This window comes from Crinia signifera, chromosome 3, assembly GCF_055691185.1.
Source record: "Crinia signifera chromosome 3, ASM5569118v1, whole genome shotgun sequence".
Taxonomy (NCBI): domain Eukaryota; kingdom Metazoa; phylum Chordata; class Amphibia; order Anura; family Myobatrachidae; genus Crinia; species Crinia signifera.
The window spans coordinates 130718215-130862393 of record NC_139219.1 but is presented as its reverse complement, the minus strand read 5'-3'; the positions used below and the strand labels follow the sequence as shown (position 1 = coordinate 130862393).

General features: G+C 46.0%; 2 protein-coding genes across 4 annotated transcripts in view; both read right to left on the bottom strand.

The window, feature by feature from the left end:
• The window catches only part of LATS1 (large tumor suppressor kinase 1), a 21026-nt gene extending 5447 nt beyond the window's left edge, over positions 1-15579 (bottom strand). Inside the window, exons 1-6 of one of the 3 annotated variants that reach the window (XM_083176511.1) lie at positions 15444-15579; positions 11246-11716; positions 10000-10147; positions 2984-4467; positions 1961-2072; positions 491-623 (exon numbers count right to left, since the gene is read on the bottom strand). In XM_083176511.1, the coding sequence (XP_083032637.1) occupies positions 2001-2072; positions 2984-4467; positions 10000-10147; positions 11246-11590 (2049 nt within the window). In that variant the 5' untranslated portion in view covers positions 11591-11716; positions 15444-15579 and the 3' untranslated portion in view covers positions 491-623; positions 1961-2000. Of the gene's footprint in view, positions 1-40; positions 624-1960; positions 2073-2983; positions 4468-9999; positions 10148-11245; positions 11717-14934; positions 15252-15443 lie in introns of those variants that run through there. The other 2 variants (XM_083176509.1, XM_083176510.1) reach the window with 2 other exon arrangements.
• A 21583-nt stretch (positions 15580-37162) lies between these two features.
• NUP43 (nucleoporin 43) lies at positions 37163-104780 on the bottom strand. The gene is made up of 8 exons (XM_083176508.1): positions 104485-104780; positions 99914-100036; positions 51352-51429; positions 50221-50392; positions 44835-44970; positions 42778-42929; positions 39512-39631; positions 37163-37700 (listed from the first exon to the last, which is right to left on the bottom strand). The coding sequence occupies exons 1-8, from the start codon at positions 104602-104604 to the stop codon at positions 37474-37476; spliced, it is 1128 nt and encodes a 375-aa protein (XP_083032634.1). The 5' UTR covers positions 104605-104780; the 3' UTR covers positions 37163-37473.
• Positions 104781-144179: the final 39399 nt, after the last annotated feature.

Here is a 144179-nt window from a genome sequence, read left to right as displayed (position 1 = left end):
TGAGGCTAGTGCATTTAGCATAAAATGGATTAATACTTGCCACTTTGATAATACTTTGAGTCATGAGTCCACCGAAACCCTGTGCATAGTCCGAAATCTGTGAGCTTTATGTGGCCATCACGGTCAATAAGGATGTTGTCAGGCTTGATGTCCCGGTGAATGAAGCCCATTTTGTGAACACTCTCAACAGCACAGGTAAGCTCTCCTATATAGAATTGGGCCAAGTCCTCAGGGAACACTTCCTTGCGAATCAGGAGACTCATCATATCACCTCCTGGAATATAATCCATGACAAAGTATAGGTTGTCCTTGTCCTGGAAAGAGTAATAAAGTCGTACTACCCATTCATTGTCTGCCTCTGCTAAGATGTCTCGTTCAGCCTTGACATGGGCTACTTGGTTGCGTAATAACACATCCTTCTTCCGCAAAGTTTTCATTGCGTACAAAGCATTGGTATCAGTCTTTCTGGCTAAACACACTTCTCCAAAGGCACCGATTCCAAGGGTCTTGATTTTTACAAACATGGATTTATCCATTTTGGCTCTCTTAAGGCGGATGTAGTTAGATTCCTTCTGACACAGCATTCTCCTCATTTGGTCCTGGGCATTAGGTGACAGGCCAACCTAAAAAAATAAATAAAATCAATTATTTCATGGAAACATTTTAACAAAGCACTTACATGATGTATTAAGGTCAGGATAGATTTTAAAATTGTGTGACCAACAACCGTACAGAAAAAAACGTTTTATATTAGTATTTTAATGTTCTTTAAAGCTTTTAATTAAAGATCCATCTATGGTGATGTAGAATGACTATATTCACACTTTTTATTAAAGGCTAAATTTAAAACAAAAGTTGGTACTCTTTACCTAGAAGGGCGCCCACGATTTTGATCATGGGCATCGCAAGTAAAAAAATCGCTTCGGTCGCATCGCATGCGACCAAAAAAATCGCATGCGATGCGATCGACGCGATTTTACATAGGGAACAATGTTAAATGGGTCAATTGACCCGATTTAACATTGGGAACAATGTTAAATGGCCCACAGCCCCCAAATAGCCACCCTGTGGCCCCCCAATTGTTAATGCCACCCCACGATCAACGTGAACCCGAAGCGTGGCGAGCGCAGCGGTACGCGTCCTCCGACCTTTTCATACCCCCACTATCCACGTCGGCGTGGAGTTGAGAATAGATAGTGTGGCGAGCCCGAAGCGTGGCGAGCGGACGCGGATACCTTCACAGGTATACGCGTCCCTTTGCGGGCTTCACAGGTATCCGCGTCCCCCATTTTAACATGGTTTTCTATGTAAAATCGCGGGCGTCGCATCGCATGCCATTATAATGGCATGCAATGTACATGCGATGCCCGCGATGGGCGCCCTTCTAGGTAATGGAGTACCAAAATGTTTGCGTATGATTGGTTCAGTTAAAAAAAAAAAAAAAAATAGAACTTAAGGCCAGGGGGTAAGAACTTTTACTTTCAACTCAACTCAACGAAAAGCATTAGTGATTTTGTATGTGAAAGCACAAAAAAAAAGTTACTTGGCTGTCCTATAGGGCAATAAGTGAAGACCATCAGACCGCCATGGAAATAAAGATGGACTATTATAATACCAATGTAATAGTCATGCATGGCATCACCATAGATTATAGCCTACCCAACATTGCAAAAATTTCAAGCACTAGGGGAGCAGTGAACAACAACACTGTAATCATTTCAAGTAGTTTACGCATGTACGGCATACAAAATGAGTAGTTGTTACATGGTTGTGCACAAAAAATGTGGAAATGCAAGCTTAAACAGATTGAGTCTGATTACTTTTGTAAGTTAGTTGTGCAGAACTTTGTGAACCAGTCAACCTCATGCTTGCGTTCATCACATAGGATACACATGCAGCGGCCAAGAAAAATCATGCCATTATTAACACAGCATCATAGCGCTGAGATTTACTTGCCTACCCAGTATTGGAGGCTTGAAGAGCTCAGCCAAGCTCCAACCTTAACTGTTTAAACCATCTGTTAGTGAGTGGGGGGGGGGGGGGGGGGGGGAGGAGAAGGAGAGATAGAAAAGCTAAGAGAAGACACAGATTGAGAAGAAAAGTGAAATCAGCAAATAAGGAGAATTTTTTTTTTTTTTTAATATTTAACTTTTTCTTAAGGACCTTGTTTAGAACACAATCTATTATAAAGTCATAAAAGATCAAATACTACATGTACAGTGTTCAATTACTACAAAATGTATTAATATCAAATCCAGATCTTTTATTTCCAAAGGAACAACAACAACAACAACAACAACAACAACAAAAAACAGCCTCTCAAAGCGAGCTTTGCCTGCCACCACCTTAAGCCTAACATCCCACTGCAGCCTGACTCACTATCACAGCACCTAAACTTCCCGCCCGCAGCCTTACTGGACAGGCTACCTCCTCCCTGGTACCTGATGTATCCATAATCAAAAAGTACTGGACCAGGTGCCAGATAAATTGGTGGTGTACCTGTAGTAAAGAAGGTAAAGTAACCTTACTAAAATATGGGCAAGTATACTTGGGGGTAATTATGAAAGACTTATTAGGCAAGAAGTTCAGCAACTCCTCAGATAATGGTGATACAAGGCTGTAAGGTCTGGAATAGAATAGAATATATATCCCAGAGATGCTAAGATTACAACAGGGAACAGCTGCTAACCTGCAAACGCAACTTGTAGCATGTGGCTGTATATAAATAGTCTATGTATACTTTATTTATGCATGTTGTCATTTTATCATAAGTCAAAATGTGTGATGAGTTTCAGTCAGTCGCTTTACATGAAAGGTACGCCTATAGCCTTGGAATACATCAATTTTATATGTTAATGCTAGGACAAAAGGTTAATTATAATGTAAATATTGGCACACTAAAACTATTCCTTAATTTCTATTAGCCTTCATTTAAATACAAGACTTTGATAGAATTAAAGAGTACACAAAGTAACATTCTTACTCGCATCATCTCATTTTCCAGCTGCTTCTTGCGATGTATTCTCTGATGGTGAGATTTTAGTATATTTTCCACATGTTGCTCCATGAAGAACTTGAAAGCCTGAGGTGAGTAGCTCTGTATACGAGACTCCCTTCTCTCTTCATCTCGCTTGTTCTTTCTGACTGGCACAGGGGATGTAGTGATCTGTTTCTTTTCTTTCTCTGTAGTTTCCACAGTGTTCTCAGAGTTCTTTTCGCCGTCTTCTGGGATACTCGAAGTCATAGGCATTTCTTCTTTGCCTGATTTCGGGCCTGCCTCGTACCCAGGAGTGTTTTGCTGTAGTAAGTGCTTTGGGTAAGGTGGTGGTGGTCCTTGATAATTTGGTGCTTCAGTTTGTGAAGGCAGCAAGCCATTGTTGTGAGAAACCCCTTCAGAGTAAAGCCCCGGCTGTATACTCTGAGTTAGCCAAGAGGGATGAGCTGGGGCCAGCGCAGTTTGAAGCTCTGGCTTTAACACCCTCATGCTCTTTACAGGTTGCTGTATAGGAGCAGGAGTGATTGCAGTCACAGTTGTGGCAGATGGCTGAGTGTTAGCAGGATGCACCTGGCGAACTGCCATTGGGTTATTGAAAGAATTAGACCTTACAGGTATATTATTTTGCCAAGATGTCATCTCATGACTTCCTGGAGGCGACGGGTTTGAGGAGGACTGAGGCCATGAAGTTGGGTGACTCTGCATTCCTAGGTTGTATAGCTCCATATTGTGGCTGTTTCGATTTGGTGCTAGCACAGATGAGGGCATATTTCCATTACTATAAGCAGAAGGTGACATGGGTCCATTACCCCCTTGCATCTGCAATGCTGCATTGCTTGGTCCATTTGAAATAGCATACGATGGAGGTTGGGACCTTCCCATATTGCTCCCCCCTTGGTGTGTTATGAAGTCAGTTTGTCCATTACCATTCTGGATGCCAGGCCTCACCGAATAACCAAACTTGCTGTTGCCAGATGCTTGCATGATGATGGGCTGCCTTCCCACCGGAACAGAATTCATAGATCTCTGACCTTGCGTTTGTGGGTTTAGCATCTGCACAGAGTTCATATTTGGAGGAGGATAACCTTCTTGCCAACCTCCAGATGGAACTGGGGAAATACGGGAAATAAGGAATTCCATATTGCCAGAATAGCGCTTTGTCTGTGGGTTGGGTTCCCAGGATTGTGGCGATTGATTTGTACCTCTGGGAGGAGGCTGTGGTGGTGGTGTAACACTTCTTACTTGTGGCGGAGGTGGAGGATTCACTCTCTGGCCATTTACTGGAATTTGTTGAGCAAAGGCAGGGAGGCCTGATCCAGACAACGGTCTTCCCATCTCCGCTTGGGAACCTGGCATTTCTGATCCACCATATACAACGCTGTCAGACAATGGCGATATGTGTCTCTGTGGGACTAGCGACTCCTTCGAACCTTTCCAGCTCTGTCTGCGTATCACAGAATGCTGGATGCTACCTGCAAAATGAAAATGCCAAAGAAATTTAAGTTTAAAACCAAGAAAAAATAAAATACCTCAAAACAGGTTACTATTACTGATAATACAGATCTAAAGTAAACAGCATGAACCGCAGAACATTTCAGAAATAAAGCTCAATGATTTTAAGCAACAAAAAACTTTAGTGAGTAGTCAGTCAATATTGTTCATATTTTACAGTAGACACATATGGGCCAATCCTGCCACAAAAACCATGTGGCAGAATCATTTGTTAGGCTATTGCAGTTTTTAGGTAAAGGTTACATTTAAATAAAAATAAAAAATGAAATTAATTTAATGGTTATCAAGTAACTATGGGCCTAAATCAGACGTGATCACTGTAATTCAAATGAGAAATAAATATATATATATATATATATATATATATATATATATATATATATATATATATATATAAAAAAAGAAGAAATATTGCTGATTTTTTTGTCGGTTTGGCCATGCACATGCGCGCTACGATCCGTATGCATGCATAGTGGTTCCATAAATCAACTGACTTGAAAATTCGCACAACATAAATGAGAGAGGTAATCATTCATCAGTTAGGTTGAGTTTGAATAACTTGCGTCTTCATCATAGTATTGTCGGTCATTGGAAGAGGACTGCAAACACGGGCAGATACTGTACCTTTAAACATCCCCAATAGAAGTGCTATGAATCGTTACAGACTTCACATTGCTGTGAAGATTTTGTGGCAACTGTTCAATATGTTGTGTCACAACATGTTATACCAGCTCTGAAGCATAATTGGTGTAAAGCAACTGAAGTAAATGGGACAAGAAATGTTTAATCTGATGAAGTGCATACCCCCGCCCTGCCAGAGTACTTGCTGGCTGAATATGACCAGCATTATCTCTTTCAGATGGCTCAGCAATGACCAATGCTCAGTTACTTAAATCTGGTAACTACTGCTTGTAACAAATTGGCATTTCATACTGACAAATCCCAATTCCAACTCAGCTGGGGGGGGGGGGGGGGGGGGGGGGAAGAAGAAAGAAAGAAAGAAAGAAAGAAAGAAAGAAAGAAAGAAAGAGAATGAATCAGTACTCCTTCCAGATGGGATTCAAATAAATTTTCTTAGCTAAAGGCCTGGAAGTCTCCTTTCAAATCTACTGAAGAGCTCTTGTGCTATATTTAACATCTAAGGGGAATATCCTATTAGCCCCTATCATTTTTCAGACAAAAAAAAAAAAAAAATCAATGAATATATAAAATAAAAAATGGGACAGGCCTATCGGGCCTACAAGTTAGTTTTAGTCACCTGAAAAATGAGCAGCAATAGCACATGAGATCAGGTTAAAGGGCCGTACACACGCATCGATTTCGATTCGATGTAGATCCGATTTCGATTCCCCCCCTCCACCACCTTTCGATTTTTCCTTCGATGTGAAATTCGATTTGCACTTGTGCAATCGATTCGATTTCGTTCTACTTTCTATATCCCTTCGATCTGCAACCTTCTTTAAAAAAAAAAAATTATCATATATCATATCATATCTAATGCTCAATCGAAATCGAATCGAATTCCAATCGAAAACAACAAAAACACATTCGATTTACTAGATCCCTTTCGAGATTTCCTTGGCTGCATAGAGGATTTTTTTGTTCGATTTGGCGAAAACGGGAGCGCGCATCGAATCGAATTTAGATCGAAAGGAACAACAAACCGAAACGATTTCTTACAGGATTCGATCTGATTTTGCTCCTATAAGCAAAATCGAATCGAAAATGGCCAAAAATCCAAACGTGTGTACGTCCCTTAAGTTCCCAGACCCATGTGTTCTCATGGGCCTGAAGTGCCGCTTTTCAGGGATTATGCTTCGGGTGCCGGAGGGACTAAATAATAATACCCGATAAATTGATCAGGACACTGGCATTAGGGCCAATAGGATATTCCCTAAAATACTAAGTAAGATACTGGTGAGAAGACTATTGTGGTACATTGAGATAGATATAGAAAGAAATAGATAGCTATAGATGCATATATGTTTACAGATAGATACAGTTGTGTCACATATTATGACCACCAGCTAATAGAGAAACCACAGAGTGCAGCACTAACAGAAACTAGGTGGGCTGGGAGCGACTCAATAAAGGGGCTGGTAGGTTGGCACAGATATCTGGACCCATGCTGAATGCAGTGCATTCCACTGCTACTGGAGGGCGCATGGGGGAGGATACATACCGCAAAAACAACTATTGAGGAGGTCCCGCAGATGCTCAATTGGGCTCATGTTCAGAGAATTAGGGGACCAGGGAAGTATTTGGAAGACTTTGTCGTGCTCAACCAACCACAGTTGGACATTTCTAGCCGTGTGATATATCCCATTGGCTTGCTTAAAGATCCCACCTGCTCCAGGGAAGACAGGCAGCATGTACGTCATGGGTCTTCAAACTGTGGCCCTCCAGTGTTGTGAAACTACAAATCCCAGCATGCCTTGCCACAGTTTTAACACTCCCTTATAGCAAAACTGTGGCAAGGCATGTTGGGATTTGTAGTTTCACAACATCTGGAGGGACGCAGTTTGAAGACCCATGATGTACGTGATCTGCTAAGATGGATTCACAATCTAATCATGTGAGAGTGTCTTCCACATGGATGAGTGTCCCAGAGAATGTTACGCACATTCTGCAAACTATAAGACTGTCGCCCGTAGCTTGTGTTCTTCCAGCAATGGTTGCAGTGTGTATATTCTCCGATGTTTAATGCTTAACAGACATGCCAATGTTTATCTGTTTAATAAAGCAGGAAACGTGATTCATCAAAGAAGGCAACCATTTATCAATCAATGGAGGTCTAATTCAGATACTGCCATTCAAATGTATGCCTTTTCCACAGATGGACCTTCCTTAGCATAGGTGCAGAGACCATCCGTTTGCTTTGGAGCCCCATACGCAGCAGGGTTCGGTGAACTGTCTTTAAAGCTGTGTACACACGGGAGCGATAGGGGCTGAAATCGCTGGAAATATGGTCGCAGGCGACCATATTGCCAGTGATGGCAATGTGCCCCGGCAATAAATCGCCGGGTGCGCGCTCACGGTTTCAGCCCCGTTCTAAATCGCTGGTCGCAGGAGCTTGCTCCTGCGACCAGCTGATTACCTCTGCGGCACCACCGGCAGAGGTTCCCTGTCATCAGCGACCATCTCTGGTCGCTGATGAAAGGAGAAACTGAGCAATATATTGCTCAGCCATATATTGCTAGCAATATATGGCTGAGCAATTTATCTCCCCTGTGTGTACGGGGCTTTAGACATGTCTGGTAGCCCCCAGGTTCAATTTAATGGTGAGCTGCTCCACTGCAGCTTGTTGGTCTAACATCATGCTCCTTTGTAGCCAATGTTCACCTCTTACATCAATGGCATGTGGTGCTCTGCAGTTTTCTTGTCAGTTATTCACAATGGTGCCATTTGGCGAGTCACTATAAACATTCACCACAACAGCACCATTTCAGAAATACTGCCACCCTTGGCAAGAAGGCCCATAATGATTTATTTTTGCAACTCTGATAATATTGCTCTATTACCCATGACCACAACGAGCGACACACCCACCCACCCCATTTAGCCACGAGGGCTGCAATGACACTGTATTACCACCAATGAAACAGCTGTAACAGGTCTAAAACAAAGGAGCTTACATAGGGGCACATAAAAAAGCGGTAACCACAAAATGGCTAAAAAAAAATGTACTCAAATATAAACATACAGCACTTGCCATTCCCAAGTTGGGGTGCAATGAACTGTGACCACATTCCGTAAATAGAAAATAAAAAAGGAGACCTCAGCCCTCACCTTATTACATAAATAATTCAATAAATAATGGTGTAGTATGGGCACAGCCATCTTGGGCAATATTACCAGACTAACTATTAACCGGGGTCAAATTTACACAATCTTTTCAACCTGTCTAGAACAATGATGCCCTATTTGAACCAGCTCTGGCAGTCAACTTCTTGCCAGAACAACTTCGCTTTAGAGACCTGTTTCCAGGCTACTTGCAGTGTATTAGCGCATTACTTCTAGTTCCTATGTGTGTGTTAGCTCCTGCTGTCTTGCCATCCACTAAAGCAGTCAGATCCCATCATCTTTCTCTGGCATGTGCGTTAAGACCTTAGTAATCAATCTCAGCAGTGATCTATACTTGCAAAGACTCATCCACCTGCCTCCTGAGGCTCTAATGTCTGATACAGCATATGCTATCTGCTTCATGCAACAATTGTCACACATGGCTAGGGTTCAACTATGCAATGTTCTGCAATTGTAACAATGCCCTGTTGCTTAGAGAGGTCTTGTGGGATATAAAGGATAATATGTTCTCCACTGTAATTTGTTCAGGGCTTGATAATCCCCTAGTAGTGGGAAATGGTTACTGCACACACATTCAATAAAAGTTGTGAGAGCTGCATCGGTACTTGTTTCCTAGAACGGCGTCCAGATCTTCTACGTACGTAAACGTAGGGAAATCGCATTGCATCGCATGGGCCATTTTAGTGTCAGTGCAATGTAATTTATTCACTGCGCTTGTGCCCCAGGGAATCGCATCGCACCTCCCACAAAATCGCATGCGATTTTATAGGGTGTGCGATACCATTACATTAGGTATACAATAATATGATTGTACAGTATGTCATAAAAAGAGGTTTTACGCACCCCCCTACTATCCACGGCACCCCGAAGCATGGTGAGCGCGAGCCCCGCGAGGGGCGGCGGAACGCGTCCTCCAACTTTTTCATACCCCCACTATCCACGTCAGTGTGGAATTGTTTCTATATAGTGTGTCGAGCGCAGCGAGCCATAGAGCACGAAGCTTGGTGAGCCCTGCGAGGAGACACGGATTACTTTACATGTATTCCGCGTGCGCTCGCCACGCTTCGGGCTCGGTGCGCTATATAAAAAAATCAACTCCACGCCGACGTGGATAGAGGGGGTATGAAAACATCGGAGGACGCGTTCCGACGTGGATCGCCACGCTTCGGGGTGGCGTGGATAGTGCGGGGGTGCCTAAAACCTCTCTTTATGACATACAATCATATTATTGTATACCTAATTTAATGGCATCGCACACCCTATAAAATCACATGCGATTTTGCGGGAGGTGCGATGCGATCCCGTGGGGGCACACAGAGCAGTGAATAAATTACATGAAAAAAATCGCATCGCACGCCACCAAAATGGCCCATGCGATGTGATTTCCCTAATAGCCTAGTGGGAGCCGTTCTAGGAAACAAGTACCACTGCATCTCTGGCGAAGCCTGGTATTTGCTTCATTACATAGAAATATGAACTAAACTATGAAAAGATCCAAAAGGCAAGTCCCCACATCCACACAAAATGGGGCAGGACTTTTTTTTCTTTATTGGTACGAGTTGAGCTTTTAAAGTTTGTGTGTGTAAGAGAATTTAGACTGTAAGCTCCAATTCCAATTTCTCTGCGCTGTGCAACATCTCTAAAGTATCACTAGTTTTACGCAATGAAAATAATAATTCACCACCTACCTTGCTTCATTGCAGTGTTGAGAGGTCTTGCTGCAGGAGCAATCTGTGGTTCCCGATAGGATTCCTGGTAACTCATTCGGCTAATATAAGCAATTGCTGCTTCTATGCTGCGACTATTTGTCTGCTGTAATGCTTGGACCACCATGTCCTACATTTAGAGAGACGTGGGAAGGAAGGGAAATAGGAGACATAGCAAGTGAAATATTGCGGTCTCAGAGGATACTGTCTTACATCATAGAAATTACCTATATAACGAATGTTGAATGTATAAATTACCAATATGAATTTATGATCAATTTGCAATAAAAAAAATAATCTACAATGAATTGCTTTAATAGAAATGTGCTGCAGTCGCCCCAAACCGCCCCTCTCGCTATGCCAGGTCCCACGAAACACAGCTAAGAGGTCATCTCATGACTTCCTGGAGGCGACTGGTTTTATGAGGACTGAGGCCATGAAGTTGGGTGACTCTGCATTCCTAGGTTGTATAGCTCCATATTGTGGCTTTTTCGATTTGGTGCTAGCCACAGATGATTCCTGTTTTTGATTAGATTTTGCTTATAGAAGCAAAATTGAATCCACATCGAATGGTTTTTAGGACACTTTCGATCTGCATTCGATTCGATGCGCGCTCCTGTTTTCTCAAAATCGAAAAGAAAAATAGACTGTGCAGCCAAGGAAATATCGAAATCAATATCGAAATCGATATCTAATGCCAAATTGAAAGTGAAGATCTAATGCCAGATCTAATAGAAAATCGAATCTAACATTGAATCTAAAGCAAATCGAAGTGTGTGTACACAGCTTTAAATGCCTTTTTTCACCACAAAAGTAGAAATAAATGTATCACTTGAAGGATAACAAGATGACATTCTAAATGTGTTTCATGCACTTGCTCATAAATAAAATGAGCAGAGCCTTTGTTTCCTTTTTCATCTTTCCGCTCAGAACTCTGTGCAAGTGAATAGATAGACAATTTAGGATGCAGCATTGTAAGAGGGAAATAAAATAAAAAAACTAATATTTGATCTAAATGCTCTCAGGACAACTGTTGATCGTTTGGTGTAATATAAATCTCTGTCAAGACAAAGTTATGATAATGTGAACTAAACTGTAAATTACACTAATCTGTCAGAGGGTGTCATTTACAGCAACCCTTGGTATATATTTTTTTAGTAACTAATACCGTTTTCATTGACACAGATGATGTGAACCCAATTCCTGTCACTGTCAAAAGAACGCTTACCTCATCAAACCCAGCACTCTGAAGGTCATGAAGCATTTTTCTGTTTACTTCATTCCCTCCTCTCTGGGATGAACTGGTCACATTGGCAAAAGGCTGCAAGGAGTTACGAATCTCAGCCAAAGCCTTGTGGTATGTGACAAACTTGGGAGGATTGCGTCCTTGTCTGGGATCCTCAGTTTTGGTTGGCCCTTGCTCAGTCTTCACCACATCAGATGGTTTGGGAAGATGGCGGAGACTTTCCCGAATTTCCAGCAGCATTTGCCTGCTATTGCCAGGATAATTGCTTGCTGGGAATGTTTTGGGCCTCATTTGCCTGTATCCCTCGGGTTTCTCCCCCCTCTTCATGAAAACACATGTATCTGTGCAACTTCTTTCAGAGACAATGCTGAAATGACAGCTTAGACTTTATTTTATTGTTGTGAAAGATCGTTCTAAAGACTGCTGATAAAGAGATCAACCATCACACTGGACCTGCAATGTTAAACAGAACACAAACCAAAATGAGAAATTTCCAAGTTAATGTAAGTTAACCCTTTGAGTGCGATGCTCAAACTATCCGCTAAAGATGCCAGCGTCACTCACATTTGTTACATCAATTCAAATGAAAAATGTTGTGTAAAAATAGATATCTAATATATAAAAGTAAACATCACAGGTCATTAAGATGAATAAAAATGTTTGCCTATTTTCACAAATCCACTTGGCACTCAAAAGAGTTAAGTAAATTGCAATCCCAGATAACAATAGAAATTACATTTTTCATAGCACATGTTTTTAAAATATGTTCCAACAGATGAAGATTAAAATTAAACTTTTTTTTAATCATTTATCCTGACAAAATGACAGTAAAGTCCCATTAACACTAGGTGATCTTGTTCACAGTATAGCTCGGTAAGGGCTTTCTGAGCGATATTGTGAACAATATCGCCTAGTCAGTGTATACACTCAATGTCGTTAATGATGTACACTCCCACATTTCTAAATGGGGCTTAAATGTCTCGTGGCTATATGTAATGCTGCCCATGCACTTGTGAGATATTGCATGCAATCATTTGATTTTTACCACATCTGGCAGATAAATCGAATGATTGTATGCATTTTTAAGGGACGTTTCGACGGGATGCGTGGGCACGCCATCGAATGCACATAATATCTATTGAATTGCAGGAGCGATCGCATGTGGTTTTTAACCACATGCGATCGTTTGAATGCAATCGGCGAGTGGAGGGAACGCTTTCAGCGGTGTGGGGTTTGGGGAGAGGGTGCCAGAGGGACCGCTGGCAGCATGGGAGAGGGTGGGCAGATTTCGGCATTGAGCATTAAGCTAGAATTAGCGCTAGCAGGCATCAAAAGTGTTTAAAACACTGGGCAGCCCTCTGACTGGCTGAGAGAAAAAGTAATAGGACCTTTGCACAGATAACGGACTGCAAGGCCATATAGAAGTCCCATGCTGCCCTGACCTTTATAACACCACCATTGTTGCTGCAAACAATTTCACTGTCTAACATTGTACTATACTTTATCCAAAATTACTGCCTTTAATATCCTGTTAGAAGAGATTTATGTTTCACATAAGGGGGAATTCAATTGGGTTTGAGGATTAACAAGGTAAAAAATCTTGTGCGCAATTTTTGTATTATGGTGACACTCACTGAAAACCATGTGGCCACTCACTCATACAAACGACATACTCGCCACTGCTGTAGAAGATCCGACTTCAGACACTGGATGTAAAGTACACCACTTTGAAATTTTATTAATTACAGACTAATTAAGCTACTTGGAAACTTCAAGTTGCTGTTGCTTAATTAGTCCTTGGTGGTGGGTTGCTAATTTCGAAGGGGCGATTGTAGTCAGAAAGCTAACCCCTCCCCTCCGCCCCAGCAAGTGTTTATGCCAGGTCCTCGCTGCCGCCGAGTGGAGGCAGTCGGCAGCTGTGCGGATGCGGGGGGTTTGGCCGGGAGCTGTCGATCAGCCGTGTTGAATGTAAAATGTGCCCTTCGGATTGAAAAATGTGCCCTGCTCAGTAGTCAGCACCGTGCCATAAAAATATCCTACAGTGAACCCTAGGATACTGTGGGGTCTATTCAGGAAGCATAGAAAAAGAGTGAAGGAGTGAGCCAGTGCAGACCTTGCCCAAGGTAATCACTTAGCTTTGAGATAACCATTATCAAGTGCATTCTGTAAAACAATACACAGCAGTTGATTGGTTGCCATGGGCAACTTCTTAATAGGGGAAATGGTAAGCATAACAGCTGTCAGTCAGAACACTGGCGCCATAACTTTGAACAGCTCAGGACACGGATGCCGGAATACCAACAGCCGGCATCCCAAACGTAAGTACAGTATGTCAAGGGCAGGTTAGGTTCAGGCCAGCGGGTGTATGTGTGAGTTGGGTTTTCCGTTAGGCACTAGTGGGGGAAGAAGGAAAAAGGCTGTTTTCTGATTTTGCACTTTGAGCTCAAAATTGTCCAGTGTGTATGGGTGGGCCATAAGCGATGATGTGAACTACCCATCATTGCTGGCTGTGAACTGATATTGCAGGCCAAGTGGTTCACCAGCGGTTTAGGATTTAAGCTTTAGGCAGTAACGTATGGGGGTGTAAGGGTTAGACCACAGGTCTTCAACCAGTGGCCCTCCAGATGTTTTGGAACTACATGTCCCATCATGCCCTGACAGTTTTGGCATGCTCTTATAGGAAAAAATGTGGCAATGCATGTTGGAACATGTAGTTTCACAACATCTGGAGGGCCACAGGTTGAAGACCCATGCGTTCGGTTAGACCCTAGTGGGGAAGTTTAGGAGGGAGAGGTTTATGCTAGTTACACACCAGAAAGATCATTATCGTGAGATGACATACGATGGTCGCACGATCTGCATCTGATACTATTCCAATTTGTATCCAGTTAAAGGGGACATTTTCAAATCCTGACTGCAGCAGGTAGGATCTGCAAAAGATCAGCGGAGACGTGCATCGGATCTAAAACATGCCCAACTTGCATACAAATCGGTCGAGATTTTATCGAAATTGCGGAATTGAAGCCAAATCATTCTGGTGTGTACCCAGCATTAGGTAAGAGACATGTCAGGATGCTGGGGTTCTGGTGTGTACCCAGCATTTGGTAAGAGACATGTCGGGATGCTGGTGTAAGTCTTAACTGCCATAGGTGCCGAAACCATAGGTGCTCCGGGGTGCTCACCGTCAGGGATCCTGGCAGCACCGCAGCGGGGTCCCAGCAGCGGATATGCTGTCAGCAGCGGGGGTCCCTGCTATTAATACCACTGCTAGTTCCCATCCGCCGCAGGGACCCCCCCTGCTGACGTCATATCCGTTGCTGGGACCCCGCTGCGGTGCTGCCAGGATCCCCTGCCTACCTCCATCCAGCACTGGGGGGGGGGGGCACCCTTGAGCACCCACCGGCAAAAAAGTAAGCCGGCTCCCCTGTTAACTGCAGGATATCATATCTAGCCCATTAATAGATCCCTATCCCTTCCTGTTCAATCTGCGTGCTGCCAATTGTAAAGGCCGCTGGAGGAGTAATAATGGTCTGGGCTGGTGATCGTTACAGTGAATGGAACATTATTTGTTTCTTCTACACATTGTTTTACTGAAAGCTGATGGACCCGAAAATAAAATCAGCAGCGTTTTCAATACCAGTTCCACAGAGCGGGGCGCAGCCCCATCTTACCCGGCAGAGGCGCTACATGCAAGCATAGAGGAGAGCGCTGCAACCCGGGGCTGATGCATGACAGCGCCTTGCGCCAGCCCGAGAGGTGACAGTCACTCACTGCCTGCTGCAGCGCCGGCCTTATGTCGTCATCACGTCCACGTAATAGCGCTGCGGGCTCCGGACACGGGTTGCCTCTGCGGCCTCTTTGTTCCAAGCGAGTGTGCTCAGCTATTCTCTAGATAAGAGCCCTGATTCAGTTCTGTTAGAGCCTGGCTAAGTGACACTAGCAGCACTAGCCAGAGCCGCCCCACGCCGCGGAGAGTGACAGCCCGCCTCCTCGCTGTCACACACACACACACTGCCCTACCCGGGTCCCGGACACGTCTCTACAGAGCACAGGCCGCCGCCCACTCGTGTGATATTCCAACACACCGTATGCCACTGCAATAACTCTCGCGGCTACTCCGCCACTTCCCGGAAACTGCCCGCACCTCCTCGGGATCACCGGTGGCCTCTCTCTCACTCACCTCCAACTTCTACGGCTCCGGCTCAGTTCCGGGCAGCCATTTTGCGTCTCACTCCTGTGCTTGCCAGTTCCCGGATGTTGCTGCTGTTTTTTTTTTTTGTTGTCGCTTCGGTTCGTCCCCCTGTCATCCGCCGTCTAGTCTGGCCCCTCACAACGTCATCACGCAGTATAGCAGCCGCTGCGTGTCATCATCATCTTCACTTTCTTCTTCTAGTCTGTTAGCTTGTGTGTACGTCTCACTGTGTACTGGAGATGGGACATCAAAATAAATCATCATCAGTTAAATTATGTTTTTCCACATGGTTTTACAAAACATTGTTTAGACCTAAACATTGGTAATGTGAAACCGATGTTAACTCATGTTTCTATTTTTTTTTTTAAATAAATAAACTGCATACCTAATAGTATGATACATACCCTGCAGCATCTGAAGGGCAGAAACTGACACAAAATCGGAAAGGGGGGCGTTTCCTATACTTAATGGAGAGTCAGAGACCCAGACAACTCCATTACCTTTAACCAACTGGTGAGCATAAGCCATTCGGCCTCTCCATGTGGACTCACAAAACTATCAGGTGTATTCAATGCCCTGATCGCTAGCTATGACGGCGAGCAGTGTTGAGAGCTCACCATCATAGCTCACTCCCCTTAACTCGCCGTTTCCACCTTACTGGTTTTTTTTTCCTGCAACCTTGTGTCCATGGCAGGACCACATATCTAAAGGACACTAAGGGCGGGATGTTGTAACATCCGCGCCCATTATCGCTGGCTACCGCATTTTTAATAACGGCATATGCTATAACATATGCCGTTATTCATGCAAGGGACAGCTCTTGCGGTAAGAGCTGTCCCTTGCGATGCGGTGCCGGCACTGGACTTCCGGGTCTGTGACCCGGGAGTCCATCTGCGCATGCGCAGACCCCGGCGCCGGCCGCAGGGCACGCTGGGAGGGATCCGTGACGGATCCCTCAAACAGCGCTGCGGTAAGAAGCCCATAGGCTTCTGCAGGGATTCGCCAGCTTTAGCTGGCGATTCCCTCCGCAGCGCTGACACTGCGGAGGCGCCATATAGCATATAGAAATGCGGTAGAAACCCCGAAAACGGGGTTTTTACCGCATTTCTGCTATATAGCATCCCGCCCTAATTCACTTCTCAAATTGCAGGCTTTGGGTCAAGTGCCATTGGATTGTCTGTTGTGTACCGTCGACGTTGCGAGCCTCTACACATGTATCCCACATGAGGGGGGGCTCGTGGCGGTGCATACCTTGATCACCGGCAATCCTCTGGACAAGGGTCCAGATGTGCCTTTATTTTTACAACTATTAAGTCTCACTTTGAAACTTAATTTTTTCATGTCCAATAATCGGTACTACCTCCAGCAGTGTGGCTGTGCGATGGGGTCCTCTGTGGCCCCATCGCTAGCCAATAGTTACATGTTCACAGTCGAGCATAATCTGTTCAATGATGTTCCCAGTGTCAGCAGGCATCTGGTCCTATATACTAGGTACATAGATGACCTGCTGATACTGTGGTCAGGACCTTAGTCCCTGCTGGAGAATGTACTTGACAAGCATAATTGTTCAGGATCACCTGTAAAGTTCACTTACAACATCAGCAGGGAATGCATTAATTTCCTGGATGTTGATATAAGAATTTCAGAGGGGGCGATCTCCACGTCCTTATTCTGTAAGCCGACCGATCGCAATCATTTATTATTGTACTCAAGCCACCATCCTGTCCAATTAAAGGCCGGACTCCCGTTCTCGCAAATGTTGCGGGTACGCAGAATCGTGAGTGACCCTGAGGAATTGGAATCCTCATTGTCTATGATGGTCAACAGATTTAGCGAGCAGGCTTACCCCTAAAAGACCTGTTAAAATCTAAACAGTATTATCACTTACGAGGGAACAGTCCTTGACCCCTATCAATAGAGTCAAAGAAGAAAAGGTCATCTGGGTTAATGCTTTTCATCCTAAAAGTGGCTCCATCAATAAGATGGCCAAGTCCCATTGGCCAATCATCAACACTGATACGGCCTTTCGGTCTCTACATCATAAAAAGCTTATGTGTGCCTATACTAGAGGCAAGAATTGAAAAGATTATCTAGTAAAAAATGACATTGTGGATACGGAAATGTCTTTGAGTTCTTCTACCTTTTTAGGGAAACCTAAAGTGGGCTGCTATAAATGCAGCGGTTGCACGACTTGCAACTATATGGTTACCGGGGATATGTTCCATCATCCATTCTCCGGCAAACCGTTTAAAATCAGACAAAGGGTTACATGTTCTTCGTTGTACATAGAACACCTTATCAGTTGCCCTTGTAGCCGACATGGCAAAACGATACAGTCTTTTAAAGAGAGAGCAGTTGTCCATAGATCAGCTATCAAGTATGCACTGATCCAGGGTCCAGTGACCAACCTGTGTCACGGCACTTTGCGCAGGCTAAGCACCCCCTATCATCACTTAGATATAGGATTATTGAACAAATCCCCAAACCCAAGAGAGGGGGAGATAGGTGTCTTATGCTTTGTAGAGCAGAAAGCCTAGGGGACTCAACGAGCATACTGGCTTATCCTATTTTCTGTGCATTTCTTACAGAACATTTTCAGAGTATACTGTAAATTGTATAGTAATGTGCAATAATTCATTTCTTGTACTCCATCTGCATGGAATCAAAGGTGCGCCCAGGGTATGTAGTACCTATCAGTCTGTGTATTTAAATATTATCATACATGGGGGAATACCTAATGGAGAGACCTGTAGCTGTTTTGGAAACAGCATCATTAATTGTCCTGCTATTTCTATACGTTGTTTCATTTATTTTTGCAATCACCATGTCAGCACATTTTAACACTATGATAAGAATGCGCTGCAATATATGATTCATTCATGTATTTTGAATGTATTTTAATCATATTTCTTGTACTTTTTCATGTAAGTGTAAGGGCAGATTTTGGATGCCCTCCACGGCTTCAACGGCGTCCTAGAGGCGGTGACGTCATGAAGCTGCGCCAGGAGGGACGCCGGGGAGGCTCGTGGACGGCTCAGAACTGCATAAAAGTAAACCTGTTTTGTATGATCACTGTCTTCACACCTTGATAAAGGGACCACTAGGTCTTGAAACGTTGGTATATCCAGGTCGTCAGTGTCTTCATTTAAGTGCTGCCGCTCCCACCACTCTACATGTTAACCCTTTGTTGGGTATACCTTGCGGGGGGCACCAGAGTATTTGTCTTACCAGCTGACCTGTGGAGTGCCGCAGCCATCAAATAAGTATATATATATATATATATATATATATAAAATGATATTTTAACTTCATGTGAAATTAATTTTATACCATGAAAATCCTCATTTTAATCTTAATGCTATGGCTAGTGGCTCAATTGCCAGGGCAAACAAGAGGGTAGACATAGGACAACCTTGTCGTGTTCCTCTCGATATTTTAATAGGATCCAAAAGGTAGCCATTACACATGATCTGGGATTGGGATAGTTTGTATGTAGATTTCAGTATCTCCAAAAATTCTCCCGGAAATCCAAATCTAAACAACGTTTCCCATAAATAGTCCCAGGAAAGCATATCAAATGCTTTTTCTGGGCCTATGGCCATTAATATGTTTGGACTATTATTCCTTGTCTGCCCTAGCAATTGGACCTAATATTACGAGTAGAATGTCTTCCCCATATAAATCCTGTTTGATCCATATTTATAAGGCTTTGTAGATATGTTTTTATTCTATCTGAGAAAATTGAGCTATATCTTTTACTATATGCCCTAATGTGTACACTAAATATTGTTTACGACCCCTCCCGTCTGCTAAACATACTGATGCCACTGAACGATATTGGTGACCCGCATATGATATTCTTAACTATATCATCCATAGCCAACATTGTGCATGGTGCCCACAGGACTCTGAGTCCCAGGGGGCCCACACAGCACACGCTACACCTTACTTACTTACCCCCCGGACTCACCACTGCTGCTAGGGTGGAAATTACTGGAAAAATGTCCACCACTTAATTTTTCCAGAGATCTGCGTATGCTCAGTAAGGTCTGAGAATTCTAGTGCTCAGACCCTGCTAATCCCAGCAGAGAGGAGCGGGCCCAGCCGGATAAAGCTGCACACGGACCTTCTCTCTTAAAATGCCCCTGAGCATCGGGCAGAGCTAAAACTATTGGTGGTGTAGCCAGTGAATCACACCGTGGCCTGCAGCACTGAAAGGGCACCTCTGTCAACATTTTGCGGTACTACTAATGGGTCTGAATAACTCATTATAGTTATGTCAGCCACACAGAAGCAAATTTACCACTTGGCAACACAAGCTGACACCTAGAGCCTGAAAGATTACAGGGGCCGGGCCGCTAGCTGGAATGCCTGTCACTACTGCTGACCCCCTCACTTGCTAGCTACTATCACTGCAATCAGTGCTAATTTGCACTGAGCCCTTGCCTACCTGCTGCCCTGACATGCCGCCCCACAAGCTCTATTTCACCCTAACCTTTCAGTCCACTCCCCCTACCACATTGCAGCTGTGTCGTCCCCCCCACCCCCTTCCCTCATTCAGGGTGCCATCTCCCCCTCCCCCGCAGGTTGCAAGTGGCTGTGTTCTATCACACTCGTACAGACTTCCAGCGCCTGTGCTCCCGACCTGACACCCCCTAATGGCATCTGGTGGCTGTTTCTACCCCCCACTGCTATGGCACCTGTCAGTTTCCTCTGTGGTGGCTGTGTCATCTCAAGCTCAGGCATCCGGTGTCCCCCAGTGGTCCCCCTGCATTCTTTTCATCAGCCAAGTGTATCCCAGGCACCCATCAGCTGTGGCAAACCTTTGTGTACTGTATATGAAAAATGGTAATCATCTGTGGCAGCATCTGTCCGTGTGGCAGCATATGTCTGTATGTCACTGCCTGTCTGTGTGTTGGCAGTAGGGTCAACATCTTTCTGTGTGTCAGCATCTGTCTGTGTCTGTCAATGTCTGTGGGTAAGCATCTAGCTTTGTGTCAGCATGTTAGTATCCGTGTGTCAGCGTATCTCCATGTGTCAGAGTACCTCTGTTCATGTGTCCGAATCTGTGTCCGTATCTGTGTGAGCATCTGTATTTGTGTCAGCATCTGTATGTCAGCATCCATCTGTCAGTGTCAGTATCTGTCTACATCAGAATTTGTGTGTCAGTTTCCATGTGTGTTAGTGTCATTCTATGTGCCAGAAACCGTGTTTCAGTCTGTGTCCATGTGTCAGTGTCTGTATGCATGTCAGCAATTTTCGATCTGCATTTCAGCACCCGTTTGTCAGTATATGTGTCAATGTCTGCATGTCAACATCTGTCTGTGTATCAATGACTGTGTGCTAGACTGCTAGTGTCAGCATCTGAAAAAGTGTGGTGTGCTCCCTTGGGTGCACAGACAGGCGCTACCAGGGGTGCTTTGTCAAGAGCTGCCACTTGATGTTGGGGTTGTCGACCCCAATAGCCCAGGTAAAAAAGAAGAAAAGAAAAGTGGCGCTGTTTTGATGAAAGTTCGAACAATATTTAATAACAGTTTAAAACATGACATACATGACACAATAATAAAGGAAGATATATATAAAAATGGTGATTTAAGAAAACGACTGGACCGGAGGCTGAAATTGGTAGGACCAATGGATGATATAAGATGATGAAGTATAGGGTATGGCTGGTAAATAAAGTGCGGGTGGCCACTGGGCTGATAGTTACCACTTGTATTTTAGGAATGTCCAATCCCAAGGGTAGTTGTTTATGGAGATGTCCTCAGATGGATGCGACTCTAAGCCCACTTTGAGTGGGGCCCCTTGATGTTGTGGGCTGGAAGTTGGTGGAGCCACTGGTGTCTTGCGTCGCTAGAGGTTATAATCTCCGGGGATTATTGGGCAGGTGTCCTCAAGGCTGGCGGGGTCTGTGGGACCCAATGTTCAGTATTGAAGAACAAGGATGTCCAACCTTGATTCCTGCTAGTGGTAGGAGCCAACAGAATGGTGGGCTGGTAGCTGGTGGTAATGGAGGTATTGGAGGAAATGTCCTCGGAATATGAGGAGTGGGCGACCGCAGTCACTCAAGGGTCCAATGAATGTGAATGAGCAGGTCCGGTCCAGGGTAAACTACTGACGCGTTTCGCTGCTTAGGAAGATGCAGCTTTATCAAAGGTGGAGTAGGTACTGTTCACCATGGGGTATATATACCCATACATCAATGATTAACAATTAGCACCTGTGTTAACATTGCAGGCATTTGATATACATATAAAAATAGGATCAACAGAAGGCAAATGACATCACTAGTTATTAGACAGTTAATGCACTAGTGTAGTTATAAAAACCAGTGTTCTAAATAGTGGTTCAGACATTTATTAGTCTGGCAGGAGAAAGAGGTGCAGCCAATCAGCTGGAAGCAGCATAAAATTAGCAAAGCGTTGGTGTATTGTTCCCATGGTAACCGGCAAACCGTCCAATCATTAGACTGGACTGTCTGGTCACGTGATGTTACTATGTATGAATGTGAATGTACCCGGAAGTGGCGGCGGCTGGCGTGCGTCGCACGCCTCGTTCTGGCAGTATTAGGAATGACATTTGCATGTCAATCCTCGCTTTGGTGCAATTTCAGAATGGAGAGCTGGTAGGTATATAAATATATATGAAGTAGCTCATCTAGCGGGACGTAATAAAAATTTCAATGTTATGGATGGGAAATCTATGTTGGGGCGTAATAATTACAATAGGGAATTTGTGTAAATAGGGCGCTTAGGTGATGATAGAAAAGATATTTCATACATACAGAATTTTCCTGTTTGAATCCAGGATCTGATTGCTCCCTGATGAGACAAAGAGCCAAAACAAAACCTAGTGCAATTCTGTTGGGCAAAATATAACAATTTATTTGTCTCACAGGACACTTACAAACAAACAGATAAAATAGGCACGTAACCACCGACTGTGGTACTTAATGTCCTTCAATACTGAGGTGTTACCATCCGCAGCAGGTCCCAAGTTGAAATTGAGGGTGGTGAGGGAGAGGGTGCCGGCTCCACTTTCCTTCACGAATACTGTGCTTCTGGTCTTTCTCAGTACAAGGCTCCAATGTCACCAGCCTGATGCATTTCGGACCTTGTTAGTCCTTCGTCAGAGCCTCTGACGAAGGACTAACAAGGTCCGAAATGCATCAGGCTGGTGACATTGGAGCCTTGTACTGAGAAAGACCAGAAGCACAGTATTCGTGAAGGAAAGTGGAGCCGGCACCCTCTCCCTCACCACCCTCAATTTCAACTTGGGACCTGCTGCGGATGGTAACACCTCAGTATTGAAGGACATTAAGTACCACAGTCGGTGGTTACGTGCCTATTTTATCTGTTTGTTTGTAAGTGTCCTGTGAGACAAATAAATTGTTATATTTTGCCCAACAGAATTGCACTAGGTTTTGTTTTGGCTCTTTGTCTCATCAGGGAGCAATCAGATTTTGGATTTTAACAGAAAAATTGATTAACAATCAGATCCTGGATTCAAACAGGAAAATTCTGTATGTATGAGATATCTTTTCTATCATCACCTAAGCGCCCTATTTACACAAATTCCCTATTGTATTTCACATGTTTTTCTTGACCTGTGGTGAAGGTCTTATGTGCTAAGTGGGCTGCACTGGTGTAATATCAGCGCCATCTTTTGAACCAAAACCCCAAATTTTGGGGCGTAATAATTAGCCACATATGGTGTCAACTTAATCTCGAAAAATGTGGGTACTGTACACTCTGGCATCAGACGTTCTCCTGGAAATCACCAAACACGTCCATCTGATCTGAGAAATGAAAATTGTCATTTATCTATAACATTGGCCATCATTGTCTCGCTGTCCAGTTGTTGCGCTCCTTACACCATCATAATTCTTCTTTGTGATCACGAGTTAAGAAGCAGTTGCTGCCCCATAATCTCCAAGTGCATAGGCCTTCATACGAAGTATTCTTGTAAAAAAAATGACAGATTTGTAACTTTTGTGAAATAGTGGCAGCCCCTGTTCGAATGCAGCTCCCCAGATAGCACTCTCCAATCTCTGGGTTGCATTCTTGGGGTCTTCCAGGGCAAGGTGCATTCCTGCAATGAAAATTCTTCCATTTTGCTTGCATGGGACTTAACTTTTGTGTACCTAGTGTTCTTTATATAGAGTACAGTATTGCATTAAGTTAGAAGCCTGCATTACGCCACAATCAGTGAATAATACTGTAAGTGAAATAACCAATCATAAAACAGACCTAGTATAATCAGTGCTGCTTGTGAAAACAGGAACAATCTCACTCAGGTTAATAATTCTAAAAGCTAAGGCAGTGGTAGCCAACTCCAGTCCTCTATGCCACACACAGGCATCCATTCACCTCTGCCCAGCCTCTGCATAGTACTGCAGACAGCAGCGGAGGCTGTACGCAGCCCCTGCCCAACCTCCGGACTGACCTCAGGGTGCTGCGGTCTGGAGGTTGGGGCTCCCCAATTGGTGGAAATGGGTCCCTGGGTCGGATGAACAAGGTGTGGAAGTCTAGGTACACACACGCCATTTTGTGATAGTATGGCCGCCATTTTGGTTCGCAGAGTTGCGCAAATAAAGTTTCCATACCCGAGTATGTGTGACAATGTGGACCAGAAGAGTAGACATACTATCACACATAAATTCATAATAACACACTTACACGAAAGGAAATATAGTTAAAAGGTTTAGAACGCCACACATAGCTTAGTTAGCCCTGCACACATCTGTCTGTATCGTGTTTAGTATCGTTCCGCTCAGCTCATCATGCAAAGTATTCCGGTCATTGCGAATATTTCGCAATGTACACTGTCCGATAGTTATGGACAAAAAATCCATATTCCAGAGACAGTTTCTGTTGTAAGTAGTTAACAAAGGAAACTAGCTCAAACCGGTTCTTATCCTTGCTGACGCCGAAACCACCAAACAAAGGACTCTTAAAGTTCCCTCCCCTGCACCTGGTCAGACCAGGTACAGCGTCTAACCTCCAATCACAGTGGACCGGACATATGATCTCTGGCCAATGAGAATGGCCTTTTGACCTCCCCCTTCTGACCCTATAAGATATGCGACCCAGAGCAGCCAGGGTCTCTTCGGCACAACTACTTTCCCTGGACCTTCCTACCGGACTATCGCTCATTCCTGAACGATAGTGAGCTCTGACCGGACTGCTTTTCACATACTAGATGACCACGGTAAACGGTTGCATTTTCACGGTATTTATTCTTAAAGTATTGTTGGCTGATTGTGTTTTGTATTTGTATTCTTTCCCCTTAGCAGAGTTTGTTTAGTATTCATTGTTATTGTATTGTATCACTTGTTATACCTGTTTATTCTTATTTCTGTAACCCCCTTTTGTCCATTAGGGACTTTAATACAATCTTTTTACGGAGTTCTAACCTCCTTACTTCTATTCAGTGGTCGTGTCTAGTTATTCGCATAATAGCGATAAGGTACATTAAGGACTCTGTCCTTACATTGCGGACTCTGTCCTTTAAGGTATATTCGCACAATTGGAGACAAAGTCCTGCGAAAGGATCTCTTATTAAGGTATCGGTTCTTGGTGTATAACATACAATAGACTGTACGCTGCGCTGCGCTACGTTTTGTTCGCACGCAGTTAGGTATAAAGGGTACGTTGGTTGCGGACTTATTACGTAACCAACGCTTTTCACTTATCGTCACTCTGGTTATATTTTAATCACCATTAACAATTGGGGTGCTCGCCCGGTCGTTTCACAGTCCGGAACTCAGTACCAGGCGTGCGACTCGACCTATACCAGCAAAAGGGTGGAAGTATTTATTTGTTTCCATTGCTGGATAGGCCGAGTCCGCGGCGGTGCGGGGTTCGGGAAGTGCTAGCGCTGAACCCGGAGTACAATAAGTGAAAGCCACATGTTTTAAAGCATATCATACCTAAGTGTTTAGTAAACTGTACTTCTGCCTGCCACAAGTAGTTTAACGGGGTATAGTGTCTTGGGCTGCTTGTTTATTATAGTATATGTACCACGTGCGATAAGGTTCGCACACGTGGAATCTGTGTTTATTATAGTACATAGAGGATCCCCTCTGTGCAAAACTATAATTGTTTATTGTTAGCTACCGCAAAAACAGGGACTCCGCCACGTGGCGACAAGTCCTGGGCCTTTTGCAGTAACGTAAAGCGTCTATTGTGTATTACGCAAGGTGCGCGCGCACGTGCCCACATCGGGAAAGTTTCGCATCTTTGTACGTGGTTTACGGATTAAGTGCGGGATTTATTTCGCATCTTGATACGTAACTCTCGGACAGAGTTAAGGGATTTATTCCACATTTAGGCGCAATTACTGCGTATAGCGAAACCCGAGCGCAACCTTGCAAATACACTATAGAACACGTGGGTGGCCGATTCATCGGCGGCCTGTGAACAAGCGCACGTACACACGTGGCTGTTCATTGGTACTGCACACGCAGCACACATAGGAAGAAGTGAACAGTATTTAAACCACTAGCTTTATTTAAACAGTATAGTAATATACTGCGAATGAAGCGGTGATTTAAGAAAAGAAAATAAGGTTTTCTTTTTGTTCATTTTCTCATAAGCAAGCAACTCAAGCATTATTTTAATAGATTCCTATAGCTTATTATAAGGGATTTATACCTGCATAAGAATCTAGTGAAAAGCTACCGGCCTGGGAAAAATTTTCTGTACAGAAATATTTCAAAAATAAGCATAAGACCTAGGTGTAAATAGCGCCCAGTGTGAAAAAGAACTGAGGCGGACGGGTGTGGGACGGACACAACCTAAGCGCAGTGTAATAGGACAGGTCCAGTTAGGACAGGGTGTACGTGCCGACGTACACATAGGAACTGCCCCTTCAGTGGAATTAATTCCGCTAGGAGGGTACAAGAAGATATATCGGAACGCACTTGTTTCCGATTAGCTACTTTAGAAATCCGATTTTTGGGGGTATAGGAAAACAAGTTTGTTATACCCTGGAAAAATTGTGCCGCATCAAGCAAGTTGGCTAGAAGTTCGCTGCTAGTTGAGAGCTTGGTGATTGAGTATAATACCTCGTATCCTTCGCACCTGCTTGACTGTGGGATGTTCTAGGAAGCTGTAGAAGTGAGTGTTTGGGGAGCTCTCAGATAAGTAATAACCCACCGATATCTATTAAGCTGTGAACGTTTATTCCTGTAACTATGGGTAATAACGGGTCACGCTGTGATAACGTGCAAGATAGGGAGGAAGCAAGCCGGCCAAGAGGATCGGCTGCTTTTATTATGTGCAGGAAGCACGGTGAACTCGCAGTTGTTTACCAAAATAAATGGAGAAAAATGACACAAGGCAGCAAGTTAGAATTTCCCAGTGTTGGTAGCTTCGATCCAGAAATCTTATCGGCAGTAAAAGATGAAATATGCCTACTCTCCAGTCGTAAGGAGAGAGTGAAGCATATAAATATTCTTAAATTGTGGCAGAAGGAAGGACAGGAACAATGGGGAGCCAGAGGTCTGGCAATACCTGATGCAATCAGCCACAATAAAAATGCAAATGCAACCGCTGCCACACTAGAATCAGCTCCCCCACCCCCATATGTGCCGAAGGGGTTAATGTCTCATAAGAAAGACCTAAGTAATAATGTACCTGTTACTAACTTGTACCCTGTTTTATCCCCTTACAAGGAAACCCGAGAGGAAAACGAGCAGCTGTTGGCACTGGCCGTCTCTCATGCAATTAATATGATTGAGGGAAAAGCTCAACCCGCTGTTGAGGCCCCAGCACAGGAGGAGGAGACGGCTGATGCCAACAGCATAGTATTGGACTCAGGTAATGATGCACCACACAGCACAGACACAAATGACTCCCAAGCAGGTCCCAGTAATGCGAATGTGGTACAAACATACCCTGTACGCACACTGGAGGTTCCCTATGGTAAGGCAGACAGAGAGGGTGTGATACCTACCAGAAAGATGACCATGCTAAACCCATGGACACGGTTAGAGCTGCGGCCCATCATTACAGATTTCCCTGATCCTAGGAAAGATCTGGCAGTGTGCCGGAAATTTGTAAGGGATCTAGGAAACTCTGATGAGCCCACCAACAAGGATTGGAGAATCATGTTGAGGGCCTGTCTCCCCACTCACATTGACATCCCGAAATTCATTCAGGATAGTGGATTGAAAGTGGACAAGGAGATAAATGATGAGATCAACCAAGAGAATATACGCCTGATTAACTTACAGTTGGGAGTATATTTTCCTGCGGCAGTAGAATATAGCAAGATTTTCACCATCAAACAGAAAGATGGCGAAACTGCTGCTGATTATTTTACAAAAGCCTTACTGGAGGTATCAAAGTACACTGGTGTCTCCGAGCCTAAGGACGACCCCCACCTGAGGGAGATGATTGTCTCTGTGCTGGTGGAAGGGCTTAGGGAAAACCTGAGAGCCAGAGTCCAAACCTCTTTCCCAAATTGGCGTGGAATGACAGTGGATGCCCTACGGGAATCTGCTGTGGACCACGACCGCAACATTAAGAAGCACAGGGAACTGCAAACTGACAAACTGATGATGGTTAGCATCCAAGCCCTTACTAATGCCCCAAACAAAGCTGCATACCAACAACGAAACACCAGGGAAACAGGTAGAAAGCCAATTATCTGTTACAACTGCAATAAGGAGGGACACATTGCAGCTCAGTGTAGGTTCGGAAACCACAGGAGTTATCAGACACATAAGCGAGAATGGGAATCTCACAAAGGTGAGACACGGAGATACCCAGCACCTAGACAATGGGAGGAGACAGACAGGTCACGCAACATGCCTCCTCCCCATCTGATGGCTGACACTGTGCTAAGGGCAACCCAGGTCAGACCATAGGAAACAGGTCATACCTGTATCCTACAGCCAGTTAGACTAACACAACACCTTGGAGAGGAACCTCAGGTGAAGGTTGATATAGCTGGAGTAAGACAAACCTTTTTGGTTGATACAGGGGCGGCCAGATCTGTTCTCAACACTCCTCTTCACTTGGGTTTCACTAACCAATCAGTAGCGGCAATTGGGGTAACAGGAAAAATACAACATTACCCACTGACAAAACCAGCGGAGGTTACAATCGGGCCTCTGCATACCAAACACTCTTTTCTGTTGGCTGCAGCGGCCCCGACTAACCTCCTGGGTAGAGATTTACTATGCAAAATGGGATGTGTCATCTATTGCACCCCCGATGGGGTATTTCTGGACACTCCTAGAAATCTTACACAAGAAGTGCAAGATATGCTGGATAGTCCTCAGAGGCTAATGTTGTGTTCCACTGTTGTAGAATCAAATCCATCTAGGGTAGCTGAAATTACAGCACAAATACCGAGTTCCCTTTGGACTAAAGATGGACAGGATGCTGGGCTGATGGCAAATGTAGCTCCAGTAGAAATCCGCTTAAAAGAAGGCAGGATAGCCCCAAAAATACCGCAATACCCTTTAAAACCTGAAGTTGAGCTAGGAATATTTCCAGTGATCCAACGATTGCTCCAACAGGAAATCCTAGTTAGAACTTCCAGCACGGCCAATAGTCCCATCTTTCCTGTGAAAAAGAGCGGGGGGAGGGGCTACAGACTAGTGCAGGATTTGAGAGGGGTAAACAAGGTAGTCGAGAGCCAATTCCCCGTAGTGCCAAACCCAGCTGTCATCCTCATGCAAATCCCACCCCACTGTACACATTTCACAGTCATTGATTTGTGTTCAGCATTCTTCTCCGTCCCTTTGCATCCTGACAGCCAGTATCTGTTCGCCTTTACTTACAGAGGAGTACAGTATACCTGGACAAGACTCCCCCAGGGGTTCATAGACAGCCCCAGCATCTTCTCCCAGGCCTTGCATGATTGTTTGCAATCCTTTCAACCCATGAGGGGTTCGATACTGATACAATATGTGGATGACTTATTGTTGTGTTCTGAATCACTGGAGTCATCAGTGGATGACACTAGACAGCTACTGATGCATCTCTCAGAAACAGGACATAAAGTATCAAAGGATAAGCTGCAATTATGCCAGACCAGGGTTAAATATCTGGGCCACTGTCTTACCCAAGGGCTGAGACACCTCACCGACGACAGAATCCAAGCGATTCAGAACATGGTACTGCCACAGACCCAACATCAGATCCGTACGTTCCTAGGCATGTGTGGATACTGTCGCAATTGGATCCCAGGATTCTCTATTCTGGCATTACCACTGCAAGAGATGGTTTCCTCAACTAAGCCTGATCGGGTCTCTCATACTGAGGAATCTGAGCTGGCTTTCGAGGAACTAAAGGTGAGCCTAACCAAGGCCCCAGCACTAGGAATGCCAGATTATGGGAAACCCTTTGAACTGTACGGAACTGAATCAGGTGGGTGTGCGGCAGGAGTGCTTGTACAAAAACATGGTGATGCCAACCGACCAATAGCGTACTACAGTGGCCAGCTGGACACAGTAGCACGCTCACTCCCAACTTGCTTACGAAGTGTGGCTGCAATAGCACAACTAGTAAGTAAGAGTGAGGACGTAGTGCTGGGACACGATTTAACTGTTCATGCTCCCCATGCTGTCTCTGCTCTCCTAAATTCTGCCCAAACACGTCATGTGTCCTCAGCACGGTTCACTAAGTGGGAACTGGCGCTGATGGCCCCAGTAAATATTACCATCAAAAGATGCAACACATTAAACCCAGCCACATTTCTTCCTCATGTGCCCTCCAAGGCACAAAGGGTGGAGGGTGATGGAAATGTTGCTGAATATGGTAAAGCAGAGTTTAGTGAGAGTGAGGACAAACATGATTGCATGACCTACCTGAATCAGACCTTCACAGCACGTCCTGACATAAGCGACAGCCCATTAAGTGAGGTAGACATAACCTTATTCACAGATGGTAGCTGTCATAGACAGACGGAGACGGGAGAGCTTTGCACAGGCTACGCGGTAGTAGATGGAGAAGGTATTGTGGAAGCTGAACCCTTAGGACCACCTCACTCAGCGCAAGTAGCGGAACTGGTGGCACTGACCAGAGCATGTGAACTGGCTAAAGGGAAATCAGTGAACATATATACCGACTCCAGATATGCTTTCGGAGTAGTCCATGATTTTGGAGCCCTATGGCGCCTCCGAAATTTCATGACGGCGGCTGGCACACCAGTGGCGCATGCGACGTACATTAGGAGACTTCTGGGAGCTATCCAGCTTCCAGACAGAGTGGCTGTTATCAAGTGCAAAGCTCACACATCAGAGAAAGACCCGGTGTCACTTGGTAACAGCCGCGCTGATGAGGCAGCGAAAAGGGCCGCATGCCCTGTAAATATTTTTACCCATCCCACCAACCTTTGTACACTGAACATGGTATCCACATCCAAACTGATAGACATGCAGAATTTGTGTTCCCCACAGGAAAGAGCAGTATGGAAGTCGAAGGGATGTGGCCAAGAGTCCACCGGACTTTGGAGAGATGGACACGGGAAACCAGTGGCCCCCAGAGCATACCTTCCTAGTCTAGCCGAGGCGGCCCATGGGCTGACACATCTTGGGAAGGAAGGTATGTGCAAGCTGGTAAAGGCCTACTGGTGTGCACCAGGGTTCGCTTCTCAAGCAGGTAGAGTGGCAATGTCATGCCTCACCTGTTTGAGGAAGAACGTTGGAAAAGCCATCCCAACAGAGCCATCCCACATCCCTCCTACAGAAGGCCCTTTCCAGGTAATACAAATCGACTTCATACAGTTACCACCCTGTAGAAATTTGAAATATGTATTGGTTTGTGTTGACATGTTTTCCAGCTGGGTGGAGGCTTTCCCCGCTGCCTCCAACACTGCTACCTTTACAGCAAAGAAAATATGTCAGGAGTTTGTCTGTAGATATGGTATCCCAAAGGTCATTGAGAGTGACAGAGGCACTCATTTCACAGGAGAGGTCTTCCAAATCATGTGTAAACTCCTGGGGATTAATAGTAAACTTCATACTCCATATCGTCCCCAGGCGAGCGCCAAAGTTGAGAGAATGAATGGTACTATTAAGAACAAATTGGGTAAAGTTATGGCTGAAACAGGGTTGTTATGGCCAGAGGCACTGCCTATTGTGTTGTATAGCATTAGGACCACTCCCAGGACTCCGCTCAACCTGTCCCCCTTCGAAATACTGTTTGGTCGGCAGCCACACATCATGATAGACCCACAGGATGATCTAAAATGTAATAATGAGCTAACTGTACAGTATATCCTAAAGCTAAACAAACAGCTAAGGAAGCAACAAAAGCAGCTGAATTTACTGAACCCTGATATGCCTACCGAGAATTGTCATAATCTTAAACCAGGAGACTTTGTTATGATCCGAAATTTCTTACGCTCAGGTTGTTTGATAGACCGTTGGGAAGGACCGTACCAAGTTTTGTTGACCAGCACTACATCAATTAAAGTCGCAGAGAGAGAGACTTGGATACATTCGTCCCACTGCAAGAAAGCCAGTAACCCAGAATCCCAGTGTGCAGAGAGCGAGAGAGAAGAAGTGTCGCTAGAAGCATTGTTTCGGGAACACTGAGAAGCAGCCAAGGTCGAGCAACCTGAGCGAACAAAGGTCTAAGAAGCAGAGCAAAATACAAGTCCCCTGGTAGAGATGATGGAAGGACTCCAAGCAAAAGGTTCACAGTTATGCACATATGTCTTTGTTTTCTTTCTGTGTTCTTCTCTTCATCCTAAAATACTCGGTGGCTGCCACATTCTAGAGCGATCGGAGCGGAATCCTGACAGTGTAATAATGGACCCAGATATGGGTGAGGTAGAATCCCTAAACCAGCTTGACACTTTACCCATGACAGGAGAAGGTAAAAGGTATGAGGAAAACGTAGTTCAAGGGCTATGTGATGATTTATTGTCTGGTGAGTACTGTGTCTGTAGATATTGTCAACCTAAAATGGAAGAAGAATGCATCCAGCGATGTCAGTCGACCAGTAAGGCAACTACCGGCCAACATCCTTTGAGTGATTACCACTCATTAGTGGGTAAGGTTTTAAACCAAACAGAATGCTGGGTGTGTTCTCAAGTATTACATAAAAGGAGTAGTGTAGGCCTAGTCCCATACCCGCTTAGTATTTCAGAGATAAGCGTATTAAATAAGGGGAGGCCATTGGATAAGAGATACCTGTATACCAGGTCCCCTAGTCTTAGATTACACCCATACCAAGTGGATAAATCCCTGGTATGTATGAACTTCTCAAGTTCCAGAACAATTGGTACTTGGGAAGTGACATGGCAAAACCAGACAATAACTTACTCCCAGCGTCCAGATGGAGAGCCCATAGATAAAGAATTATTATTAAAAATCCGAACCAGTGGAAGACACTATAAATATGTTTACACGGTGAAGAAAAGTAAAATGATGGCCGGCAGAGTATCAGCCGGCTACTGTAATATGACCCTACAGCCAGAAACATGTGAGGAACGAGTCAGGGAGCAGGGGACGGGGATGTTCTTATGGATAATGTGTGACAAGATAATGAAATACTCTGTCCCTTATTTTCTCCCTGACGATGTTTATTATATTTGTGGTAGAAGGGCGTACAAATGGCTCTCCATGAACTACGTTGGTATTTGTTATCTAGGCAGAGTGTTACCGGAAGTGATGACCCTCACACACGATGAGATGATGAACGTACACAGAGGTATTTCTCCTCCTTACACTCATACCCATTATGACCAAATCCATAAAAGGGATTTAACAATAAGAAAAGAACCCCTAGCTTCTGAAATGATACACGAGTCGTTCGGTATCCAATTCCTCATTGCATTAGATATCACCCATACCGCCCGAGGAGTTATCAATTTTAAATACATACAAGCATTAGCCAGCTTGGTAGATAACATCACTGAGATTTATGATGACACCTTTAGATACACTGGGAAGGAGTTGCAAGCGTATAAAAGAGAGCTAGTCCAACATCGAATGGTGTTGAACTATCTGACAGCCATGACAGGAGGATATTGTGTCACCCTCTCTACACAGTTTGGGGTGAAATGCTGTACATATATCACCAACAATACTGAAGACCCAGAAGAAATCATCGATCACCGGATGGATGAGATTCTTCAGCTTAAATGGGAATTTAGAAGGGAACATAATATCAGCCTGGCAGAAATAGGTAACAAAGTTAGCGAATGGACCTCCTGGTTGAATCCAATGCACTGGTTCTCTGGTTTAGGAGAATGGGCGCAGGGGATCATAGCTAGCATAGGAAAACTCCTTCTCTGTATCGGTGGTGCCATCATAGTCTTTGTGCTATTGTTCAAATGTTTAAAGGTGGTGACCCGGGGAAAGGCAAAACGTACCGAAATCATGAGTGTAAGAACGAGGGATACAGAGGAAGACCAGGGTTTGGTATATGACCCAAAAATCGAAACCACCTCCCTTTAAAGAAACCATATTTGTGAACGTGTATATGTTGTAACCACCCCTGTTTTTATTTTTATCCCAAAATTGTACATTATCCTTCGTGACCCTGAGTAGATTGTTCGATAAATGCGGCCCATCGTTTATCCATGATCCTGGATCGGCCGAGAGCAGATGGTTTACTCCCCTTATATGTTTATTTCATGGATCCCAATTTCTTTGTTAGGATTATGAATTTCTGTTTTGTCGTGTGAAATATTTTGTAATGTAACAGTTTTATATTTACTGTTAAAGGGTGGACTGTGGAAGTCTAGGTACACACACGCCATTTTGTGATAGTATGGCCGCCATTTTGGTTCGCAGAGTTGCGCAAATAAAGTTTCCATACCCGAGTATGTGTGACAATGTGGACCAGAAGAGTAGACATACTATCACACATAAATTCATAATAACACACTTACACGAAAGGAAATATAGTTAAAAGGTTTAGAACGCCACACATAGCTTAGTTAGCCCTGCACACATCTGTCTGTATCGTGTTTAGTATCGTTCCGCTCAGCTCATCATGCAAAGTATTCCGGTCATTGCGAATATTTCGCAATGTACACTGTCCGATAGTTATGGACAAAAAATCCATATTCCAGAGACAGTTTCTGTTGTAAGTAGTTAACAAAGGAAACTAGCTCAAACCGGTTCTTATCCTTGCTGACGCCGAAACCACCAAACAAAGGACTCTTAAAGTTCCCTCCCCTGCACCTGGTCAGACCAGGTACAGCGTCTAACCTCCAATCACAGTGGACCGGACATATGATCTCTGGCCAATGAGAATGGCCTTTTGACCTCCCCCTTCTGACCCTATAAGATATGCGACCCAGAGCAGCCAGGGTCTCTTCGGCACAACTACTTTCCCTGGACCTTCCTACCGGACTATCGCTCATTCCTGAACGATAGTGAGCTCTGACCGGACTGCTTTTCACATACTAGATGACCACGGTAAACGGTTGCATTTTCACGGTATTTATTCTTAAAGTATTGTTGGCTGATTGTGTTTTGTATTTGTATTCTTTCCCCTTAGCAGAGTTTGTTTAGTATTCATTGTTATTGTATTGTATCACTTGTTATACCTGTTTATTCTTATTTCTGTAACCCCCTTTTGTCCATTAGGGACTTTAATACAATCTTTTTACGGAGTTCTAACCTCCTTACTTCTATTCAGTGGTCGTGTCTAGTTATTCGCATAATAGCGATAAGGTACATTAAGGACTCTGTCCTTACATTGCGGACTCTGTCCTTTAAGGTATATTCGCACAATTGGAGACAAAGTCCTGCGAAAGGATCTCTTATTAAGGTATCGGTTCTTGGTGTATAACATACAATAGACTGTACGCTGCGCTGCGCTACGTTTTGTTCGCACGCAGTTAGGTATAAAGGGTACGTTGGTTGCGGACTTATTACGTAACCAACGCTTTTCACTTATCGTCACTCTGGTTATATTTTAATCACCATTAACAAAGGTTAACCATTTACACGACCCTGAGCATTTGCCGGGTCGGACACCGGGTAACAGGACCAGAGTTATTTTTTCCCCCCTTTTACACCAAGCCCTGGCGCAGCAATAACCCGGGTCACAGCTCTGGTGTAAAAGGGGTATTAACAATGCAAAATCAAACTGGTTTTGCAGTGTACATTATTGCCGCTTTAAAAAACCTGGAGATTTCTTACCAAATCTCTCACCCTATTAAATTTCACGGTACTTGTGGACGTTCACGGCTCCCATCGCATGCCATATATAGTGGCATGCGATTTTTGCAATTTTTAACCATTTTTTTTACAAAATCGCATGTGTTTTTTTTTTAACAGAAAAGCATCCAAATGCATTGAAATTAGTATCAAACATGTTCAATGGCCCCCAAATGTAATTTTTGAGGCTGTACCACCCCCACTATCAACGCGAACCCGAAGCGTGGCGAGCGCAGCGAGCCCGCGGTACGCGTCCTACGACCTTTTCATACCCCCACTATCCACATCGGCGTAGAGTTGAGAATAGAAAGTGTGGCGAGCGCAGCGAGCCACCGAGCCCGAAGCTTGGCGAGCCCCGCGAGGGGACGCGGACACCTGTGAAGCCCGCGGATACCTGTGAAGGTATCCGTGTCCGCTCGCCACGCTTCGGGCTCGGTGGCTCGCCACACTTTCTATTCTCAACTCCACGCCGACGTGGATAGTGGGGGTATGAAAAGGTCGTAAGACGCGTACCGCTGCGCTCGCCACGCTTCGGGTTCGCGTTGATAGTGGGGGTGGTACAGCCTCAAAAATGACATTTGGGGGCCATTGAACATGTTTGATACTAATTTCAATGCATTTGGATGCATTTCTGTTAAAAATCGCATGCGATGCGATTTTTTCCTATGCGATGCACATCGTGGGAGCCGTGATACTCCACAAGTACCAATTTCACCTTTTGTATTTTATCAGAGTCAAAAGACTTGAGCAGAAAAAAATTCCTAGAATAGCTTCCATTCAATTATAATAATAGAAACAGCAAATGATGTGTTGAGGTCGATCTGAAGGTAGGCTCTCAGTCAGTCAAAGGGTTCTGTAGGCTCGATCAACCAGGTGTTACTACTAGAATTTTCACCAAATTTTTTTTTAGACTGGTTTAGGTTCAAACATGGATTTTTTTTGCAACCTATTTCCTCCAGGAGCAGCGCTGCAGGAGTCTGAGCAGTAGAGTCCTCAGATTTTTCTGCACATGCGCAGATCTCTGGAAAAATGGCATTGTGGGCATTTTTCCATTGATCTCTGTAGAGGCAGCAACACAGCGCTGTAGGGTCTGAGCACTAGAGCACACAACTCCTACTGCGCAGATCACCGGAAAAATGGCATGGCAGATAATTTTCCCAGGATTTCAGCAGTGCCGAGGCCAGCTTTGCATATCTCCGTGGAGGAGGTTGGTTAAGTATTAAAAAAAAATAGCTGCAGCACGTGCTCCCCTGGGCACCCATTATAAATATGCCAATAGATGCAACACCTCAGTTATCCAGATTATTCATACAAAATTACAGAGTATAAGTATCAGCCATTTAAGAAGAGAGCATCCTGGAAGTGGTTAAAGAGAGATCTACAGATAACATCTTTGTTAATTTATCCCTGTCCTACTCTATGTGAACTGTTGTGTCGATGGTTGGATTCTATAGTACTGAAATGACCCATGTAACTGCACAACTCCCAACCCACAAAGTAAGAATAAAAAATGATATTATATATACACACACAATTTTTTTCCCTCTAGTTCTCCCAACACACAGAATAAAAATATATACTTTTAATGCAGTTTATACAGTACAGAAAATTTCTTCAAAATCGTACATTAAATGCCACTGATTTTGTTTAGTGGAACTGATTTTTACAATGACAAATGCATAAGGAAGCAATGATTTTTGCAGTTGTATATGCCAACGGTAGTTAAAGATATGGCAAGGATTTAGTATATGACAAGTTATCCTAAAATGCATTACAACTAGACATAAAGCTTTAGAAGACTAAACTATTCGATCAGTAGGCAGAAGATATTTCTTTTTTTAAATCTTCTAGTCCATTATAGGTTCAGTACTTGTTGGTTTATGCAAATAGCCTTTTGGTGACATAGATTGCCTCTGCATCAGTTCCACACACTAGGTAGTCTCCCAAAACATCCAAGCTGTTCACCGACAGTGTGGAACTAGGTAACAAGTTGTTAATTTCTAGGTGTCCCTTTGTTGGATCATTGCTGAGCCAAGTGGTCATCAATGACTGACTGACATTCTGTCCAGCAGTGCTACGCGAGAATTGGGAAGTTCCCCTTCCTCCTGTAAAGTAGAAGAAAAATCCCATCACTAAACATTCAAAAATCTTGTATCATCTTTAACCTGCTAAGTTGGGAACATAATAGATGACTAGCAAATGGTCGGCAACGATTTCACTTGAACTCCAAAACTATATAGTGCATAGACACTGCAGTCTTGTAATAAACATCATCAGTAACCAAAGAGGAAATCCAGGAGTATGCCGCCATTAACATTATTAACAAGCATTCCTTTATGTTTAAAAGAAGCAACCACCTACCAGAGAGATAGTGCGCACACAACAGACAATATCAATTATTTGCCCCATCCATGTGAATCATTTACAATGTGGTCTAATGTGTACCAGCTTTAGGATGTTGCTATAGAAGACAAGTTCTAGCTAAATTAAAGTAAGAGTGATTAGTTTGTATTTTTATCATAACATTTATGCCCCGTACACACAGGGTGCAGGAGCCCCATGCTGAGCACGGTCTTTAAGCACAGATTGCGATGCACCTGCGACGCATGGCCATGGGGTGTACACAGGGAGCAATCCGTGCTTACTATCTAAGCGATCTAGCCAGACTGCTTAAAAAAACAGCACAAAATCGCTGTGTGTGTATGTATATGTCCCTTCATGCTTACAGCTTTAACTAGGTGTCCTCAAATGTCTGCAAGTCTTATACCTTCTACATATCCGAGGGAATCCACCACTCTGAAATTGGAGTCTAAATAATTTCTTGGGTAATTTTCAAGTATACACTTCTGAGTACAGTATATTTTCAGCAATACTAACCTCCTTAAAACCATAAAACCAAATCTGCTTTTCCTCTAGGGCCTCCTTATTTATACTCCCTTTCATGCATGGCAATGAAGTGTTTTTTCAAGAGATATTCAACATATTTAACATTACAGTGGACATTAAGGCCAGCCTATCTAGTTAAGGATTTTACATTATATGCATGCTATGTAGTGCTGTTAACCCTTTGAGCGCCAACATCTGTGAGATTTAAAAAAATATCTGCTAAAACTGCCACGTCGCTCACATTTGTAATATAAATTCAAATTAAAAATAAATAAATAAAAAAAAGGTTTACTTTTTTTTTTTATTTCCTAGCTAAAAAGGTAAACATTTCAGGTCATTATGATTAATAAAAATGTTTGCTTGGCAATATTTACACCTATTTGGACAAATTCACTAGGCACTTAAAGGGTTAAAAAAATAATCATATAAAAGTTTAAAGTTTGTTTCATTTCTGGGTTATCCAGCTCAACGTGAGCCCTCAGGAACAAATGGTGTGAAGACACTTGAGATATGCCATAACTCTAATTTTGCAAATAAAATACTAATGGGGAGTCTATGAATGGTCCTTATTTCCACAAGGTAAAGGAGGTTGTTTGGTGAAACCATCTAAAATCTTCACTTCTCTAAACTTGCATGAACACAACTTTCTTAAAGCACTACACTATATTAAACATATAAAATGTTTTCTTCCCTATGATCACGTGGTCAATTTTCGAACCAAGACAAATGACAACGATATCCAACTGACTCCACAGATCTACTGGAAGACGTCTGCTTCACGTTTTAAACCAGAATTAAATAAAAAAAAAAAAAGTTTACTTTTTTTTTTTAGAATTTACATACACCAGCAGATAAACTGAGTACAGTACAGCAAAATGATCATAAAATTACCCATCTGATATGCCTAACGACATTTGACGTAAAGCCACTTTCTAGGTTTGAATATAAACCTATACCTTGCTAATGATACCATGATGTCATCCTAATGTCAACTAAAAGTAGATCAGTCGCCTATTATACTGCTACTCACCTTGCAAAAATGATTGCCTTTCCAGAACTTCAGTTGATGCATCCCAATGCCACAGAGAGCCATCCTCAGAACATGTGAATAGATGATCTGGTTTTGAAGGATGAAAATGGACCTCCCACACTACATTAAATAAACAAAAAAAAAAAAAAACTAACAAACAGGCTAGCAAAATTATGTTAAGGCTTTCTTGTTGATATGAAGTTACAAATATAAGAACAGCATTTATATAGCAGATTTTTGATTGTGCCAAGATTTTAGCACGTTAAAAGTCTAATTAGAAAGGCAGTTTTGACAAATACAAAAACATAGTTACATAGTAGGTGAGGCTGAATAAAGACTTGCGCCCATCTAGTTAAACCTATGTTTATAATAGTTTATCCCTTGTTGTATAGTATGTTCTGATATTTTAAAGACAGATTATGTTACTTATTCGCACCCGTGGATGTTTTTAACAAATACATTTTTATCCAACCTTATTTTAAACCTATTTATAGTGTCTGCCGACACCACTTCTCCTGGAAGAGAATTCCAAAGTTTGACTGCTCCTGCTCTGACTGTAAAGAAATTCTTTCTAGATGAACAAAATCTTTTTTTCTTCTAATCTAAACTTGTGCCCTCGCGTCCTAGATTCCTTTCTAGTAGAAAAAAGGGTGTTTGACAGTTCCTTATATTGGCCCCTAATATATTTATACAGGTTGAGTATGTTGCCCCTTAAACAACTCTTGTCTAGTGTAAATAGTCCCAAATTGCTTAATCTTTCCTCGTAGCTTAAATTCTCCATTCCCCTAATAAGCTTTGTTGCTCTTCTTTGGATTTTTTGTCATTCTAGGATGTCCTTTTTATAGTGTGGGGCCCAGAATTGTACTCCGTATTCGAGGTGCGGTCTAACCAATGATTTGTACAGAGGCATAATTACTTTTGAGTCCCTGGTTTCCATGCCCCTTTTAATACATGCTAGAATTTTGTTGCCTTTTTTGTTGCTATATTACATTGAGCACTACACCCCAGTTTGTTGTCTATATGGACTACTAGATCCTTTTTGAGTACTGAATTACCCAATTCCTCCCCGCTTAGGTTATAACTAGCACACTGGTTATGTCTCCCAAGGTGCATGACCTTGAATTTATCCACATTGAACCTCGTCTTCAGCTTTTTTGCCCACTCATCCAGATTGTCAAGATCATTTTGAAGTGTGGTGACATCTTCTGAGGATTTAATAACTCTGATCAGTTTTGTATCGTCCGCAAAGATGGATACATTGCCGAGTAACCCCATCCCAATATCATTAATAAAAATGTTAAATAAAATGGGCCCTAGAACCGAACCCTGTGGCACTCCACTTAGTACTGGTATCATATTTGATACGGCACTGTCACAACCACTCTTTGTTCTCTATTGCACAGCCAGTTCCCTACCCATCTACAGATATTTGCCCCTTATCCCAGGTCCTCCATTTTATTTATCAACATCTTGTGTGGTACTGTGTCGAAGGCGTTAGCAAAATCTAGGAAAATTACATCTACAGTGTTTTCATTATCAAGGTTTTTGCTAACCTCTTCATAGAAACCAAGTAGATTAGTTTGGCATGAACGATTTCTCACAAACCCATGCTGGTTATTACGGAGTAAACTATGAAGGGCTAAATATTCCTGGATACCATCTCTTAAAAATCTTCTAAATAGTTTACCCACTATTGATGTTAAACTAACAGGTCTGTAATAAGCGGGATCCTCCTTTTTCCTTTTTTGAATAATGGCACTACCTCTGCTATTCTCCAGTCTTTTGGTACCTTTCCTGATGATAGTGAATTATCAAAGATATAATGTAGAGGGGAAGCTAATTCCTCCCTTAATTCCATCAGCACCCTAGGATGAATCCCATCTGGCCCAGGTGATTTATTTGTTTTGACTTTGCTGAGCCTCAATATTTCCTTGGTAGAGAAATCAATATTGAGGTCCGTCTTGTTCATCCCATTTGTGGTATGTGTGTGTTCCACAGTCTGCTCTCCCTTAGTAAACACTGATAAGAACTCATTTAACAGTTCTGCTTCTTCCTTATACTCCATAAAAATTTTTCCAGTGATATCGGTTAGTGGGCCTATGGGCCTTATTCAGATCTGCGCTCAGTACAAATTTGTTTGGAAAATGGGCAAAACCATGTGCACTGCAGGTGGGGCAGATGTAACATGTGCAGAGAGAGTTAGATTTGGGTGAGTTAATTTGTTTCTGTGCAGGGTAAATACTGGCTGCATAATTTTTACACTGCAATTTAGATATCAGTTTCAGCACACCCCACCCAAATCTAACTCTCTGTTGTCCTTAATTATACGTTTACATTTATGTATTTGAAAAACTTCTTGGGGTTAGTTTTGCTAATGCGCTCTTCATAATCCCTTTTAGCTTCTTTGAGTGCCCCTTTGCAAACTTTGTTTGATTCTTTGTATTTGGTGAACACCTCCTCATTTAAGTTATTTTTATAGAATTTTAATGCTCTTGTTTTATTGTTGATTGCTGTCCTAACTTTTTTGTCCAACCATGGTGACTTTTTTTTAGTGAATTTACCCTTATTTACTTTAGGAATGCATTTAATAGTTAATGATTTGAGTAAATTTTTTAGAGTATCCCACATTTCCGCAGCATTATTCCCCTCATAAACAGTTTCCCACACAATTATTTTTCTGGCTTCTCTGAATAATTCCAAGTTAGCTTTTCTGAAGTTTAGTATTTCTGCCGATCCTTTATGATATAATTTACTGAAGTTGATTTCCAGTGAAACCATATTGTGGCCACTGTTCCCTAGATGTTCAATTACTTTTGTGTTTGAGACTAGATCTATGTTATTGGTTAATACCAAATCCAATAATGCCTTATTACGAGTTGGAGCTTCTACCGTTTGTGTGATAAACTGGTCTTTAAGTTAAAACAAGGTTTTAACCTTGTTTTGACTAATTGTTTGTTTATTCTAAGGGTTGAGTATCCCTTATAAGCAGCAGCTGGGACTATAATTAGTGCCCTGCGCTTGGTTATAGAAACATTCGATTCCGTTGGTCTTTAAGTTAGCTTAGCCAACCTGCCTTTTGCCGTAGTTAACATTGTCACTTTAAAAATAGGACTGCTAGCTGACCAAATTCTCTGCACTTTCAATTCCGCTACCCTTTACAATTGTCCCATAGTCTCTGTACATAGCCTAGCCATTTCCAAGTATATGAACTTTATGATGATACTTATGGTAAGTACTTAAAACGTTTTGCTATACCGTTAACTTACTTTCTGCACCATGAGCATTTAGGAGCGATATAGGTATCCGGCTCTGTCTAACATCCCAAATACACAGCATTCCATCGTGACCGCCTGTTGCTACAACATGCTGTTGACTGGGATGCCTGTCTAAGCAGTGTAGTGGGACCCGCTCATTCGTTCTGAAGAGTAAATAAAAGACAAACAATAATTCAGACCTAATTGCTGCTGTGCGAATTTACAGAGGACTTTGGTCAGATAGCCTCCACCCAGACAAGAGTAAAATCCCACCCTGTGCAAGTCTACAAATGACTTGCGAATGGATCACTGATTGTATGCCATCACCATCCATTCACAACTTACTCACCTAGTGATTTTCCCGGTCTGTGCAAGTTTGATTAACGCTGACCCTTCCACAACAGTGTGACAGAATCAGGCTGATCAAGGCTGGAGCTGACATCACACACCTTTCCTGAAAACAACTTTTTTCAGACACTCACAGAAAATGGCCCCATAGTCTGAGGGCTCTCGATGTCGTGGCTATGGCAATACTGGATTTCCGATGCAAAAAAATAGTCACCTTCATGTTCCTATCTATAGCATCGCTCGAAGAAACATATCTCCAAGTTATAGTACTCTTATACAGTACTAACATGCCAGCAATGACTACATAGACTCGATTTTATATGCGTATACTTGCCACATGCTGTACTGCAGCAATAAGCAAAGACTTTTCAGAACATTTTTCAAAGACTTGACGATGCAGTGACAAATATTGGTACCATTTCACGTCAACTTCCGATGCTGAAGTATAGAATGTTAAATTACCTCCTTGTAAAAAGATTCCAGTAGATAGTATATCTACTGGAGACTCTGCTGAAATCTTTTTACAAGGAGGTAATTTAACATTCTATACTTTTAAATTGTCTGGAACATCTAAGCGGGTGCTCAGATGCTGCCTGGCATCAGACTGCACTTGCAGTGTATTCTAGAAATCCCAGTCTATTCTTGAAATTGCAATGTTGGGGACAAATCCTGGTGATCCCGATATTGGCCACCCTACCGGGTAGTAAGCCTAATGCAGATGATAATTAAACCCTTATTTACTAGGCTATTGCATCTGGCATATCCTAGGACATATTAGTCTACCGCCTCTCTTCATGGTTGTGCCGCCTCCACTCTATCAGATACACCCCCTCCCCCCACCAACTGCTACTCCCTTCCCAACTTCCCTTCTCTATTAACATACCTTATTCCTGGAGGTCAACAGTAGCTAACTAGGGGCTTCGAGGCCCCGGGCAAACTTTCATGGTTGGCCTCTTGATTTCTATAAACCCTTAGGTGTACATGTGCAGCTGCACAAGTATGTATAAAGTTAAAACAGCAGATGAGGAGGGAGCTATATACAATGCTGGTCAGAGGCACTCCTGTGTGACAGACAGACCTCAAGGACAATGAGGAACCAGATGTACTAAGCTTGAAAAGTGATAAAATGGAGAGTGATAAACAGTCAGCCAATCAGCTCCTACCTTATATCTCACAGTCTGTTTAAAAAATGTCAGGTAGTAGCTGATTGGCTGGTTGTTTATCACTCTCCATTTTATCACTTTTCAAGCTTAGTACATCTCGCCCGAGGTGAGTGGAAAACAGAAAGAGGTCAGGAAGGGTCAGAAGGCAGTAATGTGTGGCAGACAATGATCCTATCTGGGATGGCTTGAGGACTATCCAGGGAATGAAAAGTACTGTTACTTATTCATATTAAATTTGGTGCCAGCCCTATCACACAAAACATACTAGTGTTAAACTGACATTTGTGCCCTGCCTGCAAAACCTACAATTTTGGAAACTGCGTTTATTTTGTGGTTTAAGATTCTTTCACCTGGTAACTGTCAGACATTTGCATAATTATATGGTTTGCTTTGTAGAGAGAAGATTCTTAACACTACCAGCAAAATGAGGGCAATACTTTTAAATGTATTTAAAGAAGTAAATACCTTGCTTTGACATTTATAAACTTTTACATGGTGTTTTAAAGTGCAGTTATTCAGCATTAAAAAATAAAAAAAGCCCAAAACAAACACACTCACACAGAGAAGATCTGTGTAGGATCATTGCATTCTAGCCTCAAGTCCCACATCTTTAGCTGTCCAATGGAATTAACAGTCAAGATCTCAGTAGTACGGAGGAAATTAACAGCATGCATTGTGCTACTGTCTGCATTATCTGGGAAAAAAAAAAAAACAGTATAAGAAAAATGTGAATAAAAAAGGGGAATTCGAATTCCTTTCTTTGAGTACATCCTGGTGACACAGCGCAACCTTGGGATGTAGAAGGGTCCGCAGAAGCAAGGCACCTATGCTGACTTCTTTGAGAGGCAGGCTCCTCCCTTCTGCATCCCGGCATTCCTCAGGTCAACTTCTAAAGCACACTAGGATACATTACTCAGTACAACGCCTGAACATATTAATATGCCCAATCACAAAATAAAAATATAACATGATAACACACGAAACAGCATTATTTACTGAGCATAAGGGAGTGATTGCTGTGTCACCAGGATGGACTCAGAGAAAGGGATTCGAACGGTAAGTTCTTACAGAAATCCCCTTTTCTCTTTCGTCCAACCTGGTGACACAGCTCAACCTTGGGACTTTCAAGAGCCGGTCCTTTGGAGGGTACACTCAGGTCCGCAGTTCTCCTCACTGCTCACCCAAATGAAGCGTCCTCCGACGTGAAGTCATGGAACCCGTAGAATTTGGTAAAAGGTATGAACAGATGACCAGGTGGCAGCCCTGTATGACTTCTCCACTGTGGTCGCATGACGCACAGCCCAAAAAGAAGCCACTAACCTAGTGGTATGGGCATTAATCCTGTGGAAAACGGTCTGCCTATCATAGTGTAAGCAAAGGCAATTACCGACCTTAACCATCTAGCAAATAACTGCTTGGAAGCAGGCCACCTTCTCTTATGGACGTCATATAGTACCAATAGCAAATCAGTTTTTGCAAACATCCTTTACACTGTCCACATAAATGCGAAGAATGTCCAATTTTTTTTAACTTGTTCCTATCTCTTGCCTCCTCTGGAGAACAAAACAACAGGAGCACAATCTCCTGGTTTAAATGGAAATTTGTTACTACCTTCGGTAGAAACTTCGGTACTGTTCTGAGAACAGCCCTATCATCATCATCATGAAAAACCAGAAATGGAGACTTGCAAGACAAGGCCCCCTATTCTGAAACTCGCCTAGCCGAAGCCCTGGCTAACAAAAAAATTATTTTCCACGAAAGATAATTAAGATCAGCCGACCTTAAAGGCTCAAACGGAGGTTTTAGTAAAACGGACAAGACCAGAAACATGTCCCAAGGCGCCACCAGCTGCCTACATGGGGTCTTGAGTCTTATAAGTCCCTGTAAAAAAGTCAGTACTGGCCAAAGAAACACTCTTTTCTGAAAGAATATGGATAAGACAGGCAGCTGTACCTCTAAGGACTGCAGGCTAAACCCTGCTGCAAACCCATCTTGGAGAAAACGCCAAAAGTCTAGTGACCTTGAACCCAGAGGTGTGTACCTTCTGACGTTCACACCACACAATGGTAATTAGCTGCCGATACGATAACGGTTTGGATAAGAGCATCTGAGAAACCTTTCTTCCTTATTAAGGAGGTTTCAAGAGCCAGGCCATCAAATTGAGAAGAGCTAGGTCCAGGTGTAGAAACGGTCCATGATTAAGTCTGGGCGAAGAGGAAGACTCCAGTAGTCCGTTGACAACCTCAGTAAGTCTGAATACCATGACCTCCTGGGCCAATCTGGAGCAAACAGTATGACTTGCACCGCCCTCTACTTGAGGATCAGAGCAGTCATAGAAAAAACAGGGGGGGCAACTACTGCCCATGCAGTCGGATCCCTGGTCCAAGAGCAGAACCTGGGGACCTGACAATTGTGTCTGTATGCCATCAAGTCTATCTCTGGGAGCCCCCAAAGAGTCACTATTTCCAGAAAGACTTCTGTGTAACTTCCACTCTCCTTACAGTGGATCCCCGGAATGAACACCGCTGACAGAGTTGGAATGTTCACCTCTGCCCACTGAAATATCCGCGAGACCTGCATAGCCATCCTGCTGCGAGTACCGCCCTGATGGTATTCGGTAGATTGGATTTTTCTTAGGACCACAGACCTTGCAATCTAAGGTGCAGATCACCGCCCCCCAGCCCCTCACATTTGGAAGGGTGCTTCTTTGCAAAGGTCTCGAAACGTGATCTGGGAGCTCTTCGTATGCTAGAGGGAAATGTTCCTCTGTTTGTCCTCTATTGGATGCACCCCCTCTAAAGGAGCGAAAAGACTGCCTAAAAGCACCAACCTAAACACTGGATGTTTAGATGTGGCGGGAAGAAAAGAGCTCTTTCCCCCTAGAAAAGGTCGAGAAAGCAGCGCTAGATATACAGTGAAAGGATTGACCAGTTTACAGTAAAAAATTACTTTATATAGCAGATTAAAATAAACATTTACATACAATCACACATAATAACATGACACAATAAAATAAGAAAAATGTAATAAAAGAAAATCTCACTCTTTGATTGGATCGGAATCTGTAGGGGCCAATGCCCAATTGGATATCAGTCCAAATGGAAAGTGCACTTAACCATCATTATTTCGGCTGTATTGGGAAAACAGGAATCAAGAGATTGTGTTGGGGGCAGTTCACCGGTCCTCTCTATTGTTACGGTTAAATTGTTAATGCCGCTGGAGGAATCGATGGAGGAATGTCCGTATTATATCCCTCAGGAGTCCCTCTGTCGGTTTGGAAAATACTTTTTGGCTCAATACCCAATTTAAGCACCTCCTGTTTGTAGTGGAAAGTCACTATTTTGTGTGCTGAAGGAGGATGGGCATATGTTCTCCAGTCTGGACTTGATTTGGGGGGGGGGGGCAAGACCCTCTGACAGGTGGCTGAGATGGTAGTATGCTCACCTGGAGGGATACACTGCAAATAACCCCGGTCGCTTGTGATGGAGACGGCCAATGTCTTGGTAAGGGGACACCGTTCTCATACAGGTGGCAAGAGATGGCGTGGCTCACCTGGAGTTCAGTGTATTGTGGGCGATCCTGGAGGGAGATTCGAGGTAGAGGTTCCCAATTTTAGGCAAAGATGGACTGGATGTTAAAAAAAAAAAAAAAAAAAAAAAAAACACAGGGAGTGACTACCCCTGTACCCCAGCAGCCGCTTGGAGAAACACCTCATATTACAGGCGCCCTTTACTGCTCTCTGGTAGAGCAGCCTCTTTCTCTTTCCCCCTAGAGCCTGTATAATAGTGGAATGGAGATCCGCTCCAAAAAGAATGTCTCCCTAAAAAGCTAGAGCATGGGTCTTCAAGCTGCGGCCCTCCAGATGTTGTGAAACTACAAATCCCAGCATGCCTTGCCACAGTTTTAACACTCCCTTATAGCAAAACTGTGGCAAAGCATGCTGGGATTTGTAGTTTCACAACATCTGGAGGGCCGCAGTTTAAGGACCCATGCTCTAGAGACTTCTTGGATTCACTGTCAGCTTCCCAAGCTTTAACCCCGAGAGCTCTCCTGGCTGTCACGGAGGTAGCTGGCACCCTTTGACACCATTTTTGGTGCCTTCTTCCCCAGCTACACAAACATACTCCACAGCTCACTTTAACATTTCAGTCAAAGCAAAAGCTACAAGACCCCTGGGCTTGAGCCCCACTGTGCACACTCACATGAGGGGCACAAATCCCCCTGATCCATCTGTTCAACTATTAATTAAAACTGCAAAATCTGCAGATAATTAACATGGCAGACGTCCCCTCCCCATGAGCAGCAGCATAAAAGCTTTCAGTCATAAATAGACAGTGCTCAGGCATTAGCTCAGAATAATGTAGAGTACTTATCTGTGTGCTTGCTGCAATGGATCCTCAGCGATCACCTGGGAAGGCGCTGCCCAGGAGAGACTTTCACTCAGTTCTGCAGTGTAATCCATTCTTCAGGTCCACAGTGTGGAGAGAAAAAATGCGCCAGAACAGAGTGTAGGAAGAGACCCAATCTCTGCTTCAGTGAGGAGGGAAGCCTGTTGGTGCCATTTCCTCCATCAGCTGCTCCTACTAAGTGTCTCTCCTCATCTCCAGTGTCTCCCCTCAGACCGGGACCACTTGGAGGCATCCAGCTACGCTGGAGTCCTGTAATAGGCTTCACCTCCATTTCTGGATTTCAGCCTTTAAGCCCCTGAAAATGGCCGGCACCATAGCGGGGGGTCCATCCCCCACAATCCCCCCTCTAAATAGGGAGCCAGTTCAAGACTCACCCCGGGGCCCAGGAAACCTCTCTGTAAAGGAGGTTGAAGCATTGTGCATAGGGTGGCCAATCCCGGGATCGGCGGGATCCCGGGATTTGGCCCCCAAAACGCCGGGATTTCAATCCCGGGATTGGAGTTTCCAATCCCGGGATTAGACTGCGCATGCGCAGTCTAATTCCGGGCAGCGTCTGAGCACTCGCTCAGACACTGCCCGGCATCTCCCATACCCGGAAATGTAGCAATGCACGCAGCGTGACGAGATCACGCTGCGCAGTGCACAGCCCGCCCATCCGCCCCGCCTTCCCGGCTCCCAGCGCCCGGCCAGCGGCCCTCCCAACCCGGCTCCCGACAACACTCTGCACCAGCCTGGCCGCCCACTCTGCAAAATGTAAGTAAATAGTGGGCGGCCAGGGTGTCAATGATATGTTCTGCCCGGTGCCGCTCATCACTGGAGGTTGCCAGTGCCACTACCGCCCCGTGGAGCTCAGAAACAGGTTGCCAGCCCGGGTCATGAGTCCTAGGGATGCTAATCCCGGGATCGAGCATTTTTCAATCCCGAATCCCAGGATTGAAAAAATGCCTCGGGATTGGCATCCCTAATTGTGCATTAGACGCAGCTGCGACTCACTGCACACAGAGGACGTGCTTCTATCAGCCTCTGCTGCGCTCACTGTGTATAAACTTCCTGTGGAAGTAACACACTGTGCCTGCACTAACTAGTGAATATTAATAAAATAAAAAACACCTAGCTACTCTACACAAAATGGCTGCAGTCAGCACAGCACCCACTCCAGTGGGCACCTAAAACGAACTGAGGAATGCTGCAGAAGGGAGGAGCCTGCCTCTCAAAGAAGTCAGCATAGGTGCCTTGCTCCTGCGGACCCTCCTACATACCAAGGTTGACTAATAGGAAAATGTATGAAGTTTGGAGAAGTGGTATCTATCCCCATAAAGTAAATTGGCAGTTAGTGGCTGATTGACTGGAGAGTTATCACCTTGCACATAACGTTTTTTTATGGGGATTGATACCACTTCTCCAAGCTTCATACGTTTACCCCTCAGTGACAGGACTGTGCACGGTTAATGGACTGGCAGATTATTTAACGTACTACAGTATTTCTATGCAGAACAAGTTGGCAACCATTACTATCCTATGATAGCCAGACTTACCGATTACTCTCACTATATCACTACTGTCTGCTCTGAAAAGGTTTATACGGCCATCCTCTCCAACAGAGACAATTTCAGGATTGTTACATACGACACTAGTGCAGGGAGCCCCTGTTCCTTCTGAGCCTACATGGTGGTGAGCATGCTCCCATTTCTGCTTCTCTGATAATGTCTTTGGAAAAAGGGGACATTAAAATAAATGGCAATGTTTAAAAACCATTCAATAATGATAATAATTAAAAAAAAATATTCAGTGGTTAAACAACAAAATATACTTAATTTCAAACATTTTGGAGATTTGTTTACTCTTTACATTTATACATCTTTCTTCACTGCCAGGGATTTGCACAGGAACATGCATCAACCCGTGATTCAGACCATTTTTCTTTACTCCATTCTTGCTGTATCAATGTCATTTAAACTTGATCAGATGATCTCTGGCTAAAGAGGTGTGGAGTGGAACAGTTATAATTCACCTCCCAAAAAAATGCAGAGGAGCAAGAGGATCTGCACATTCACAGCTGTCCTATTGGGAACATCCTGACATAAAAAGGAAGGATGATTTGCAGATACAATATTTAACGTACATTAAATTATACCTATGGCTGCGAGATATTTAACACTGGATCCATTACAAAGCTGTCTAACACTTACTATACCATTGCGCATCTTATGGTTTATGAATAAACACTTGGGCTGTTACCAACTGCATGCATAACTGATTGAGGAAGAAAAGCAATATTAGAAAACCTTATTTTGTCCTGCTTAACTAATATACTGTAGGTGTACTGACACTGCACAAATATATATTTTAGCATTTTATAGGTCTGTTGCCTTGTAGAATTATAATTAAAAAGTTAAAGTAAGGTAATGATGGTTATAAGTGGAATCTATAGTTATGGGGATTATAAAGAGGGCCAGGGGGATGGAGAAGATTGGAGTGTGCAGTGATGATACTGAGGAAGTGGGGTATTAAGAGTAAGAGGGAGCATAGGAGGAGCATTTGGTGACGTCGGCTGTCTGGGCCCTTTGGTGACTTCAGGTGACCAGGCCTGTCCCTTTCATTCTGCCCCCGCCCTGCCCTGTTCCTAGAAGGAACACTACATATGTAATCATTTATGACATGGTTACCTGATTGTTCTGATGATAACGAAAAATGGTCACTGTTCCAGTTGACGAAGCGGTTATCATTCTCTCTTGATCTAAAAACTACACAATAAACATAACATTTTAGAATATTATATTCATGAACTTAAATAGTCTTCACATTAAGGGGTACATTTATTAAAGATTGAAGTTCTACTGAAAATGAGATGTTGCCCAGAGCAACCAAACAGATTCTACTTATTTATTCAGGCCTGATTACAGGGCTGCAACTTGCATCCCTGTCGATTAGCAGAGGACTGCGCATGCACGAGCCCTCAGTGTGGCCACAGCCAGCAACCGCCTGTGATCGCAGGTTACATGCTCGCTGATTGACAGATGGTCTGGCGTTTATGGGTGGGACACGTTTTTTTCTGGGAGTGCCGCACAAGTATGAAGATATGCCTGACCACTGGGAGGGATCAGCAACCCTGATCTCCCAACAGCCATCACAGCACTGAGTATGTATTATGTTAACACATGGGGGGTTTGGAGAAAACCCATTCATCCCTAAGTTAGCCTGACGTACATTTTGCGGTTTACGCTTAATCATAGGACCTATGATTAAGCGTAAACCGCAAAACGTATGTCAGGCTAACTTAGGGAGGACATGGTGCACATTGTCAATGTGACTGGTCCTACCCGCTAGTTGCTGACTGCATATGTGTGTTTAGGCATTAAGCCGTTAATTGAAATTGCGTTGTATAATAACCGCCGGGGATACAGCACTCCCCGCTGAATGGATTCAGCCGAGCGGGGCACTGCCGTGTTCTTTTAAGCATACCCCGCTTCATGTAATAAGACTGGCGGGGTTTACTGTGCCGTATCAATTGCATGTATAATATAACCCTGCAACATAATATAGAAGGTGCCGAACAGCACTCCCTGCCTAAAGAACCGAGTGTGGCAGGGACTTGCGACACTGCACTAACCACAGATATATTGGTACCCTATATTATATCACGAAAATTGCCAGGCACATAGCATTCCCTCTCTAATGAATCAAGTGTGGCAGGGTATTGCTACGCCACATTAACTATATGTATACTTGTATCCAGCACCACATTATAGCGGCTACAGGGCATATGGCATTCCCCGCCTGATGAATTGAGTTTGGCAGGGTATTGCTGGACTGTACTAACCATATGCATATTGGTACCCGGCAGTATAGCATAAAAGTTGCTGAATATACAGCCTTTTCCTGCTCAATGAACTCAGTTTGGCGGAGCACCGCCGTGATTTAATAAATAAGGAGAGTTATGGTAGACCTACCTTTGTTAACTCCCTTTCCTTGAAGTCCATGGGAACCACAGGGGACATCGGGTTGTAGGTGGATCCAGGGGGTCCGAGGCACCAATCAGCGAAGCTTTTAAAGATTTCCCAGGATGCCCGGGCCCTCTCCCCTACAGCCCCGCCTCCAGGCTCATCTTAGCCAGTTTTTAGTCACAAGCCGTAAGCAGGAAGCGGAGAAGAGAGAAGGACAGGAGGCACACATGCCCACAGACTCATACATACATAAGAGTTAACATGAGCAAAATATGGTCATTACAGGTCACATAACGATAATACCACTTCCAGGGATACCTCAGTAGCAAATGAAAGGGAGGGCGCCCTGTGGTTCCCATGGACTTCAAGGAAAGGGAGTTAACAAAGGTAGGTCTACCATAACTCTCCTTTTCAGGGTCCATGGGTCCCACAGGGGACATCGGGGATGTCACAAGCCGTATATTCAAGGGAGGGAATTTTCCTGAGGTGCCAGAAGAACCCGACGACCAAAGGAAGCATCCTGGGAGGCGAACGTGTCAAAAGCATAAAATCGAGTGAAAGTATGGACAGATGACCACGTTGCAGCCTTGCACAGTTGTTTGGCAGAAGCTCCTCTGCTTGCCGCCCAAGACGGACCAACCGCCCTGGTAGAATGTGCTTTGATTGACACAGGGATAGGTAACTTTGCCTGTTGATACGCTTGATGGATGGCCATGCGAATCCAGCGGGCAATGGTCTGCTTTGTGGCAGGCCAGCCTTTTTTGTGAAAACCGTACAGGACAAAAAGAGAGTCAGATTTCCTGACCGTTCTGGTACATTCCACATATATAGTCAGAGCCCTGACCACATCTAGAAGGTGTTCCTGCTGGGATACATTTTCTGCTGTAAAGGCCGGTACCACTATTTCCTGATTCAGGTGGAACCTGGAAACAACCTTAGGAAGGTGTGACTGTTTGGTTCTCAGGACCGCCCTGTCCGCATGGAAGATAAGGAAGGGAGGTTTCCAGGACAGGGCCGAAAGATCAGAGACCCTCCTAGCAGATGAAATTGCCAGGAGGAAAACCGTTTTTACAGTAAGCCACTTAAGATCCACTGAGTGTAAGGGTTCAAAAGGTGGCTTGGTCAATGCCTGTAATACTAGCGTAAGGTCCCACGGCATGGTAGGAGGAGTATATGGTGGCTGTACATGTAGTACTCCTTGAAAGAAAGTGCGGACATCTGGTAGACGCGCAATTTTTCTTTGGAACCAGACCAATAGGGCTGAAACTTGGACTTTTAATGATGCCAGCCTCAGTCCCATATCTAGGCCTTTCTGCAGGAAAGCCAAAATTCTGGCTATTTTAAAGACTTTGGGATTGTACTTTCTGGAAGTACACCAAGAAAAGAAAGTGTGCCAAATCCGGTAGTAGATTCTGGACGATGACGGTTTACGTGCCTGGATCATAGTCCTAGCCACTCTGGAGGAAAAACCTTTCTGTTTCAGTAAGGTAGTTTCAAGCGTCACACCGTCAAAGACAGACGCTGAGGGTCCGGGTGTAGGCAGGGACCCTGGGACAACAGATCCTTCCGAGATGGCAATGGAATGTGTGGCTGGTGCGACATTTGTAGCAAGTCCACAAACCAAGGCCTGCGTGGCCAAAATGGGGCTATCAATATCAGATTCCCACGTTCCACTTTGAATTTCCTGATGATCCTTGGGATCATGTTGACTGGAGGAAATACGTACGGGAGATGAAATCTCCATGGAACTGTCAGAACGTCTGTGAAGTCGGCTAGAGGATCTCTTGTCCTGGATCCGAACCTTTCCACTTTGGGGTTGTGCCTGGACACCATGAGATCCACGTCCGGCACGCCCCAACTGTCTGTCAGAGTGGCAAAGACCTCCGGGTGGAGAGACCACTCCCCCGGATGAATGTCCTGACGGCTCAGGAAGTCTGCTTCCCAGTTCAGGACACCCGGGATGAAGACAGCTGAGAGTGCCAGAAGATTTTGTTCCACCCACAAAAGAATTCTGGAAACTTCCTGTAGGGCCGCCACACTGCGGGTGCCCCCTTGGCGGTTTATGTACGCCACCGTCGTGGCGTTGTCGGAACGAATCTGTACTGGTCTGCCCTGGAGCAGGTCTCTTGCTCCGACCAGAGCGTTGTACGCTGCCCTCAATTCCAGGACGTTGATGGACAGGCTGGATTCCTGCACTGTCCATACGCCTTGCAAGGACTGGGATCCTACTACCGATCCCCAGCCTCGCAAGCTGGCGTCGGTTGTGAGGACCAGCCATTCGGCGAACCAGAATGGTCGGCCTGTTGACAGGTGCTGCAATTGTAGCCACCACTGGAGGGATTCCCGGACTTCCTGTGTCAGTTGGGAGGAGGTAGTCCTGATATGATGGGTCAGGCCATCCCACCTCTTCAATATGAGACTCTGAAGAGGGCGAGAGTGGAACTGGGCCCACTCGACCATGTCGAAAGTGGATACCATTGCCCAGTGAACTGTGACCTTTGGGCTGGAGAGGAATTTGCGAATGTGCTGGTGTAAGGCAGCACTTTTGTTCGCTGGAAGAAAGAGCCGGAGGGCCTTGGTGTCCAGAAGAGCTCCCAGGTGCAGCATGCGTTGCGATGGAAGCAGGGTGGACTTTTCCCAGTTTAGGAGCCACCCGTGGTCCTGTAAAGTTGCAATTGTTGTCTGCAGGTGCAACAGGAGGATTTCTGGCGATTTCGCCACAAGCAAGAGGTTGTCTAAGTAAGGGAATACCCGAATGCCCTGCTGGTGTAAGAGGGAAGCCATTACCGCCATGATCTTCGTGAAGATCCTTGGGGCAGTAGCCAGTCCAAAAGGCAGAGCCCTGAATTGAAAGTGCCTGTTCAGGATCGCAAATCTCAGGTACTGTTGGTGTGCTGGGAGGATGGGGACATGTAGGTATGCATCCCGGATGTCCAGGGATACCATGTAATCTCCAGCCTCCAGTGCCAGGAATATTGACCTCAACGTTTCCATTCTGAACTTGGACACTCTGACTGACTTGTTTAGCGCCTTTAAGTTCAGAATGGGTCTGAATGTCCCGTTTTGTTTTGGGACCAGAAAGAGCGTTGAGTATAACCCCTGTCCCTTCTGGTGGGCAGGTACGGGGACAATAACCTGAGACCGTAGTAGGGACTGCAATATCCTTTGCAGGTGGTCTGCTTTTACAGGGTCGTGTGGAAGGCCTGTGCAAAAGAACTTTTTGGGTGGTGTCATTTTGAAGGATATGGAGTAGCCCCGAGACACCACTTCCCTCACCCAGGCGTCCTTTGTTGTGGACAGCCACCGTTGTGAGAATAGAAGAAGTCTGCCTCCCACCTGGGGCTCTCCCTGCGGGAGGCCCGTCCCGTCATGCGGAAGGTTTGTCAGGCTTGTTTGGGGCCCGTCTAGCAGCCCAAGTCTGCTTTGGTTTTGCCTTACCAGGTTTACGTGAGGGGGAAGGCTTTGTAAAAGGTTGACCTCTGGCCTTTCCTTGTGGGCGAAAGGACCGAAAGGCAGGTCTAGACTTTTGAGGAAGGCTACTATTTTATTAAGTTCCTCTCCAAAGAGTGTTTCAGCCTTAAAGGGTAGTAACTCCAGGGACTCTAAATCCACTTTCCAAGGCTGGAGCCAGATGATGCGGCGGGCTAAAACAGAACTAGCTGAAGCCTTGGCTGCTAGTGTGCCTGCATCCGACATGGCTTCCATTATATAGGAAGCTGCTTGTTTAATATGGAGGATACACAGTTTAGCATCCTCAGATGCGTCCTGTGTAAGCTCTTCCTCCAAGGTCTGAACCCACAGGAGAATAGCTTTAGCTGCCCAAGTAGCCGCTATAGTAGGCCTTTGAACTGCGCCAGTGTAGGAAAACGTGGCCTTAAGAGCCTGTTCCAGGCGCCTGTCAGTTTGGTCCCCAAGATTGGACCCAGATGGAACAGGTAGCACCGATGGTTTCACCAGTCTTGTAACATGGGGATCCACTGAGGGTGGTATCTCCCATGGTTTGCAATCCTCTGGTGGGAGAGGGTATTTGTTTAAAACCCTCCGTGGAATGCTGGCCTTCTTGCCTAACTCCTCCCACTGATTTGTCCTAATTTCTGTTAGGTAATCAGAATGTGGGAATTGGGCCTTAAGGACCTTTTGCTTTTTAAAGACATCTTTTGTCTTTGCGACAGGTTCAGGTTCCTTAGGGTCATATAATAAAACCTCTTTAATAGCATGTATCAGTGCTGCCACGTCAGGAGTCTCTGCATGAGCGGCAGGAGTATCCATGGGCATGGGGTCATCCTGATCATCATCCAAATTTATGTCATCACCTGCATTGTCGACATCATCCCCCCCATCGCCACCATCGTCAGTATCAGTGTCATCCCGTGTATCTGCCAGCAACGGAGTTAACAGGGATCTACTGGGCTGTACGGTCTGGGGCAGCAGCTTTTGCATAGCCACCGTAGCCTGTTGCAAGGTCTGCACCGTGGTCGACAGAGCATCCACCCAAGGTGAATAGTGGCGGGCAAGCGATCGAGTACCCAGCAATTGTTGGAAGGCTGCCCATGGGGGTTGTTGTACTGTGGCAGTGGACTGCGCAGGGGGGATCCGATATGATTTCCCGGCGGTCGGGATCCCGGCGGTCGGAATCCCGACCGCCGAAATCCCGACAAGGGGGGGACATGGATCGCCCCCCCTTGCGGGCTCGCTGCGCTCGCCACGCAGCGGGCCCGGTGCCTCGCTACGCTCGGCACGCTATTTTATTCTCCCTCTATGGGTGTCGTGGACACCCACGGAGGGAGAAAGTTTCGGGATTTCGGCGGTCGGGATTCCGACCGCCTGGATCCCGACCGCCGGGAAATTAACCGCATCCCGCGCAGGGGATATGCAGTTGACACACAGGCCATCCTGAACAACATCCATATCAGACAGGCCTGCAGCACAGCCCTTGCAGGACAAGAGCTGAGGGGATTCTGTCTGCTGACGCCCTCTTTAGACATGGTGTAAAACACACTGACAAGGAGAGCTGACAGTACACAATAGGATAATTCACTAAGGAAAACCTAGAGTGATATCACTGAGTGTTGTGACCAATGAGGTATTGCCTCAATAATAGAGATGAAGGGACAGATCACTGGACAGAGGAAGGAGTGAAAATCTAGCACAAGTCACATACACACTAGTCAGAAATAGCCTACCTCACCCTGTGTCAACCGCTTAACTCTATGGAGAAAAGTGGGAATAAGGGTGGCTGTGAAAGCAGCTACTGAACCTGTAGGCGATTTCACAGGGGAGAAGTGTGCCCGCTCTCTGGAAGTGCTGCTGCAGAAATTGCGCCTGTCCGAGAGAGAGGGGGGGGGGGGGGGGGGGGCGGGCACAAGAGTCACTGCTAATGGGACGGCAGATCTCTATTGAGATTGGCGCCAAAGCCGGGGGAGGGGCTGCAGACCCGACACCGCCTCCCCTTGCTGGACTTCCCCCACCGGGGATATTTGTAGCCGATAATGGGGTCCCCTCTGCCCCGGTCTGCGCTATTCCCCAGTGGTCTAGTGGGGTCCCGGGCCGAAGCCTGTACACACGCCAGCTACCGCGCGCGTCTCCCTCGCCAGCGCGGTATGGCAGCGTTTTGCGCTCCAGGTGGAGCCTTACCTGCCCTCGATTCCGGCCACGCTGCCCGGGGGAGACCGTCTAGGCGCTAGGCGTTGCGGTCTTCCCCGCCGAGGTCCTCCGTGACAGGCGTCATTGGATGGAGCCGGCGCCGGGAGGGTGACGTGGCCACTCGCTCCGCCGTCAGTGATTGACGGCGGTGAGCAGCCTCAGCCGCGAAGCGGCAGATTTAAAAAATAAAAATGAAAATTTTAAAATTAAAGATAGCTTTCTGGGGTTACCTCAGTGAGGTAACCCCCGCTGATATAAAGGTGCGTCTGCTTCCTGCAGGCACCAAACAAAAACTGGCTAAGATGAGCCTGGAGGCGGGGCTGTAGGGGAGAGGGCCCGGGCATCCTGGGAAATCTTTAAAAGCTTCGCTGATTGGTGCCTCGGACCCCCTGGATCCACCTACAACCCGATGTACCCTGTGGGACCCATGGACCCTGAAAAGGAAATATGCACAGTGAAATTTTGCCTTGGGCTATTAAAAGCCGCTGAGCAGACAGTACCCCCTGATGAATAAAGTGGGATGGTATTTTGCCGTGTCTCACTTATTACACAAAGGATACACTGCAACTTGTATTATTTAAACTGTTGGACACAGTGTACTCCCAGTCCAATCAATCCAGCTTGGAATGACTTAATACATAATAACTCATACTTAATACACGGACCACATACTGCAATTTTGCACTGTGCCATTAAAATATATATATATATATATATATATATATATACATACATACATACATACATATACACACACATTGTAGGGGCTCTGCACACACTAAATTAACTGATAATAAATAGTGGAGATTTGGTTCATGAACCGATCAATGCATCCAAGCCTGCAGCCCCCTTCAAGGGAACCCACTGTTCTGCAGGTCCTAACACTATTGCTTAAAATGGCTACAATACACATAGCTATCACATCAATGTTTGATTCCAGGCATGCTATCTGGTCTGAAGCTCACAGCACACTTTGCTTTTATAGGTGAGCAGCTACCACCACACCTGTCACTAATCATCTAGGGCAGCGGTTCCCAACCCGTGGTACGCGCTGTTCTTCCAGGGGGTACGCGATGCCGATGGTGGTAATGGCGGCTGCGTGACCCGGCACATACGCCGGGTCACGCCGCCGCGGCTGGAAGAACCCCAGGATCATGCGCAGACGCGCTGTAAGGAGACCGCCGCGCCTGGAATCAATCCGCCGCGGCTGGAAGGACCCCCGGAGCATGCGCAGTCGCGCTGGAAGGAGACCACCGCGCCTGGAATAAAGACGCCGCGCCTGGAAGGACCCCCGGAGCATGCGCAGTCTTGGAGAAGGACACCGCCCTGCCGTGAAGAAAGCCGCCGCGCCTGGAAGGAAGGACGCCATCACTGGATGTGTGGATTGATGCCAGGTGAGTAGTCATCTTTAATCATAGGCGTGCGCATGGGGGGGTGTCGGGTAGGGGTGCCTTCTCCCTCCCTCCTCCAGCTCGCGTAACGTACACCGGAATAATTTGAAGCAGATCTATAGCAGGACGTGTCGGAAACAGATGTGTAATGATAATAATGGGGCATATACAGATGCGCAGGCAAGGTAGCTACTGGATGAATAGTGATTTTGTACTGTGCACGTGTTTGAGCCGCAGTGCATACACACAGCGAGTGATGATGTTAGCGATGTTTCTGACACGGGGGAAGGGGACATGGGCCATGGCTGGCACAGGAGAATGGGGTCAGGACTGGCACAGGGGAATAGGGTCAGGGCTGACACAGGGGGAAGGGGACATGGCTGACACAGGGGGAAGGGGACATGGCTGACACAGGGGGAAGGGGACATGGCTGACACAGGGGGAAGGGGACATGGCTGACACAGGGGGAAGGGGACATGGCTGACACAGGGGGAAGGGGACATGGCTGACACAGGGGGAAGGGGACATGGCTGACACAGGGGGAAGGGGACATGGCTGACAGGGGGAAGGGGACATGGCTGACACAGGGGGAAGGGGACATGGCTGACACAGGGGGAGGGGGACATGACTGACACGGGAATGGGGACATGGCTGACACAGGGGGTCACGATGTGAGGCATATTGTGTAATGGGCATCACGGTCTCTAAGGCGTAATGTTTAATGGGCATCACGGTCTGTAAGGGGCAACATGTAAGGGGCATCACAGTGTGAGGTGTAATGTGTAATGGGCATCACATTGTGAAGCGCAATGTGTAATGGGCATCACGGTCTGAGGTGCAGCGTGGGCATTACAGTGTTTGGTATAACAAGTAATGGGCATTACGGCATTGCTAAGCCATGGAATAATGTGTAACATAATGGACATTACGGTGTGTGGCATTATGTTAAATGGGCATTATGTGTGATGGGCATAATGGAGTGTGACATTATGTTTAATGGTCATTACTGTGTTTGGCATTATGTGTAATGAGCATTACAGTTTGTGTATGTAGGATAGCTGTGAGTGGAATCTATGAGGGGGCAGTGGGAACCATGGGGATCAAGGTGAGGGCTGTGAGAAGACAATGAGCAATAAAGGGGTAATGAGAGATGTGACTGGGCATTGACAGTTATTGAGAAGGCAGTGAGAGCTGTGAGGGGGCTGAGTGCAGTGAGGGAAGAATGAGAGCTGTGAGATAGGAATGAAAGCTGCGAGGGCACAGTGAGAACCACAGGGATCATTAAAGATTTTGTTTTATTAAAATGTGTGATATGTGATTTGCAACAATTCTGCCAATTGTGTATTCATTATTTTTAGTGCTGCGTATGTCTTTTTTTTCTTGGCTAGGCTGTGTGTGAACCTCGTGCCAGCAAAGTCCTCTTATTCTGCCAGCAAGGTGTCAGCAAAGTCCTCTTATTCTGCTAGCAAGGTGTCAGCAAAATCCTTTTATTCTGCCAGCAAGGTGTCAGCAAAGTCCTCTTATTCTGCCAGCAAGGTGTCAGCAAAGTTCTTTTATTCTGCCAGCAAGGTGTCAGCAAAGTTCTTTTATTCTGCCAGCAAGGTGTCAGCAAAGTCCTCTTATTCTGCCAGCAAGGTGTCAGCAAAGTCCTCTTATTCTGCCAGCAAGGTGTCAGCAAAGTTCTTTTATTCTGCCAGCAAGGTGTCTGCAAAGTTCTTTTATTCTGCAAGTCCACTTATTCTGCAATCAAGGTGTCATTCAAGTCCTCTTATTCTGAAAGCAAGCTGTCATTCAAGTCCTCTTATTCTGCAAGCAAGCTGTCATTCAAGTCCTCTTATTCTGCAAGCAAGCTGTCATTCAAGTCCTCTTATTCTGCAAGCAAGCTGTCATTCAAGTCCTCTTATTCTGCAAGCAAGCTGTCATTCAAGTCCTCTTATTCTGCAAGCAAGCTGTCATTCAAGTCCTCTTATTCTGCAAGCAAGCTGTCATTCAAGTCCTCTTATTCTGCAAGCAAGCTGTCATTCAAGTCCTCTTATTCTGCAAGCAAGCTGTCATTCAAGTCCTCTTATTCTGCAAGCAAGCTGTCATTCAAGTCCTCTTATTCTGCAAGCAAGCTGTCATTCAAGTCCTCTTATTCTGCAAGCAAGCTGTCATTCAAGTCCTCTTATTCTGCAAGCAAGCTGTCATTCAAGTCCTCTTATTCTGCAAGCAAGCTGTCATTCAAGTCCTCTTATTCTGCAAGCAAGCTGTCATTCAAGTCCTCTTATTCTGCAAGCAAGCTGTCATTCAAGTCCTCTTATTCTGCAAGCAAGCTGTCATTCAATTCCTCTTATTCTGCAAGCAAGCTGTCATTCAAGTCCTCTTATTCTGCAAGCAAGCTGTCATTCAAGTCCTCTTATTCTGCAAGCAAGCTGTCATTCAAGTCCTCTTATTCTGCAAGCAAGCTGTCATTCAAGTCCTCTTATTCTGCAAGCAAGCTGTCATTCAAGTCCTCTTATTCTGCAAGCAAGCTGTCATTCAAGTCCTCTTATTCTGCAAGCAAGCTGTCATTCAAGTCCTCTTATTCTGCAAGCAAGCTGTCATTCAAGTCCTCTTATTCTGCAAGCAAGCTGTCATTCAAGTCCTCTTATTCTGCAAGCAAGCTGTCATTCAAGTCCTCTTATTCTGCCAGCAAGCTGTCATTCAAGTCCTCTTATTCTGCAAGCAAGCTGTCATTCAAGTCCTCTTATTCTGCAAGCAAGCTGTCATTCAAGTCCTCTTATTCTGCAAGCAAGCTGTCATTCAAGTCCTCTTATTCTGCAAGCAAGCTGTCATTCAAGTCCTCTTATTCTGCAAGCAAGCTGTCATTCAAGTCCTCTTATTCTGCAAGCAAGCTGTCATTCAAGTCCTCTTATTCTGCAAGCAAGCTGTCATTCAAGTCCTCTTATTCTGCAAGCAAGCTGTCATTCAAGTCCTCTTATTCTGCAAGCAAGCTGTCATTCAAGTCCTCTTATTCTGCAAGCAAGCTGTCATTCAAGTCCTCTTATTCTGCAAGCAAGCTGTCATTCAAGTCCTCTTATTCTGCAAGCAAGCTGTCATTCAAGTCCTCTTATTCTGCAAGCAAGCTGTCATTCAAGTCCTCTTATTCTGCAAGCAAGCTGTCATTCAAGTCCTCTTATTCTGCAAGCAAGCTGTCATTCAAGTCCTCTTATTCTGCAAGCAAGCTGTCATTCAAGTCCTCTTATTCTGCAAGCAAGCTGTCATTCAAGTCCTCTTATTCTGCAAGCAAGCTGTCATTCAAGTCCTCTTATTCTGCAAGCAAGCTGTCATTCAAGTCCTCTTATTCTGCAAGCAAGCTGTCATTCAAGTCCTCTTATTCTGCAAGCAAGCTGTCATTCAAGTCCTCTTATTCTGCAAGCAAGCTGTCATTCAAGTCCTCTTATTCTGCAAGCAAGCTGTCATTCAAGTCCTCTTATTCTGCAAGCAAGCTGTCATTCAAGTCCTCTTATTCTGCAAGCAAGCTGTCATTCAAGTCCTCTTATTCTGCAAGCAAGCGGTCATTCAAGTCCTCTTATTCTGCAAGCAAGCTGTCATTCAAGTCCTCTTATTCTGCAAGCAAGCTGTCATTCAAGTCCTCTTATTCTGCAAGCAAGCTGTCATTCAAGTCCTCTTATTTCATAATAATTTCATTAAGGCAAGGAATTAAAAGGCATTCAAAATGGATATGTGGTTGAAAATGGGAATTTTTAGCAGACCATCACCTGTTACTAGCACTGAAACTCCAGTTACGGATTTGGCAGCTGCAAGTACTTCTGTGCAGTCTCATGAATCACAAGGACAAGGGGAACAGGGTGCAGCAACTGATAGCCCTGCTCTAGAAAGAGATACAGTTAAAACTAATCATAAAACTCAAAACTGTGCTCCTTCAAAAAAGAGAAAATTTTGCAATGACTATTTGAAATATGGGTTTTCAGTCACGGGAGTTGAAGACTGTCCTAAACCACTGTGAGTTGTATGTGGCGAGATAATGGCTAACGGGGCCTTGAAACCATCGTTGTTAATGCGCCATTTAAAGACAAAGCATCCAAATTATAAAGATAAACATGTTAGTTTTTTCAAGAGACTATCAAAAGGTCCAACTATATCTTCTTTTGTTTCATCTGCAAACAAGGGCAATGAGAATGCGGTTGAGGCATCATACAGAATAAGTCACCGTATTTCTAAATGTGGTAAAAATCATACAATCGCTGAAAAATTGATACTTCCTTCCATAAGTTAGATGTATGTTTGGTGAAGACCACATCCTAAAAATTACCAAAATTCCATTTTCAAACAATACAGTTTCTCGCAGAATAAATGAGATCTGATGACATTGAATCCACATTAATTGAAAGAATAAAAAAAAAAAGTCCATTCTTTTCAGTACAGGTAGATGAAAGCACAGATGTATCAAATCTGTCCATTTTGCTTGTCATTGTTAGATATATCAATGATAAAATGCTTGAAGAGAATCTTTTACTGTGCCACCCTCTCACTGAGAGTTGTACAGGTCAGGACATATTTAATGCTATTCACGGTTATTTTGTTAAAAAACACATTGATTGGGCCAATTGCTGTGGTATTTGCACGGATGGTGGTAAGTCTATGTCGGGCTGTTATACAGGCTTACGTGGCCGCATAAAAGAAGTCGCTCCTCATGTTCCTTGGAGCCATTGCTGTATTCATAGACAAAGTCTTGCTACCAAACACCTGCCATATGCACTGAAGGAAGTTCTGAATGAATCGGTCAAATTTGTTAATTTCATTAAGGCCAATGCCACAAACTCCAGATTATTCAAATCTTTGTGTACAGAGATGGACAGCATCCATACAACCTTACTTTTCCACACCGAAGTGAGGTGGCTTTCACGAGGGAAAGTACTCACCAGATTGTTCGAATTGAGACATGAAGTTCAACTTTTTTTAGAAGACCACCCTTTTCAGTTGAGCTTTAAGTTTCATGAAAGTGAATGGCTTCAACAGCTTGCGAACTTATCTGATATCTTTTCAGAAATAAATAAACTTAATTTAGGATTACAGAATAGTTTTATAACCACCTTTAAGGTGTCTGACAAAATCGAGTCTATGATCAAGAAATTGGATTTTTGGGAATCTTGTATCAAAAAAGACCAGTGTGAAGTTTTTGAGACACTCTACAGTTTCTTATCGGAGAGCTGCAATTGTCAAAAGTAGTAAAAAGTAGTACAGTAGCTCACTTAAAAGAACTTAAGGTGTCGTTCAGACACTATTTTCCGAAGCTAAATAGTGTTAATAACTGGATTTCCAATCCATTCAACGAAACTTTCTTTCAACAAGCTGAAAACTTATCAGTTTCTGAAAAACAAAACTTGATTGAACTTTCGACAGATTCGTCTTTACAGTCAGATTTCAAAAAAATCTAAACTCATCGACTTCTGGTCAGCAGTGAAAGAAGAGTACCAACAACTCAGTGAGAAAGCAATACAATATTTATTGCCTTTCACAAACACAGAGCTTGTCGAAAGAGCATTCTCTTCTTATGCATACATTAAGAATAAATATCGCAGTAAGCTTGATGCAGCTCCTGATTTGAGATTAGATCTGTCTTCATTTGACCCTGATTTTAAAAAACTCAGCTCCATGAAACAAGCTCAAGGATCGCATTGAAATTAAGAGCCAGATGCTGGATATGTGACACCACTGGACATGGAGAGCTGATATTGAACCAAGAAGCACTACTATTGCCAGAAGAACATTGTTGCCAGATGCTGGATATGTGACACCACTGGACATGGAGAGCTGATATTGAACCAAGCACTACTATTGCCAGAAGAACATTGCAGCCAGATGCTGAATAGGTGACCCCACTGGACCTGGTGAACCGCTCCCAGAAACAAGGATCAGATTAAAATGAAGAGCCACATTTAAAGGCTTGTATATCAAGGTAATACTGTTTTTGTTTTGCAGTTAAGCTGCAAATACAATTGTAAAATGTAAAATCAAAAGTAAAAGCCTATAAATGCCATTAAAGAGGTGCTTTTAGTATTTAGCTAACCTAATAACATTACTATCTAACAAAAACCAACATTTCTGGCAAGGACGGATGCGTGGGGTGGAATTTATGAGAGGAGGGGGTACTCCAAAATGAAAAGCCTAATCAAGGGGTACAGGAAAGAAAAAAGGTTGGGAACCACTGATCTAGGGAAATGGTTAACATAAGCTATGGAATCTTAGTTAAAACATGGTGCATGAGAGAATGTGACCACAATAAGACCAATTTAAAAAATGAATCTAATAAACAATATATACACTTAACATCGGCACTCACCGTTCCTAGTTTTGGGGTGCCCTATGGCTTGTGACCACATTGTTTAAACAGACATTGTAGGGGCTCTGCACACACTAAATTAACTGATAATAAATAGTGGAGATTTGGTTCATGAACCGATCAATGCATCCAAGCCTGCAGCCCCCTTCAAGGGACCCCACTGTTCTGCAGGTCCTAACACTATTGCTTAAAATGGCTACAATACACATAGCTATCACATCAATGTTTGATTCCAGGCATGCTATCTGGTCTGAAGCTCACAGCACACTTTGCTTTTATAGGTGAGCAGCTACCACCACACCTGTCACTAATCATCTAGGGCAGCGGTTCCCAACCCGTGGTACGCGCTGTTCTTCCAGGGGGTACGCGATGCCGATGGTGGTAATGGCGGCTGCGTGACCCGGCACATACGCCGGGTCATGCCACCGCGGCTGGAAGAACCCCAGGATAATGCGCAGACGCGCTGTAAGGAGACCGCCGCGCCTGGAATCAATCCGCCGCGGCTGAAAATGGCTACAATACACATAGCTATCACATCAATGTTTGATTCCAGGCATGCTATCTGGTCTGAAGCTCACAGCACACTTTGCTTTTATAGGTGAGAAGCTACCACCACACCTGTCACTAATCATCTAGGGAAATGGTTAACATAAGCTATGAAACCTTAGTTAAAACATGGTGCATGAGAGAATGTGACCACAATAAGACTAATTTAAAAAATGTATCTAACAATATATACACTTAACATCGGCACTCACCTTTCCTCGTTCTGGGGTGCTCTATGGCTTGTGACCACATTGTTTAAACAGACATTGTAGGGGCTCTGCACACACTAAATTAACTGATAATAAATAGTGGAGATTTGGTCATGAACCGATCAATGCAATATATATATATTGGGATGTAGGAGGGTCCGTAGGAGCCAGGCACCTATCCTAAAGCTTTTGGAGGGTAGGCTCCTCCCTTCCGCATCCCAGACTCCTTAGTTCAATCTTTCAAAGCCACTGGAATACATTAACTCAGTACAAACGCCTGCACATATTATATGCACAATTCCAAAAAATAACTTTTCAACCATATAGAACATGAAACACCATGAACACTGGCATACTTACTGAGCTTAAGGGATTTGAACGGTAAGTTCTTACAAAAATACCTTTTTCTCTTTTAATGGTCCTGGTGACACAGCTCAACATTGGGACGTTCCAGAGCCGGTCCTTTGGGTGGGTACGCTCAGGTCTGCATCTCTCATCACTGCTCGCCCGAATGATGCGTCCTCCGACGCAAACTCATGGAGCCTATAGAATTTGGCAAAAGTGTGAACAGATGACCAAGTGGCGGCCCTGCAAACCTGCTCAGCTGTGGCCCCATGTCGAACCGCCCAAGAGGTGGCGACCGACCTGGTGGTATGCGCATTTATCCTGGCCGGCACAGGCCTACCAACCTTAGTATATGCAAAGGCAATGACAGAACGCAACCACCTAGCAATGGTCTGCTTAGAAGCAGGCCAACCAATCTTGTGCACATCATTCAAGACTAGCAAAGTATCAGACTTCCTGACACCCTTCACCCTGTCCACATAAATGCGCAAGGCGCGCACAACATCCAAATTCCTCAATTTGTCCCTTTTTCTTGAACCCTCTGGGGGTTGGAACACAGGCAGAACTATCTCCCGATTTAGATGAAAAGCAGAGACTACTTTTGGTAAAAATTGGGGTACTGTTCGAAGAACAGCCCTGTCATCATGAAATATAAGGAAAGGAGACTTGCATGACAATGCTCCCAACTCCGATACTCTCTTTGCTAACGCAACCGCCAACAAAAATTCAAGCTTCCATGTAAGGAACTTAAGGTCAGCCGACCTCATCGGCTCAAAAGGTGCCTTTTGAAGACACTCCAGAACCAGCGATAAATCCCATGGAGCCACTGGCTGTTTGTAGGGAGGTTTCAATCGAGAAACCCCTTGCAGGAAGGTTTGCACCTACGGTAACAATGCTATCCTTTTCTGGAAATAAATTGACAAGGCCGAAATCTGTACCTTGAGTGACTGAAGGCTTAACCCAGATGAGAAGCCATCCTGCAAAAACTCCAGCAATTTAGACAATCGAAATCCCGATGTGTGAGATTTCTGCCTTTCACACCACCTATATAGGTCTTCCAGACCCTATAATAGTTTGCAGAAGACACTGACTTCCTAGCTTTCACCATGGTGTTAACCACAGCCTCCGAGAACCCCTTGTTCTTCAAGATGGCGGTCTCAACAGCCAAGCCGTCAAATTTAGCGAAGCTGAATCCAGGTGTAAGAACGGCCCTTGGTTTAACAGGTCTGACCTCAGAGGTAGACGCCACGAGTCCACAGACAATCTCTGAAGCCTCGAGTACCAGGACCTCCTTGGCCAATCTGGGGCCACTAGAATCACCGGAATTCCTTGGGACTGTACTCTTTTCAATACTCTCGCCAGCATTGGAAACGGCGGGAAGACATAAAGCAGATTCCCCTCCCAGGGGATAGTCATGGCATCCACTGCTTCAGCCCGTGGATCTCTTGTCCTGGCATAGAACCTGGGCACCTGATGATTGAACCTCGATGCCATCAGGTCCACCTCCGGAGTTCCCCACTTCAGTGTAATCTGATGAAACACTTGTGGGGTCAGACTCCATTCCCCTTCTAGCAGCTCCTCCCTGCTCAGGAAATCGGCCTCGATATTCTCCACCCCTGGGATGAATATCGCTGACAACGCTGGAACATTCAGCTCCGCCCACAGGAAAATCCGGGAAACCTCCCACATGGCCAGCTTGCTGCGTGTGCCTCCCTGGTGATTCAGGTATGCCACAGCCGTGCCGTTGTCGGTCTGAATCCTCAAAGGAAGGCCCTGCAATCTTTCTCCTGCCAGAGATACCACCTTCCACACAGCCCACAGTTCCAGGATGTTGATCGGCAAGGTAGACTCCTCCGAGGTCCATAAGCCCTGAAGGCGTAGGTCCAAAACCACCGCCCCCCAGCCCCTGAGACTGGCGTCGGTAGTCACTACCAGCTAGTCCCAGGACTGCAGAGACCGACCCCACTGAAGGGAATCCACCTGCATCCACCATTGTAGAGAAGACCGTGTCTCTGGAGACAACGCCATGTGCTCTGACTTCATGGTGAGAGTATTTCCTGACCAAGACGTCAGAATGTCCCACTGAAACACTCGATAGTGGAACCTGGCAAACTGTAGCGTCTCGAAAGTCGCCACCATTTTCCCCAACAGTTTGAGACACCTCCAAACCGATGGACTCTGAGGCCCCAGGATCTCTCGAACCAAGGTGGCTAAGTCCATGGCCTTTGTCTCTGGCAGAAATACCCAATGTAGATGGGTATCCAGGATAACCCCCAGGCACTGGATTCTCTGTGACGGCACAAGCTGAGACTTTTGTAAGTTTAAAAGCCATCCGTGAGTCTGCAAAAAACTGATGGCCTCTGCCAAGTGACTCCGCAACTTCTCCGCCGACTCTGCTTTGAACAGCAGGTCGTCTAAATATGGAATCACCGTGATTCCTTTCAGGCGGAGAGCAGCCGCCATTACAGACATAATTTTGGTGAATACCCTTGGCGCTGTGGCCAGACCAAAGGGCAACGCCTGAAATTGCAAATGCAGATCTCCTATCACAAACCTCAAGAGATCCTGATGCTCCGGATGGATAGGGACGTGAAGATATGCGTCCTGGACATCCACGGACGCCAAAAATTCTCCCTGGTCCAAGCTTGGCAGCACAGACCGTAGAGATTCCATCTTGAAATGGTCTACCCACAGATGGAGATTCAAAGACTTTAGATTTAAGATTGGTCTGAAAGACCCGTCTGGAAAATAAAAGCCTTTCTTCCACTCCGCTCGAAGGACCGGGATCACCACACCCTTCTCTTAGAGAGATTGAGCCGCCCCCAAAAGAGCAGCCCGGAGCCGAGACTCCTTTGGCAGTGGTGTAGGAATGAATCTTCTCGGAGGAAGACCTTTGAAGGGAATTCTGTAACCCTGGGATACAATGTCTAACACCCAAGGATCCCGGCCCAACAATGCCCAAGCGTCCCTGAACCATCTCAGAAGCCCCCCCCCCCCCACTTTGACCACCGTCGGGATAATACCCGGTAGTCATGCTGAGGGCTTGTCCTCACCTTTGGTGCTTGGTTTCTTATTAAAAGGAACCAACATTTTGACTTAGGGAGGCCCCTGGAGGACTGAAACTTTCCCCTAAGGGACTGTCCACGAAAGGATGGCCTAAAAGCAGAAAAACTTGAGGCCTGTTTAGCTGCAGGAGCCCGCAGGAAAGTACTTTTGCCTCCCGTGGCCTGCTAAATAATCTCTTCCAACTCTGAACCAAACAGCTTTCCCTTAAAAGCTAAAGACTCTAAGGCCTTTTTTGATTCATTATCCGCTTCCCAGGCTTTAAGCCAAAGCACTCTCCTGGCATTGACGGACACTGTGGAAACTCTGGAAGCCATTTTGAGAGCCTCCTCCTCAGCCTCAAGCACATACTCTGCAGCTGCTTTGAGCTTCTCAGCCAGCAATAACACACATGGATCAGCATGTAAAATTGTACATAAGTCATTGGCCCACACAATCATGGCCTTAGAGACCCAGGCTGATGCTATAAGCGGGCATACAGTGAAGCCGACCCCCTCAAATATTGCCTTGAGGTTACCTTCCAGCTTTTTGTCTACGGGGTCCTTAAAGGCTGCCCCCCCCCCTGGACAGGTAGCACCGTGGTTTTAGAAAGCCGAGCCACAGAAGCATCTACCACCGGAACTTTCTCCCAGAGGTCTGCATGAGCCTCAGGCATGGGGTATAGACTTAAAAATCTCTTATGCATCTGCAGCCTTTTATCGGGCGTTTTCCAAGCCCCTTCCAATAGATCCTGTAAACCTTCATCCACAGGGAAGGTAACAGTCTCCTTACGCTGCCATTTAAAAACACCCTTTGCAGGAGTTTTATCCTCCACAGACAAATTCAAAGCCTGCTTAACAGCAGTAATCAAGTCCTCCACCCCTGAGGCTGAGGACTCTTCAGAATCATCACCCTGATCCCAGGGGATGTCTGTGTACTCTCCCTCCTCTTCAGCAACAACCAATGGCACTGAATAAGACCTTTTAGGGGTCCCCACAGAATCACCATCAAATTAGTCTAACAAATCATTAAACCTGCTGATCCCTTTTGCAGTATCCTGCATGACCTGTAAGAAGCTAGGATCTGCCTGGGTCAGAGGCAAGGAGCCAGAGGACTGCCGAGATGATGAACTAGGTCTCGGGGAAGCTACCAACACATCACTCTGAATAAGAAGAATATCACCCTCAGGACGAAGGAGGAGACTCTGAGAGGACTGTGCACAGAAGAAGATCGAGAAGCAGAAGAGAAATTGTCCATGAACAAAGATCAGAACATAAAACTCCAGCAAGAACACACAGAGAAGAATACAGAAAAGAAAGAGACCATTCCAAAGAAGAGGTGATATCCCGGATTCACATCAATACACCCAGATACCAACAAAATATTGGAGAAAGAAAAACTCATGGGACAGCATCTAATCATTTTTTAGGCCGAAGAAAAGAGGAACCAAGAAGAAGAAAGTAGCACCTCAAATAGAAAAAGAAAAAGAAAAAAGAAAAGAAAAAAAGGAGGGAAAAGGGGCGGTAAAATATCGAGAAGAGAGTACACCAAGAAAAAGAGACTCACTAAAAGAAATTCCATACATCCAATGGAAGAGCTACCGGACATTGTCTACAATTTGAGCCAACGAGTTCTCTCTGAGACGGAAAAAAGGGTCCTCAATAAAGGACTCAAATATGCCCCTACTTCCACTACTGATAGTTTTGATAGATTTGTGGATGTACAAAAATTTACCAGGCTGGTAACTCTAAATAAATTTTTCGCCATGAATAATAAAGAGGCAAACCAGGAACCAATGCCAACCCCAGAAATAGAAGTAGAAAATACAAAGATCAGGAAGAAGTCGAAATTCTATCCAACCCACGTAAGAGGGAATTTTATTGAGACTTTTAACAAACTAGTAGTAAGTGATCTAGAGAAAATCAAGGAAAGCGAATCCAAGAAAATTGGTAATCTGTCCAGGAAAGAAAAAGAAGCAATATCATTGCTTGGAAAAGACAAAAACATTGTCATTAAGCCTTGTGATAAAGGCGGGGGCATCGCAATTTTAGACAAAGATCGATATGTGGGGGAAGTCAATAGACAACTGGAGGACCAAGAGACCTATAAGAAATTAAACCAAGATCCAGCAGCCAGAACTAAGAAGTCCTTCCAGCAACTGATCAAGAAACATCTTGAAAACAAAGGAATAGACAAGAAGGAATACGACTTTGTAAATGTAGAGGATGAAATTACTCCCACGATATATGTTCTTCCGAAACTACATAAGAGTCTGACTGACCCCCCAGGAAGACCAATTATTGCTGGAACCTACTCTTTAACGTCTAATCTCTCAGCACTAATAGACTCTTGCCTCCAGCCTTTGGTAGTTCTTACCAAATCCTATACCAAAGATACAGGGGACGTTTTAAGATCACTACAAACTACCACATGTAATGAACAAAAATGGCTAGGCACGGGAGATGTGACCTCGTTATATACCTGCATCTCGCATGACGATGTACTTCAAGCTACCAGCTTTTTCCTTGAAAGATCGGACTACTCTACAGCTAGAAAGGATTTCATTCTGGATTCAATTTTTTATTTTACACAATAATTATTTCTATTTTGAGGGGAAGTATTTCTTGCAACTGAGGAGAACGGCTATGGGGACAAAATTCGCCCCAAGCTATGCGAATCTATTCATGGCCCGATGGGAAGAAGATTTCATCTACGATAGCATAGCTTGGGGCAACAACTTGCAGAAATGGAGTCGATATATAGACGACGTCTTATTGATATGGGAGGGAACAGAAGCTTATCTGAGGAATTTCAAAGACTCACTGAATGAGAATATTCACAACATCAGATTTACCTTCCAGCAAGCAGGAAGTACACTTTCTAGACCTCACCATCTATTCAGTAGGCGAAACAATACACACACAGACTTATCATAAGCCTACAGACGTAAATACATTTATCCCTATTGATAGCCAGCACCACCGCCCATGGTTGAAGGGAGTACCTAAAAGCCAGTTTCTCCGGTTGAGAAGAAATTGTAGTGATCCTGAGACATTGCTTCACCAAAATTGCAAATTGAAAGATGAATTTCTAGCCAAGGGATATGGAACAAAAGAAGTTTTGGAAACAATAGAAGAAGTTCAAAAGAAGGACAGAAGCCAACTATTAAAAAGAAACATCTGGAAGAAAGACCTCAGAAGAGAAGAAGACTCTACTGCCCTTCAGTTTGCCTTCTTCACACAATTTGACAGAAACCACAAACAAATAGAGAAGATCTTCCATAAACATTGGCATCTTTTACAAGAAGATCCAATACTTAAGGATATAATTCTAAAGCGACCAAAGTTTGTTTACCGCAAGTCTAACAACCTGAAGAACCAACTAGTACGTAGTGCTATGCCAGAAGAGAGGAGAACGCTAGTGCGTACAAAGGGTTTCCATCGCTGCGGTTTATGTGTGGGTTGCAGACCGGTTTCTGCTGAAACATCGAAGGCAACAGAAATTTCTGTCAACAACGTTACTGTAAAAATTAGAGACTTCATCACCTGCGAGACATCCAACATAGTCTACCTCATTGAGTGCAATTGTGGTTTAGCCTATATAGGGAGAACAACACGACCCCTGAAAACAAGGATTTCTGAACATTTCCGGAACATTAAAAAAGGACTAACCACACATAATTTATCAAAACATTTTTTGGAGACACACAACTGCTCAATTAGTGCAATTAAAAAAATTGTTGGAATACAAAAAATAACCGGTAACTGGAGAAACAGAAACGTTGAAATTAACTTGGCGAAACCTGAAATAAAATTTATTTTTAAACTCAAAACTTTAGTCCCATCAGGATTGAACAATGACTTCGAACTCAAGTGGTTCCTCTGAGATTTTGTTAAAGGAAGAAAAGAAAAGAAAAAAGGAGAAAAAAAGAAGGGGAAAAGGAAGGAAGATTTTTTTTAGAAGACTTCTTAAAATTTTAAAAATCAGTTATCCATTTTCTATGCACCGTTTATATATATATATATATATATATATATGTGGTTTTATATATATCGTTTTTATTGTTTTTTATATATACTCTCCCATATTGTTGATATACTGGCATTGGAATGGACTTTTTTGTATATGCTTATATTTGCATATTTTATCCCCAGAACGATTCCGTGTGAACTACCCACAAATTACCTATGAGATCGGCACTTTAAGAACTAATCACAATTGGCATATTGAACCCGGAAGTTTTTAAGAGGCATCACACGGAACTTTGATATACAACGGCGGGAAAACAAAGGACGCCGTCTCTGAGACCGCATGGACTGGAAGTGACATGTCCTCCAGCCGGAAACCAGCTCAGTGACGCTTTCATCAGCCGGAAAACCAGGACAGTGAAAGATATGAAAAGCGGCTTGTTACACAGTCGCAATACGCACATTAGATGGGGTACTTTAGGGAGAGGTAGAACGGAGGGAGGGGATTATTTTAACACCAAAAGGAAAAGTTAAAAGCATAAATAGAGACACGGACATAGTACTTCCGGTCACGGAGCCCCGAAACCAGAAGTTCCGGTCGGGAACAGGATAAAAACGGAAGGGGAAGTGCACACTAGTCAGGAACCTGAGGAAGAGGCATAAGTCTCGAAACATGTTGTCCCTGCACTAGTGTGATATCCAGAGGAGTAGGTGAGTGTAAGATTAGTGATCCACACAGGCTCCAGGTCCGGACCCTTGGAAACCTGAGTGTTGATGCTAAGATTGACATTACCTGCACCCTGGATTTTTATCATCTGTATTTGTGAATAAAGTTTTTCTGCACTACAATCTGGACAAAGATACCATTATATGTGTTTTAACCTCACCTACACCGTGAGTACGGGTACGCTACCCAGCCTTGAAAAAGATACCTTGATGAGTGTGTGAATATATGTTTTCGAGTGAGTTGGGGTACGCTGTACTCAGCTGTAATCTTTGAAAGCGAAATAGTGGATCTATTTTTCGTGAAAAATTGTATTTAACATCCTTCTGAAATTTATTCACACATTGGTTCTTCTACATTTGTTTTTCTCCTATCACATATGCCGACATTTGGAGAATCCTAAGACGACGACTGTGGAGAAAGGAAGAACTACTAGAAAATTCTGATCATATACAGGAAGGGAAGTATTATTTCTTCTTTTTCGTATTCCAGTATTTGGAGAGAAGAGATAATTTATCGATCCCTGAGAAAAACAATTATCTCTTATATCCGTGAGGAGAGCGCCCAGATCCTGAGTATACCCCAAAAAGTACCTATCTGTTGTTTAGGGATAAAAGGGAATTTATCCCATTACCCGGGACAGGCGAACTCCAATCATAGTAGCGCTGATAGTCTCCTTCCAACCCAAAGATTCACATCACTCTGCCTGTTCAGCAATTGCACTAATGCATTCACAGACCTGCCCAGGGCACTGGCCCACGCAGGCTCCGATTGCTCTACCCTCTGAGGTTCACTCCCCATGGGTCTCACAGCAGCGCAAGTAATACACAAGCCCCCCTTGGCCATCTGCTCAGGGACAAATTTCAGTGTACAAACACTGCAAGCGCTCAATGCATTAAGGGCTTCCTCCCCCAAAGCCACAGACTGTTGCTCAGACATGATGTTCTACAAATAACACAGTCACAGCACACACTGTACAGGCGTTTTATACAGAGCCAAAGTACTCAGTCACTTATCTGTCTGAAGGCTTCAGATGTGGGGAAACGATGCCCAGGAAATCCAATCACTCTGCCAGGATCTGTCAGCCAGCTCCGCTCCACTGCAAGCGTTCCGAATGGCGCCAAAACAGAGTGAGGGAAGAGACCAAGTCCTTGCTGCTGCGGGATCCGTGGCTTTTGGCGCCAACCACCCCCAGACAGCCGCTCCCATTGCAGGATCTCCAAGTTCCAGCGTCTCCCCTTCTGCTGGGGACCACTTGGAACATGCCTGTAACACACTGCTGTCCTCTCATATAGGAGCTCAGTGTGTAAGCTCCGCAGAAAATGGCCGCCACCATCACGGAGCGCATGTCCCCCATGATCCCCACCTAGCGTGAAGCCGGTTTCAGAGCGCTCCGGATCCCAGGCAGCTTCTTAATAGAAGCTGTAAGCGCTGCACAGGGAGACCAGACCGCGTCTCCCCTGTGCACAGTGAGCTGACAGGACACGCTTCTGTCAGCTCCTGCTGCGCTGTCAGTGTGAGGATTCAGTGAGAATCCTCACACTGTGCCTACCTAGCTAGTGTAAAAGTTAATCAAATAAAAAACTCCTAACTAACTCTAATCCTTCGGCTGCTCCAGCAGCCCTTTAGAATAGCACCCACTCCAGTGGGCACCTAACACGAACTGAGGAGTCTGGGATGCGGAAGGGAGGAGCCTATTCTCCAAAAGCTTTAGGATAGGTGCCTGGCTCCTACGGACCCTCCTAATCCCAATGTTGAGCTGTGTCACCAGGACCATTGAAAGAGAAATACGTGCATTATAATCATTCAAACCCGGCGGATTACAGTATAATAACACCACATTGAATCAACTGGCTTTAGGCGATACACTTGCATCTCCTCCACAGTTGTGAGGCACATTGGTAACATATTAAAGAAAAACAGTTGCAGAAATTGTTATTAAAGTTACAACACTCTGAGAATTGTCTCAGATAACAAGGTGCCAGACTACATCTTTGTGGTGAGATTATCCATCTGGACACATTAAATCCAGAAAGGGTGACAACCGCAAGATCGGTACAGAACCTTAATGAGATACACACACGGAACGGCCAGCGCTATTTTAATTATTGTCATTTTATTTGCACTTTGTCACTATTATTTTAACCCCTTCCCGACATTTGACGTACATTTAGGTCATGGTCGGGATGTACTTCCCGACACATGGCATAAATGTACGTCATGCCATTTAACTGTCACCGCGTCTATAGACGCGGTGACAGAGGGACGATGTCTGCTGTCCCTGACAGCAGACATCTTCCCTCATTGCCCAGGGGGGGCAGCGATGCCCCCGCCCATCGGCAATCGCTGTGATTGGCTGTTCAATGTGAACAGCCAATTACAGCGTTTTCTGTGTACCGGCGAATAACGTTCGCCGGTGACACAGGGATCGGTGGTGATTGGTGCTGTTAAGTACAGCACCAATCACCACCGGGTGTAAGGGTGTCACTGGTGGTCACCCCACCTCACCTGCCCCCAAAGGCTGTGATTGGTCCGACGGACCAATCACAGCCATTACACCTCAAATAAGATAACGCAGACAGCCCTGCAGCCGCCATTCCGGTCAGGAACAGCGTGCAGAGCGGTCTCCATGCCCATCTGTGCCCTATACTGACCTGATCAGCGTTGGTGGCATCCGTGCTGCCAGCTCGTGCTGTGACTTCCTGGTGCTTGTGCTGCTGCTGCAGCAGCGTCATTGTGTCAGAGATTTAAATTGTGTGCTATAATTTTGTATCTGCTGCCCCCCTTTTGTGCTGATTAGTATAAACTAACTGATCAGCACTTTTTTTTTTTTTTTTTTTTATATACCCTGTCAGGTTGCACCCACAGTTGTGTGCCTGCTGCCCCTCACTGCTAGTCAGTGTTGCATCACTGATCAGCAGTTTTTTTTTTTAAATTGTTTTTACACCCACGGTGCTTTTGTGGGTGTCCTGTGCCCGCTGAGCGCTGATCAGTGACGTACATCACTGATCAGCATTTTTGGCACAGGGTAGATCTAATTTTTTTTTTTTTGATCAAATTTCTGTTGCCTTTGCCTCATCAGCAGTTTTTTTTAATTTTTTTTTTTTGGAGAGTGCTGTGGGGTTTTTTTTTTAAATTGTTTTTACACCCACGGTGCTTTTGTGGGTGTCCTGTGCCCGCTGAGCGCTGATCAGTGACGTACATCACTGATCAGCATTTTTGGCACAGGGTAGATCTAATTTTTTTTTTTTGATCAAATTTCTGTTGCCTTTGCCTCATCAGCAGATTTTTTTTAATTTTTTTTTTTTGGAGAGTGCTGTGGGTTTTTTTTTTTTAAATTGTTTTTACACCCACGGTGCTTTTGTGGGTGTCCTGTGCCCGCTGAGCGCTGATCAGTGACGGACGTTACTGACCAACATCTGTGCTCAATTTTTGGCGCAGGAGCTTTTTTTTTTTCTTTTAACTTACACGTGTTAAAGCACTACATACACACTACATACCCCCCGTGTTGAAATAAAGTTTGTACCCCCCCCACACTATACACTACACTTAAAAATAATAAAAATGTCCCAATCATCGCAAAGACTGTTTTCAGCGGAGGAGGCATATGCCCTTCTTGCCTCTGACACTGACACAGCCAGTGAAGTAAGCGATGAATTGGCATTTGTCTTAAGCTCCTCTTCCTCCTCTAGTGATGAGGGACCCCCTCAAAGATGCCCCCGTAGAGCAGCTGAGACCCCCCCCCCCCCAATGATTGATCTCGTATGGACCCCACCACCAGACAATTTTGAGCCCCAGGTTCCTGAGTTTTTGGCCATCCCAGGAATCCAATTTGATTCAACAGGTCTCAGAGAAATTGACTTTTTCAAAGTCTTTTTCTCTGATGATTTTATAAATTTAATGGTGGACCAAAGTAATTTATATGCCCAGCAGTTTATTGCCCAAAACCCCACGTCATCATTTGCTAGGTGGACCCCTGTAGATGCAGTAGAGATGATGACGTTTTGGGGTCTGGTGTTACATATGGGCATAGTTAAAAAGCCAGAAATTAGGCAATATTGGAGTACAGATGTTCTGTACAGCACCCCACTTCATCGTATGGCCATGACCCGGACTCGTTTTGAGACGATCCTTAAATTTTTGCATTACAACGATAATGCACAGTGCCCACCCAGAGATGATCCCACCTTTGACCGGCTATTTAAAGTCAGGCCGGTCATTGATCATTTCAGCGCCAAATTTGCTGAGATGTACATCCCCCAAAAATTCATTTGTGTAGACGAGTCACTTATACATTTTAAAGGAAGGGTTAAATTCCGCAAGTACCTTCCCAATAAGAGGGCAATGTATGGCATAAAAATGTATAAGCTGTGCGAAAGTACCTCATGGTACACCCACAGGTTTAGGGTATATGAAGGGAAGGACACAAGAATTGAACCGCCAGAATGCCCCCCTTCCCTCGTAGGTGTTAGTGGAAAGATTGTCTGGGATTTAGTGCACCCCTTCCTGGATAAGGGTTATCACCTCTATGTGGATAACTTTTACACCAGCATCCCCCTGTTTAAGGCCCTTGGTTCAAGAGGTACAGCAGCTTGCGGTACTGTGCGCAAGAACCAAAGAGGCCTCCCAAAAACGAACGTTGATCAATTACTGAGAAAGGGTGAAAGCAGGGTGAAAGCAGGGCACAATCCACCGAAAATATGTTGTTGGTCAAATATAAGGACAAGAGGGATGTCCTTATACTGACAACAATTCACGGAGACAGTACCACCTCCGTCCCTGTACGAGGTACCAGTACCCACACCTCAAAACCTATTTGTATCCTAGATTACAATAAGTACATGGGCGGAGTGGATCTTTCAGATCAGGTACTGAAGCCGTACAGTGCCCTGCGGAAAACAAAAATCTGGTATAAGAAGCTGGCCGTGTATATCATCCAGATGGCACTGTATAACGCTTACGTACTATTCCGTTCTACCAGCCAGACGGGGACATTTATGCACTTTCAAGAGGAAGTCATAAAGGGCCTAATATTTGGGAACCAGCAGGCAGAGGGCCCCAGTACTTCTAGTACTGGCCCCCGTATTGTATCAGGGCAGCATTTTCCTAACGAAATCCCCTCCACTGGAAAAAAGGGCAGGACACAAAAAAGGTGCAAAGTTTGCTATAAAAAGGGAATACGAAAGCAAACTATTTTCCACTGTGAAACTTGCCCCGACAAACCCGGCCTATGTATGAAGGAGTGCTTTAAAATATACCACACATCTATGGATTATTAGGTTCATCATTTCACCGTGCTTCGGGGGTCTTGCTAATGCGACATAGCACCCACCATTCATTCCACCAGAATGTGTGCTGCAAAATCCAAATATCACTCCTTCCCTTCTGAGTCCTGCCATGCACCCAAATGGTATTTTTTGGTCACATATGAGGCATTGCCGTACTCGGGAGAAATTGGGACACAGATTTTGAGGTGCTTTGTCTCCTTCATTCCTTGTGAAAATGAAAAATTTTGAGCCAGAACTGCATTTTTGTGTAAAAAATGTAATTTTTCATTTTCACAGCCCAGTTGTACCAAAATTGGTGAAACCCCTGGGGGTTTTAAATGTACACTATACCCCTAGATGAATTCCCTGAGGGGTGTAGTTTGCAAAATGGGGTCACTTGTGGGGGGGTTCCACTGTATTGGTGCTTCGGGGGTCTTGCTAATGCGACATAGCACCCACCATTCATTCCACCAGAATGTGTGCTGCAAAATCCAAATATCACTCCTTCCCTTCTGAGTCCTGCCATGCACCCAAATGGTATTTTTTGGTCACATATGAGGCATTGCCGTACTCGGGAGAAATTGCGGCACAGATTTTGGGGTGCTTTGTCTCCTTCATTCCTTGTGAAAATGAAAAATTTTGAGCCAGAACTGCATTTTTGTGTAAAAAATGTAATTTTTCATTTTCACAGCCCAGTTGTACCAAAATTGGTGAAACCCCTGGGGGTTTTAAATGTACACTATACCCCTAGATGAATTCCCTGAGGGGTGTAGTTTGCAAAATGGGGTCACTTGTGGGGGGGTTCCACTGTATTGGTGCTTCGGGGGTCTTGCTAATGCGACATAGCACCCACCATTCATTCCACCAGAATGTGTGCTGCAAAATCCAAATATCACTCCTTCCCTTCTGAGTCCTGCCATGCACCCAAATGGTATTTTTTGGTCACATATGAGGCATTGCCGTACTCGGGAGAAATTGCGGCACAGATTTTGGGGTGCTTTGTCTCCTTCATTCCTTGTGAAAATGAAAAATTTTGAGCCAGAACTGCATTTTTGTGTAAAAAAATGTAATTTTTCATTTTCACTGCCCAGTTGTACCAAAATTGGTGAAACCCCTGGGGGTTTGAAATGTATACTATACCCCTAGATGAATTCCCTGAGGGGTGTAGTTTGCAAAATGGGGTCACTTGTGGGAGGGTGCCTAAAAAATAATCTCATAAAAAGGAGGCTCCAAAATCAAGTAGGTGCTCCTTCTATTATGAAGCCTGTGGTTTGGTCAACATGCACACTAGGGCCACATATAGGATATTTATGAAAACAAAAGAATTGGGGGAATCAATTTTTAGTCACATTTCTCTAGTAAAATCTACTGTGTTCCTTAGAAAAATGTATTAAAATTGAAAATCTGCAAAAAAAATGAAATTTTGAAATTTCACCTACACTTTGTTTTAATTCCTGTGAAACACCTAAAGGGTTAACAAACTTCCAAAATGCTGTTTTGAATACTGTGAGGGGTGCAGTTTTTGAAATGGCATCATTTATGGGGGTGTCTCACATACAAGTCCCTCAAAGTCACATCAGAACTGAACTGGTCCCTCAAAAAATCAGTGTTTGGGCGTGTCCTGGACTACATGCAGGGTAGACGTGTGCCTGCTGAGCTCTCCCTGACTGGCTCTATATACTACCTTTTGAGCCAACACGGAGAGCTACTCTCAGCGCCCTGCAGCACAGACTGGTCCCCAGACGTCCCCGCCACACACCCGCTGTAGCGGCATCCACGGGGAGGCAACCGGAGAACCGCTCCGGGTCGCGGCCTAGCCACAGTGCCGGAGCCGCGGCCTCGATTGCCGGCCGCGACCATCGCGACGCGCGCGCCGGAACAAAAGCCAGCCTACCCCGGGTGACTGGGGATCCCTGACGGCCCCCCACACCCTCCCGCCTACCTCCCGCATCAGCCCAGTGAAGCCGCTGAAGCACCCGGCGGGCACCCACAGATTCGGGACCTTCGGCCTAGAAAAATACCGGAGCCGCGGCCTAGATTTCCGGACGCGAGACAGTGACGCGGCCACCGCAAGGAGCACGCAGGTACAGGCCACAGCCCACCCCAGGTGACTGGGGATCCATGCTGGCCCCCACACCCTCCCATCCATCCCCTACACCAGCCCAGTGAAGCCACTTAAGCACCCAGTGGGTCCCCACAAGATCCGGGACCCCAGGCCTACAAAGGCCCTGAATCCACGGCCTAGTTTACTGGCATCCCCCAGAGGCAGCAACACAACAGAGGGGCCCTGAACAGATAGGGCGACGGGGGAATTCCATCTACCCCCCCACCTGGACCCACTTCATGGTGGCGACGCAGCCCTAATCTGCCAGGTCTCATTTTTTTTTTTAACTTCAATAAATTTTTATTGTAGTATATTCAGGATATGGGGTACAGAAATTAGAAAAGGGGAGACAATATCGGGGGGGGGGGGGAGGGGGGGGTAGCAGACAAATGGAAAATCAGACATTTCGCTTCGCAGAGCGAACAATGTAGTACAAGCATAACATATGTACCTGATGTATAAGCATTAGATTATACCATTAATCTTTGCCGATCACAATATCAATCTTACAAGTTAAAGGGGAGAAGGTAATATCCCTCTGCCGCTGGCCCTATTCTGGCTCTTCAGACTCGTTTAAACTGAACTGGCGGGGGTCTGATGCGGATGCGCGGGGGAAGAATTTAGCTCCCTCACCCTCTGTCACGTATGTGTGCCATAATAGCCAACGGTGGGAGGTAGGGGGGGATAGTGGCGTGTTGAAGGGGGGGCCGCTCTCCATCATGAAGTGGTGGTTCATCTTCAGAATCACCTGTAGGAGGGTTGGGGGGGTAGGCTGCTTCCATTGTTGAGCTAGGTTAGCTCTCGCGGCTATGAGTATATGCCCCAAAACCAGTCTCTTCTCTATTGGGATCTCATGGGGGTAGACATGAAGTAAGGCTATGGATGGGTCGGGGGTGACTGTGATTTTGAGTACTGAGGAGACTAGCTCAAATACCTCCGTCCAATATTTAAGGATTTGGGGGCAAGTCCAAAAAATATGAAATATGTTCCCTATTTGACCACACAGCCTCCAACATTTGTTAGAGGTCGATGGCCAAAAGGTGTGAGGACGCTCTGGAGTCATATAGATTCTGTTTATGAGCTTGATATGCATTTCTGTGTGGTTCAAGCAGCGGGACATATCATAGGAGGTAAGGAAGATTTGGCGCCATTGTGCTGAGGAAAACGTTCGTCCTAGGTCGGCCTCCCACTTCGTATGTGTAGAGGTTTTCAAGAAGGAGTGGGGGGTTATTAGGGTCTTATACCAGAAGGAGATGTCACGTTTGGTATAAGGGGTAAAGGGTCTGGAGAAGATTGGCTGGAGTACGGGCTGTGGGGGGGGTAGTTTCGATATATTGGTTCTCCACCAGTGAGCTAGTTGAGTGTAGTGTAGGTATTCTGCAGCGGGGATCTGGAAGCTGTTTTGTAGGGAGGTAAAAGGGAGGAGGGCGTGAGAGTCCAAGATATCCCCCAAAGTATTGATACCTCGGGATTTCCAAGAGTTTAAATTAAGATTTGGAATCAGTTTTGCTACAGTCTTTATGGAAACATTGGGTAGATTATTTGTGGTGGTGGCTAAGGTGGATAGTAATTGATCCCAGGCTTGTAGGGATGCTTTGGTGGACGGGAGCAGGAGAGGCTGATTTGGTCTGAGTTGACGAGGGATTCTAATTAGGTCGGCTAGAGGTATGTTAGGGGATCGGGTTTGCTCAATAGCAACCCAGCTGATAGGGGTGTCAGGTATGGAGTAGTTTTTGATTGGGGCCAGGAGGGTCGCCCACTGGTAAAGGTGCAGATCTGGGAGATCCAGGCCACCAAATGCTCTGGGTAAGCACATTTTGGTACGAGCAATCTTTGGGGGTCTGGATGTCCAGATATATTTTGTCATAATGGATGAGCTCAGCCGGAGGGCCTTCTGTGGGAAACTATAGGGGATAGTCCTAAACAGGTACATCAATTTTGGTAGGAGGGACATTTTAAAAGCCGCCATACGGCCCATCCAGGAAATATCAAATGCAGTCCAGGAGTTGGAAATGGCAGTTAGGGTCGAGAGCAGGGGGGTAAGGTTAATGTCAAAGACTTTGGATGTGGTGTGGGGAATATTAATTCCCAGATATTTTATAGACTCCTTTTGCCAATTATATTGGTATAATGATCGTAGTTGGGGGGTGGATGCGGTGAGGTTGATCGGGAGTGCATCTGTCTTGGTGGTATTCAGTTTGTAGTATGAGGCCTTGCTGTATGTGTCTAGAATGTCGTGGAGGTGTGGGAGTGTCGAGACGGGGTTGGTTATGAAAAGCAAGACGTCATCTGCAAAGAGGCTTAGTTTATGATGATCCAGGCCTACCCTTAAGCCGCCTATCCTGTTATCGTTACGGATGGTAATGGCCAGGGGTTCGATTGAGAGAACAAAGATAAGCGGGGAAAGGGGGCAGCCCTGCCTGGTGCCATTTGTGATATTGAAGGCGTCCGAGAGGAAGCCGTTGCTGAGCACCCGGGCCGAGGGGGAGCTGTAGAGAGTCATTATAGACGTGAGTATACGATCCTTGAAGCCAAAACGACCCAGGACCTCCCGCATGTAGTGCCAGTTCAGCCTATCGAACGCTTTTTCTGCGTCTAGAGATAACAGGAGGAGGTCCTGTTCACCAGAGAGGGAGTCAATTAAATCAAATACCCGTCTGGTGTTGTCAGAGGCCTGTCTTCCCGGGACAAACCCGGTTTGGTCCGGGTGCACCAGCAACGGCAGTATCTTGTTGATACGTAGGGCCATCAGCTTGGCGAATAATTTAATATCACAATTCAATAACGCTATGGGGCGGTAGTTCTGGCAGAGGGCTGGGTCTTTTCCCGGTTTAGGTATGGTCACTATGCGGGCTTCCAGAAGTTCTGGGGGGGCAGATCCTAAAGAGGACAATTCGTTAAAAAGGTCTGTTAGTATTGGGGTTAATAATTCCTTGAATGTAATGTAGAAGTCAGTAATGAATCCGTCTGGGCCTGGGGCTTTGTTGCGTGGGAGGGATTTAATAGCTGTTTGAATTTCCTCTTGTGACCAGGGGGTATTGAGAGCTGCTAACTGTTCTGGGGTTAGAGTAGGGAATTGTACCTTGTCTAGGAATGTCGAGACCGAGTCAGCAGATGGTTGGGGGGTTGAGGAGTCGGAGGATAGGTTATACAGTTTTGAGTAATATTGGGCAAATTGGTCCGCGATATCTTTAGGATTAATGACTTTGGTGTTGTTAGGGGTGGTTATGTGTTTAATCTTGTTTCTAGCTTGTTGGGCTCTCAGTTTCCTGGCCAGCATTCTACCTGATCTATTGCTGAACAAATAAAATTTGTGGCGCATTCTATTTAGTGCTAGTTGGGTGCGGGCTAGGAGGTATTTCTGGATCTGACTACGTATACCGGAGATCTCTTTTTTGAGATCTCTGGAGGGGGTTGCTTTATTCTGAGCTTCTAGTACACTCAATCTGGCTTCTAATTCCTGTTGGGTCTTAACAGAACGTCTTTTGAGGGAGGCGCCCGCCTGGATTGCGGCGCCCCTGGTAACTGCTTTGAGCGCGCACCAGTGGTTTGTAATGGAAGTATCCTGGGGAGAATTGGTCGATAGGTAGTCGTTAATGGAGGTTAGTATGGTGGTTTTAGAGGTGGGGTCTTTAAGGAGGTGGGGGAAGAGCCTCCAAGGTCGCAGAGGGGTTTTGGGAGAACGGATATTCCATTGCCAGGTGACCGGGGCATGGTCCGACCATGTGATGGGTAAAATGTCAACATCCTTTGTGTGCTGCAGGGTCCATTTGTCACAGAGTATATAATCTATCCTGGAGTACGAGTTATGTACTGGGGAATAGAAGGTATATTCGCGACCAGAGGGGTTGTTGGATCTCCATATGTCATAGAGGTCGAACTCCAGGAGGAGATTACAAAAAGCTAGGGACGGGCCTGAGGTATATGAGGGGGATGGGGAGGGTACACGTGATTTGTCAAGTTTCGAATCCAGGGCTAGATTGAAATCACCCAATAAAATCACGGAGCCTTTTGATTTTTTTTGCATTAAGAGGAAAAGTTTGCGTAAAAAGGGGACCTGGTTGGAGTTAGGAGCGTATAAGCAGACAATAGTGACCTGCTTGTCTTCCAACAGACCTGTTAGGATAATATATCTACCATTTTTGTCTTGGGTCTGGGATTGTAGTACAAAGGAGGTATTTTTACTAAACAAGATGGCAACCCCGTTCCGTTTGGTTGGGCCATTGGCATAATAGGATGTGGGGTAGTTTGCGTCCCTAAACAACGGGGGGTTGGAGGAGTTGAAGTGAGTCTCCTGAATAGCAACCACATCGGCCCTTTGTTTATGAAAGTAGGACAGGGCCAGTCGCCTTTTGTTTGGGGAATTCAATCCCTTCACATTTAAGGACATAAAATTAGGCATTATGTATTAGGGGGGGTTTCGGTGGATGGCTGCGGCTCAGCAAGTGAGGGGTCCTGCCCCAGAGGCTGACAGCTACATTGTCCGCTAAGAACCAGGTGGGGGGAGTAGGGGTGTGTGGGGGGCAAGGGAGGAGAGGGGGGGCGGTAAGGGCAATTGGGGAACAGGGAGGGGGGAAACAAAAAGGTCCGGTACATTGGACCTGCATGACTACTGCAGGGGTGAGGGGGGAGAGAGACGGGTCTTGCAGTAGTGTGTGCAACATCGGGGTGGTGGCTTGGGTCGCACAACGGGGTGCCGCCACTCACATATAAACAAAATAATACCTGTAAAGAGGTAAATTAACAGTATAACATACTGCACAAAACTAAACTTATGAACTGATCTTATTGTCTATCAAGATAGTACCACAGTTCTAACATAGCAACCTAGTTGCCAAACATCCTGCATTTCAAATAACAAATAAAAAAACGATACTTAACGGACAGATCCCATCCCGGTGGAGGGGATCACAGGAGTGTAGGCAACCGGTTCACAAACAGGATCAAACAAACTTCGAGTCCCGGGGGGGTACTCAGGTAGTGGACCAGTCCTGGTGTAGGGTCTCGGGGCGTCTTGATTCCTGAGAGTTGGTGACCGAAATGTCCCAGTCCATCAGGAGTTTAACCCCGGCATCCAGGGATGATATGACATAGGTGGAGTCGTCGTGGTACACTATCAGTTTGACCGGGAATCCCCACCGGTACCGGATTTCGTGGTTACGGAGTGCTGTTGTAACAGGGGCAAGTGCTCTTCTGTTGGCTATCGTCGCGGGAGAGAGGTCTTGGAAGATCTGTAGGCCGCCTAGGGTGTCTGTGAGCTTGGACTCTCGAGCCGCCTTCAGGATACGTTCTTTGACAGTGAAGAAGTGCACGCGGAGGAGCGTATCCCTCGGAAGGTCAGAGGAAACTGTTTTGGGTCGTGGGAGGCGGTGTATACGGTCTATCAGAAGGTCTTTTGGGTCTGTGGAGGGGAGAAGCTTGCGGAACAGGGTGGTGGCGTAGTCTTCTAATTCTGTGTTAGCCACTGAATCTGGGATGCCTCTGATTTTTATATTGTTGCGTCTGGACCTGTCTTCCAAATCTGCCATCTTGGATTTGAATTGGTCGAGATCACGCTGTTGGCTATCATAGGACGATATCAGGTCGTTGTGTGACGCTACAAGCTCATCCATTCGTCTTTCCAGGTGGTCTGTTCTGTCCCCTATAGCTACAAGTTCTGTCTTGACCTCTCGAATGGCCGACTTCAGATCCTTGGTCAGCTCTGCTTGGAATGCAGAAAAGACCTGACAGAGGGATTTCATTGTCACTGGTGCATCAGAATCAACATCTACCCCAGCGAGCCCTGATGCTGATAGAGCTTCGTTTGGCTCACCCCGGGGGTGGGGGGCCAAGGCTGAGGGGCTATGCTGAGCTGAAGAGGGCAGGGGGGATTTTTTTGGTGGGAGAGGTATTTTGGAGGGGACCACATGTTTAACCCTTTTAGCGGGCATGATGCAGTCGGAAGGCACTCGTACAAAAAATGATATTCTCAAGGTGGTTGGTACCGGAGGGGGAGATAACAGTGAGTGCTTACTGGATCATGATTACCTCAGGTCGAGTAGGTTGAGTGAGTGGCAGCATGTAGATTGTTTCTTCACATCTGCGGCTGCAGTCAGGGAGTCTGTAATGCACCCAGGTGGTTCTCCTTAGGGTCTGGAGGGCTAGGGAGAGTGAGCAGCAGAATGGTGAGACGCTGCTAGGGGTCCGGGGCGTCTGCAAGCTTATGCAGAGGGGGGAGTATGGTGCTGGTCCACAGCAGGGCCGATTTGGGGCAGTGGTAAGCTGTTTACTGGGAGAGCAGGAGGTCAGGGGGTGTCCCCGGGGCCCAGTGTAATGAAGCTGGGGGGATGAGGGGGTATAGCTCTAGGATGTGGTCCTGACAGGGGTGCTTCACCTTTGCTGGGGAATGCCCGTTAGTAGCTGGGAGGCTCGCGTCCTGGTGGTGGGTAGGAGCTGCTGGGGGCTGTCCAGAGGGTACTCACTGTGTCTGGGGTGTGGAGAGCGCTCAGATCGGGGATGGAAATGGAGGCTGCTTTTCCTCCCTGCGCTGTCCTATAATGGCGGCGCCTCCGGCCGTGTAACGCACGCTGGGTTGTGAGGAGCTGTTTGGGCCCTGTAGGGGGTCCCCGCCGCTGCAGGGGCTGTCTGGGGTCCGGGGCTGGTGAGCGGCGATGCCTGGGAGCGCACTCGAGTCCTCTGACGAGGCCCCGGGATCGCGCGTCGGCTTCCGGTCCCAAATTGAGTCCCCGGCTCCGGCCTCGCGCCTAGGCCGCAACCTGCAGAAGCGCTTAGAAGCGCTTCCCGGCTCCGCGACCGGGGCTGTGAGCGACCGGAGCTCCGGGGGGGAGATAGTAGAGAGTCTGTAGGGGGAATTGAGGTAGTTCAGCTGGGGTACTGAGGTGTTTTTTCCGCGTTGGAGCGGGAGCTGTCCTCAGATGCGTCCTCTCAGTATGGCTACCAAGCCACGCCCCCCCCTGCCAGGTCTCATTTAACAGCTCCCTGCGACCTGCTGGGCCCGGACACTCCTGAGGACCAGGCCCAGACCGAAGCCTCCTCGTGAGAGAGACACCTACTGCTATACACACCACAAGCAGCAATGGTGGGAGCCTCTGAATGAGAAGCTAACCAAGCCTGTGTCTCTTCGGAAACCTGCAGGGGCTGCATCACTCTTAAAGACTCCACACAAAATATTGCTCTGCTGTAACAAGTGACCATCCCTGCCAACCAACAGGTGTGGGTAAGCACCACTTTTACCAATATAACTACTTCAAGGCCCGTCAAACAAGCGGACCACGGCCCAGCCCCTTTACCCCTCCAACGGCCAGCTTTAACGTCACAAACCCCCCCCAGCTGCTAGCGCTTTTGGCTAAAAGTCCTCACCTATTCAGACTCCCTCAACCAATCAGCCAGCCGCAAGTGCTTACTACATCACTGATCTACCCCCCTCCTGCTCTGACGCAACTCGGGTTGGCTATCCACTCAACCTAGTAGATCCCCCGAGGAGGCGGGCATCATCGCTGACCCCTCACCCCTCTCCCCACAACCAAAATACTGACACCAGCTACCCCAATAATTTGACAACTTTGCCCCGGCTACTTGGGCCCGCTGCAGGTCACGGACTCATAGGACCCCGGGGTCACAATCAAAACCTCGAAACAGATTGCAACCCTCACTGGACTTGGGGAAACATAGCATCTCCATAACAATTCCTGGTTCTTTGGAAGAGCCTCAGATGCCCGGGATGGACAAATACGTGGCCAAACCCCAACGTGGCACTAAGTCCCAGCAGCAGGGGAAGAACCGTGCAAAGGAGGTTACTCCCATATCTTCTCCTAACCCGCACTCCCCGGGCCCGAGATCTTCTACCTCGATTGAGGATTCTACAACCATGCCCCCGACATCTGGGGATCTTGTCTCCACCAACGAATTAACCTCCATATTAGCATCGTTACTAGACCAAAAGCTGACCCCACTGAAGGAGTCAATTGACTCTGCCCTGACGCAAATACTACAACATGACCAGCGCTTGTCCGAAGCGGAACAGAGAATCTCTGACCTGGAGGACGAACTGGCTACCACAAAAGCCACCGCCTCCTCACAGGAAAAACTACTATCCTCCATTCATGACAAGCTGGAAGACCTGGAAAATCGAAACAGGAGGAACAATGTTAGGATAATAGGTGTTCCAGAGAGCGTCAAACCGGCTGCCCTCATGTCCCTGGTCTCTGAATGGCTGCCACGAACCCTGGGCTGTATCTCCCCAACCGACTCAATCCAAGTCGAGAGGGTACACCGTGTGGGCCCAGACCGCCAGCAGAACAGAGACAGGCCCAGACCCGTCATCCTGCGCATCTTGAACTATGCCGACAAGGTCAACTTAATGGACGCTTACAGGAAATACTCTGACCTGCGCTATGAAGGTGCTAGACTACTTATCTTCCAAGACTTTTCATATTTGGTCTCCATGAAACGAAGAGAATTCACACCGATTTGTAAAAGTCTATACGAACTGGGATACCGCTTCGCCCTCCTGTATCCAGCAAAACTACGAGTTCAATATAATGGCAAACCATATTACCTAGAAACCCCCGAAGCTGCAAAAAATTTTCTAGACTCCCTGCCCCAACAACCTCCTACAACCATGGATGATGCGGACTGAACCGATTGACCAACAGAAGTCTCATCCTTTCCCTACATTCCTATGTTCGTATCTAATGGACTGGTAATATACAGCGACCCTTTCTTCATATTTTATGCTAGTTTGTTATATGATATTGCCCTTCTGAGCCGGTTTGGGGGGTTTGGGTTTGTGCATGGCTGGGGCTACCATACCACATGCACCCCCTTGGATTCTGTAGTGAGGGAATGTGTGTTTCTTGCTGACAGGGTCCCAATGGCAGGTGCGGGCTCGCACCCCCCTCGCCAGCAACAACCAAATAATGTTCTCCTCCCCCTGTTGGGATACCCCATAGTTGATCACTTTAAATACTGGTCCACACGACCACCTGTTTTGATTTACGAAAAAGTTCAAAAGTTTATTGCCATGACTTGGTTACTGTTCATAATATATGGTACACGATATATGTTATGTGATGTGAAATGGCACTCTGGGTCAATATTGCCCCAATACAGTCTGCTCGCTGGGACAGACTGGGGGCCCCGAAAAAACTCATTACTAGTAGCACATAGACCCCGTGAGGGGATTGGTTAATGATGCCCACCATAGCCAATAGACCAACTAGGACACAGAACACGTTAAAGTTCGTGTCCTGGAATGTGGAGGGACTAAATTCACCGATCAAAAGACGTAAAGTAGCAACTCATCTGAAACGCATACGTCCAGATGTAGCCTTTCTACAAGAGACACATTGGGATATTAAGGATCCCAACGTACTAAGGGATTCCTGGATTGGGGAGTTCCGGGCAGCCTCCTTCACAGCCAAACATAGAGGAGTGTTAATATTATTCAGGAAACACCTGCCCTATACGATTCGAGACACTTGGCTAGACCCAGAGGGCCATTTCTTATTTATAAAACTTGAGCTATGCGGGTCAAAATATACACTAGCAGCAATATATGCCCCCAACGGACCTAATACCCCTTTCTACACATCACTGTATACTAAACTATTATCCTGGAAAGAGGGAGACCTAATTATGGGCGGCGATTTTAATAATGTTATGTCGACAGGGCTAGACAGATCTGGACGGAGGGCCGGTGGGTACAACACAACTACGCCCTCCCCCATCTCACTATTATTAGATAATTTGGGCCTATGTGACCTCTGGAGATGCCAGCATCCCACATCCAGAGAGTACACCTTTTATTCCCACCCACATGGCACCTCCTCTCGTATCGATCTCTGGCTGATCACAAATTCTTTATATCATCAAGTGGTAGAGTCAGGAATAGGGCCGATCGACCTATCTGATCATGCCTGGGTCTGGTTTACACTCACTCTGAAAAGTCCAATCACCACATCCTATAATTGGCGATTTCCCTCCTATTTAGCCCACTCCACAGACTTCACACTTCATTTGAAACATGCCTTCTCCACCTATGCCTCGGACAATGCACAACATCTAGGGAATATACACCTATTTTGGGCGGCCTCAAAACCAGTGGTTAGGGGACAGGTAATGGAATACGTTGCCAGGAAACGTAAAAAATTAAACCTCGCTATTGCCGACCATAGCAACCGCCTGTCGGATGCATATAATGCTATGCTCCTCAATAACTCTGTGACATCCAAAACGGCATATACAGAGGCAAAACAAGCTTATGATGCACTATGCACGGAAAAGGCCCAATTCTCCCAAGATATCTCCCGTAATAAATATTTTAGAAGCTCAAACAAAACGGGAAGACTTCTGGCCAACCTAGTCCGCTCACAATCTGCCCCACTACACATATTACAGCTTTCCACGCAAAATGGAACATTGACTTCGAACCCCGCTGAAATTTCAGCAGAATTTCAGAATTATTATAAACACTTATATGAAGCACCAATTGACAGGCCCATAGAAGGTATGCAGTTTTTACAGCAGGCCCAACTGCCTAACCTCACAGCCGAAGAGAGGGAAGCACTTATCACCCCAATCACGGAGTTAGAAATAAAAGCAGTGCTTAGCACCCTAAAAAAAGGTAGATCTCCAGGCCCCGACGGCTTCAGTGCCGAATATTACCAACTAATGAAAGATAGCTTAACCCCTCACCTGATATCGTTATTCAACTCTCTGTTACAAGGTAATGCACCTCCCCCAGAGTTCACAGCTGCACGTATAGTGGTGTTCCCAAAACCTGGGAAAGATCCCCAACTAGTTCAATCTTACCGCCCAATATCCCTACTGAACCAAGATCTAAAGATCTTTACCACATTATTAGCCAGGAGACTACAGCCTATCCTACATAGGATTCTACACCCAGCCCAGACTGGCTTCGTGAGAGGCCGAACCTCTGTTCACAATATCCGCACCTTAACGGCGGCCTTACTACGCTATAATTCTCTGCACAACAAAGAGGCGATCATTGTAAGCTGCGACGCAGACAAAGCGTTTGACCGCGTCTCCTGGCCTCACTTATTGAGGATACTACAAACACAACAATTTGGCCCAGACTTTATAAATATTTTTAATATGCTATACTCCTCCCCGGAAGCATGCATAACCATTAACGGACTGAACTCACCAACCTTTAAGTTAGCCAGGGGTACACGCCAGGGCTGCCCATTATCCCCACTATTATTTAATCTGGCATTAGATCCCTTAATACGCACCTTTTACCAGGAAACCACATGGCAGGGATTGGAGCTGGGGGGGTCGGAGGTGAGGGTGTCCGCCTTCGCTGACGATCTTCTATTATACATCAGCAACCCTAAACAAGCCCTTCCCAAATTATTGGGGATACTGGAGGTATTTCTAAACATCTCAGGCTTTCTGGTTAATTATCAAAAGACGGAAGCGTTAGCTGTCCACCCCGAGGCCCAGAATGGATGGGGAACCACTTTCCCATTCAGATGGACCACTGAATTTTTAACATATCTTGGTCTACGCTTTTCCAGCAAGGTAACAGATCTATATGACCTAAACTACTCCCACTTCATCGCCCAAATGATAGCAGACTTCCAAAGATGGAGACACTTACCACTTTCATATATAGGACGATGTAATCTTTTTAAGATGGTTTCCTTCCCTAGATTATTGTACCCGGTTCAGATGCTCCCCTTCCTGCTGAAAGACCAGGATGTCTTAACCATAAATAGAGCTCTCACTAAGTTTTTATGGGCCGGCAAACGCCCCAGAATTTCCCAATTGAAACTGCAACAGCTTCAGTCTAAAGGTGGTATTAACCTACCATGTATACAAGATTATGCCCTAGCTGCCAATCTGCGTTACGCAATAGACTGGGTGAGTGGCACAAATAATTACACGCACAGAGCACTAGATCAGTCCTTCCTCCACGAATGCACCCTTGACGCCTTACTATACATACCGCCCACGTCTGCCCCAACACATGTTAGAGACAATCCCCTACTCCAATCACCATACAGAGCCTGGCGCATCACACGGAAACGACTCCGTTTGCCACTCACAGTATCCCTTCACACACCACTAATCCATAACCATGCTTTTCAGGATGGAAACCCAGACTCTATATTCTTTACATGGCATCTACAGGGACTCAGGTCGATATTTCAGTTCCTAGGTGAAGACTATACCACTCCTCTCACCCTGACACAGCTAAAAGAAAATTTTCCCCAGATACAAATCCCCCTGTTTGCCTACTTTCAGGTCAGAAGCTACATAACGAAAAGCTTACAAAAACTATGCAAAGCAGGCACTGACAGAGCGTTTGACCTGATGATAGTTTACAGAAAAGGAGAACCAATACCCACCTCAACACTATATGCCCATATCCGTCCCACTTTAGACCTTTCCAAGGTCAAAAAAGGATTGACACACTGGAAGGAGGCCTTTCCTGACACACCAATAGAAACTATCATAAAAGCAACAAATTCTTTAAACAAATTACTCATCTCATCTTCTTACGCCGAGATGCATTTCAAGATCCTACATAGGGCCTATTACACACCCAAACACCGCTTCTTAATGGGAATATCGGACGACTCCAATTGCTTCAAATGCCTATCCCCAGAAGCTGACATCTACCACTGCTTGTGGGCATGTCCCACAGTGCAAATTTTTTGGCAGGATGTACTGCAGTACATCACCCACACACTAAAAATATCTTTCAATATAACTCCCTCATGGGCGCTATGGAATATACACGAGACGGATACGCCTTCATCCCTTCCCTGGGGTACCAGGTGCCTACTGGCAAAAATAGCGGCAACCACTAAAAAAAACATCCTCTCCCAGTGGATACACTCCAATCCAATATCACTACAACTCATGCTCCCAAGACTAAAATTCCTCTACCAGATGGACTGGATAGAATGCTTATTAGACACAGAAACAGGGGCCAAAAATTTTTTTGACACATGGTTATTATACATCATTTCTCTCACGACCCAAGAGAAGAACAACATTAGACGCGCAGTGTCACTCACAACCTGGTACAACATGGCCACCCTGGAAAGGGGACAACCTCCCTTTTAGAATAGCACTAGATGTCCCATATGTGCTCTATGATAATCAATGTTTGAAATGTCATAAGGTTTAACGTGTGCCATTACAATGCATAACCCTCTATTGCTACCTATGTAAATTGAAAATTGATATGTCACTCACTATTAATATTGTTGTGCCATGTATGACTTGATTTTGTTTAATAAAAACATATTTCAAAAAAAAAAAATCAGTGTTTGAAATTTTCTTGAAAATTTGAGAATTTGCTATTCATATTTTAAGCCTCCTAGTGTCCAAAAAAATTAAAAGGAGGTTGAAATAATGATGGAAACATAAAGTAGACATATGGTCTATGTTAGTTATTAACTATTTTGAGTGGTATGATTATTTGTCTCACAAGCAGAAAATTTAACATTTTGAAAATTGCTAAATTTTCAATTTTTTTTACGACATTTTGGTATTTTTCACAAAAAAACACAGACTGTATCGACCAAAATTTACCACTAACTTGAAGTACAATGTGTCACGAGAAAACAATCTCAAAATCACTGGGATAAGTAAAAGCAAAAAAAAGTTATCCCCACTTAAGTGATACATGTCAGATTTGAAAATAAAGGGCTCGGTCAGGAAGGCAAAAACAGGCTGCGGCGGTAAGGGGTTAACATATTTCGCAGCTTTTTACACAATAATAAAAGTAAAATTTTAACATAATTTTCTTGGGACACTAAACAGATAAAAATGCTGAAAAAGCTAATATACGTCAGCTTTGAGTGCCCCTTGTAGGAATTATTTTCGGTACGGCTTTCCTAGCACGGCGCCCATCGCATTAATCGTATACATTTCTATAAGGCATACAATCTGTGCGATACGTGCGATTTCGGTTTTTAAATCGCATGTATCGTATGAAAAACAGTAAGGTACGATGCGTGCGATTCGATGACTGCGATGTATGCGTTTAAATCGCATGCATCGCACTCATCGTTTACTTACTCATCGTCGAGGGGACGCGGATACCTGTGAAGGTATCCGCTGCGCTCGCCACGCTTCGGGCTCGGTGGCTCGCTGCGCTCGCCACACTTAAAATCAACTCCACGCCGACATGGATAGTGGGGGTACGAAAAGGTCGGAGGACGCGTACCGCCGCCCCTCACCACGCTTTGGATTGCCACAGTTTGGGGAGGCATTAACAATGGAAGTGGAGTTGACATTATAAGCACACAATTTGATGCATCAACACTTAAAAATCAAATATTATCTCATTATAAACCACTAAATACAGTGTCTTTTTAAATGCACCCCATTCTTAACACCACCCCCACTATGAACGCCAACCCGAAGCGTGGCGAGTGCAGGCGGTACGCGTCCTCCGACCTTTTCACTATCCACGTCGGCGTGGAGTTGATTTAATAAAGTGTGGCGAGCGCAGCGAGCCACCGAGCCCGAAGCGTGGCGAGCGCAGCGAGCCCCGCGTGGGGACGCATATACCTGTGAAGCCCGCGAGGGGATGCGGATACCTGTGAAGGTATCCACTGCGCTCGCCACACTTTATAAAATCAACTCCACGCCGACGTGGATAGTGGGGGTATGAAAAGGTCGGAGGACGCATACCGCCGCCCCTCGCGGGGTCGCATCAATCGGATGCATCTTATGACATTAAAACAGTACGACCGATGCAATACATGTGATAAAAATGGATACGATGAAAAATCACTGTAGTCGCATAAATCGTATACATAACATGCATCTTATGGTGCAGAAACACATAAGATGCATGTGATGCTTGCGATTAAGGACCGATACATGCGATGTTTATCGTGGGCGCCGTGCTAGGAAAGCAGTACCTTTTTTTCTCTCTTTTTTGGTTATACAATTGTATTAATTCCCTATACAAAGCCTGAATTTATGGCATTACCCCCTATAGGGAACATCTGACTATAAAAATACTTGAATTGGGCTGTGCGGATTAACCCCCTCTGTATGAATTTATGTCAGGATGACAGTAATAAGATAGCAGGAGTTGCAGAATCTAGTTTCACATTTGATCTGTATCCTTTTTCTTATAAAGTGGTTGTTTTACGTTTCCCAGCAGAAAAAGGGAATAAGACAAAGAAAGTGCAACACTACGCAATTAACAACCAGAATAAATGTTTGAAATTGATAATCCAAAAGAAATTAATGAAACAAGGTTAGACAGAAAAAGGATTGTTACATGATGCTGAAATTATACTTGCACATAAAACCGATAAGTGAATAGCAACAATGTTGCATCGATAGGGAATTCAATTGGGTAACAAGAAGCTGATCAGGTTCATTTCTTCAGTCGAACTGCTTGTGTAAATACTTGGGGCCTGGACATTTAGGTTTTAACTGGACTTAAAAAGAGCTAGTGTTTTAACATTTACAAAATCTCAAAATATAAAAACACAATATACATAAGATAAAGAGATTCATAGCTCTGACAAAAGTGCTCCCTGACACTTCTCTCAGAGGAAGTGCCCCTTTTTAACCAGGTCGGACAGAGGAACTTCTGGAACACAGCTTAGGGATCACAGTTAAACTGTGTTCAAATAAATGAAATACTACTCAGATACAACAAACAAATAAAAAAATGATGACCGCAATCAGTAGCTAAATGTTCATTAATGCTCTATTAATTGCTGCCATAATTTTTTTATTTAATGTATTCATTTCTACAGACAATCCCTCTGTTAAGCATCCTTATTATATAAAAGGTAGAACACTGATATTCCCGCTTCTCCGTACCCGGTTTACCCACCTTTCCTCCCTATAGTCCATCAATCAGACTGTCCTGTTGCATCCCCATGCAGTGCGGCTCCCCCTCCCTCCCATAGCCTAAATTCTACCAGTACCTGATGTTTCTGGATTTAAAGAGGTTCCAGGCCATGTTATTTGGAGCGACTAGCCCTTTTTAAGCAGCTTCTCTTAGAGAGACAACTCTGACAGGTGCCAGAGTCTCATTTACTTGACCTTTTTGTTATTACTTGGCACAGGTCTTAAGACTTATTTCACAAACACCACATTTGTTCACCAGTGGGGGAAAAAGGAAGTTTTTTCGGTACTTATGTAGTAACTGGGCTGCCGATTTTGAAATCGGGTCCATCGCATCGCACCCGACCATATCGCATGCGATGCGATGCGATGGACCCGATTTTTCCATAGGATTCAATGTTAAAATGGACTGAGTCCATTTTAACATGGAATTCAATGGGAAAAAGGGGTCCTTTTCATACCCCTACTATCCAAGTTGGCATGGAGTTGGATATAAACCTGTGGCGAGCGTAGCGAGCCACCGAGCCCGAAGCGTGGCGAGCGTAGCGAGCCCCGCGAGGGGACGCAGAATACCGTCCCCTCGCGGGGCTCGCTTCGCTCGCCACGCTTCGGGCTCGGTGGCTCGCTACGCTCGCCACAGGTTTATATCCAACTCCATGCCCACTTGGATAGTAGGGGTATGAAAAGGACCCCTTTTTCCCATTGAATTCCATGTTAAAATGGACTCAGTCCATTTTAACATTGAATCCTATGGAAAAATCGGGTCATCGCATCGCATCGTATGCGATGCGATATCGCATCGCATCGCATCTGATTGTATGCCTTAACTTAAGGCATACAATCAAAAAATCGGCAGCCCAGATACTACATAAGTACCGTTTTTTCTTATGGATCAGTTGCTTTCACAAGCAACAGTTTTGCGGCGTATGTAATGTTACAGCAGGATCCTACCTGAGCTGTCTCTGTACGGTGCAACAGCAAAGAGGCACGGCAGCCATCCTAGTTAGTAATTATCATGGCAGTAACATGGCGACCATGCCGTGTTCGTACTGGTATTTTGTCGGACAGATAAATACGGTGTGTGAAAGAGCCCTAAAGGTGCCCATACACGGTACAATATTTAAGTGTGTTTTGAACTAGATTGCATTGGATCGTATGCGATTTGCGCGCAATGTGATCCGAAGCTAGTTCAAAAAGCACAATCTGAACACTTTGTGTGCTGTGCGATAAATATGAAATGCAGCAGAAACTTAAAAAAAAAAAACATTTTAAGAGGGCTAGCAATGTCTCAATACCATTTGTACATTTAAAGACTAATATAGGATTTTATTTATATACAGGTTGAGTATCCCGTATCCAAAATGCTCGGGACCAGGAGAATTTTGGATAACGGATTATTCCGTATTTCGGAATATTTTAATATTTCAATGATGTATTTTGAAGTATCTTGCATTTATGCTGTATAAACACATAATATACACACAAATATATTTTATTACCACATAAAATACACACAAACATATTTTAATTGTTCAAAAAACAAGGTTTCAAAACGTGTAACAAAATGTGTGTACTATCTCAGCACTGAATTTGAATGCCAAGCAATCATTGTCTTGCACATATATAGTGCCAGTTACATATCATGTCCCCAGTGATGCTGTTACATATGTCCCCAGTGAGTTTTTAGCAAAAAAAAAAAAAAATTTTCACTTTCTGGAATGTCCGTATTTCGGAATAATTCGGATAACGGATATTCGGATACGGGATACTCGACCTGTATTCCAAAAAGACTCTAAAGTCTTCCACAGTTCACCATTTTTATCGCTATATATGTGGCCTTGATAGCAATTCTGACAGGTTACCTGCAAATCCATCACATCACCTTTGTGTTGAATATCGCACAACAATTTAGGATCTGCTAGATAATCTTCCTCCATACTAATGGTACCAAAATCACCAGTGGACCATATGGACACTTTGTTTTCCTATAAATAACAAAAAAAAAAAATGAAATAAAACCACAAAAATATCGAAACACAAAAACTGTTTTATCAACTCATCCATTTCCTTAGCAAATAACAGTTATGCAAGATTGTAATTGAAAGATTTTCAAAAGAATAGATCTCATTTGTATGTTTGCCTACCAATAACTTCCATTTAGCAAGTTCACAGGTTTAAATTATAATTAATACCCCATTTCGCTCACATCGCCATAATAACCTGGGTTATTGCCAGGTTGACCCAGGTCAAGGTGCAGTGTGAAAGTAACAAAGTGAAATAACCCAGGTTGAGCAACCCGACATTATAGCAAGGTTAAACACAGGTTGTTGTGCAGTGTAAAAGAGTCTGACTTAACCAAATTCAACCTGGCAGTCCACTCAAGGTGCTAATTGGCTTTTCCTGTGTCTCCCACTGGGAGGTCAGCGGCCAGCACACTGTAGACATCAAAATGGCAGCATTTTAGAAGTTCAGTAATGTAAAGCCCCGTACACACGGGGGAGATATATTGCTGAGCAATATATTGCTCAGTTTCTCCTTTTCACCAGCGACCAGAGATGGTCGTTGATGAAAGGGAACCTCTGCCAGCGGTGCCGCAGAGGTAATCAGCTGGTCGCAGGAGCAAGCTCCTGCGACCAGCGATTAGAACGGGGCTGAAAACGGGAGCGCGCACCCGGCGATTTATCGCCGGGGCACTCCCATCACTGGCAATATGGTCGCCTGCGACCATATTTCCAGCGATTTCAGCCCCCGTGTGTACACAGCTTAAGGGTTCACTGCCAACTAATTGTAGTGATGAGGGAGCTGTTGAGAGTCAAGGGGCAATGCAGAGATATGCAGGCAAACTACAAGCAGTCAGAGTATGCTACAGAATGTCAAAAGCTACAATAACCTCACCGGCTGAATCAAACAGCAGTACAATAGAAACAAATCATGAACTCTTTGCAGAACCGAATCGTATATTAGAGCCGTGGACGCACTTTAAGCAGCTGTGACAGCTATTTTGAATGCTACTACTGGACAGTTAGCCAACAGGAGCTCGCGGTCCAACAGCCAATAAGAAACAGCAGTGGTGGCTCCTTATTGGCTGCCAGGCCGCGATCTCCTATTGGCTCACGGTCCAGCAGGAGAATTCAAAATAGCTGTGGACCTGCATTCAGTATAAATCCGGGCAGCACGCAGCTCTCTGTCCGGCTGTGACAGCTGCTTACAGTACCTTGTGAGCATCCGCAATAGTAAGATGTGGCAGCATTTCAATCCTCCTTGACACCGAGCAATTTACTCCCCCTTGACAACAAGCAATGTATTCCCCCTTGACAACAAGCAATTTACCTTGGCATAGAGCATGAAGCCCCCTAGGCATCGAGCATGAAGCACCCTAACAATGAGCATGTAGGTAAGTGGCTCTTATGTTTCAAATATGTAATGGGCATCATGGTGTGTGGCCTAATGTGTAACTGGCATCACGGTATGTAGCACAATGTGTAATGGGCATTATGGTGTGTGGCCTTATGTGTAATTGGCATTATGGCGTGTTGCTTTATGTGCAATGGGCATTAGGACATAGAACCTGTTAATTTACTTGAATCCCACCACTGGAAAGAGGTATAAGTAATACAACTTTCAGCCCAAAGCAGTGGCATAACTAGCGCTCTGCAGCCCTAGCGGTGGCGGCGCTACAGGGAAGCAGCAGCATGTGGAAGAACACTGTACATGTATTCCCTGGGCAGCCCTCTTATTCCTCCCCCCCCCAGACACCGGAAATGCGCGCCCTGCGCTGACCTTTCACCCCTGCCAAGACGCCGGAAATGTCTCCCCAGATGTCGGATATGCGGGGAAATGTCTGGGGACAGGGCTGCCGGGGACGGTGATCCTGGGAGCAGCTGCAGGACCAGGTGAGCTGCAGACACCGCACAGCACAGACACTTCGCAACGCCGGGACACCATCGCCTCCTGACAGGTGCCGGTGCGGGGGTATTTATAGTTATGCCACTGGCCCAAAGCCTTGGCTCTGATCCTGCATATTCCTGGATTATACCCCATTTCCACTAAAATCGGGAAAGCACAGATAAACCTGTTGAGATCTTTAAAATGGCCTTTATTCATTACGTTGCCCTGGAAGGACCAATCAGTGACTTTTCTATTTACCAGTGTATAAAATCCCAAGTAAGAGCCATTTCCACTAGACAAAACCCTGCACATTACCAAAAAGAACCCCAGATCAAAAGATCCAGGAGTTTTTCCTTGTAGCCATTCCCACTGAGCCAATATACCAGGGTTTTTTCGGCAGTGGAACTGGGGTATTATTGAACACTAGGTGGACTCCACCACAAAATATGGGTCATGGGTTAGCATGAAAGGGTTAACACTCACTACTTATATTTACACTGTAATGTGTATTGAACTGTGGCGCTCTTTATTTGTACTCCATTTTTGTTATGTTATGCCAAGTTTTGTTTTCCTGTACTGTTCCTTTGTACGGCGCTGCGAAACACTTGTGGCGCCTTATAAATAAAATTATAATAATAACACAGGCAGTGTGAATTTTCAACCTAGGTCCCGTTCACTGCATAGGGAAAGCTGTTCTCCAGGCCTATAGAAATGTCATCTCCAAGTGCTAGAAGAGGTAAAGCTGGCTAGTGCCACTTTTCATCCAATTCCAACGGATCAGGCAAAGAAATCTGATGAAAAGTAGCAAATTTTTGGTACTTATATGTTAGTTGGGAGCCCACTATAGTTAGTACGCTAATACCACTACTATCCATGTCAGCATGGAGTTGATTTTATATAGTGTGGCGAGCGCAGCGAGCCACTGAGCCCGAAGTGTGGCAAGCCCCGCGAGGGGATGCGGAAAACTAACCAAATAGCTTAGTGGCCGCCCAACTAACATAAGTACTAATTGTTTCATCTCAGCTTTCAATCTGCTGTCCAGCATGCAACGAATCCAGTGATCGCAAGTGCTGTACCTAAGAATTATCGTATCCAGCAACACTTGCTGGGGTCACATAGGATACTTTGTATACACAAGGACCACAAATTGTGTATTGCATGAGATCCTGCTGCCAGGCAGTTCAAGGAGTGCAACTTCTCCCCTTGGAGAAGTTGTACAAGTGTATTGGGAACTTTACATCTGTCAAAATCCAGGCTCCTCCCTGTGGTATGAATGGGTTTCAACGTGCAACAAGCTAAAATGCTCAATTTAGAGGCAATGCCAAGAACCAGTGGCAGGAGGAAAAAACAGATGGGTACCGGATGACTCATCGACAGCCAGGATTCCAACTGTGGTTTCTCAGACATCTGATTCCCGACTTACATCGGCTATTTTCCTGTGACAGTGTCCACGACTCCAATAGTGGGAGACCAGCTCCCACAGAGGGAGAATAGAACAGGTAGCGAGCACAGCAGGACTTCAGGGGTAGATTAAGCTCGGTGAAGTGATAAAGTTTCTGTTTTTTATCACTGGCCAATCAGTTCCTACCTGTCATTTTTCAAACTATGGCCCCCATTTATCATTGATCACATTTACAATGCGATCTGGGCGGAATATTACCGCCCAGGATCGCATTGTAAAATGCGATCATTTCACCCGAATATATGACCTGCCAGGGTGCAGGGCTCCGGAAGGACCCCGTCCCTGCGATGCCTGGAGAAGGAAACCGGGGGGGTCTGCGCATGTGCGGTTATGCGCTGACCCCCCACACTGCCGTTGGGCAGAGCGATATGTAGCCATAGGCTACAATGGGCTATCACCATATCAGAATGGCGATAGCCTAGGGCTGCACGATGTTGATACATCGGGCAGCTTCACATCCCCCATAGAAAACAATGGGGATGGGGGTGCAGCCGGCGGCGCTGCAGGGGGGCATCGCAGCAGGGATCGGAGATTCCTACTGCGGTCCCCTTTAATACATTTAGGTGATACTTAATATTTGCTGTTAACCCCTGAAAACATCAGTTTAGCCGGGTTTAGCCGCAAATATTGCTTGATAAATGGGCCCCTAAGCCTGTAACTTCCCAGGTAGGAGCTGATTGGCCGGTGATAAAAACCAGACAGTTTATCACTTCACCGAGCTTAATAAATCTGCCCCTCAGTGCGCTCACCCCTCTGTCGGGCTCCTCACAGTCAGGATTCCAATGCTGGATAAACGACCGTTGAAAGACTGTTGGAGGGTTATATCATACACAAACAGACATCCACATCCCCAAGTACAGGGCAGGCGACATCATAGGGAAGGGACCACCAGCTACTATACTACACGAAATAAGCACATAGCAATATAACATAAATAACACATTATTCCAACATGATGCCCATTCTGCAGACGGTACTAATACTACTGCTGTCCATGACCACATGGACATGGTGGGGCAGAGATGCGAGCTGCCATGCCTGCTGTTGATGCTCGGATGATGGTTGCAGCAGTGCTGTAATCACCTCATTGTCCCAGGAGCCCGCTGCGAACACGTCCGGCTGCTGCAGAGAGGAGGCCGATACCGGGCGCCAGCGGGTCTTGCTAATTTTCTGCGATACAAACTTTGCGACCATGTTCTCCATGATGTCCCCTGTTCCGGGCAGCGAGTGGAGGTCGCTGTCAGGACAGGCGCTTTACCGTGGGGAATGCGTGTACTACTACTGATAGAAGACCGCCAAAATGATCACAGTCAGCACCAGCATGCAGTTACTGTACTGGGTGTCAGTCAGCGCACGGTCTGCTGCCCGCCCATTCGGTGATGCTGCGTTTTCCGCCCCGCCTGCACCACACACAGGCGCCGGAGAATGGGATTGGATGCTCCGAAAAACGTCTCCTGAAAGCACTTCACCATTTTGTTGGTTTGTAAAACGCTGCTACACACAATCTACCATGAAGGGAATGGACTCTAAAGGTGCATACACACGTTCAGATTTTTCTTTCTGATCTATCTGGTGGGAATAAAAACCTGGAGCACCAAATGCAGGAAAACTGAGACAAATATATGCTTTGGTAAATTTGTTATATCACAATGATTTCAACAAATTGTCTGACTGATCACTGTGTGTTCAAGCATTTGGGAACAATTTTTTTTTTTATTGTCATTTGCTCCCATACATTTCCAGGTTTTTGTTCCCACCAGATAGATCGGCATTGGACAGAAAAATCTGTACATATGTGTACGCACCTTATGCAGTGGCAAACGCAGGATTTTCAGAAGGGGGTTTCCAGAGGGGCGGAGCAAAGCACGGAGATGGACACTTAGGTGACCCAGTATATACCGGGTCAGTTAAAGTATTATAGATAGACCAAATGTATATAAATAATAATAATAAAAAAAATATATATATATATATATATACATATAGTACATACATACAGGGGCGTCAACAGCAGTGTAGACCCCTGGGCATAGCAATGTATTGGGGCCCCTACCGATCCTCCAGCAGTAGGGGTGGGGGAAGCTTTGATGTCCCGCGGGTGGTAGGGGGTGTTATATAAACCGCTCAGCATGTAGGGCTCAGTAATATCCACTAATTACCCCTTTACTGCACAGATGGTGGGAGATGGGGTGGGAGAAGGGGGCATTGGGCTGAATAAAGGGGCCCTGATACATAACTTCCAGGGTGGTAGAGGATGTTTAATACAGTGTAGTGGAGTGGGCTTATTATTCATAATTTTCTGGTGCGAGGACAGCTTGCTTGACTGCAGATATCTCCAGTTCCCGGAAATAGATTTCTTAAATTTTAATGAAATTGAAAACTAGAGAATCCCACCTACCAAATGGTATTGGGGACTAGGGGATCAGAGTTCAGGAGGCAGAGCAATCCGCCAACGAGTATATAAAACTACATACCAGGTGTGTGGAGCTGGGGCAGTAACCAGCTGCTGGAAGGCTGATATCTCTGGTTCTGGGAACAGTAGAGACAAGCTACTAGGGCCCTTCAAATGGAGAGAGTCCCAGCTTTTGGAATATACCCCCAGAAAAACTCTAAGTCAGACAGAACCTGAAATATCTGACTGGGAATAACAATTAACATGCTTGGATGGGGACCACTGCTTTGAAGTCAGATATCTCTGGTTCCCAAGGACCGATTTTTACAATTCTTGTATCCATGGAAAGAGGGGACCCTCAGCTTTCAGATGAGGGCCATTAGACTCCTGGGGGGGTTTCTGGGTACTCAGAAACCCCCCCTGCGTGCACTACTGCTTATGGGCATTATAGCAAACTCTTGTCACTACAATTCCCTTTACGGGCAGGGGTGGATTGGCCATAGATCCCACAGGGAAGATTCCCAGAGTTCCGATGTGGGCAGGTGAGGGTGATAGACCATACTTGCCTACCCTCCCGGAATGGCCGGGAGTCTCCAGAAAATCGGGTCCCCCTCCCGGCCTCCCGGGAAGGTGGGCAAGGCTCCCGCATTCCCCCCAGAGCCCCCGCTCCCCCCCAGAGCTGGGTAAAGAAGTGCCGTAAATCGTGGGTCCGGGGGAGGGGGCAGGACTAAAATTACGGGAATTACGTAATTTCACATAATTTTAGCCCCTCCCCCTACTCGTGGACCCCTGAATCGCGGCGTTTGCATGGATTTGGGGCGGGGCTTTGATACGGCAGCCCGCCCCCGACCTGCACATTTTGTTGTCCTCTCAGGGCTTCTCCCGGAGAGGGACATTGAGAAGTCGGCAAGTATGGATAGACTGGTGTTGGGGGCAGGGCCATTTTAGCAGCATTATGGGTCCCCGGCCAGAGCAGTGCAGTGGGGCCCCTACGCATACCTTCCAACATGACCCATTCCAGGAGGGACACAATGCTCTGCTTCTGGACTTCCCTCTTAATGTATGATTACCATTAACTGTTTAAAGGTGCATACACACTGTACAATTTTTTGACCAACTTTTTTGACCAATTTTGTTCATTTCGGAGATTGTGTACGAAATTGGTCAAAATTTCTTTCAGTGCGTTTGCGACGAATGACAAATGATGATGTGCCTGCCCGCCAGTTCATCAAGGTTGTTCATCAACTGTGCATGCAGCTCAATTTGGATATCTTTCTAAAAGAGCCTATATACTGTAGCTAGATCTTTCGTCTGTTGTCAATATCATTTGTCAACATCGTTCATCCAGGACACTGGGTTCAAGGGAAATGTCTTTCAAGGAAATTGGTCAAAAGAATTGTACAGTATGTATGCACCTTTAAACAGTGGCGTCACTAGGCATGTGCGGGGGGTGCGGGCCGCACCGGGTGTCACCAGTCTCTGGGGTGACACCTGCAGAGGAGATGGAGCTGTGTCCCCAGCGGGTGCGTCCTGCTGGGGACACAGCTCCATCTCCTCTGCAGGTGTCACCCCAGATAGTGCTGGGATCAAAGAACTGATCCCAGCACTGACAGACAGTCCGAGCAGGGGGCGACGCTGTGGAGGAGAGAGGCGGCGATTTGAAATTGGCGCCTTTGTGGCCGCCAATGGAAAATGCCGCTCGCGGCGTTTAAACACTGGTGCCATTTGGGAGCCAATCACGGCTCCCGAATGGTGAACCAATAGGAAACGGCCGCGGCAAGTCAATCAGCCACGCCGTACTCTGCCCCGCCTCCGGCATCTGACATCCGATGCCGCCGGGAGGCAAAGGAGGAAGCACCTACGCCGGCGGAGTGCAGAAGCGCCCCGGCTGAAGATAGCTGGAGGAAGAGGACGGCGGCGACGGAGAGAAGAGCTCCGGCGGCCGCTGAAGAGGCCAGAAGACGCCGGGATCAAGCCAGAAGATCTCCAGCGCCTCCTGGAGGAAGAAAGGAAGCGCTTCCGCCGCTGGCCAGGACAGGCCAGCGGCAGAAGAAAGAAGATGGCGGCCATCACCGGAGTGGAAAGCAGGGGTGGAAAGCAGAAGAGCTGACGAAGCTCCCCCCTGCGGCCTCTCCCAACCCCAGGTAGCCGGCCCTTGGGCCACCTACCCCTACCCTAGACCACCGGGTGTCGGGCACTAGGCCCGTGGGTACTTTCAGGCCCCTCCAGCCTGTGGGCATTATAGTCGGGCCCTCTTGGCCCGGGGGCATATAATTGTTGGGCCCTCCTGGCCCTTTGTTTATTTGTAACATCACTTATTAACATACAGGTACAGTAGCGTGTATGCTGTATCCTGGTTGCACACTTCCTTAGGTCTGATTTGCATTAGAAACTTTTATTCTAACTTCTGAACGGTTGCTATAATAAGGAGTGGACACACCTGATGTATTAAAGTGAAGTAGGGATTTATTCAGCAATATGGGACAAAGCAATGGTGTGCCGCAAACCATCTGCTTCTATCAAGCAGAGTAATACCATGGTTGCTTACCTGACCCTCTCCTTCAAGGATAAAACTAGGCCCGTGGGTACTTTCAGGCCCCTCCGGCCTGTGGGCGTTATAGTCGGGCCCTCTTGGCCTGGGGGCATATAATTGTTGGGCCCTCCTGGCCCTTTGTTTATTTGGTTGGGTCCTCCTGGCCCAAGGACTCCCCAGTGGCCCCACTAGGTCGGGCATTAGGCCTGTTTCGCCAATTAGCCGGGCGCTAGGCCCGAGGCCCCCATAATTGGCATCATGGTGTGCAGTGTAATGGGCATCACGGTGTGTTGTAATGGGCATCATGGTGCGCAGTGTAATTGGCATCACGGTGCACGGCGTAATGGGCATCGTGGTGTAATGGGCATCACAGTGTGCGGCGTATTGTGTAATTGGAATCATGGTGTATGGTGTAATGGGCATCAGGGTGTGGCGTTTTGTGTCATTGGCATTACGGTGTGTGGCGTAATTATGGGCATCATGGTGTGTAGTGTAATGGGCATCACGGTGTGCGGCGTATTGTGTAATTGACATTACGGTGTGCAGCGTAATGGGCATCATGGTGTGTGGTGTAATGGGCATCACAGTGTGCAGTGTATTGTGTCATTGGCATCACGGTTTGTGGCGTAATTATGGGCATCATGGTGCGCAGTGTAATGGGCATCACGGTGTGCGGCGTATTGTGTAATTGACATTACGGTGTGCAGCGTAATGGGCGTCATGGTGTGCGGTGTAATGGGCATCACGGTGTGCGGCTAATTGTGTAATTGGCATCACTGTGTGCGGCATAATGTGTAATTGGCATTACGGATAAACAGTGTTTAATGATTTAAGTAGCCTGTAAAAATGCAGGGACTGATCTATCAATCAATTTATACAGCACTGCTATAATACTGGAAGATTGGAATAGGTGTGCTGACTCAATCTGCAAGCACACAGTTCAATCACGGTACAGACCGCGCCCTCTGCTGCCATGCCCCCAATTTTGTTTATTTTAAAAAAATGGGGGGGGGGGGGGGGGTGACACATGAGTTACTACACCAGGTGACACCAACCCTAGTGACGCCACTGCCTTTAAACAGGTTAATTGATAAGAAAGGTGCTTCAACACAGGTGATGGCAACCATAAATTCCACAAACGGAGCATTGTGATGTGTCCCTCCTGGAGAGCATCATTTTGGTTGGAATGCCTACTTACATAACCAGAAAAATATCAATTATCAAAATAATTAAGATAGAGATGGAACAGTATGACACCATTATGAATTAGTTATTATAAAGTGTAATACCCCCACATAGTTTTTTTTATTTATTTATTATTAGTAACCCCAGGGGTAAAGGCAAGTCCTAAGGACAAGTCGGATCTGATTGCCCTTGCAGCCCCCCGGAAGTGGTCACACGCGATTAGGCACTTAATGTGCCAAGTTTCACATGCAATTTCCAGGGATCTGCAGGGGTGTCAGAGGGCGGGGGGTACCATCGACCAGAGAGGAGGGCGGAGGGAGCAGGGGGTGGCAGATGCCAGCGAAGGGACCAGGGAGCGGGGGACCGCAGCTGGCGGAGGATTCTGGCAACCAGAGAGCTGGGTGGAGGGAGAAGGGGGAGCAGGGAGCTGGGCAGGGGAAGCGGGAGCTTAAAAAAAAGCTCATATAATTGAATGGGCAGCCACTGATCTGAGGTCTATTCATTTGAATGTTTTTTTTTTTTGTGCACCTACTGCCCAGCTTCCCCTGCCCGGCTCCCTGGTCGCCAGCATCCACCGTCCACTGCCGTCCCCCGCTAGGCAAATCTTATGTGCAGCCTGTCCGACCTCCTGACTCCGATGTGCGCGGGACCGTGCATCATTTAAGACGGGATGTCTACTCGTGCGAGTTGGGGCGATTTCACAGCCCAATTCATCCGAATAGGATGAAATCGTGCCCAAATCGTATACTGTATCACCCTCTCTGCCCTTATAGCTGCAAGTGCATTGGGATATATGGGGATGAACTTTTGTTGACCCTGCCAGCTCCTTAAGGTCCCCATACATGCTGCGATAGCAGCGTGCAATGCGACGCGATGCACGCTCCCACGGGTATCCCATTGCACAGTACAAAGAGTATGTGCTGCACATACTTTTTGTACTGCCCGCGGATTGCATTGCATCGCATGCAAAATGCATGCGATGCAATCCACCCGATAATGCATCACATTGCACACTGCTATCACAGCGTGTATGGGGACCTTTAGTAAACAACATAATGTCACCCTGTCTTTTTTTTAAACTCCTCTGTCCAGCAACAGCTGGAAGCAGGAACATTGGCATGCCAGCTGATTGAGTATCTCAAGTAGTAAGGCAGAATTCTCTGTTGGTGTGTGGTTGCTGGGGCCCGGGACCTAATGGGGTTTTAGCTGCCCAAGAGGAAAGGAGGGGGGTAAGTGACCCTGGATAGGATAAAAGTGGCTGCTGAGACTGAAGGGAGAGAGTTTACCTGGAGGGATATAAAAGAATGCTAACCCAGAAAAGACTGGTGAGCTACAGGACCTGCAGCTCCCCAGAAGTGCCTGGTCACTGGATCAACGACTTGGATCCCTTTGAGAGAATCATCGGAGCTGTGCAGAGGACTTCTCAGGCCACTGTAGACCCAGAGAAGATGGAGCAGACCCATTTCTAAGTCCAGTGACTGCAGGATGCATAGAGGCAGACCCAAGGACAACCCCGGAACGAGGACTCTGGAGAAGACCCTGCGCTGAAGGATGGCAAGCGGGACATTGTCCTGGACCGTCCGGGGAGGACGTTACGAGACCTGCATGATGGTGTGGTGAAATCCGGATGGCTGTCGGTCATTCCATGTGCATCCCCACACTAATTACCTGTCACGTGTGCACCTGCTTACCACTTGCTTGCCACTGCTGGTTGTAAAAGACGTGTAACAAGACCTGCAACCACGCTATTTACCTGTCACATGTACACCTGCTTACCACTTGCTTACAACGCTGGGGGATTTGGTGGGGTTCACTCGCATAGGACCCTAAAGATGTATAGGTTATTATGAGGATGGCCCCCTGTGCGTCATATTTACTTAGTATAGTTACTAATGATGTTGCAGGGGTATGCTACCACGGACAAAAAAGGGATATTGGCGGGAAGCTGGCATCCGGCTATTTCATATGTCCGCCCCCCACACGTGCGTCACGGCCGCATTACCATACGTACGCCCAGCGTTTTCATGGGAACGCATATGGTAATGAGCCCAAACAGCCCTTCACGCCCCTCTCTACCCCCTGTTTGGATTGTTCCAACTGATCGTTTTCTGTACAGAATTCACGCTGGATTCGGACGTGCGCGGCGTTCGCACATGCGCAGATACACCTCTGCATATGCGCAAACACCATTGGCCATCCGTACGCATCCAGAGCCATCCTACTCAACCAGAATAAGGCCCTATGAGATGTTAACACAGATTCTACACTGAGCAATTAGTTTAGTGGTTGACTCACACACTACACATCCTCGTACATCGGATATCAGAGATATCTCTCTCCCCAAATGAAGTGACTACATAGCCACCTGTTGAGGGAATAAGAAGGGAATTCACTGTGACAATTTATTTAAGAGGACGGTACACACAGGGACTCCGTATGTGCAATTTTAACCTGCACTTTGTTCACATCTCTTTGTGTATATGTTTTATGTTTCATGTAGTCTGTCATATTTCGCAATTTTAATTCATCTTTGAATAAAAGGTATATTTTATGTATTCATTCTTCTGTATGGTGCACCACACCGTGATAAACCAAACCCTGTCCCCCTCTACATTACCACTTGCTTAGCCCTGCTGGTTGGAAAAGACATCTAGTCCTGCAAATACTACTCTTCTTAATGAGTATACAACCATTTGCTTATTTCTCACCATTGATTATAAGGACTGTGGTTTAAGTAAAAGCTGCAGCCAGTATTCCTATCAGTTAAGTTTTACATTAGTTATCTGTTCATAATTCCATATTTATGCTTATTGTGTCACTTCATTCTGTGTAATGTATGTTATTATCACCTGTTTTAACCCAACTACCAAACTATTAGAAAAGTTGCAATAGTATAAGTCTATAATAATGTTTAGCTTGGTTACAATTTGAAACCTGTTAACACAATAAAATTGAGTTGTACCTTTTGCAACGTATCAGTCTGTGTCTGCTAAAAATAGGGGAGACTACACTTGCCTCTTTGTCACGTTGTGTTTGCAATATAAGACCTGCTGTTAGACAAAGGAGCCTTGTGTCACCTGCAAAAACATCCCTGTACCTGGGTGCTACACAAGTGTTCAACTCAAACATTTGCAAAAGCCTTGTGACGATGTAGGATTAAAGGACTTTTATTCAAAAGCTGATTGACCCTCTGTTGGAGTGCAGCACACATCCCCACCATGCTTATATATAACATTTCTTAAATAAAGAAAAAACTCTTAAGTTGAATTTTAAAGACAGTGAGTGGCGCCTGCCCAAGAATCCATATTGCTATTTGTATGTGAAGGCACCTGGCAAAGAACTTATCTGGGCTTTTATGAGAGTGCCCGTGATAATTGTAGTACACTTAGCAGAAACAGAGGCACACATGGACAAGGACAGAGGCACACATTGGCAGCGGCACACACAGGCAGGGTCAGAAGCACATACTGGTAGGGACACACAGGGGCAGAGGCACGCATGGCAGGGAGAGGAACACATGGGCAGGAACACCCATAGTCAGGTAGAGGCACACATGGGCAGGGGCACATGCACACATGGGCAGGCACATACACCATCAGGGACAAAGGAACACATGGGTAGGGGTACACATGGCAGGGCCAGAGGCAAATAATGGCAGAAGCACATACTGGTAAGGGCCCACAGGGGCAGAGGCACACATGGCAGGGACAGAGGAGAGGAACACATGGGTAGGGGCACACATGGCAGGGACAGAGGTGTTGGCAGAGTATATAGTGGTGCTTGTGATGTTAGACAACAGGGGACAGGGAACGCCCACACAAGGGGACAGGGAGCACATAGGACCACACAGCCTGAGGGCTGATACTGCTGCTACAAAATGGAGACAGGTGCAGAGAGCACCACTCCAACAAGAGGAACACATGGGAAGGAGCACTCATGGTCAAGGAAAGGCACACATGGGCAGGGGCTCATGCACACATGGGCATACAAGATCAGGGACAGAGGGACACATGGGTGGGAGCACACATGGCTGGGATAGAGTTACACATGGGCAGGGTAGGAGCACAATCCTCCTCCCCTGTAGCCCTGCAGCAGTCCCCACCAAAGCAGACTGCCGTGGAAGCACACAAATAAACATACACACTGATCAGAATGTAGGTGAGAAAGACGAAGTCCAGTTTAATGAGGAGTACAGGCACAAGGACGGGACTGAGGACATGCAAGACATTGGCACACTGCAAGCAGCACTGAGGGGAGCACCCTGTCTCTGCCAGAATGCAGCTTGGAGAAGAGATACACAGGCACCGAAAAAAGTCCCACCGGTGGAAGAAGGGATCCCGCCTCCAGCCACACTTTATTGGTGCAGCCGCCGTCCCCTCCCAGCAGACTCCCAGTAATACCCTGTGGGGTGGGCATCAGCGGCACCAGCTCCTGTCAAGGTGGTGAGTGCCCAGTAGGCTGTTGCTATGGGTCTCTTTGGGTGGCAGTGGTGCACAGGGAGCTATCAAGGGGCCCAGTCCTTGCCGACGGGAGTTGACAGGCTTTAGCCCCCTAGCATTTTGGGGCCCTTGGGAAACTGCCCTTCATGCCCATACATTAGGATGGCCCTGAGTGTGAATGTGTGATGGCATACCACCCAACATGACCCATTCCATGAGGGACACAGTGCTCTGTTTTTGGACTTACCTCTTCATGATTGCTATCACCTGTGTTGAACAGGTTAATTCATAAGAAAGGTGATTCAACACATAATTAAGAGGAAACTCCAGGAATAGAGCATTTTTTTTCCGTCCTGGAGAGGATCATGTTGGGAGGTATGTAAAGAGCAACTTTATGGAAATACAGTATGTCCAGGGCCACTTTAAATTCTGAATCTGAGAATGGCATTGTAGTATAATTAGGATAAAGTCACAGACAAAACTGCAGGAAAAAAAACAGAAGGAGGCCTACAACTGTATCCAACTCAGTATCAAGCCCTATGCTCCCAGTAATTTCCCTAGGTTTGTTTTCTATCCCAATCCGGCACTGGGCAGGAGAAAGAGAGAGGAGTGAGGGACAAAAGTTTCAGCTCCTGCTTGTCATTTTTCAATCCCAGCCTGTAACATGTCTGTTGGGAGCTGATTGGCTGGTTGTTTATCACTCCAGTTTATCACTTTTTAAAGCTTCATGCATCTGGCCCTGTGAGAAAAAGAGGTTGTCAGGGGGAGAAAGAGGAGTAAGTAAGAGCGGGAGATAGAGAGAGAGAGAGAGAGGGGGGGGGGGGTTTAATGGAAAAAAGGAGATGAGAGAAAGAGCAGAAGGGACACTACAGGACGGGGATTGAGGCAAAGATGGATGACGGGGAAATGGACAGATGGAGAGACTGAGCACTATATGAGGGCATAGGCAGACAGATGGGAGAGGGCATAGATGAACAAACATGGCTGTACCCTCTGACTATACAGAGTGCAGGGGATGCAGCTGTTTTGGGGCTTGGGAGTGCCCTGAAGGGAATTCTACTGCACCCTCTAAAATGTATTATTAGTTATTTATCTTTATTATTAGATTTTTTTTTTATTCTTAATTACTACTGCCATGCCAGTTATAGGGCCTGACAGTGTATTTACTGGGAGGGAGGTGGGAAGCGAAGCTACTTGTTATAGTGCGCACATCTGGCGGATTTGGCATGGAACAAATAGAGTAGCCTCCTGGGTAGGGGTTTGGTCTTATGGGCAGAGGCCATGGCTGTGCTCCCATACCCTGTTTTCATCTTTCTGCTGGGCTGTCCCCGGAGATCAGTCTGTGTGTTTTTCACCTGATTCTGATGGATCAGATGTGTATGACCTCCTATCCGATGCATGGTCCGGTGAGCATCAGATTGGACTCATTCCTAAACTGTGTGGCTAAGTACTGTGTGGGCTGACCCCTCCTCTGGCACCAGCCTTGTGCCATTCTTACCTCCCGCATATGTTCCTCCCCTCTTCCCTTCCCACTTTTGTACTCTTTGTCAGCTCCATTTTGTCCTCCCCTCCTTTATTGCCCCATTTCCCCATTTCCAACCGGGTTTGGATAAAAGGGTGCCCTGTATAGTCTGCTTCATAGGATTACATGGTTGTGTATGCTCCCGTGAATGGGTTCCATTTGCTGACAGCTGCGGCATCTGTAGATAGATAGATACAATAGATCATTAGGTAGTGGTGCAATGAGTAAGTCCAGGTGCTTTAGGTGCTTTAGGGGAGTCCAGGTGAGTTAGGGGTGCCAAAATTTAATTAATCCCCCCCCCCCATCAAAAATGTTGGTTGCCTCTTAATGCAGCACCCAGCTCCTGTCACTAAAGAGTCATTACTGTCTCTTTTACCTGAGTTGGTGACACCCAGTGCTGCTCACACCCCAACACATCTGATATTATGCCATTGCTAATTAGTTTAATTGTTTGTTTTTTTGTTTGTTTTTTTCAAATATATTTTATTGAGCCTCAATAAACAGAAACAATACATCAAAGTGGATGATGATATATATAATATTGAATGAGGATCAAAAAACATTTTCAACATTTTCTAAACAAATAAAACTATGGAATAGATGAAATATTTATCTCCTATCTAAATGAAGTAAGGCTTGGAGGTGCTTTCCACAGCTCCTAAGAAACTCGATGGAGAAAGTATTTCTAAACAGTACACTCAGCATGAGCATATAAACATTATGGTGTTAAAAATGAAAACATAACAATAAAATAAATGAAAATATGAAAGAAAGGTGAGTAACCTGGTCAAAAGCAGACAAAATGACTTACAAAATAGTGGAACAAAATACTTGCCCAACAACCGACCTGGGCCCCAGGCCCATCCACAGACGGGTCCGGCCAATCAGCAGGAATTAGGGATAGGGAAGACAGGGAGTATGGAGTAGGTAAGGAAAGTGAGGGAAAGGGTCAGAGTGGGAGTTCGATGTAAAATATTATTTGGAGATCAAATTATATAGTAATAGGAGGAGTGTTTTGTAAAAGCTAAATGGCAGGGGCTGGCTGGCAACTTTAGGCCTGGGTGGCAAGTCAAGAGCTCTGGCCCATGAGTAACAGCGTTTGGCTGAGAAAACCCCCTGCTCTCCCTGTGTAATAACAACAACGGGATGCAGTAGAAATCCCGGCGTTCAAAATCCCGACGCTGGAATCTCGACCGCCGAAATCCCGACACTTCCGTCCTCCGTGGGTGTCCACGTCGTGGTGAGCACAGCGAGCCTGCAAGGGATTTTGGCGGTCGGGATTCCGGTGTCGGGATTTTGAACGCCAGGATTCCGACCGCAGGGAATTCATACCAATCCCACAACAGCAGCAGGACCCCGCAGGCTGCTCCTCTACTATAATAATAAACTAGGACACCACATGCTGCTCCCCCTGCATAAAAAGAATAGGACACCACAGATTGCTCCCCCTGCAGAATAACTGGAGGGCACCACAGGCTGCTCCCCCTGCATAATAACCGGAGGACACCACAGGCTGCTCCCCCTGCATAATAACCGGAGGACACCACAGGTTGCTCCCCATGCATAATAACTGGAGGACAACACAGGCTGCTCCCCCTGCATAATAACTGGACACCACAGGCTTCTCCCCCTGCATAATAACTGGACACCACAGGCTGCTCCCCCTGCATAATAACTGGAGGACAACACAGGCTGCTCCCCCTGCATAATAACTGTACACCACAGGCTGCTCCCCCTGCATAATAACTGGACACCACAGGCTGCTCCCCCTGCATAATATCAGGACCACACAGGCTGCTCCCCCTGCATAATAACAGGACACCACAGGCTGCTCCCCCTGCATAATAACAGGACACCACAGGCTGCTCCCCCTGCATAATAACACAACACATCACAGGCTGCTCTACCTGCTTAACCCCTTCACGACATTTGACGTATATATACGTCATGGCCGGGAAGTACTTCCCGACACATGACGTATATATACGTCATGACTTTAAACTGTCACTGCGTCTCGAGACGCAGTGACAGAGGGACGATGTCTGCTGTCCCTGACAGCAGACATGTCCCTGCATGCCCAGGGGGGGCTGCGATGTCGCCCCCCCGTCGGCGATCGCTGTGATTGGCTGTTCAGTGTGAACAGCCATTCACAGCGTTTTCCTGTGTTACCAGCGAATCAGACGCTTGGTAACACAGGTGTCAATCACCGCCGGGCGTTAGGGGGCATGAGGGGGTCATCGGTGACGATGACACCTCACCCCACCCTCACCCCACCTGCCCCCAAGGCTGTGATTGGTCCGTGGGACCCACGGACCAATCACAGCCAAGGCGCGACATTTAAACTAACGGTGACTGCGCTGCAGACGCCATTCCGGTCTGGAATAGCGTGCAGAGCGGTCACTGTGCCTATCTGCCGTGATACTGACCTGATCCTTGCTAATACTTACCTGATCCTTGCAAATACCTTACCTGATCACTTGATCACTGCTTGTAGCGTGCTGGACGCTTCCTGGATCTGACTTCCTGAGACTTCCTGCTGCTGCTGCAGTGTGATAGAGAGATAGAGAGATAGAGAGAGAGAGATAGAGAGAGATAGAGAGATAGTGACAGAGAGAGCTATATTGTGTGTCTGCTACCCCCCCTTTTTGGGGGTGCAGGGGTTTTTTATATATAAATAACTGTCACTGCTGCTGCTGCAGTGTCATAGTGATAGATAGTGATAGATAGTGAGAGATAGTGATAGATAGTGATAGATAGTGAGAGATAGAGAGATTTGTGTCTGCTACCCCCCCTTTTTGGGGGTGCAGGTTTTTTTTTTATATATATAACTGTCAGTGCTGCTGCTGCAGTGTCATAGTGATAGATAGTGATAGATAGTGAGAGATAGAGAGAGATAGTGACATAGAGTGATAGAGAGTGTATATTTTGTGTCTGCTACCCCCCCTTTTTGGGGGTGCAGGTTTTTTTTTATACATATAACTGTCAGTGCTGCTGCTGCAGTGTGATAGATAGTGATAGATAGTGATAGATAGTGAGAGATAGAGAGAGATAGTGACAGAGAGTGATAGAGAGTGTATATTTTGTGTCTGCTACCCCCGCCTTTTGTGCTGATCACTATATCTGAGGTGATCAGCAACTTTTTGGGGGCGCAGAGGTTTTTTTTTTTTTATATATACCTGTCAGTTGCTGCCAGTTGCATCAAAGGTTGTGCACCTGCTGCCCCTCACTGGTAATCAGTGTCGCATCACTGATCACCTTTTTTTTTTTTTGTGGGTGCTGTGTGGTCTTTTTTTAATTTTTTTTTACACACATTGTGATTTTGTGGGTGTCCTGTGGCCACTGTGCGCTGATCAGTGACGTACATCACTGATCAGCTTTTTCGGCACAGGGTTGATCTATTTTTTTTTTTTTTTTGATCAAATTCCTGTTGCCTTTGAGCGCTGTTCAGTGACGGACGTTACTGACCAACATCTGTGCTCAATTTTTGGCGCAGGACCTTTTTTTTTGTTTTTTTAACCCCTTCAATTTTTTTTTTTTAACCCCTTCAATTTTTTTTTTTTTAACCCCTTCAATTTTTTTTTTTTTGTATAAAGTATTTTTTTTTTCTGCACTACATACACACTACACACTACATACCCCCCGGGTTGAAATAAAGTTTGTACCCCCCCCTACACTATACACGTGTTGAAACATTTCACTACCAGTAACACAAAAATAAAAATGTCATCCCAAATGTCATCCCAAATGTCATCCCAGTCATCCAGAAGAATGTATTCAGTGGAGGAGGCATATGCCATGCTTGCTTCTGATTCTGACACAGCCAGTGAGGCAAGCGGGGAATTTGAAGGATTCGTCTTAAGCTCCTCTTCCTCCTCTGGTGATGAGGGACCCCCTCAAAGACGCCCCCGTAGAGCAGCTGAGACCCCCCCCCCAATAATTGATCTCGTATGGACCCCACCACCAGACAATTTTGAGCCCCAGGTTCCTGAGTTTTTGGCCATCCCAGGAATCCAATTTGATTCTACAGGTCTCAGAGAAATTGACTTTTTCAAATTATTTTTCTCTGATGATTTTATAAATTTAATGGTGGACCAAACTAATTTATATGCCCAGCAGTTTATTGCTCAAAACCCCACGTCATCATTTGCTAGGTGGACCCCTGTAGATGCAGTAGAGATGATGACGTTTTGGGGTCTGGTGTTTCATATGGGCATAGTAAAAAAGCCACAAATTAGGCAATATTGGAGTACAGATGTTCTGTACAGCACCCCATTTTACCGTATGGCCATGACTCGGACTCGTTTTGAGGCAATCCATAAATTTATACATTACACCGATAATGCACAGCGCCCACCCAGAGATGATCCCACCTTTGACAGGCTTTTCAAAGTCAGGCCGGTCATTGATCATTTCAGTGCCAAATTTGCAGAGCTATACATCCCTGATAAATGTATTAGCATCGACGAGTCCCTTATACATTTTAAAGGAAGGGTTAAATTCCGCCAGTACCTTCCCAGTAAGAGGGCAAGGTATGGCATAAAAATGTATAAGCTGTGTGAAAGCACCACAGGGTACACCCACAAGTTTAGGGTATATGAAGGGAAGGATTCAAGAATTGAACCGCCAGAATGCCCCCCCTCCCTCGTAGGTGTTAGTGGAAAAATTGTCTGGGATTTAATGCACCCCTTCCTGGATAAGGGTTATCACCTCTATGTGGATAACTTTTACACCAGCATCCCCCTGTTTAAGGCCCTTGGTTCAAGAGGTACAGCAGCTTGCGGTACTGTGCGTAAGAACCAAAGAGGCCTCCCAAAAACGCACATTGCCCAAGTAATGAGAAGGGGTGAAAGCAGGGGAATATGCACCGAAAATATGTTGTTGGTCAAATATAAGGACAAGAGGGATGTCCTTATACTGACAACAATTCATGGAGACAGTACCACCTCCATCCCTGTACGAGGTACCAGTACCCACACCTCAAAACCAAATTGTATCCTAGATTACAATAAGTACATGGGCGGAGTGGATCTTTCAGATCAGGTACTGAAGCCGTACAGTGCCCTGCGGAAAACAAATATCTGGTACAAGAAGCTGGCCGTGTATATCATCCAGATGGCACTGTATAACGCTTACGTGCTATTCCGTTCTACCGGCCAGAGGGGGACATTTATGCACTTTCAAGAGGAAGTCATAAAGGGCCTAATATTTGGGAACCAGCAGGCAGAGGGCCCCAGTACTTCTAGTACTGGCCCCCGTATTGTACCAGGGCAGCATTTTCCCAACGAAATCCCCTCCACTGCAAGAAAGGGCAGGACACAAAAAAGGTGCAAAGTTTGCTATAAAAAGGGAACTATTTTCCACTGTGAAACTTGCCCCGACAAACCCGGCCTATGTATAAAGGAGTGTTTCAAAATATACCACACATCTATGGATTATTAGGTTCATCATTTCACCGTGCTTCAGGGGTCTTGCTAATGCCACATAGCACCCACCATTCATTCCACCAGAATCTGAGCTGCAAAATCCAAAAATCACTCCTTCCCTTCTGAGTCCTGCCATGCACCCAACTGGTATTTTTTGGTCACATGTGAGGCATTGCCGTACTCTAGAGAAATGGGGGCACAGATTTTGGGGTGCTTTGTCTCCTTCATTCCTTGTGAAAATGAAAAATTTTGAGCCAGAAGTACATTTTTGTGTAAAAAAATGTAATTTTTCATTTTCACTGCCCAGTTGTATCAAAATTGGTGAAACCCCTGGGGGTTTGAAATGTACACTATACCCCTAGATGAATTCCCTGAGGAGTGTAGTTTGCAAAATGGGGTCACTTGTGGGGGGGTTCCACTGTATTGGTAATGCAACATAGCACCCACCATTCATTCCACCAAAATCTGTGCTCCAAAATCCAAAAATCACTCCTTCCCTTCTGAGTCCTGCCATGCACCCAACTGGTATTTTTTGGTCACATGTGAGGCATTGCCGTACTCTGGAGAAATGGGGGCACAGATTTTGGGGTGCTTTGTCTCCTTCATTCCTTGTGAAAATGAAAAATTTTGAGCCAGAACTGCATTTTTGTGTAAAAAAATGTAATTTTTCATTTTCACTGCCCAGTTGTATCAAAATTGGTGAAACCCCTGGGGGTTTGAAATGTACACTATACCCCTAGATGAATTCCCTGAGGAGTGTAGTTTGCAAAATGGGGTCACTTGTGGGGGGGTTCCACTGTATTGGTAATGCAACATAGCACCCACCATTCATTCCACCAAAATCTGTGCTCCAAAATCCAAAAATCACTCCTTCCCTTCTGAGTCCTGCCATGCACCCAAATGGTATTTTTTGGTCACATGTGAGGCATTGCCGTACTTTGGAGAAATGGGGGCACAGATTTTGGGGTGCTTTGTCTCCTTCATTCCTTGTGAAAATGAAAAATTTTGAGCCAGAAGTACATTTTTGTGTAAAAAAATGTAATTTTTCATTTTCACTGCCCAGTTGTATCAAAATTGGTGAAACCCCTGGGGGTTTGAAATGTACACTATACCCCTAGATGAATTCCCTGAGGAGTGTAGTTTGCAAAATGGGGTCACTTGTGGGGGGGTTCCACTGTATTGGTAATGCAACATAGCACCCACCATTCATTCCACCAAAATCTGTGCTCCAAAATCCAAAAATCACTCCTTCCCTTCTGAGTCCTGCCATGCACCCAACTGGTATTTTTTGGTCACATGTGAGGCATTGCCGTACTCTGGAGAAATGGGGGCACAGATTTTGGGGTGCTTTGTCTCCTTCATTCCTTGTGAAAATGAAAAATTTTGAGCCAGAAGTACATTTTTGTGTAAAAAAATGTAATTTTTCATTTTCACTGCCCAGTTGTATCAAAATTGGTGAAACCCCTGGGGGTTTGAAATGTACACTATACCCCTAGATGAATTCCCTGAGGGGTGTACTTTGCAAAATGGGGTAACTTGTGGGGGAGGTTCCACTGTATTGGTGCTTTGGGAGTCTTGCTAATGCAACATGGCACCCACCATTCATTCCACCAAAATCTGTGCTGCCAAATCCAAAAATCACTCCTTCCCTTCTGAGTCCTGCCATGCGCCCAACTGGTATTTTTTGGTCACATGTGAGGCATTGCCGTACTCGGGAGAAATTGGGGCACAGATTTTGGGGTGCTTTGTCTCCTTCATTCCTTGTGAAAATGAAAAATTTTGAGCCAGAACTGCATTTTTGTGTAAAAAAATGTAATTTTTCATTTTCACTGCCCAGTTGTATCAAAATTGGTGAAACCCCTGGGGGTTTGAAATGTACACTATACACCTAGATGAATTCCCTGAGGGGTGTACTTTGCAAAATGGGGTGACTTGTGGGGGGTTTCCACTGTATTGGTGCTTTGGGAGTCTTGCTAATGCAACATGGCACCCACCATTCATTCCACCAAAATCTGTGCTGCCAAATCCAAAAATCACTCCTTCCCTTCTGAGTCCTGCCATGCGCCCAACTGGTATTTTTTGGTCACATGTGAGGCATTGCCGTACTCGGGAGAAATTGGGGCACAGATTTTGTGGTGCTTTGTCTCCTTCATTCCTTGTGAAAATGAAAAATTTTGAGCCAGAACTGCATTTTTGTGTAAAAAAATGTAATTTTTCATTTTCACTGCCCAGTTGTACCAAAATTGGTGAAACCCCTGGGGGTTTGAAATGTACACTATACCCCTAGATGAATTCCCTGAGGGGTGTACTTTGCAAAATGGGGTGACTTGTGGGGGGGTTCCACTGTATTGGTGCAACATAGCACCCACCATTTATTCCACCAAAATCTGTGCTGCAAAATCCAAAAATCACTCCTTCCCTTCTGAGTCCTGCCATGCGCCCAACTGGTATTTTTTGGTCACATTTGAGGCATTGCCGTACTCGGGAGAAATTGGGGCACATATTTTGGGGTGTTTTGTCTCCTTCATTCCTTGTGAAAATGAAAAATTTTGAGCCAGAACTGCATGTTTGTGTAAAAAAATGTAATTTTCCATTTTCACATCCCAGTTGTACCAAAATTGGTGAAACCCCTGGGGGTTTGAAATGTACACTATACCCCTAGATGAATTCCCTGAGGGGTGTAGATTGCAAAATGGGGTGACTTGTGGGGGAGGTTCCTAACTTTTAGCACTTATGGTGCCTAGAAACCTACATGGTGCCTAAAAAAAAATCTCATAAAAAGGAGGCTCCAAAATCAAGTAGGTGCTCCTTCTATTATGAAGCCTGTGGTTTGGTCAACGTGCACACTAGGGCCACATATAGGATATTTTTGAAAACAAAAGAATTGGGGGAATCAATTTTTAGTCACATTTCTCTAGTAAAATCTACTGTATTCGTTAGAAAAATGTATTAAAATTGAAACTCTGCAAAAAAAAAGAAATTTTGAAATTTCACCTACACTTTGTTTTAATTCCTGTGAAACACCTAAAGGGTTAACAAACTTCCAAAATGCTGTTTTGAATACTGTGAGGGGTGCAGTTTTTGAAATGGCATCATTTATGGGGGTGTCTCACATACAAGTCCCTCAAAGTCACATCAGAACTGAACTGGTCCCTAAAAAAATCAGTGTTTGAAATTTTCTTGAAAATTTGAGAATTTGCTAGTCATATTTGAAGCCTCCTAGTGTCCAAAAAAATGAAAAGGAGGTTGAAATAATGATTGCAACATAAAGTAGACATATGGTCTTTGTTAGTTATTAACTATTTTGAGTGGTATGATTATTTGTCTCACAAGCAGAAAATGTGACATTTTGCATATTGCTAAATTTTCCATTTTTTCACAATAGTTTGGTATTTTTCACAAAAAAAACACAGACTGTATCGACCAAAATTTACCACTAACTTGAAGTACAATGTGTCACGAGAAAACAATCTCAAAATCACTGGGATAAGTAAAAGCAAAAAAAAGTTATCCCCACTTAAGTGAGACATGTCAGATTTGAAAAAAAGGGCTCTGTCATGAAGGCACAAACTGGCTCTGTCATGAAGGGGTTAATAACAGGACACCACAGGCTGCTCCCCCTGCATAACTGGGCACTACAGACTGCTCCCCTGCATAATAATGACACCACAGACTGCTCCCCCTGCATAATAATGACACCACAGACTGCTCCCCCTGCATTATAATGACACCACAGACTGCTCCCCCTGCATAATAATAACATCACAGACTGCACCCCCTGCATAAAAAAACAACACCACAGGCAACTCCCCCTGCATAATATCAGGACACCACAAGCTACTCCCCCTGCATTACAGGACTGAAGAGTCAGGACACCACAGGCTTCTCCTCAGTCCTGTTCTTCCCCTGTACCATACCTCCCAACTGTCCCGCTTACCGCGGGAATGTCCCGATATTCGGGGACGTTCCCGTGTGCCGCCCGGGGCCGCCATTGTCCCGCAGTGGGGGGACAGTTGGGAGCCCCCCCAGCCTGCCAAGAATAGATGCTGTGCGCATGCGCACAGCATCTATTCAGCGCCGACGAGCGGCGAAAACAGGGCGTGGCCGGAGTTAGCATAATCCCGTGAGGCCACGCCCACTTTTCTCGAGGCCACGCCCCCTTTTCGGGAGCGCGCCGACCTCCCAACTGCAAAAGTTGGGAGGTATGATGTACAGGGATCCGACACGTAATGCCGGCGGTCGGAATCCCGACACTGGAATCCCGACCGCCGAAATCCCGATTTCGGCGGTCGGGATTCCAGTGTCGGGATTCTGAACGCCGGGATCCCGACCGCCGGCAAATTGACCGCATCCCGCTGTACAGATGCTGTTACCTGAGGCAGTGAGGCTGGGATCTTCACTGCCGCCGGGCGGACACCACAGACTTCTCCTCAGTACGTGCAGTACTAGCAGGGGGAAGGCAGACGCACAGGCCGCCCGCCGGAAGTAGGGTGCTGTGTGATGTTCGGCACAGGCAGGCTGCTTGTTGCTGGTGCTCTCGCCTCTCGTCCTGTCCACAGCTCCGCCCCCTAGTGGCCTCCTGCACTCTCTAGACATGTCCCCAGTGCAGGAGGCCGGCGGCCATTTTCTTAAAGCCCGGACAGCGCTAATGACCCGGGGAACGTGGCCAATGGCCCTCGGTACTGATTGATAAAGCAGCCCGGGGGGCACATGGCACCCTGGCCCAGCCCGCCCCTGCTAAAGGGAGTACCAGGATGTATCCTGGAAGCAGCACCTAATCGCTAGCTTAGTACAAGAGGGTAGGGTTTGGATAAATTTATCCAGGGGCGGATCCAGGATAAAATGACTGGGGGGGGCACCATGATAAAAGAGGGTTTAGGTGGGGGAGGGGGCGGTGTTAGTGGTGCCAGTGTACATGCTAAGAGAGCGGCAGAGAGAGGGTGGAAATGGGATTAAAAATAGGCCCTGGCATTTAAAGTATGCAGGCCCACCATGGCGACAAAAGTGAAGGATATAGTTGTGCACGCGCCTAAGGCGCGCTCCAGAAAAGGGGGTGTGGCCACTCAACAGGGGGTGTGTCCTTGAGTGTAGGGTACAACACCATATACAACTTCTACACATTATGCAACAAAATACTAGACCCCATTATACTTGCCCCTTACACATGATGCCAAATGGAATGAGCCAAAATTCACATAATGCCACATGGATTGAGCCACAATTCACATAAGGCCACATGGATTGAGCCAAAATTTGAATAATGCCACATGGATTGTGTCAAAAATCACATAATGCCACACGGATTGAGCCAAAATTCACATAAGGCCACATGGATTGAGCCAAAATTCACATAATGCCACATGGATTGAGCCAAAATTCACATAATGCCACATGGATTGAGCCAAAATTCACACAATGCCACATGGATTGAGCCAAAATTCACATAATGTCACATGGATTGAGCCAAAATTCACATAATGCCACACGGATTGAGCCAAAATTCACATAATGCCACACAGCCAAAATTCACAATATGCTTCATAAACAGGGACATTGTCCACCAAAGGCGCGCATTAAACATTTACACCATAATGTCCATTACACGTTAAGTTACACACCATTATGCCCATGATGTATTATGCCAAACACCATAATGCCTATTAAAAATGCTAGATAAGTGCTGCTTATCTACATGCTCATTGCCAAGGGTTCCATGCTCATTGCCAGAGGTTCCATGCTCGTTGCCATGTGGGATTACATGCTCATTGCCAAGGGGGAATACATGCTCACGGTAAATGGGGGACAGCCGCCGCCAGGCAGAAGTGATAGCCACTGATAGTGGCAGAGCCTGGCTGTATTCAGAGCACTGCGGGTCCCGGCTATTTGAAATACCCCTTTCACACCAGAAAATGCATTCCCAGGTTGGCCCCTTTTACACCAGCCTGTCCCTGCATTTTCTGGTGTGAGGGGGAGAGAAAACCACCCCTCCCCCCTTTAACCAGTTATCTCATTTAACTGGCTATATCTTCAGAACCAACTGACCCATTTACATGAGACAAGTATCATATTGAAGAACTTTTGAGTGGGCTTTGAATGCTTTTGGTCCAGTGAATCTGGAACGTTTGGTTCCAGAGTAATCTGCCCTCAAAGAACATGAACAGCCATGAAATTACATTTCAAATATAAAAAAATTGGTTTACACACAATATCTCTGGAACCGATTGACCGATATGGACCAGCCTGGTATCATATTGAAGGCCCAGCGATTTGGAATTGAATGAGATCAACCACAAGCTTCTGTGATGCCAGGGGGGGAACCATAAAGGGGCGTGGCCAAAAGTATCTCAACCCTCAGCCATGTCAAGGTCTATACTCTGAATGGTGTTCTGGGCTTCTGGACCCAAAGGGGCGGGGCCTAACGAATTTAAACCCCCAATGCTATTTCAATGGGTTTAGGGGCTTCTAGGCAAAATGGGCGTGGCCAAAAGTATCTCAACCATCAGTCAAGTCATGGTCTATACTCTGAAGGGCATTCTGGGCTTCTGGACCCAAAGGGGCGGGGCCTAACAAATGTAAACCCCCAATGCTATTTCAATGGGTTTAGGGGCTTCTAGGCAAAAGGGGCGTGTCCAAAAGTATCTCAACCCTCAGTCATGTCATGGTCTATACTCTGAATGGCATTCTGGGCTTCTGGACCCAAAGGGGCAGGGCCTAACGAATTTAAACCCCCAATGCTATTTCAATGGGTTTTGGGGCTTCTAGGCAAAAGGGGCATGGCCAAAAGTATCTCAACCCTCAGTCATGTCATGGTCTATACTCTGAATGGCATTATGGGCTTCTGGACCCAAAGGGGTGGGGACTAACGAATTTAAACCCCCAATGCTATTTTAATGGGTTTAGGGGTTTCTAGGCAAAAGGGGCGTGGCCAAAAGTATCTCAACCCTCAGATATGTCAAGGTTTATACTCTGAATGGTGTTCTGGGCTTCTGGACCCAAAGGGGCGGGGCCTAACGAATTTAAACCCCCAATGCTATTTCAATGGGTTTAGGGGCTTCTAGGCAAAATGGGTTTGGCCAAAAGTATCTCAACCCTCAGCCATGTCATGGTCTATACTCTGAATGGTATTCTGGGCTTCTGGACCCAAAGGGGGCGGGGCCTAACGAATTTAAACCCCCAATGCTATTTCAGAGGGTTTAGGGGCTTCTAGGCAAAAGGGGCATGGCCAAAAGTATCTCAACCCTCAGTCATGTCATGGTCTATACTCTGAATGGCATTCTGGGCTTCTGGACCCAAAGGGGCGGGGCCTAACGAATTTAAACCCCCAATGCTATTTCAATGGGTTTTGGGGCTTCTAGGCAAAAGGGGCGTAGCCAAAAGTATCTCAACCCTCAGTCATGTCATGGTCTATACTCTGAATGGCATTCTGGGCTTCTGGACCCAAAGGGGCGGGGCCTAACGAATTTAAACCCCCAATGCGATTTCAATGGGTTTAGGGGCTTCTAGGCAAAAGGGGCGTGGCCAACAGTATCTCAACCCTCAGTCATGTCATGGTCTATACTCTGAATGGCATTATGGGCTTCTGGACCCAAAGGGGTGGGGACTAACGAATTTAAACCCCCAATGCTATTTTAATGGGTTTAGGGGCTTCTAGGCAAAAGGGGCGTGGCCAAAAGTATCTCAACCCTCAGCTATGTCAAGGTTTATACTCTGAATGGTGTTCTGGGCTTCTAGACCCAAAGGGGCGGGGCCTAACGAATTTAAACCCCCAATGCTATTTCAATGGGTTTAGGGGCTTCTAGGCAAAATGGGTGTGGCCAAAAGTATCTCAACACTCAGCTATGTCATGGTCTATACTCTGAATGGTATTCTGGGCTTCTGGACCCAAAGGGGGCGGGGCCTAACGAATTTAAACCCCCAATGCTATTTCAGAGGGTTTAGGGGCTTCTAGGCAAAAGGGGCGTGGCCAAAAGTATCTCAACCCTCAGTCATGTCATGGTCTATACTCTGAATGGCATTCTGGGCTTCTGGACCCAAAGGGGCGGGGCCTAACGAATTTAAACCCCCAATGCTATTTCAATGGGTTTTGGGGCTTCTAGGCAAAAGGGGCGTAGCCAAAAGTATCTCAACCCTCAGTCATGTCATGGTCTATACTCTGAATGGCATTCTGGGCTTCTGGACCCAAAGGGGCGGGGCCTAACGAATTTAAACCCCCAATGCGATTTCAATGGGTTTAGGGGCTTCTAGGCAAAAGGGGCGTGGCCCAAAGTATCTCAACCCTCAGTCATGTCATGGTCTATACTCTGAATGGCTTTCTGGGCTTCTTGACCCAAAGGGGCGGGGCCTAACGAATTTAAACCCCCAATGCTATTTCTATGGGTTTAGGGGCTTCTAGGCAAAAGGGGCGTGGCCAAAAGTATCTTAACCCTCAGCCATGTCATGGTCTATACTCTGAATGGCATTCTGGGCATCTGGACCCAAAGGGGCGGGGCCTAATGAATTTAAACCTCCAATGCTATTTCAAGGGTTTAGGAGCTTCTAGGCAAAAGGGGCGTGGCCAAAAGTATCTTAACCCTCAGCCATGTCATGGTCTATACTCTGAATGGCATTCTGGGCTTCTGGACCCAAAGGAGCGGGGCCTAACGAATTTAAACCCCCAATGCTATTTCAATGGGTTTTGGGGCTTCTAGGCAAAAGGGGCGTGGCCAAAAGTATCTCAACCCTCAGTCATGTCATGGTCTATACTCTGAATGGCATTATGGGCTTCTGGACCCAAAGGGGCGGGGCCTAACGAATTTAAACCCCCAATGCTATTTCAATGGGTTTAGGGGCTTCTAGGCAAAAGGGGCATGGACAAAAGTATATCAACCCTCAGCCATGTCATGGTCTATACTCTGAATGGCATTATGGGCTTCTGGACCCAATGGGGCGGGGCCTAACGAATTTAAACCCCCAATGCTATTTCAATGGGTTTAGGGGCTTCTAAGCAAAAGGGGCGTGGCCAAAAGTATCTCAACCCTCAGTCATGTCATGGTCTTTACTCTGAATGGCGTTATGGGCTTCTGGACCCAAAGGGGTGGGGCCTAACGAATTTAAACCCCCAATGCTATTTCAATGGGTTTAGGTGCTTCTAGGCAAAAGGGCCGTGGCCAAAAGTATCTTAACCCTCAGTCATGTCATGGTCTATACTCTGAATGGCATTATGGGCTTCTGGACCCAAAGGGGCGGGGCCTAACGAATTTAAACCCCCAATGCTATTTCAATGGGTTTTGGGGCTTCTAGGCAAAAGGGGCGTGGCCAAAAGTATCTCAACCCTCAGTCATGTCATGGTCTATACTCTGAATGGCATTATGGGCTTCTGGACCCAAAGGGGCGGGGCCTAACGAATTTAAACCCCCAATGCTATTTCAATGGGTTTAGGGGCTTCTAGGCAAAAGGGGCGTGGCCAAAAGTATATCAACCCTCAGCCATGTCATGGTCTATACTCTGAATGGCATTATGGGCTTCTGGACCCAATGGGGCGGGGCCTAACGAATTTAAACCCCCAATGCTATTTCAATGGGTTTAGAGGCTTCTAAGCAAAAGGGGCGTGGCCAAAAGTATCTCAACCCTCAGTCATGTCATGGTCTTTACTCTGAATGGCGTTATGGGCTTCTGGACCCAAATTGGCGGGGCCTAATGAATTTAAACCCCCAATGCTATTTCAATGGGTTTAGGGGCTTCTAGGCAAAAGGGGCGTGGCCAAAAGTATATCAACCCTCAGCCATGTCATGGTCTATACTCGTAATGGTGTTCTGGGCTTCTGGACCCAAATGGGCGGGGCCTAACGAATTTAAACCCCCAATGCTATTTCAATGGGTTTAGGGGCTTCTAGGCAAAAGGAGCGTGGCCAAAAGTATCTCAACCCTCAGCCATGTCAAGGTCTATACTCTGAATGGTGTTCTGGGCTTCTGGACCCAAAGGGGTGGGGCCTAACGAATTTAAACCCCCAATGCTATTTCAATGGGTTTAGGGGCTTCTAGGCAAAAGGGGCGTGGCCAAAAGTATCTTAACCCTCAGTCATGTCATGGTCTATACTCTGAATGGCATTATGGGCTTCTGGACCCAAAGGGGCGGGGCCTAACGAATTTAAACCCCCAATGCTATTTCAATGGGTTTAGGGGCTTCTAGGCAAAAGCGGCGTAGCCAAAAGTATCTCAACCCTCAGTCATGTCATGGTCTATACTCTGAATGGCATTATGGGCTTCTGGACCCAAAGGGGCGGGGCCTAACGAATTTAAACCCCCAATGCTATTTCAATGGGTTTAGGTGCTTCTAGGCAAAAGGGGCGTGGCCAAAAGTATCTCAACCCTCAGTCATGTCAAGGTCTATACTCTGAATGGTGTTCTGGGCTTCTGGACCCAAAGGGGTGGGGCCTAACGAATTTAAACCCCCAATGCTATTTCAATGGGTTTTGGGGCTTCTAGGCAAAAGGGGCGTGGCCAAAAGTATCTCAACCCTCAGTCATGTCATGGTCTATACTCTGAATGGTGTTCTGGGCTTCTGGACCAAAAGGGGCGGGGCCTAACGAATTTAAAACCCAAATGCTATTTCAATGGGTTTAGGGGCTTCTAGGCAAAAGGGGCGTGGCCAAAAGTATCTCAACCCTCAGCCATGTCAAGGTCTATACTCTGAATGGTCTTCTGGGCTTCTGGACCCAAAGGGGCGGGGCCTAACGAATTTATACCCCCAATGCTATTTCAATGGGTTTTGGGGCTTCTAGGCAAAAGGAGCGTGGCCAAAAGTATCTCAACCCTCAGCCATGTCAAGGTCTATACTCTGAATGGTGTTCTGGGCTTCTGGACCCAAAGGGGTGGGGCCTAACGAATTTAAACCCCCAATGCTATTTCAATGGGTTTAGGGGCTTCTAGGCAAAAGGGGCGTGGCCAAAAGTATCTTAACCCTCAGTCATGTCATAGTCTATACTCTGAATGGCATTATGGGCTTCTGGACCCAAAGGGGCGGGGCCTAACGAATTTAAACCCCCAATGCTATTTAAATGGGTTTAGGGGCTTCTAGGCAAAAGGGGCGTAGCCAAAAGTATCTCAACCATCAGTCATGTCATGGTCTATACTCTGAATGGCATTATGGGCTTCTGGACCCAAAGGGGCGGGGCCTAACGAATTTAAACCCCCAATGCTATTTCAATGGGTTTAGGGGCTTCTAGGCAAAAGGGGCGTGGCCAAAAGTATCTCAACCCTCAGTCATGTCATGGTCTATACTCTGAATGGCATTATGGGCTTCTGGACCCAAAGGGGCGGGGCCTAACGAATTTAAACCCCCAATGCTATTTCAATGGGTTTTGGGGCTTCTAGGCAAAAGGGGCGTGGCCAAAAGTATCTCAACCCTCAGCCATGTCAAGGTCTATACTCTGAATGGTCTTCTGGGCTTCTGGACCCAAAGGGGCGGGGCCTAACGAATTTATACCCCCAATGCTATTTCAATGGGTTTTGGGGCTTCTAGGCAAAAGGGGCGTGGCCAAAAGTATCGCAACCCTCAGTCATGTCATGGTCTATACTCTGAATGGCATTATGGGCTTCTGGACCCAAAGGGGCGGGGCCTAACGAATTTAAACCCCCAATGCTATTTTAATGGGTTTTGGGGCTTCTAGGCAAAAGGGGCGTGGCCAAAAGTATCTCTACCCTCAGTCATGTCATGGTCTATACTCTGAATGGCATTCTGGGCTTCTGGACCCAAAGGGGCGGGGCCTAACGAATTTAAACCCCCAATGCTATTTCAATGGGTTTAGGGGCTTCTAGGCAAAAGGGGCGTGGCCAAAAGTATCTCAACCCTCAGTCATGTCATGGTCTATACTCTGAATGGCATTATGGGCTTCTGGACCCAAAGGGGCGGGGCCTAACGAATTTAAACCCCCAATGTTATTTCAATGGGTTTAGGGGCTTCTAGGCAAAAGGGGCGTGTCCAAAAGTATCTTAACCCTCAGTCATGTCATGGTCTATACTCTGAATGGCATTATGGGCTTCTGGACCCAAAGGGGCGGGGCCTAACGAATTTAAACCCCCAATGCTATTTCAATGGGTTTTGGGGCTTCTAGGCAAAAGGGGCGTAGCCAAAAGTATCTCAACCCTCAGTCATGTCATGGTCTATACTCTGAATGGCATTCTGGGCTTCTGGACCCAAAGGGGCGGGGCCTAACGAATTTAAACCCCCAATGCGATTTCAATGGGTTTAGGGGCTTCTAGGCAAAAGGGGCGTGGCCAACAGTATCTCAACCCTCAGTCATGTCATGGTCTATACTCTGAATGGCATTATGGGCTTCTGGACCCAAAGGGGTGGGGACTAACGAATTTAAACCCCCAATGCTATTTTAATGGGTTTAGGGGCTTCTAGGCAAAAGGGGCGTGGCCAAAAGTATCTCAACCCTCAGCTATGTCAAGGTTTATACTCTGAATGGTGTTCTGGGCTTCTAGACCCAAAGGGGCGGGGCCTAACGAATTTAAACCCCCAATGCTATTTCAATGGGTTTAGGGGCTTCTAGGCAAAATGGGTGTGGCCAAAAGTATCTCAACACTCAGCCATGTCATGGTCTATACTCTGAATGGTATTCTGGGCTTCTGGACCCAAAGGGGGCGGGGCCTAACGAATTTAAACCCCCAATGCTATTTCAGAGGGTTTAGGGGCTTCTAGGCAAAAGGGGCGTGGCCAAAAGTATCTCAACCCTCAGTCATGTCATGGTCTATACTCTGAATGGCATTCTGGGCTTCTGGACCCAAAGGGGCGGGGCCTAACGAATTTAAACCCCCAATGCTATTTCAATGGGTTTTGGGGCTTCTAGGCAAATGGGGCGTAGCCAAAAGTATCTCAACCCTCAGTCATGTCATGGTCTATACTCTGAATGGCATTCTGGGCTTCTGGACCCAAAGGGGCGGGGCCTAACGAATTTAAACCCCCAATGCGATTTCAATGGGTTTAGGGGCTTCTAGGCAAAAGGGGCGTGGCCAAAAGTATCTCAACCCTCAGTCATGTCATGGTCTATACTCTGAATGGCTTTCTGGGCTTCTTGACCCAAAGGGGCGGGGCCTAACGAATTTAAACCCCCAATGCTTTTTCTATGGGTTTAGGGGCTTCTAGGCAAAAGGGGCGTGGCCAAAAGTATCTTAACCCTCAGCCATGTCATGGTCTATACTCTGAATGGCATTCTGGGCATCTGGACCCAAAGGGGCGGGGCCTAATGAATTTAAACCTCCAATGCTATTTCAAGGGTTTAGGAGCTTCTAGGCAAAAGGGGCGTGGCCAAAAGTATCTTAACCCTCAGTCATGTCATGGTCTATACTCTGAATGGCATTATGGGCTTCTGGACCCAAAGGGGCGGGGCCTAACGAATTTAAACCCCCAATGCTATTTCAATGGGTTTAGGGGCTTCTAGGCAAAAGGGGCGTGGCCAAAAGTATCTCAACCCTCAGTCATGTCATGGTCTATACTCTGAATGGCATTATGGGCTTCTGGACCCAAAGGGGCGGGGCCTAACGAATTTAAACCACCAATGCTATTTCAATGGGTTTAGGGGCATCTAAGGAAAAAGGGGCGTGGCCAAAAGTATCTCAACCCTCAGTCATGTCATGGTCTATACTCTGAATGGCATTATGGGCTTCTGGACCCAAAGGGGCGGGGACTAACGAATTTAAACCCCCAATGCTATTTCAATGGGTTTTGGGGCTTCTAGGCAAAAGGGGCGTGGCCAAAAGTATCTCAACCCTCAGTCATGTCATGGTCTATACTCTGAATGGCATTATGGGCTTCTGGACCCAAAGGGGCGGGGCCTAACGAATTTAAACCCCCAATGCTATTTCAATGGGTTTAGGGGCTTCTAGGCAAAAGGGGCGTGGCCAAAAGTATATCAACCCTCAGCCATGTCATGGTCTATACTCTGAATGGCATTATGGGCTTCTGGACCCAAAGGGGCGGGGCCTAACGAATTTAAACCCCCAATGCTATTTCAATGGGTATAGGGGCTTCTAAGCAAAAGGGGCGTGGCCAAAAGTATCTCAACCCTCAGTCATGTCATGGTCTTTAATCTGAATGGCGTTATGGGCTTCTGGACCCAAAGGGGTGGGGCCTAACGAATTTAAACCCCCAATGCTATTTCAATGGGTTTAGGTGCTTCTAGGCAAAAGGGCCGTGGCCAAAAGTATCTTAACCCTCAGTCATGTCATGGTCTATACTCTGAATGGCATTATGGGCTTCTGGACCCAAAGGGGCGGGGCCTAACGAATTTAAACCCCCAATGCTATTTCAATGGGTTTTGGGGCTTCTAGGCAAAAGGGGCGTGGCCAAAAGTATCTCAACCCTCAGTCATGTCATGGTCTATACTCTGAATGGCATTATGGGCTTCTGGACCCAAAGGGGCGGGGCCTAACGAATTTAAACCCCCAATGCTATTTCAATGGGTTTAGGGGCTTCTAGGCAAAAGGGGCGTAGCCAAAAGTATCTCAACCCTCAGTCATGTCATGGTCTATACTCTGAATGGCATTATGGGCTTCTGGACCCAAAGGGGCGGGGCCTAACGAATTTAAACCCCCAATGCTATTTCAATGGGTTTAGGTGCTTCTAGGCAAAAGGGGCGTGGCCAAAAGTATCTCAACCCTCAGTCATGTCATGGTCTATACTCTGAATGGCATTATGGGCTTCTGGACCCAAAGGGGCGGGGCCTAACGAATTTAAACCCCCAATGCTATTTCAATGGGTTTTGGGGCTTCTAGGCAAAAGGGGCGTGGCCAAAAGTATCTCAACCCTCAGCCATGTCAAGGTCTATACTCTGAATGGTGTTCTGGGCTTCTGGACCCAAAGGAGCGGGGCCTAACGAATTTAAACCCCCAATGCTATTTCAATGGGTTTTGGGGCTTCTAGGCAAAAGGGGCGTGGCCAAAAGTATCTCAACCCTCAGTCATGTCATGGTCTATACTCTGAATGGTGTTCTGGGCTTCTGGACCAAAAGGGGCGGGGCCTAACGAATTTAAAACCCCAATGCTATTTCAATGGGTTTAGGGGCTTCTAGGCAAAAGGGGCGTGGCCAAAAGTATCTCAACCCTCAGCCATGTCAAGGTCTATACTCTGAATGGTCTTCTGGGCTTCTGGACCCAAAGGGGCGGGGCCTAACGAATTTATACCCCCAATGCTATTTCAATGGGTTTTGGGGCTTCTAGGCAAAAGGGGCATGGCCAAAAGTATCTCAACCCTCAGTCATGTCATGGTCTATACTCTGAATGGCATTATGGGCTTCTGGACCCAAAGGGGTGGGGACTAACGAATTTAAACCCCCAATGCTATTTTAATGGGTTTAGGGGTTTCTAGGCAAAAGGGGCGTGGCCAAAAGTATCTCAACCCTCAGATATGTCAAGGTTTATACTCTGAATGGTGTTCTGGGCTTCTGGACCCAAAGGGGCGGGGCCTAACGAATTTAAACCCCCAATGCTATTTCAATGGGTTTAGGGGCTTCTAGGCAAAATGGGTTTGGCCAAAAGTATCTCAACCCTCAGCCATGTCATGGTCTATACTCTGAATGGTATTCTGGGCTTCTGGACCCAAAGGGGGCGGGGCCTAACGAATTTAAACCCCCAATGCTATTTCAGAGGGTTTAGGGGCTTCTAGGCAAAAGGGGCATGGCCAAAAGTATCTCAACCCTCAGTCATGTCATGGTCTATACTCTGAATGGCATTCTGGGCTTCTGGACCCAAAGGGGCGGGGCCTAACGAATTTAAACCCCCAATGCTATTTCAATGGGTTTTGGGGCTTCTAGGCAAAAGGGGCGTAGCCAAAAGTATCTCAACCCTCAGTCATGTCATGGTCTATACTCTGAATGGCATTCTGGGCTTCTGGACCCAAAGGGGCGGGGCCTAACGAATTTAAACCCCCAATGCGATTTCAATGGGTTTAGGGGCTTCTAGGCAAAAGGGGCGTGGCCAACAGTATCTCAACCCTCAGTCATGTCATGGTCTATACTCTGAATGGCATTATGGGCTTCTGGACCCAAAGGGGTGGGGACTAACGAATTTAAACCCCCAATGCTATTTTAATGGGTTTAGGGGCTTCTAGGCAAAAGGGGCGTGGCCAAAAGTATCTCAACCCTCAGCTATGTCAAGGTTTATACTCTGAATGGTGTTCTGGGCTTCTAGACCCAAAGGGGCGGGGCCTAACGAATTTAAACCCCCAATGCTATTTCAATGGGTTTAGGGGCTTCTAGGCAAAATGGGTGTGGCCAAAAGTATCTCAACACTCAGCTATGTCATGGTCTATACTCTGAATGGTATTCTGGGCTTCTGGACCCAAAGGGGGCGGGGCCTAACGAATTTAAACCCCCAATGCTATTTCAGAGGGTTTAGGGGCTTCTAGGCAAAAGGGGCGTGGCCAAAAGTATCTCAACCCTCAGTCATGTCATGGTCTATACTCTGAATGGCATTCTGGGCTTCTGGACCCAAAGGGGCGGGGCCTAACGAATTTAAACCCCCAATGCTATTTCAATGGGTTTTGGGGCTTCTAGGCAAAAGGGGCGTAGCCAAAAGTATCTCAACCCTCAGTCATGTCATGGTCTATACTCTGAATGGCATTCTGGGCTTCTGGACCCAAAGGGGCGGGGCCTAACGAATTTAAACCCCCAATGCGATTTCAATGGGTTTAGGGGCTTCTAGGCAAAAGGGGCGTGGCCCAAAGTATCTCAACCCTCAGTCATGTCATGGTCTATACTCTGAATGGCTTTCTGGGCTTCTTGACCCAAAGGGGCGGGGCCTAACGAATTTAAACCCCCAATGCTATTTCTATGGGTTTAGGGGCTTCTAGGCAAAAGGGGCGTGGCCAAAAGTATCTTAACCCTCAGCCATGTCATGGTCTATACTCTGAATGGCATTCTGGGCATCTGGACCCAAAGGGGCGGGGCCTAATGAATTTAAACCTCCAATGCTATTTCAAGGGTTTAGGAGCTTCTAGGCAAAAGGGGCGTGGCCAAAAGTATCTTAACCCTCAGCCATGTCATGGTCTATACTCTGAATGGCATTCTGGGCTTCTGGACCCAAAGGAGCGGGGCCTAACGAATTTAAACCCCCAATGCTATTTCAATGGGTTTTGGGGCTTCTAGGCAAAAGGGGCGTGGCCAAAAGTATCTCAACCCTCAGTCATGTCATGGTCTATACTCTGAATGGCATTATGGGCTTCTGGACCCAAAGGGGCGGGGCCTAACGAATTTAAACCCCCAATGCTATTTCAATGGGTTTAGGGGCTTCTAGGCAAAAGGGGCATGGACAAAAGTATATCAACCCTCAGCCATGTCATGGTCTATACTCTGAATGGCATTATGGGCTTCTGGACCCAATGGGGCGGGGCCTAACGAATTTAAACCCCCAATGCTATTTCAATGGGTTTAGGGGCTTCTAAGCAAAAGGGGCGTGGCCAAAAGTATCTCAACCCTCAGTCATGTCATGGTCTTTACTCTGAATGGCGTTATGGGCTTCTGGACCCAAAGGGGTGGGGCCTAACGAATTTAAACCCCCAATGCTATTTCAATGGGTTTAGGTGCTTCTAGGCAAAAGGGCCGTGGCCAAAAGTATCTTAACCCTCAGTCATGTCATGGTCTATACTCTGAATGGCATTATGGGCTTCTGGACCCAAAGGGGCGGGGCCTAACGAATTTAAACCCCCAATGCTATTTCAATGGGTTTTGGGGCTTCTAGGCAAAAGGGGCGTGGCCAAAAGTATCTCAACCCTCAGTCATGTCATGGTCTATACTCTGAATGGCATTATGGGCTTCTGGACCCAAAGGGGCGGGGCCTAACGAATTTAAACCCCCAATGCTATTTCAATGGGTTTAGGGGCTTCTAGGCAAAAGGGGCGTGGCCAAAAGTATATCAACCCTCAGCCATGTCATGGTCTATACTCTGAATGGCATTATGGGCTTCTGGACCCAATGGGGCGGGGCCTAACGAATTTAAACCCCCAATGCTATTTCAATGGGTTTAGAGGCTTCTAAGCAAAAGGGGCGTGGCCAAAAGTATCTCAACCCTCAGTCATGTCATGGTCTTTACTCTGAATGGCGTTATGGGCTTCTGGACCCAAATTGGCGGGGCCTAATGAATTTAAACCCCCAATGCTATTTCAATGGGTTTAGGGGCTTCTAGGCAAAAGGGGCGTGGCCAAAAGTATATCAACCCTCAGCCATGTCATGGTCTATACTCGTAATGGTGTTCTGGGCTTCTGGACCCAAATGGGCGGGGCCTAACGAATTTAAACCCCCAATGCTATTTCAATGGGTTTAGGGGCTTCTAGGCAAAAGGAGCGTGGCCAAAAGTATCTCAACCCTCAGCCATGTCAAGGTCTATACTCTGAATGGTGTTCTGGGCTTCTGGACCCAAAGGGGTGGGGCCTAACGAATTTAAACCCCCAATGCTATTTCAATGGGTTTAGGGGCTTCTAGGCAAAAGGGGCGTGGCCAAAAGTATCTTAACCCTCAGTCATGTCATGGTCTATACTCTGAATGGCATTATGGGCTTCTGGACCCAAAGGGGCGGGGCCTAACGAATTTAAACCCCCAATGCTATTTCAATGGGTTTAGGGGCTTCTAGGCAAAAGGGGCGTAGCCAAAAGTATCTCAACCCTCAGTCATGTCATGGTCTATACTCTGAATGGCATTATGGGCTTCTGGACCCAAAGGGGCGGGGCCTAACGAATTTAAACCCCCAATGCTATTTCAATGGGTTTTGGGGCTTCTAGGCAAAAGGGGCGTGGCCAAAAGTATCTCAACCCTCAGTCATGTCAAGGTCTATACTCTGAATGGTGTTCTGGGCTTCTGGACCCAAAGGGGTGGGGCCTAACGAATTTAAACCCCCAATGCTATTTCAATGGGTTTTGGGGCTTCTAGGCAAAAGGGGCGTGGCCAAAAGTATCTCAACCCTCAGTCATGTCATGGTCTATACTCTGAATGGTGTTCTGGGCTTCTGGACCAAAAGGGGCGGGGCCTAACGAATTTAAAACCCAAATGCTATTTCAATGGGTTTAGGGGCTTCTAGGCAAAAGGGGCGTGGCCAAAAGTATCTCAACCCTCAGCCATGTCAAGGTCTATACTCTGAATGGTCTTCTGGGCTTCTGGACCCAAAGGGGCGGGGCCTAACGAATTTATACCCCCAATGCTATTTCAATGGGTTTTGGGGCTTCTAGGCAAAAGGAGCGTGGCCAAAAGTATCTCAACCCTCAGCCATGTCAAGGTCTATACTCTGAATGGTGTTCTGGGCTTCTGGACCCAAAGGGGTGGGGCCTAACGAATTTAAACCCCCAATGCTATTTCAATGGGTTTAGGGGCTTCTAGGCAAAAGGGGCGTGGCCAAAAGTATCTTAACCCTCAGTCATGTCATAGTCTATACTCTGAATGGCATTATGGGCTTCTGGACCCAAAGGGGCGGGGCCTAACGAATTTAAACCCCCAATGCTATTTAAATGGGTTTAGGGGCTTCTAGGCAAAAGGGGCGTAGCCAAAAGTATCTCAACCATCAGTCATGTCATGGTCTATACTCTGAATGGCATTATGGGCTTCTGGACCCAAAGGGGCGGGGCCTAACGAATTTAAACCCCCAATGCTATTTCAATGGGTTTAGGGGCTTCTAGGCAAAAGGGGCGTGGCCAAAAGTATCTCAACCCTCAGTCATGTCATGGTCTATACTCTGAATGGCATTATGGGCTTCTGGACCCAAAGGGGCGGGGCCTAACGAATTTAAACCCCCAATGCTATTTCAATGGGTTTTGGGGCTTCTAGGCAAAAGGGGCGTGGCCAAAAGTATCTCAACCCTCAGCCATGTCAAGGTCTATACTCTGAATGGTCTTCTGGGCTTCTGGACCCAAAGGGGCGGGGCCTAACGAATTTATACCCCCAATGCTATTTCAATGGGTTTTGGGGCTTCTAGGCAAAAGGGGCGTGGCCAAAAGTATCGCAACCCTCAGTCATGTCATGGTCTATACTCTGAATGGCATTATGGGCTTCTGGACCCAAAGGGGCGGGGCCTAACGAATTTAAACCCCCAATGCTATTTTAATGGGTTTTGGGGCTTCTAGGCAAAAGGGGCGTGGCCAAAAGTATCTCTACCCTCAGTCATGTCATGGTCTATACTCTGAATGGCATTCTGGGCTTCTGGACCCAAAGGGGCGGGGCCTAACGAATTTAAACCCCCAATGCTATTTCAATGGGTTTAGGGGCTTCTAGGCAAAAGGGGCGTGGCCAAAAGTATCTCAACCCTCAGTCATGTCATGGTCTATACTCTGAATGGCATTATGGGCTTCTGGACCCAAAGGGGCGGGGCCTAACGAATTTAAACCCCCAATGTTATTTCAATGGGTTTAGGGGCTTCTAGGCAAAAGGGGCGTGTCCAAAAGTATCTTAACCCTCAGTCATGTCATGGTCTATACTCTGAATGGCATTATGGGCTTCTGGACCCAAAGGGGCGGGGCCTAACGAATTTAAACCCCCAATGCTATTTCAATGGGTTTTGGGGCTTCTAGGCAAAAGGGGCGTAGCCAAAAGTATCTCAACCCTCAGTCATGTCATGGTCTATACTCTGAATGGCATTCTGGGCTTCTGGACCCAAAGGGGCGGGGCCTAACGAATTTAAACCCCCAATGCGATTTCAATGGGTTTAGGGGCTTCTAGGCAAAAGGGGCGTGGCCAACAGTATCTCAACCCTCAGTCATGTCATGGTCTATACTCTGAATGGCATTATGGGCTTCTGGACCCAAAGGGGTGGGGACTAACGAATTTAAACCCCCAATGCTATTTTAATGGGTTTAGGGGCTTCTAGGCAAAAGGGGCGTGGCCAAAAGTATCTCAACCCTCAGCTATGTCAAGGTTTATACTCTGAATGGTGTTCTGGGCTTCTAGACCCAAAGGGGCGGGGCCTAACGAATTTAAACCCCCAATGCTATTTCAATGGGTTTAGGGGCTTCTAGGCAAAATGGGTGTGGCCAAAAGTATCTCAACACTCAGCCATGTCATGGTCTATACTCTGAATGGTATTCTGGGCTTCTGGACCCAAAGGGGGCGGGGCCTAACGAATTTAAACCCCCAATGCTATTTCAGAGGGTTTAGGGGCTTCTAGGCAAAAGGGGCGTGGCCAAAAGTATCTCAACCCTCAGTCATGTCATGGTCTATACTCTGAATGGCATTCTGGGCTTCTGGACCCAAAGGGGCGGGGCCTAACGAATTTAAACCCCCAATGCTATTTCAATGGGTTTTGGGGCTTCTAGGCAAATGGGGCGTAGCCAAAAGTATCTCAACCCTCAGTCATGTCATGGTCTATACTCTGAATGGCATTCTGGGCTTCTGGACCCAAAGGGGCGGGGCCTAACGAATTTAAACCCCCAATGCGATTTCAATGGGTTTAGGGGCTTCTAGGCAAAAGGGGCGTGGCCAAAAGTATCTCAACCCTCAGTCATGTCATGGTCTATACTCTGAATGGCTTTCTGGGCTTCTTGACCCAAAGGGGCGGGGCCTAACGAATTTAAACCCCCAATGCTTTTTCTATGGGTTTAGGGGCTTCTAGGCAAAAGGGGCGTGGCCAAAAGTATCTTAACCCTCAGCCATGTCATGGTCTATACTCTGAATGGCATTCTGGGCATCTGGACCCAAAGGGGCGGGGCCTAATGAATTTAAACCTCCAATGCTATTTCAAGGGTTTAGGAGCTTCTAGGCAAAAGGGGCGTGGCCAAAAGTATCTTAACCCTCAGTCATGTCATGGTCTATACTCTGAATGGCATTATGGGCTTCTGGACCCAAAGGGGCGGGGCCTAACGAATTTAAACCCCCAATGCTATTTCAATGGGTTTAGGGGCTTCTAGGCAAAAGGGGCGTGGCCAAAAGTATCTCAACCCTCAGTCATGTCATGGTCTATACTCTGAATGGCATTATGGGCTTCTGGACCCAAAGGGGCGGGGCCTAACGAATTTAAACCACCAATGCTATTTCAATGGGTTTAGGGGCATCTAAGGAAAAAGGGGCGTGGCCAAAAGTATCTCAACCCTCAGTCATGTCATGGTCTATACTCTGAATGGCATTATGGGCTTCTGGACCCAAAGGGGCGGGGACTAACGAATTTAAACCCCCAATGCTATTTCAATGGGTTTTGGGGCTTCTAGGCAAAAGGGGCGTGGCCAAAAGTATCTCAACCCTCAGTCATGTCATGGTCTATACTCTGAATGGCATTATGGGCTTCTGGACCCAAAGGGGCGGGGCCTAACGAATTTAAACCCCCAATGCTATTTCAATGGGTTTAGGGGCTTCTAGGCAAAAGGGGCGTGGCCAAAAGTATATCAACCCTCAGCCATGTCATGGTCTATACTCTGAATGGCATTATGGGCTTCTGGACCCAAAGGGGCGGGGCCTAACGAATTTAAACCCCCAATGCTATTTCAATGGGTATAGGGGCTTCTAAGCAAAAGGGGCGTGGCCAAAAGTATCTCAACCCTCAGTCATGTCATGGTCTTTAATCTGAATGGCGTTATGGGCTTCTGGACCCAAAGGGGTGGGGCCTAACGAATTTAAACCCCCAATGCTATTTCAATGGGTTTAGGTGCTTCTAGGCAAAAGGGCCGTGGCCAAAAGTATCTTAACCCTCAGTCATGTCATGGTCTATACTCTGAATGGCATTATGGGCTTCTGGACCCAAAGGGGCGGGGCCTAACGAATTTAAACCCCCAATGCTATTTCAATGGGTTTTGGGGCTTCTAGGCAAAAGGGGCGTGGCCAAAAGTATCTCAACCCTCAGTCATGTCATGGTCTATACTCTGAATGGCATTATGGGCTTCTGGACCCAAAGGGGCGGGGCCTAACGAATTTAAACCCCCAATGCTATTTCAATGGGTTTAGGGGCTTCTAGGCAAAAGGGGCGTAGCCAAAAGTATCTCAACCCTCAGTCATGTCATGGTCTATACTCTGAATGGCATTATGGGCTTCTGGACCCAAAGGGGCGGGGCCTAACGAATTTAAACCCCCAATGCTATTTCAATGGGTTTAGGTGCTTCTAGGCAAAAGGGGCGTGGCCAAAAGTATCTCAACCCTCAGTCATGTCATGGTCTATACTCTGAATGGCATTATGGGCTTCTGGACCCAAAGGGGCGGGGCCTAACGAATTTAAACCCCCAATGCTATTTCAATGGGTTTTGGGGCTTCTAGGCAAAAGGGGCGTGGCCAAAAGTATCTCAACCCTCAGCCATGTCAAGGTCTATACTCTGAATGGTGTTCTGGGCTTCTGGACCCAAAGGA

Bases quoted from the DNA above. Each gene is read 5' to 3' on its own strand.
- NUP43 (XM_083176508.1), bottom strand. From the start codon at position 104,604: ATGGAGAACATGGTCGCAAAGTTTGTATCGCAGAAAATTAGCAAGACC. The intron at 100,037-104,484 runs GTGATTACAGCA...TGTTATTTATAG, and splicing joins CGGGCTCCTGGGACAATGAG to GAAAACAAAGTGTCCATATG. The intron at 44,971-50,220 runs GTAAGTCTGGCT...TTTTTTTCCCAG, and splicing joins TGATATAGTGAGAGTAATCG to ATAATGCAGACAGTAGCACA.